This window comes from Myxocyprinus asiaticus, chromosome 22, assembly GCF_019703515.2.
Source record: "Myxocyprinus asiaticus isolate MX2 ecotype Aquarium Trade chromosome 22, UBuf_Myxa_2, whole genome shotgun sequence".
NCBI classification, from domain to species: domain Eukaryota; kingdom Metazoa; phylum Chordata; class Actinopteri; order Cypriniformes; family Catostomidae; genus Myxocyprinus; species Myxocyprinus asiaticus.
In genome coordinates, this window is record NC_059365.1 from 12,745,746 (window position 1) to 12,868,890 (window position 123,145).

At 39.2% G+C, this 123,145-nt stretch overlaps 1 protein-coding gene across 5 annotated transcripts; it reads left to right on the forward strand.

The window, feature by feature from the left end:
- Positions 1-6,330: 6,330 nt before the first annotated feature.
- Positions 6,331-92,419, forward strand: LOC127413068 (rho guanine nucleotide exchange factor 37-like). 5 transcript variants are annotated; one of them, XM_051649905.1, is made up of 14 exons: positions 66,452-66,792; positions 66,935-68,928; positions 69,957-70,276; positions 72,136-72,265; positions 72,630-72,777; positions 72,976-73,175; positions 75,474-75,604; positions 75,788-75,892; positions 76,197-76,310; positions 76,867-77,184; positions 77,917-78,045; positions 80,451-80,646; positions 82,741-82,913; positions 89,144-92,418. In XM_051649905.1, the coding sequence occupies exons 3-14, from the start codon at positions 69,968-69,970 to the stop codon at positions 89,351-89,353; spliced, it is 2,163 nt and encodes a 720-aa protein (XP_051505865.1). In that variant the 5' UTR covers positions 66,452-66,792; positions 66,935-68,928; positions 69,957-69,967; the 3' UTR covers positions 89,354-92,418. The 5 variants fall into 5 exon arrangements, with proteins under 5 accessions (XP_051505870.1, XP_051505866.1, XP_051505869.1 ...); XM_051649910.1 differs by lacking the exons at positions 66,452-66,792; positions 66,935-68,928 and adding an exon at positions 6,331-6,396 and having other exon boundaries at positions 89,144-92,419; XM_051649906.1 differs by lacking the exon at positions 66,935-68,928 and having other exon boundaries at positions 66,451-66,792.
- The last annotated feature ends 30,726 nt before the right edge of the window (positions 92,420-123,145 follow it).

Sequence of the window (123,145 nt, forward strand, 5' to 3'; positions counted from 1 at the left end):
AAATGAAGAACAGTGTATCAAATTCATGTCAAGTCATTTTAATTTGTATAGCGCTTTTCACAGTACACATAATTTCAAAGCAGCTTTACAGAAAATCATGTTGTAATACAAGTCTTGTATTAACTGAGTAGATTTTTTTATTTTTTATGAATCACTATTTAATTTAAGTCATTTAATCACCGTTATGTTGTACCCAAAGTGTATTACTTTCTTTCTTCCATGGAACATAAAAAAATAGATTTTTAGATAAGTTAGAAAGAATGTTAGCCTCAGTCACCATTCACTGTCATTGTATGGAAAAAGATGCAATGAATGTGAACAGTGACAGAATCTGTCATTCCACGGAATAGGGAAAGTCATACAGGTTCATGATCTCAAGTACAGAATGGAAAATGACTCTAAAAATTGCTGTCGCGTGGCTACATATTACTAGGCACTCGGCCCTAAACCTGTTATGCTAGCTTGCGTGTGTGTAGCGGGCAGTGATGGAGTGTGAGACTATTGCAATGTGTATTTATACAGCACACATACCAAGGAGTGAAACTGGCCCACCTACTCACACTCTGGCAGAGTGACAAACCACAACAATTAGCCTCCTACACTTATCAGGGAGGCCACGGCAACACAAGCCACAATGGTGGCACCAAAAATGAGTCAGGTGTAGATGGAGGTCACGTGGTGATGAATGACAGCGTGGCTCCTGGTCTGTGCCAAACTGGGGTGGTTTATCAGTAACAGTTTAGATAACCCTGCCCAAAAGACAAGCATAACTGGTCACCTTATGTTGAGTTTAACTACCAAGAATGAGTAGAGAAGCTAGCACACTGCAAAGGGACCTTTTTTATATAATCTTTATATAATTGCTGTTTATCACTATATTCTGATTCAGCTATATGAAATAGGGTGTTTTCTAGGGTGTTTTTTATCAGTGTATATTAAGTATTAAGTGACAGATAATGGATATAAGATTGAAATCATACATCAGCATGGACCACAGTCCAGAACTGCACCGAAGCGAGCATGTTTGTTGGCCGGCTGCTGTTGTTTTTCAAACATGAAGCAGCGGTGTATTCCGGTTGCATTTGGTGAGGCTGTTCTGTTTAGATGGCGACAATCTTCTTCTTGACGTGCATCTGACCATAAATGGAATAACACAACGGCTTGTTAAAAAACTGAAGACATGATGTAAACCAAAAACTCAGTCATATCAACTCTATTTTTGATCTACTTAACATCAAGTTTCTGGAATTTACACCAACATGGTTTACCGGTGTAACGCCATCATGACAATGGAGTTGAAATACTGGATAACTTTACACAGACAAGGTTAGTAAGTGATTTTATCATACAAGAGTCATGTTAAAACATATTATTCCTAAGTATTGTGGCTATCCTTTTAAAAACAGTGCTTATATGTTTTGTGTATCGGACCTGCTTACTTTCACTGTAGGCTATGTGCCTTACTGTACGCGATTTGTTTTGTTTTTTAGAAAAAGAGGGATGAGTCTAAATTATTTTCTGTGGCAGTCAACATTATGCCACAAATACTGTCAATAGAGTTTAACTAAACCCAAAACACTCCTTATAAGAATAAATATATATGAATTATTGTAAAGTCTTAAAGCAGTGCTGGTTTTGATGGTAATGTCTGCTCTGAGTGCTGTTCTCACTTCTCAAAAGTTTGAACAAAATATCCAAATCTTTTTGCAGATTTGCAAAAATCTTTAGTGAGCCCCCCTGCGTTGCATACCTTGCATATATGGTTTTTGCGCCTCTGGGTTCAGCCATATCTGCCTGTTGTGTGTGTGTTTTTGGAAGTATGTCTTGACCTCCTCCCATTTTCCCTCTTCCCATCCACACAATACCTACCCATATATTTACATATTTTCCCCGCCCATTTGGAGAGTCGTTTCTTAGTCTGAGGTGTGAAAAATTGGGGATCAACTAGGTGGGTTTTGTGACCCTTTAACACTTACAAAAATTAACCATGGTTGTACTATAGTAGTATTATAGTAACTGTAGTAACCATGGTTAATTTTGTGGTTACTTTGGTTTTACTACAAATACCATGGTTAAACGATGGGAATGTCACCCTAATTAAATATATAACTATCAGGCGATAATATTGAATTCTGTAATAAGAATTTCTGTTTGCTGAATTCAATAATATCATCCGATTTTTATATATCTTAAAAAAAAAATATATAATCTTCTTTAAATAGCTTCAATGTAGTTTAGCTAGTTTCGAAGTAGCTTCCCCAACACTGTGAAACTCACCCTCATGTTGTTCCAAATCCGTATGACATTCTTTTGTCTGTAGAACACAAAAGGTGAATTTTTGAAGAACATCCTAGCAACTCTTTGTCAATTTAATGACAGCACTGCAAATAAATAAATAAAATTGCCAATGTGGAGAAAAAATAAACTTAATTGGAAGAGAAAACAAGTTTATTTTTCTTTGCCCATTCCCATAGCCCATTTCTTGTTTTAAATCTCACTGAATTGTGTTTTATTTCAATGAAAACAAGACTTTATATTGTATGTCATCTTGTTTTAATGAGGTTTAAATATTTTTACTTGTAAAAAGAAAAACTACTGAGAAAATTATTATTATTATTTTCCAGTGAATTAATCAGGACTGAGGCTGTCATGCTTCAAAATGACAAAAAAGCACTTCTGAAGCCATATGATGGAAGCCATATGATAGCTTTGTGAAGCCATATTTACTTTCTTCTGAAGCCATATGATAGCTTTGTGTGAGGAACATAGCAAAATATAGTTGGTTATCCACTGATCATCTTTTTTCATTTTTGGGTGAATGATCCCTTTTACTGTTCAGGAGCTCTTGGCCACTTTAGCCCAGATCTTCTATAACATTCTGGATCCCCCACACGATGACATCAGTGATTTAGAGTTGCAGCCTGGTCAAGGTTACAGTCATGTTAATTACACTTGGCCGTATCAATGCGAGTGTGGTCTCTGGTCTGTAAATGGGATACTGCCCATAAAGTCATAGAGTCGGAGGTAACGACTGTTTCTGGGGTTTGCCATCTTTCCAAATTATGTAAATGATAAATCAGTGACAAACCAGGAGACAGCTGCACAGCCAGACAGCATGCTTACAAATCTTGAAAGAAAATGCAGATAAATCCTGCTGTATTGCGACATTACGAAGATTAATGACCTTCAAAGCATAAAGGTTAATTGTGCACCAACGATTCTTTTTCTCAACAATTCAAAGTGTTATCCTGTGTTTATGTGCAAGGTTATATACATGTACAGTAGCTTTGTGAGGCGCTGTAAACAGAGATATATAGTGGGATGGGCAGTGTTTCATTGGATTCATTTGGGTTCATAAGACTTTGAGCAGATTCAGAACCAGTGAAACATTATTGTATTACTCCCTAATAAAAGTAACTAAATATGCTACATTGTTGCATTATCCACCACATTAATTCTTAACTTAATGCATTCATTATAATTAGAGCATTGCTTTGTCGCATCGTCACATGTACTATGTTGGCCTACATGACAAAGTTATGGGTAAGGGAGATGTTTTCTTGTATTTCTAAATAATAATAATAAAAAAAAAGAAAGAAATTCTGGGGGAAAAAACTATATATATATATATATATATATATATATATATATATATATATATATATATATATATATATATATATATATATATATTACACACAGTAATGTGTTACCCAAACACACACATGCTTCCAACTACACTTTCTCATTATCTCTGTTTTGTCAAGTCAAGTAATTTTTATTTGTATAGCACTTTTCACAACACAATTAGTTTTAAAGCAGCTTTACATAAAATTATGCTGTAAGGTCTGTTTTGTCTTAAAAGTCCTCATTAAGCAGTTTAAATGAAAAACGAGATTAAAAAATCATGCCTTAAAAATTATTTGTATTTAGACCCCAGAAAAGCCAAAGGCAACTGTGGCAAAGAACCCAAAACTCCATAAGATGTTAGTTAAGATGGGGTCACATTTAAATATGGGCATATAAATGGGAATCTGTGCGATCATTAACTTCGGTGGCGAAGAATTTCCCCTCATGAATTTCACGTGGAGTTCCAAATTTGGTGAACTTAGACAGGCGTATTCACCACATTGACCATTAGGAAGTTGCTTGGTTTGACAGTGACCTCTGTGTGGGCGTAGTTACACTGAATATTCACAAAAGAAAAGGATATCATTTTAGCCGCGAGTTTCATTTTAATTTAATTTCCCAGAGTATAAAGTGCAGCATTGGCTGCTTGGCAATTAGTTTTTTGCAGATTTCACATGCACTCAACATCCTCCCATGCCTTCTTCGTCTGCAGAATTGTGCTGGGCTAAGGTAAATGTGGCCGCACAATTAATGGAGAAAAAAAAACCTTGGGAGAAAAAACCATCAGGCTAGACTGGAGCTGGATTTGGCAGGCTCTGGTAACCTTGGTATTTGTATCCCAAAGTATGAGATAGGAAAACAAACAGAATAATATAAGCATAGATGCCATTCACTAAATTTTAAAGCAGAGTTATAGAATATGATAAGTGTTTACTGTTCTGGCTGACATGACTAATGCAATGCATAACTATGTGTTGAGGTATAAATGATCAACTATGGGTTGAGCTGTATGCCTGGCCAAAGAGATGAGTTTTTAGTCTAGACTTAAACTGAGGGAGTGCGTCTGAGTCCCGAACAAAGCTGAGATGGCTATTCCACATTTTAGGAGCCAAATAGGAAAAGCATTTACCTCCTTTTGTGTATTTTGATATTCTAGGCACTATCAATAGGAATTTTGCAATTGTAGTGAATGTGATGGATTATAGCACAATAGCTCGCTTAAGTACTGAGGAGCTAGATATTTCAAAGCTTTGTAAGTAATTAGCAGAAAAAACTTAACAGGTAGCCAATGTAGTGATGAGAAAATTAGGCTGGCATGATCATAATTCTTGGCTCTAGTCAGCATTCTAGCTGCTGCATTTTGAACTAACCGAAGTTGCTTGTAAGGAATACTATGAGATACTGTCTTCTGAGGTGCTGTGGCAGACATTTGCATACTTCCAATTTTCTTTCTGATGGCCACAATTTTAAAGTTGTGAACTACTACTGTGCTGCAAAGGAACATCTGATTCAGTTGAAGCTTTGTTCCCTGTCAATTTAGCCATGTTACTTAATAAATACGTAGGATTGTTGTGATAATTTTCTATCGGTTTGCTCAAATTTGCAGACCAGGCAGCTTTTTGAGGCTGTCTAGAAACACAATCCTTCCATGCACCGCGAAAAACCTCTAATTTTGTACTCTACCACTTGCATTACATTCTCACTTTGTTTCCACATTTACTCTTTATTTCCCTCCAGAATATCAAATAACAATTGGAGCTCCCTATAATCTTCACATATCCTCATTTTCACCAGCTTAGGTGTGTATTGACATTTTGAATGTGATGTTATGAATGTAGTTTGTGTTTATCCCATTGAATATATTGCTATTGTGCTATAATATTATTATAATAAATATGCTGAAATCCCCACAAAATTTAGGGTCCACCTCATAATATCTGTCTGAAGAAAAGAAAATGCAGGGATTGACAGGCAGAGTTGCTTTTGATTAGTGTGAAAGGCATCGAAAGGCAGATTGAATGGATCAGTGGCTAATAGCGAATGCCCCTCACAGGCTGAGCAGAGGAAGATGAGAGGGGCTTAGTAGGCACATGAACCCCGGGCTAGTCTAATGTGAGCAGGGCTTTCTGCAAGGTCTCTGCCAGACCTTCACTGAGCCTCAGCCTAGCCAAGTCATTTTCTCGGCCTTCCTGCTTTCGCCATGCATCTCTCTGGCTTCTTGATCACCGCTGAGCTTATTTAAAGCTTCAGCTTCTCTGCATTTCCTGTCCTTTATCTCAATCTGCACTTCTTACTAAAGACTTCCCTGGCCTGGCCGGGGCAGGTGCTTCTCATTTTGTGGCTTTGAAGTGGGAGTGGCGAGGGAGGGGAAATGGTGGATCAATGATAAGCCTTCTTTCTCCTGCCACAGACCTATTCCCACTGATCCCCATTACCGGCATGGCGTGGAGTACAAGGGAGGGAACATGAGCCCAGCCTGCTGCTTGCCATCGAGACCCCTCCATGCTGATGGATAGAACTGCGTATCAAAGAAAAGAGTCTGCACAGAATGAAAACGCATCTGTTAAAGATGCCCTATTATGCTTTTTGGGATTTTACATTTCCTTTAGTGTGTAACATAGCTCTTTGTGCACTTAAAATGTATTTTTATCACTATTCCTCAGCAGTACAACTACAACCAATGCCGGATTTTCAAGATGGTTACTCCTGAAAGATGGTGCAGTTCCCACTTTGTTGGGACAATCTGGCACTTCAGGATCACAACCTGTAAGTATGCTTGATTATTTGTGTTTTTATCTGCTACCGAGAGTTCAAATGCAGAATTTTGTGTTGTAGCTACGGTGTACACCCAGTGCACAGCTTTAGGCCTCTGCTAACCTGTTAGCTAATGTTATTGTGTTGAAATAGTTTTGCTAATCAGCTGCAGGCCCACTTTTACCTACAATTGTGTAGAAGTATGCAGATTGTTTGTCGCTCTTACTATCATGTATAGTGATCAAGTGTGTAGATGGATTTATTTTTACAAACGGTAATTTTACGTCTGCAATCCACAGTAGTGCTCGGCTAACTTGCTATGTAATGTTATTGTTTTGGTAAGGGTTTACTATTCAGCTGTGGGCCAACTTTTACCTAAAACTGTGTAACAAAATGGTCGATCTCAAGAGTCTTATAAAATGATCTAATTACAAGCTGTAATGTTATGGCCGCTATCGGTAGTCCACGGCTAACTTGCTCACTAACTCTTTAATACACCCGGTAATGTCCAACCAGGGGTAAGCCTCTGTTCTCTGTTTATATCTCGGGCGAAAAAAGTTTGGCTACACCCATTCCAGCTAAAGATGACTAACTTAGATGCACTGCGTGTCTTTTACTTGAAGCTTTGTTAGGTTCACAATAATCAATAGTGTACTTGTAAGAAAGCTACTAAATTAAAACTTACCACTGTGAAATGTCCTGCTCAATTCAAAAGGTAGTTCGGGTCGATCAGATTGTTCTTCCAAACTTTCATTATTTCATTTATTATTGGATTCGGGCTAGAGCTGGTACAGCAAAAACTGACGCCACTGTTACCATAGTTACAGTATTGTTTACAGCTGCTCAGGAAGACTCGGGAGCTGAAACTTGGTTATGGTAAGGGGCGTTACATTTCCGACACACGCTCTACGTGGTTGACCAATCACAGCAGACCAATCAGAGCAGATTGGGCTTTTCGGAAAGGGGGGCTTTAAAGAGACAGGAAGTAAATCAGAGTGTTTCGACCAGAGTATGAAGAGAGTGGAAAAGCAATGTACAGTATGAGAAAAATTATCTGTTTTTTGAACATTAAAGCATGTAAACCTATTATAGTGGACCCCCAAAATAAAATTATGAACCTGTAAATTAGCATAATATGGGCTTTTTAAACAATGACAAATTGGTTGCATATCAATTCCAAATTAACCAGAACACCAGTCATAGTGACCATGTGCAAGATTTCAAAAAGAATTCAAGAGGTTGAATTGGGCAAGGAAAATCTGTGTATCATTCGTTCATTTGATATTCAAATAAGAATTCAAAATCAGAAAAACATAAAACAACTTGTTATTTCATTATCCATTTACAAAACCAATATTAAAAAACAAATAATGATTTTTTTGTCATTTCGATTTAATACTCAAGTTAAAAATAAGAAATTGGAAAAATTAGACATGGGAAGGGACACTGTGCATTTTGATTATTTGATTTCACTAATATATGGCTTGAATATTTGATTTGCACATATGGGTGGACCTGAAATACCCCTTTCTTCTGATTGGTCAACCCGCACCATCGTTTTCCTCAATGCTGTGAGACAGAATAAAAGTTATCTGCTGTTTAATTGTTCAGATTAGTTTGTCTCAGTTAATATTAAATTATATACCATTTATTCTCCAAAACTCGCCACGTGTATTGCAGCTGAGCTATCTATCTTATCAAATAGTCAGACACAGTACCTACACATAACTGTAAAATGTTCACTGAATGCAGACAGGGTTTCGTCTTTATGCGAATCAGCATTTGGACAATCATTGCCACGTAAAGCAATTGATAAGAGACACACACACACACACACACACACACACACACACACACACATACGGTATTATTAAGATGTTTATTAAGATTAATCCCTCGCTCTGTATGTCAAATGTCTTCTCACAGTTATCCTTCTTCGTGCCACACAACTTGTTTTATTCATTTAAAAGTGGTACCATGCAGTGCAGCAGATCAGTTGTGCACTGGTGGTCCACACTGCACTGGAGAATAGGCTGCAGTTGGGTATAGCATTCGCAGTTAGTGTGACCACTGACCAGATGTCATTTTAAAACCGGGTACAGTAACGATTTTACAAGTCATATACCGCATCACAGTGGACTTACAGTCAGGACACCTTTTGTCCTAATAATTAGTCTAAGGCAGCTACAGTTTGATTGCTTTAAATAAGCATTTTAAATTGACATCAGTGTTTCGTATGTTTTTGAAATGAGAAATCATCAAAGAGTATTGAAAAAATCGGTTTATTTTCATTTTTACATATTGCAGTGCAATGAACAAAGCAAGATGTGGTTCAGGGAATATACAGACTTAACGTAGGTTAGGGTGCATCCAAGACAGATGAGCATTCATGCCAGTGAATTATAACAGCTACAACAGTAAATAACAAATGATAGATGATAATAATTATAACAAATAAATGGGAAGATATTATTACATTTCATATTTAATATAAGACAGTAAGTATTTACATGGCAGCAAAGAGTATTAATTTCAAGCTCAGATCATTCCAACATCCATGTTTTAACGGGAATATTGGTTGCCTTATGTAACAGGAGCCAGCTGATAGATAGCTGTGTAATGTGTATAAACCTCACTCTCCTGAGCTCAAGAGGTGCACTAGCAGGGTTGGGGAGTAACAAAATACATGTAACGGGATTATGTATTTAAAATACAAAATATATGTACTGTATTCCACTACAGTTACCGTTTAAATCATTGGTAATTAGAATACAGTTACATTCAAAAAGTATTTTGATTACCGAAGAGATTACTTTGCATTTTATTGTCAATTGTTTCATTTAATATTTAGTCCTTTCAGATGGAAAACATGTATACATATAAATGATGTGATCCAAAGTGCATCTGAACAGCGGTGAAACACTTTCTTATGATGTGTTTCATTCATACGAGCAGACAGAGAAGTAAGTTTGAAGTAAATTTGGAACAGAAGAAATAGAAATAAACCTTGTGTAAATTGACAGCTTTATGCTAAGCTAAAATGCTGTTTCTAGCCATTTCACATGCACATGTTACCAGGCACGGTCATATTTTGTTTTATCAAGAAAATTTACATTGGATCATAATTTCTTTTTTTCTAGTAAGACCTTTGATATTAGGGCAAAAATCATATTCTTTATTATAATTTTTGTATTGTTTTCCTGTAAAAATATCTAAAAATCCTTAAAACAAGATCAATTAGATTTATCTTGTTTTAGAAACATCACTGCGTAAGATATTTAGGTTTTTCAGAAAAAATTTTGTTCGTGTATTTTGTCTTACTGTATTGGCAGAGTTTTTATAGTCAAAACAAATGAAAAAATCTACCAGTGCTGAAGAAGTAATCCAAAGTATTTAGAATATGTTACTGACCTTGAGTAATCTAACGGAATACGTTACAAATTACATTTTACAGCATGTATTCCGTAATCTGTAGTGGAATACATTTCAACAGTAACCCTCCTAACCCTGTGCACTAGTGATTGACACTAAAGGCTGTAGCCTTTATCCTCCTTGTTAGCGCATCCGCCTCCCATGCCGGAAATGCCGGTTCAAGTCCTGTATGGAGCAGGTATAACAGGAGCGTCACACTTACCTACATGTGGCAGTTTTGTGTGCCTTTTACTATCGGACAAATGTGAAGGCTGTGTAAATGCAGATTTTAAATTCACTGGTTGAGTTTTTGAGAGACAAGCACTCATGAACTTCCTTTAGCATAATTTCCATGATAAGCAAGTCCCTCTCACCTAAGCTCCCAGAGCAGGGTAAAGTTAGTTTTAGGTTCGATATTTTTTTAAATATTCGGTTTCTCGTACCTGCGCTCTCTGCTGGTGGCAGGTTTGCAAAGATTTCACACACTTGGCTTGATGTTATGGTATATAAATATAAATGGTATATAACTATAATATACAGACATAAAACACTGCACTCAGAACTGTCATTTGGTGTGGCTGCAGAATTATGACTGGAAATGCTCCGATGCGCCTTCATTGCTTAGCGTACTTGTTGCACTGCAACAGCTGGCTGATCAGATCACAGACACGGAGCAACAGTACCCGGACTCACTTATTATTATTCTCAGTGATTTTAACAAAGCCAACCTCACCCGTGAACTGCCAAAATACAGAGAGCACATTACATGCCCCACCAGAGACAGAAATATACTGGATCACTGCTAAACAACATTAAAGGATGCATATTGCTCTGTCCCTAGAGCAGATTTGGGACTCTCTGATCACTGTCTGGTTCATCTTCTTCCAACCTACAGGCAGAAACTTAAATCAGTTAAACCTGTAGTAAAGATTGTAAAAAGATGGACCAATGAAGTAGAGCTGGAACTACAAGCCTGCTTTGAATGCACTGATTGGAGTGTTTTTGAAGCTGCAGACACCAATCTGGATGAGCTCACAGATACTGAAACGTCATATATCAGTTTCTGTGAGGATATGTGCATTCCTACTAGGACTTATTTAATGTTCAGTAACGACAAACCATGGTTTACAGCAAAACTCAGACTGCTTCGTCATGCTAAAGAGGATGCTTACAGAAGTGGGAATAAAATCTTGTATAATCAGGCCAAAAACACACTGACTAAGGAAATTAAAGTGGCTAAAAGAAGCTACTCTGAGAAGCTGAAAAAAAAATTTCAGCTAACAACCCTGCATCAGTGTGGGGAGGCCTGAAAGACATTACTAACTTCAAGACACCATCCCCCAACACTGTAGGGAATCAACAGCTGGCTGACGACCTGAATGTGTTTTACTGTAGCTTTGAAAAGCCCAGTCTCACACCCCACACCCGCACTGACCTTCACTTCACACAAACACCAACACCTCCTGCAACCACCCGCTTATAGAGCAAACAGATCTGTGGATGATGCAGTAAACATGGGTGTAGAAGATTCAACAATAAGGAAGCAGGAAGCGGGGTGGCAGTCCAGGTAAATCATGCTTTAATGGTTTTTCCCAGTCTAAAAAACAGTCTTTGGCTTTTCAGCTTCACAGCAGGGCATTTACTCTTCAGCCTCACAACAAGGTATCTATTTTAGCTTTAGTCATAAGGGACAACATAAACTCCTAAATATCTAAGTTCAGCAGCTTTGCAGCATTTAGCTTCACAGAATGTCAGGTCTGTGTGACTGGGACTCTCTCTCTCTCAATGGCATTCTCGGTGGCCTTTTCAAGCCCAACTCCATCGTCACTGTAACTAGACACAGGTGTTATGCATCATTAATCACTAGGTGATGGCCCTTACCACTTCCTCTCTCCCCTGTGACAGACACATGACCACGCCCCACTCCACATACCCCCACCGCTTGACTCAGGCCCAGGCAACATCCAGCCTGCCAACTTCCCCCCCATTCCTGGAGAGGAAATCAGCCACAACCATCTGTGACCCTGGTCTGTGGATCACCTTAAATTTGAAGGGCTGAAGTGGCAAGTGCCAATGAGTGATCCGCGCATTGGTATCCTTCATGCGGTGGAGCCACTGAAGCGGAGCGTGATCTGAGTGGAGAATGAAGGCCCACCCCACCATGTAGTAGCGGAGGGTTAGGACCGCCCACTTGATAGCAAGACATTTTTTCTCGATGGTGCTGTATTTAGTCTCTCCCAAAGAGAGCTTACGACTAATGTACAACACGGGGCACTCCACACCCTCCACCTCCTGTGAGAACATGGCCCCCAACCCTCTCTGATGCATCCGTCTGTAAAATAAAGGGGAAAGAGAAGTTAGGAGCATGTAAAAGCAGCCCGCCACAGAGTGCAGATTTCACTCTTGTGAAAGCCTGTTGGCACACCTCTGTCCGCTGGACCGGATCTGGTGCCCCCTTTTTAGTGAGATCAGTCAAGGGGCTGGTAACATCAGAAAAATTGCACAAACCTTCTGTAATAGCCAGCTAGCCCCATGAACTGCCTCACCTCCTTTTTGGACTTGGGACATGAGCAGGCCGCTATGGCTGCGGTCTTATCAATTTGGGGACGTACCTGCCCATGACCCAAGTGGAAGCCCAGATACCATACTTCCACCCACCCAATTGTGCACTTTTTCGGGTTTGCCATGAGCCCCGCCTGCCTCAACAACCGGCTCTCAGATGCTGCATATGCCTCTGCCAATCATTACTGTATATAATGATATCATCTAAGTAGGCAGCGGCATACACAGTGTGTGGCCGGAGGATCTTATCCATGAGGCGCTGGAACATGGTGGGAGCCCTGAAAAAACTGAAAGGAAGAGTGACGAATTGGTGTAATCTGAATGGTGTGGAAAAGGCCGTTTTTTCTTGGGATAAGGGAGTTAAGGGGATCTGCCAATATCCCTTAGTTAAATCCAGTGTCATATAAAATTGAGCAGCACCCAACCGATTGAGCAGTTCGTCAATTGGGTACATGTCAAATTTAGACACTGCATTGACTTTCTAGTAATCAACACAGAACCGGACTGACCCGTCACTCTTAGGTACAAGAACAACCGGGCTCGCCCAATCGCTGTGTGATTTTCTATTACCCCCATCTCAAGCATTGCCTCTAATTCATCCCGAATCACCTTTTTCTTGTGTTTGGGTATGCGGTATGGCTGATGCACTACCGCTCCTGGTGGGGTCTCGATATGGTGCTGTATGAGGTTAGTCCGACTGGGAAGAGGAGAGAACACATCCGCAAACTCTTTTTGCAACCTGGCCACCTCTGTGAGCTGGGACGGTGAGAGGTTGTCTCCACAAGGGACCAGAGTGAATGGATCGGCTTTGAACTTCACCTTTGGCCTCTCTCCGCCCTCTCCGGAACTACCGTTGCCATGGACATGTTGACCGCCTCTCTCCATAATTTAAGGAGGTTGAGTTGGTAACTTTGACGTGCCCCACCTCTATCCGTTCATTTAACTTCATAATTGAGGTCCCCAACTCGCCATGTAACCTCAAAGGGTCCTTGCCACTTGGCGAGTCATTTCGAGCTCGATATGGGGAGTAATACAAGTACTTTGTCTCCCGGTGCAAATTCACGTAGCTGGGCACCCCTATTATACACCTGGCTTTCTGTCTCATGAGCTTGGAGCAAATTCTGCTGTGACAACTGACCCAGTGTGTGTAGCTTTGCTCGAAGATCAAGGATATACTGAATTTCATTTTTGCTCTGGGAAGATCCTTCCTCCCACGCCTCCCGTATGATGTCAAGCACCCCACGGGCACGGCGTCCATACAGGAGCTCGAAGGGGGAAAACCCTGTGGAGGCTTGCGGGACCTCCCTGACTGCAAATAATAGGGGGTCCAGCCATTTGTCCCAATTTCTAGCGTCCTTGTGTATGAACTTACGAATCATGTTTTTCAGGGTGCAATTAAATCGTGATAAACGCTGGTGCAAATCCATTTAATCCCCAGCGATTCATAAAATGTGCATAGTGTTCATGACATAAACGTTGTGCCCTGGTCGGTGAGGATTTCTTTTGGAATCTCCACTTGGGAGAAAATTTTGAAAAGTGCCTCCGCAACACTGCATGCTGAGATGTTGCATAAAGGCACTGCTTCCGGATATCACGTTGCATAATCCACCAGGACTAATACAAACCGATATCCGCATGCTGACCGTTCTAATGCCCAACGATGTCCATACCAATTCTTTCGAAGGGGGCCTCGATTAAATGTAATGGGCGCAATGGTGCTCATGGGGTGGCCGGTGGATTCACCAGCTGACATTCACAGCATGCCGCACACCATCTGCGTACATCCCCGTGAATTCTCGGCCATTAAAAGCGGGCCATTAAACGGTGTAGTGTTCTTTCTTGCCCTAAGTGATCCGCCATAGGATTGTGGTGAGCCGTCTGGAAAAGTGTTTCCCGACGGCTCCTCGGGACTAAAAACTGGGTTGTATTTTCATGGGTTTTGGGGATGCTTTACTCCCTGAAATTGAATAAGTCACTACCGGGTATTTGTGAACATCCCCATGCACACACCTCACCATCACCTTGTGTTTTGTACCCAAAGCCCTGTCATGAACCAAGCCGTGGTGGACTGAGGTTTGATTACAAACTGAATCCATCAGGGCTTGGTATGTACAGCCCTTAATTTTTACCGGAATCCTGTACGTCCCTGCTTGACCGGGGGCAGACTGTGGCATGTCGGGGACCCGAATCCACGTCTCCACCTCCATCACTGGACGCTGGTCTTGGACGCGACCTGGCTCCCCGCAACCCTGACAGACCGGCCCAGGCTTCCCGGCTGCACCCATGGCAGAGGACACATCAACCTGGGAAGGACATCGGAGAAGGGTAGGGGAGGGGGCCGGCGCATAGTGCAGCCCGCGAAGGCGGGGCGTGGGTATAACGGGTATATGGAGCTCAACACGCTCAGAACAGTAGAGCTGATTATGGACTTTAGGAGGAACACTCCAACATTGACCCCGCTCACCATTCTAAACAGCACTGTAGCAGCAGAGAAGTCATTCAGGTTCCTGAGCACTATCATCTCACAGGACCTGAAGTGGGAGACCCACATTGACTCCATTGCGAAAAAGGCCCAGCAGAGGTTGTACTTCCTTCACCAGTTGAGGAAGTTCAACCTGCCACAGGCACTGCTAATCCAGTTCTACTCAGCAGTCATTGAGTCTGTGCTCTGCACTTCAATAACTGTCTGGTTTGGTTCAGTTATGAAATCGGACATCAGAAGACTACAAAGGACAGTTTGGACTGCTGAGCGGATTATTGGTTGCCCCTGCCCTCCCTTCAAAAACTGTATACTTCCAGAGTAAGGAAAAGGGCTGGGAAAATCACTCTGAACCCCACTACCCTGCCCACTACCTTTCTGAACTGTTGCCTTCTGGCTGGCGCCACAGAGCTCTGAGCACCAGAACCATCAGGCACAAGAACAGTTTATTCCCTCAGACTATCCATCTCATGAACAGTTAAAACTGCCCCATTGTGCAGTTATTACGTGTGTAATGGAAGCCAGCTGGTAGGTAGCTGTGCAGTATGTAAACCTCACTCCCCTGGCCTCAAGAGGCGCATTAGCGATTGACACTAACAGCTGTAGCCCTTAGCCTCCTTGTTAGCATGCCTGCCTCCCATGCCAGAGACCTGGGTTCAAATCCTGCTCAGAATGGTTTGAATAGGACAGGTTACATGTGTAGTACACAGCATTGTCATTTATATTTATTTAACATATCCCACCTCTTCTGCAGTATATTCCCTTGCACTGTATATAACAGATTTGTATTTGTGTATATATATATATATATATATATAATTATTATTATTATCTCTTGTCTTGTTGCTGTATTGTTTGTGCACCGGAAGCTTCTGTCACCAAGAAAAATTCCTTGTAAACTCATTCTGATTCTGATTCTGATTCTGATTAAGGGACCGTCTGAAATTTAAACTCACTATTAAACACAGGCGGTGTCTAATCACTCATTCAGTTGACGTGCAAGTTAAACATAAAACATTAAAAGTACACTTTTACATTCTAAATGTTGTAGTAGGTTGCCAGTTAATAGACTGAGAAACTACAAGTGAGATTTTTACAGTAAGTCCAATAATATGAATACAGTATTAAATTATTACAAATAAATAAATAAATATGTGGGGATAAGGGCGTGGTCATGTGTCTGTCTGCGAGAAAGGGAGAGCAGTAAGGCTTGTCACCTGGGTTGTAATTATCTCTAAAACCTGTCTCTTGTTATAGTGATGGTGGAGGCAGACTTAAAAAGGCGCACCAGCACATCAGTTGGTGGGGCAGAATCCCGAGAGTACGTTGTCGATGTGTACTGAGTGTGTTAAAAGTTTGTTATCTTATTGAGTGTCACGAAAAATCTACGTGGACGCCAGGTGGTTAGAATGGGCAGTAACATCTCCTCATCACTGACCCTCAACACTGGAGCCCCACAGGGCTGTGTTCTCAGCCCACTACTGTATTCCTTGTACACACATGACTGTGTGGCAACACATAGCTCCAATGCCATCATTAAGTTTGCTGATGACACGACGGTGGTAGGTCTGATCACTGACAATGATGAAACAGCCTACAGAGAGGAGGTGCACACTCTGACACACTGGTGTCAGGAGCACAACCTCTCCCTCAACGTCAGTAAGACAAAGGAGCTTGTGGTGGACTTCAGAAGAAAAGACAGAGAACACAGTCCCATCACCATCAATGGAGCACCAGTGGAGAGAGTCAGCAGCTTCAAGTTCCTGGGTGTCCACATCACTGAGTAACTCACATGGTCCATCCACACTGAAATCGTTGTGAAGAAGGCTCATTAGCGCCTCTACTTCCTGAGACGGCTGAGGAAGTTTGGAATGAACTGCCACATCCTCACATGGTTCTACACCTGCACTGTAGAGAGCATCCTGACTGGCTGCATCTCCGCCTGGTATGGCAATAGCACAGCCCACAACCGCAAAGCACTGCAAAGGGTGATGCGAACTGCCAGACACATCATCGGTGGTGAGCTTCCCTCCCTCCAGGACATATATACCAGGAGGTGTGTGAAAAAAGCTCAGAGGATCATCAGAGACTCCAGCCACCTGAGCCATGGGCTGTTCTCACTGCTACCATCAGGCAGGCGGTATCGCAGCATCAGGACCCACACCAGCCGACTTCATGATAGCTTCTTCCCCCAAACAATCAGACTTTTGAACTCTTGATCTCCCACGATCAAAATACATCAGCACTGCACTTTATTACTCTTACTCTTATATCTCACACCAGACTGTCATAAATTATATTATTATTATATTATATTCTCTCTTAACAACTTACTATCAACCGACAGCCTGAATGTCAATACAGTACAATACAACCTACTGTACATTCTATATACAGTGCATCCGGAAAGTATTCACAGCACTTCACTTTTTCCACATTTTGTTATGTTACAGCCTTATTCCAAAATGGATTAAATTCATTATTTTCCTCAAAATTCTACAAACAATACCCCATATAATGACAACGTGAAAGAAGTTTGTTTGAAATCTTTGCAAATTTATTAAAAATAAAAAACAAAAAAAATCACATGTACATAAGTATTCACAGCCTTTGCCATGACACTCAAAATTGAGCTCAGGTGCATCCTGTTTCCACTGATCATCCTTGAGATGTTTCTACAACTTGATTGGAGTCCACCTGTGGTAAATTCAGTTGATTGGACATGATTTGGAAAGGCACACACCTGTCTATATAAGGTCCCACAGTTAACAGTGCATGTCAGAGCACAAACCAAGCCATGAAGTCCAAGGAATTGCCTGTAGACCTCCGAGACAGGATTGTATCGAGGCACAGATCTGGGGAAGGGTACAGAAACATTTCTGCAGCATTGAAGGTCCCAGTGAGCACAGTGGCCTCCATCATCTGTAAATGAAAGAAGTTTGGAACCACCAGGACTCTTCCTAGAGCTGGCCGCCTGGCCAAACTGAGCAATCGGGGGAGAAGGGCCTTAGTCAGGGAGGTGAACAAGAACCCGATGGTCACTCTGACAGAGCTCCAGCATTTCTCTGTGGAGAGAGGAGAACCTTCCAGAAGAACAACCATCTCTGCAGCACTCCACCAATCAGGCCTGTATGGTAGAGTGGCCAAACGGAAGCCACTCCTCAGTAAAAGGCACATGACAGCCCACCTGGAGTTTGCCAAAAGGCACCTGAAGGACTCTCAGACCATGAGAAACAAAGATTGAACCTTTGGCAAGCGTCATGTCTGGAGGAAAACAGGCACCGCTCATCACCTGGCCAATACCATCCCTACAGTGAAGCATGGTGGTGGCAGCATCCTGCTGTGGGGATGTTTTTCAGTGGCAGGAACTGGGAGACTATTCAGGATCGAGGGAAAGATCGACCCCCGCTACCCACTATTCTACTGGCAAATGTTCAGTCTCTGGATAACAAGCTCTGCGAGCTGAAAGCGCGGATCTCTTTCTAACGAGAGATGAGGAACTGCTGCATTATCTGCCTAACAGAAACTTGGATGTCTGCGGAGATTCCAGACTCAGACATTGAACCCGTGGTGTTCTCCGTGCACCGAGCGGACAGAGCAAAAGACCTCTCAGGTAAAAGCAGAGGTGGTGGTGTATGTTTTATGATCAACAAATCCTGGTGTGATCAGAGGAACGTACATTCTATCAAGTCTTTCTGCTCTCCTGATCTGGAATTTCTTATGCTTCTGTGTCGACCATTCTGGCTACCGAGGGAATTCAAAGCGGTCATTATCACAGCTGTGTACATTCCCCCACAAGCCGACACAGACCGGGCACTCAAGGAACTGTATGGGATTATAAGTGAGCAGGAAACCACGCACCCTGAGGCCGCGTTCATTGTGACTGGGGACTTTAATAAAGCCAGTTTAAAATCAGTCGCACCAAAATATCACCAGCACATTAGTTTCAACACACGAGGGGACTGGGTTTTGGATCATTGCTACTCTCCGTTCCGGGATGGCTACAAATCCCTCCCCCGCCCACCATTTGGCAAATCGGACCACTCTTCCATTCTGCTTCTGCCCGCTTACAGGTAGAAATTGAAACAGGAAGCACCCACCCTCAGAACGATCCAGTGCTGGTCGGACCAATCAGACTCTATGCTACAAGACTGTTTTGATCACACGGACTGGGAGATGTTCCGGTCCGCCTCTGATGACGACATCGAGCTTTACGCTGATAGCGTAATGTGTTTATCAGAACGTGCATAGAGGAAGTGATTCTGACCAGAACTGTACAAATCTATCCGAATCAGAAGCCGTGGATCAATAGCGATGTTCGCGCGGCACTTAATGTGCGGACCTCCGCTTTTAATTCTGGGAACGCGGAGGAGCATAAACAAGCCAGTTATGCCCTCCGAAAAACTATCAAAACAGCAAAACACCAGTACAGGAGCAAGATTGAAGGACAGTTTAACACCACCAACTCTAGAAGCATGTGGCAGGGAATTAACATCATCACGGACTTTAAAGGGAATAAAAACTCCGCCATGAACACCGCTGCCTCTCTACCGAATGAGCTAAATACTTTTTATGCTCGTTTTGAGGGAAATAACACCGCCCTCGTGGAGAGAGCTCTCGTGGCTGAAGCTACAGAGGTTAGTTCACTCTCCGTCTCTATAGCAGATGTAACCCGATCCTTCCGACGGGTGAATATCTGCAAAGCCGCGGGCCCAGACGGCATTCCGGGCCGCGTCATCAGAGCGTGCGCGAACCAGCTGGCTGGTGTTTTTACGGACATTTTCAACCTTTCCCTCTCTTTGTCTGTAGTCCCCACATGCTTTAAAACATCCACCATTGTGCCTGTACCAAAACAATCAAAAATAACTTGTTTAAATGACTGGCGTCCTGTTGCTCTGACCCCCATCATCAGCAAATGTTTTGAGAGACTAATCAGAGATTACATCTGCTCTGTATTGCCACTCAATCTTGACCCGCTGCAGTTTGCATACCGCAACAACCGCTCCACTGATGATGCCATTGCATCTACAATACACACTGCTCTCTCCCACCTGGAAAAAAAGAACACTTATGTGAGAATGCTGTTTGTAGACTACAGCTCAGCATTCAACACCATAGTGCCCTCCAAGCTAGATGAGAAACTCCGGGCTCTGGGCTTAAACAGCTCTCTGTGCAGCTGGATCCTGGACTTCCTGTCAAGCAGACGCCAGGTGGTTAGAATAGGAAGCAACATCTCCTCATCACTAACCCTCAACACTGGAGCCCCGCAGGGCTGTGTTCTCAGCCCACTACTGTATTCCTTGTACACACATGACTGTGTGGCAACACATAGCTCCAATGCCATCATTAAGTTTGCTGATGACACGACGGTGGTAGGTCTGATCACTGACAAAGAGGAGGTGCACACTCTGACACACTGGTGTCAGGAGCACAACCTCTCCCTCAACGTCAGTAAGACAAAGGAGCTTGTGGTGGACTTCAGAAGAAAAGACAGAGAACACAGTCCCATCACCATCAATGGAGCACCAGTGGAGAGAGTCAGCAGCTTCAAGTTCCTGGGTGTCCACACCACTGAGGAACTCACATGGTCCGTCCACACTGAAGCCGTTGTGAAGAAGGCTCATCAGCGCCTCTACTTCCTGAGACGGCTGAGGAAGTTTGGAATGAACCGCCACATCCTCACACGGTTCAACACCTGCACTGTGGAGAGCATCCTGACTGGCTGTATCTCCGCCTGGTATGGCAATAGCACTGCCCACAACCGCAAAGCACTGCAAAGGGTGGTGCGAACTGCCAGACACATCATCGGAGGTGAGCTTCCCTCCCTCCAGGAAATATATACAAGGCTGTGTGTGAAAAAAGCTCGGAGGATCATCAGAGACTCCAGCCACCCGAGCCATGGGCTGTTCTCACTGCTACCATCAGGTAGGCGGTATCGCAGCATCAGGACCCGCACCAGCCGACTCCATGATAGCTTCTTCCCCCAAGCAATCAGATTTCTGAACTCTTGATCTCCCACGATCAAAATACATCAGCACTGCACTTTATTACCCTTACTCTTATATCTCACACCGGACTATTATAAATTATATTATTATTATTATATTATGTTCTCTCTTAACAACTGACTATCAACCGACAGCCTGAATGTCAATACAGTACAATACTGTACATTCTATATATGTATATAGACTTTTTTTTTATATATATATTTTTTATTTTTTATTTTTATTGAATAATGTGTATCTATATAGTAAAAAAAAAAAAAACAGCGTATTGTATACTGTACAGTGTATGTTATTATTTGTATATTGTTGAGTGTAATTATGTGTATAACAGATGTTTAAATTGTGTTGTGTTAATTTAATGTTATTGTAAATTGGTATATGTCTCATCACTGTCACGACTGCTATGTTGATCGGAACTGCACCCAAGAATTTCACACACCATTGCACTTATGTATATGGCTGTGTGACAATGAAGTGATTTGATTTTGATTTTGATTTGATTTGAAGATGAATGCAGCAATGTACAGAGACATCCTTGATGAAAACCTGCTCCAGAGCACTCTGGACCTCAGACTGGGGCGACGGTTCATCTTCCAACAGGACCACGACCCTAAGCACACAGCCAAGATTACAAAGGAGTGGTTCCAGGATAACTCTGTGAATGTCCTTGAGTGGTCCAGCCAGAGCCCAGACTTGAACCCGATTGAACATCTCTGGAGAGATCTGAAAATGGCTGTGCACTGATGCTCCCCATCCAACCTGATGGAGCTTGAGAGGTCCTGCAAAGAAGAATGGGAGAAACTGCCCAAAAATAGGTGTGCCAAGCTTGTAGCATCATACTCAAAAAGACTTGAGGCTGTAATTGGTGCGAAAGGTGCTTCAACAAAATATTGAGCAAAGGCTGTGAATACTTATGTACATGTGATTTATTTTTAGTGTTTTATTTTTAATAAATTTGCAAAGATTTCAAACAAACTTCTTTCACGTTGTCATTATGGGGTATTGTTTGTAGAATTTTGAGGAAAATAATGAATTTAATCCATTTTGGAATAAGGCTGTAACATAACAAAATGTTGAAAAAGTGAAGCGCTGTGAATACTTTCCGGATGCACTGTATACTATATATACTTTTTTTTATTGAATAATGTGTATCTATATTGTGTGTATTGTATACTGTACAGTGCATGTTATTATTTGTATATTGTGTTGTGTGTAATTAAGTGTATATTAGACTTTAAATTGTTTTGTGTTAATCTGATGTTATTGTAAATTGGTATATGTCTCATCACTGTCACGACTGCTATGTTGATCGGAACTGCACCCAAGAATTTCACACACCATTGCACTTGTGTATATGGCTGTGTGACAATAAAAGTGATTTGATTTGGGATTGAGTGTCGCGAAAAATCTACGTGGATTGAGTGTCGCGAAAAATCTACGTGGATTGAGTGTCGTTGAAGACAGAAAATAAAGACTTGCCTGCACTGCTTGGTTGTCTCCTGACTCCTCCATTGCCCGAAGAACCAAACTTTCCACAAAATAATTCATCAAAATGTTATTTTCACATTCCAACGGTTGTAGTAAGTTTCCAGTGGATAGACTGACTACTACAGATGAGACGTTTACAGTAAGTCCAATAATGAGTACAGTATTAGATTTATTTTTATAAAAAAAAAAAACAGCAGTAATTTATTTGATGACTGACTTGCATGTTCTATCTAAAAAAAACTTTATAAAAAAAAAAAAAAAAAATCACAAGTTGTAGTTGATCGCCAGAGTGATTGCTGTGTATATGAATGTGCAGTATTCACTTATATTATGAAACAAAATAACTAAAATTAACGAAAACATTTTCACATTCCAAATGTTGTAGTAAATTCCCAGTAGATAGATTGGTTTATGACAGGTGAGATTATTACAGTAAATTCAATAATATGAGTACAGTATTAGATTATTTTAGGATAAACATCATAAAAATTCCTGAAAATGTTATTTTCACATTCCAAAGGTTATAGTAAATTCTCAGTGGATAGACTGACTAACTGTAAAAATCTCACCTGTAGTATGTCATTCTATCTACTGGGAACTTACTACAACCGTCAGAATGTGAAAATAATGTTTTTGTTAATTTTAGTTATTTTTTTTCTTAATATAAGGGAATACTGCACATTCATATACACAGCCATCACTCTGGCGATCAACTACAACCTGTTAAATGTTTTTATTTTTTTATTTTTGTATTATAATTATTATTTAAATAAAGTTTTTTTAGATAGAAAATGCAAGTCAGTCGTCAAATAAATGACTGCTGTGGCATTTTAGTTGTGGGTGGAGTTTTCAGACTGTCCCTCACGCACCGTAGGTGAATATCCAACGAATATCGAACCTAAAGTGAACTTTACCCCGTGGTTAGATGTAAGCATTTGTCTTTACAATATAGGCATATGCTTCAATAGCAGGGCCGTAACCACAATATACTTTGAGGGAGACACACGTTTGTGTCGTGTAAGATGTAAGTATCTAACTAAACATGCAATATTTGACCACTCTTTTATGACTGAAATGTTGTACCGATCGACATTAATTTCCAAGGGTGCAAACTATTCACCATTTGGTGAAATTTTCCATTTTTAATTTAAAATATGTCATGTACAGTATGTGATTTGTATGTCATTTATAACTGTGAATGTGAAAACACAGTTTTCAGAGAATCAGGCTTAAGACAAAGAGCGAATGTGTGTATATTGTAAAGGAATTGAATGAATGTGGAAATCTGGCAGGCTTTTGAAGTAGCTTTTTAGAAAATTCTCTTGACATTATTATATAAAAAAAAAACAAAAACAAAGTAGAGCGTTATCATCAGATTAGAACTAGAACATGGTAAGACCTGTGACTTCTATTGTGCTTTTAGGTTGTGGCAAGGACAGTGTCATATATTCTTAATGCAAATATTATTAGGTAAAAATTTAAAGTCAATTTAAGATTTTCTAAATAATTTCTTTATGTCTTTAATGAATTCTGAATTTTGTACAGCATCTCCTAAGAGTCTACTTTTAAAAGAGACCATTTTATTTTGAGTATGTCTTGTCAGGTTTGTGCTAAAAAAATAAAAAATAAATGAGCCACCGGCTAAAGGGGTAGTTCACCTAAAAATGGAAAATTAACTTTTACTCACTTATTTACTCACCATTATGTTGGTCAAAACCCATATGCTGGGTTTTTTCTTAGAACAAAAAATAGATATTTTAAGCAGCTCTATTCCATAGAATAACAGTTTATAGTGAGCAGGAGGTGTCAAGCTTCAAAAAGGATAAAGTATTATTAAAGGTGCAGTATAAAGACCTCATAACAGAAGTCCATATGACAAGTGCAGTATTTTCCTAGCCAGCTGACAGACATGTCATTTTACTGATACATAAATAATGAAAATAAATTCAAATTATATTAATCTTTTCTTTGAGACAGCACAAAAAAGAAAGAAAAGATGACTGAAACAGGCAAATTGCTAGCAATGCAGACACAGTGTTTGTCTTGTACTATGCGAACTTTAAAAATACTTTAAAAATGTATCTTTTAAAACCAAAAATTATAAAATATTGGACCTTTATCGAATTTCAAGCCTTTATTCAGAAAATGATTGCATTCTGCACCTCTACTATACTAAAGGACAAAAGAGGACCATTATGTTTGTGACCTCAGCACAAGTGACCTCCCACCCCCAAAATGGTTAAGTCCTCCCCAATGTTCAAGACATGGTTACGGCCTTGTTCAATAGTCTTATGAATGTATGGTTATTTTCATCATCTCATTTAAAACCATGCCTTTTCAAATCTTTTTTAGCTTTTTTTTTTTTTTTTTTTTTTTTTAAGAAAAGGAGGGACAAGTCAAACTTAATTTCAGTGGTAATCAACATTATGCATCAACTGCTGTTGATTGAGCTTAACCTGTATTGAACTTGGAATATTCCTTAAAAAAAGAATCACATTATTTATACTCAGGGTTGGGGAGTAACGGAATACATGTAACGGGATTACGTATTTAAAATACAAAATATAAGTAACTGTATTCCACTACAGTTTCAATTTAAATAATTGGTAATTAGAATACAGTTACATTCAAAAAGTATTTTGATTACTGAAGAGATTACTTTGCATTTTATTGTAATTTGTTTCATTTAATATTTAGTCCTTTCAGATGGAAAAATGTATACATATAAATGATGCGATCCAAAGTGCATTTGAACAGCAGTGAAACACTTTCTTATGATGTGTTACATTCATACGAGCAGACAGAGAAGCAAGTTTGAAGTAAGTTTGGAGCAGAAGAAATAGAAATAAACCTTGTGTAAACTGTCAGCTTTATGCTAAGCTAAAATGCTATTTCTAGCCATTTTACATGCACATGTTACCAGGCACGATAATTTTTTTTTATCAAGAAAATTCACGCTGGATCATAATTTCTTTTTTTCTAGTAAGACCTTTGATATTAGGGCAAAAATCATATTCTTGATAATAATTTTTGTATTGTTTTCCTGTAAAAATATCTACAAATCCTTAAAACAAGATCAATTAGATTTATCTTGTTTTAGAAACGTCACTGCGTAAGATATTTAGGTTTTTCAGAGAATGTATTTTTAACATGTGTATTTTGTCTTTCTGTACTGGCAGAGTTTTTATAGTCAAAACAAGTGTTTACATCCAAAGTATTTCGAATACGTTACTGACCTCATGTAATCTAACGGAATACGTTACAAATTAAATTTTACAGCATGTATTCTGTAATCTGTAGTGGAATACATTTCAAAAGTAACCCTCCCAACCCTGTTTATATTATGGCACTTACAATGAATGTGTAATGGGCCAGCCCATTAACATTAAAATTGCAGTTGTCAGAATTAACGCGTTAAAGCATGTGATTAATTAAAAAAGTTTAACTGTAACACCTGAGACTTTTGCCCTAGCGGCCACCAGAGGTGACTTTTAGTTTGAAGTTTTGTGTTTACCTTCTTGTGTCTCTGTTCCTCCGTCACTGCCAGTGCTAGCGACCACAGAGGTCGTTCCCCCATCACTGCCGGTGCTCAGGACCACAGAGGTCGTTCCCCCGTCACTGCCAGTGCTCACAACCACGGAGGTCATTCCCCCATCACTGCCGGTGCTCGCAACCATGGAGGTCCTTCCACCATCCCTGCCGGTGCTAACGACCATGGAGATCGTTCTCCCATCACTGCCCATGGCCACGGAGGCCATTCCTCAGTTGCTGACAGCATTCCCAGCCACGGAGGCCATTTCCTAGTCACTGCCAGCGCTCCTGACCATGGTGGCCAGTTCCCCTAGGTGGTCGATGAGGCTGTCCAGTTCCCTGAGGCTGTCGATGAGCCTGTCCAGTTCCCCTGAGACTGTCGAGTTCCCCGAGGTGGTCGACGAGGCTGTCCAGTTCCCTGAGGCTGTCGATGAGCCTGTCCAGTTCCCTCGAGACTGTCCAGTTCCACAAACCTGACCAATTCCCCGAGCCTGACCAGTTCTCTGAGCCTGGTGAGTTTCCCGAGTCCATCCAGTTCCCAGAGCTTGTCTGGTTCCCATAGCCTGTTCAGTTCTCGGTATTCATTAAGACTGTTCAGTGTCCAGCAGCCTCCCACATCCAGTATGACCCCTGTCCAGTGGCTCCGCCCACTGAGTCTTCAATGGCTCCGCCCCACCCCCCCAGTGTCTCTGGCCTCCTTGGTCTCCTGGCCGTCCGCCTGATCTGCCTTGGTCTTCTGGCCGTCCGCCTGATCTGCCTTATTCACCTGGCCATCCGCCTGATCTGCCCTGGTCTCCTGGCCGTCCGCCTGATCTTCCCTGGTGAGCGCCAGGAGTCACTCCTTAAAGGTGGGGCTATGTAACACCTAAGACTTTTGCCCTAGCGGCCACCAGAGGTCACTAGGGGTTTAGTGACTTTTTATAGTTAGAGGTTTTGTGTTTACCTTCTTGTGTCTCTGTTCCTGGTTCCTGCACTTATTGTTCCCAGCTGTTTCTCGTTTACCTTGTTTGCCCCAGTGTATATAATGTCCTTATGTTTGCTCAGTCTTTGTCAGTTGTTGTTCCTGTTACCCTTCATGGATGTGACGTTTGTTCTGTTTCTGAGTTTTGTTTTTGTTTTGTTCCTGTGTTTTCCAAATTTTGTGTCTGGCTCATTTTCTTATTAAATAAAGCTGCACTTAGATCCTGCTCTCTTTACTTCCTCCAGCAATCATTACATTAAAGTGTTAAATTTTTCTTAATTACGATTAACGCATTAATCGTTAATACAGCATAAACACTTGTGTGAAGGATGGAACCTTTGTAATGTGTCTGCCCTGACTCATTTCACTAATGCACACTTAACAAACAGACACAGCGCTAGAGCCCTTCTAACAAGATTAGCCTACAAGCTTAGCATAACGCAGGGGTCCCATTGACATTCTGTGGGCGGTACTGTCGTAATACTCTCCTATGATAGATATGCAGAGGATGTTTTCTCAGTAAATAAAATAATTTCTGACAGTGCTTCTCTTGTCAGTGATAAAATTATGGAGAAAGGAGCTTTTAGCACTGTTTCATGTACAAAACAAGCCCAGATTGGACTTGTAAGGCACATTTTAATTAGCAAAGCAGCAAGTCAAAATCTTAACTATCACCAAAATGCAGAATGAGACGTTTTTCTGTGGAAGCGCTTTTCATGGTGAGTACAAAGACTGACGCTGGCGTTGACACTCTGACACGAATCATGAACGCAACTTCACGATTGCTGTAATAAAGCGGATAGCCACAGTCTACCGGCAGATTAATATTGTGGAGGATGGATGTTCAAGAGATTTAATGCCCATTGCAATGAATATGCAACCTAAGTGGAGACTAGTTCTTTCAATTAGTTAACCTCCCACTTAGACGTTTCATGTTACTCAAATTGGTGCTATTTTAGTGCATTTCTTGTGGAAGGGTTTTTTGGAAAATGTTAATAAAGCATTATATTGTTACATATTGTTTTGTTTCCTTTCCTAAAATGGAAATAAATGCATTTTGACAAGAAAATGTGTATATATAGTGTACATTTTTAGCACTTTCAAAATCTATGATTATTATCTGTGATTATCGCAATTAACTAAAAACATTATGCGATAAATCACTATTTAAAAATTTTAATCAACTGACAGCACTAATTAAAATACACACGGTTTAAAAATTATATCCAAAAGACGTAAACATTACACATGCTAACATAAAATCTGCGTAATTTTAAGGTGATAAAATCACTTACAAGGTTCACTGGCAATGAACAGTCATGGCAACAAAGTTGTAATTTTACCCAGATAAGGCTACTAAGAGATTTTATCACACTAAATTAATGTTAACATGTATAATGTTTATGTCTCGTGGCTATACTTTTGAAACAAGGTGTGTTTTAATGTTTTTGGACTGGCCAACTCCAGTGGTTAAATTCATATCATCAGAAGCGATATGATAAGTGTAGGTGAGAAACTATTTAAGTCCTTTTTTACTATAAATTCTCCTCCCTGCCCAGCAGGTGGCAATATGCAAGAAGAATGCGAATTGCCAAAAGCAAAAGAAGAATGTGAAAGTAAAGGAGAGCTTGATAGTAAAAAAGTAATTAAATATTGAGCTGTTTCTCACCCACACCTATCATATCACTTCTGAAGATATGGATTTAACCACTGGAGTCACAGTGATTACTTTTATGCTGCCTTTATGTGCTTTTGGAACTTCAAAATGTTGGTACCCATTCAATTGCATTGTGAGGACCTACAGAGCTGAGCTATTCTTCTATATGCAAGTCTTTGTTTGTGTTCAGCAGAAGAAAGAAAGTCATACACACCTGGGATGGCATGAGGGTGAGTAAATGATGAAAGAAATTTTCATTTTTGGGTGAACTATTCCTTAAAAGTATATTTATAATCAATATTTCTCAGTACATTCTGGGATTGCCTTCCCGGGTAAGGATAAATATGATGGTACCTTAGAATTTAGCCAAAATGAACAGACCCAGGGAGTACCTTGCAGTGACCCAACTGGGATTTGGAAACGGCACATGGTGATCTGCGGAACAGATACAAAGACCTGAGAAAACACAGTCAGTGGAGTTGAAATGGCCCCAGTCGAGTATATTACTAGCATTTAGCGCTGCCAGGGAAAGTATTTGTTTGAAGCCTCCACATCTTGGTTAGCTGCTCTTTATATCTGGTGCAATTTATCGCTGTTTTGATTGCCCTTTCTGTTATCAGACCGGCAGTGTTTTCACTGGCCATGAGGAATGTGTGCAGGAATGTGTTGATGTTACTGTAAAGCTCAACACGCATCTCCTACTCAGCACCTCCATCTCAGACCGATAAGAGCCTGTATCAGATTGGAAAGAATGTAACTAGCATAACTCGCCAGATGCCTTGTTGTAGCCCACTCTTTTTTTATTAGACAACTGAAGCCCCTAATACACACACTCACAGATAGCTTACTCGCAAGCACAGGAACCGACACAAAACCTGTCGTGATATGACCACTCACATGAGTAATCAAACCATCAGACAGAAGCTTGTACTGGATTCTGGGGCTGAAGGGAATGATGAGAAATGGTTGTGAACTGCTCAGCTGACTCTAATGCACAATATCAAGACTGGTACTGAACTGGACTGATATTGAGCATGTGGTGCAGGGTGGGATTGAGTACGGTGCACCTGCAGGAGTCTGGGAGTCAGGGTTATCTGTAAAAAGCTGCTGGATTATGATCAAGCTTATGCCTATAACACCATATACACCCACACTGACACATCCAAACATACATGAAGACAGCACACACTTTCTTCGTGGAATGAGGCTAGCATTTCTGGGTAACAGTGAGGCACTTACAATGGAAGTCAATGGGGCCAATCTGCAAACATTAAAATACTTACTGTTTCAAAACTATTGCCACAAGATGTAAACAATATGCATGTTAACATGATTTTTATAAAGTTTTCTGTGTAAAGTTATATCTAATTTTACAACTTTGTTGCCATGAGGACTTCATGCCATAAACCCTAAAACGACCGTAAAATCTAAGATTTAAACAACTTTACAAATAAAAAAAATACACGACTTTTTACAAAACAATTAATGTAAGTAATTTTATAAAATTATAGTCTTCACATTTCTACCTTTAAATCCTCCAAAGATGGGCCCCAATCACTTCCATTGTAAGTGCCTAATTGTAACCTAATTGTTTCTTTTTTTAAATTAGCTTAGCAACCAGCCAGTGGCAAACTCTATTAAAAACAATTGCATATTAAAAGTCGAATTGCAGAGAGCTATTTTTGTAGTGCACAGATTTGCTGCCTACGCAGAGTGGGCCAAATCTGTCACTTACGAAGTTTCATGATAGTTAGGATGCTGCCTTAGCGAATTAAGCTGCGAATGAAGTAGGGATGTGCTCCAAGCCGAATACCTTTTTCGGAAAAGCACCAATAATTACTTCAAAGCGATTAACAAATAGAAAAATATTGTGAGACTGATTATCCAACAACCACAAGGATGAAGCGATATTTAAATAAACATATCTATGTTTATTTATATAATGACATAGATGGTCCATGTTGATCCTGCACCATCCTTACCATTTCAGTCCTAGGTAGTTTTGCTGATGTTGACCCAGGGCCATCATAATCACTTCAGTCCTCAGTAGATTTGCTGTTTTGACCCAGGACCATCATCGCCATGATTCTCATAAATTACCATGGTAACCACAGTTTTCTTCAAAATACAATTATTGAAATGTTTATGATGGTCCAGGATCAACATGGTGACAATGATTCTGAATCAACAAAGCAATGATGGTCCTGGATCAGCAACAGCAAGTATTGACCATGATGAGGATGGTGACATGGTGACAATGTTGGTCCTGGATCAACAAAAGTGAAATATACCCCAGATTAAATGTTTATGATGGTCCAGGATCAACATGGTGACAGTGATAGTTCTTGATCAATATCAGCAAATCTATCCAAAATTTAAATGATTATGATGGTCCAGGATCAACTCGTAAGGGTCACCATGATTTTGCCAAGTAGGACGTGTTCCTGATCAACATCATTTGTTGTTCCTGGAACAACATTTCCAGCAACTAATCACTGCCATCCTAAGTCATCAGCATGTGCTGACCAACACTGCCTCCAGTACATTTTACCAGTTCCCTTCATTTTGACTAGAAGCATGGTATTTAGTGCTCTACAGTCTTTGCATTTCTTTTTGCAAACAAAAATGAAACTGTTCTGAAATTAAACTCTTACTGTATATGGCATATTGTAATACATAATTGAACTAGCTAGTAGCAATTACATAAAACAGGTATGGTTTATGCTGACAGGCTTGCTAACCCCTTATAGTCTTATTAGTATCATACTGTTATACACAAATGCACCTTTACTATTATTTTTGTATTTATTAAAATGTACTTTTAATGTTTAAAATTCAGATGATCAGAATGTCCTTCCTTGATTTTTGTGGTATGACCCTGGATATATTTTTTAAAGTAAATCATGTTGTTTTAACCTTTGGTAGATAATAATCTTCAGTGTCTTTGAAAACATTAATTATGGATATGTTCTGGACCAAGTTGATGCATAATGATCATTTCATTGATTTGCAATATATTTGCTATTTGTAGATGTTTGTCCAGGACAATCATTGTCACGATGGTGATCCTGGACCACCATTAACATATTAATCCTTGGCAGATCTGCTTATGTTAATCCAGGAACACGTCTTACTTGGCGAAATTACTATGAGCCCTTAGGCATGTAGCACGCAATGTGTGAGGTGAGGGAGGGACAAAGTTTCTGACCAATAAGAGTGAACGTAGTCACCTGCAAAGAAAATGCACAGACTGTTGTGTCATGATCGCACATGAATGTCAGAATGTTGTTTCCGAAAATTCTAGTACCCTGTGATCAGCGACATTTCGTCGACTCACTGACAAGCACCATCTCCCATCAGACATGTTTGCATCAGCTCAGCTGAGTTTACCTTACTTTGTAGTTCGAACAGATGCGGGTTCCATCGGTAACATGGGAGACTCGGGTTCGTACCCCACATTGAAACCTAGCAGTAATCATTTTTGCATAATCAGTGACAGGCCCGATTCAAAGGTTGCATTTTCCACACTAACATTAACTCCACTAATGGTTAGGTTAAAGTTTGGTGTGTTGTTGAAAAATGCATTTCTCTTCACTGTATTACATCATGTACAGCTGAAAACAGCTCGTTTTACAACTCGCTTTTTTATGGAACAGAGTTACATTTAAAAATGGGCTTTTCATTTAGTTTCGACATACTTCCGGTTTAAGTCCCACCCACATTTGGTTATATCTTAAAACAGATACAGATAATTTTGCCATTGCATCAAGATGCAGATACAGATAATGGCTTCGCTGCACAACCTCACTTTGTAGTAGGGCTTTCACTATTACTCATTTTTACTAGAGTAACCGGCTAGAAAAGTAATGACATTTCCGCTATTTTTAACATTGACGGATAATACCAAATGATGACCATCATTTTGACATAAAATACAAGAAAGAAAGCAATTTAAACCATAGTATATGTGTGGTTTTACTCTCTCTTCCTGTGCGCACTTATGTGTGTGTGACAGTTGGTTCAAGCCCTACTGTGTAGGCACCAAGGCAGGCAGCTCACTTGGTTTAGAAACAGAGCTACAGTTACCTGGTTCATTGTTGGTGGAACTTAGAATATACTGAGTAGAAGTGGCGAACTTTGAAGCAAAAGTGTTTGTCAGACCTCATCTCTGCAGTCCAGCATCTGAGAGCATTGCACCTTATTTCGAATGCTTCCAGGCTCGGGGAGAAGAGAATTGACATTCCAGTTCCTCAGCAGGTTATTTGTCATGCTGCCACCTTGGCCTACTGGCACCATAAATCAGGACCTGCCATTGAAGGATCTCCATTCAGGTCCCTTTAATTCTCTGTCTAAAGATTAGGTGCCTCTGGAGTGGTGTTTGTCTTGAGGTCACGGTACAAGCTGTTGTCTCCAAATGAGGCTGTAAAGCACATGATGTAAAACATTCATGCTGGGTATCGCTCTGTCACTACTCCTGCTAAGCCTGGGTGATCTGTATCATAAAACATCAATGCTGTTGTCTGATTCATAGCCGCATTAAACCCTTGAGGAGACACACACATGTGTGATCACAGCCATATGTGTCTGTCTGAGTGTGTCACTGAAAACACATCCGGCAATTACACATACGCTGTCTTAAAGGCTTGATAAAGTATGGTGTGTTTGAAAACCAGGAAACTTTGACCGAATTTCACTGAAGTAACATAAAGCAGGGAATTGTTGGGGCAAAATTATATGTTCGAATGTACAATTAGAAAAAATTGTGTGACACAGAAAGAGAAAATGCACCTATCTTGATTTTACAAAGGGGAAAGTAGTCATTTTGAATATAAATCCATGTAATTTTCCAGTTGCGTGGTTATAATATAAACTAAATTGCTGGTTGTAATACAATGCTTGATGTGGGCTGTTAACTGGGGAAGTTAAGCAGTGGTAATTTCTAATACTAGATTTTGTACTTAACCTCAGTTTAAGATTTTGATTAAAATGGTTTAAGCATCAATTTAGTGAAGTTTATTGAATTAAAATCTGAGTAGAATGCCTACAGTGATAACACATGGGGTTATGTTAAAAACCCATTTATACCTTTATAATGTTTCAGTTGTCAAGACCTGTCATAGATTCCCTTTCCCATGATAATAATGAGGAAATGGCACAAGCTTGTAAAAAAAAAAAAAAAAAAAGAGAGAGAGTGAGAGAGAGATATGTGGTAGGATAACCAGGATCAGTCCCATGATTTATCCCGCTTTGACTAACTCCATCGGGAATTCCATCAAAAGGCCAGCGAGTGTTTAATTGCCATCCCTGTTTTTCCCCACGCTTTACCTCCCCTCCTCTCTGCCGGTGAGGGGATCTTGCTGGAATCCGGCAGCCCCCCCACACACAGACCTGGAATTGCTTTCAGATGTGAATATCGGGCTCGGAAGGGGGGAATGCCAGTGCACCTAGCGAGGATTAGGACCAGGGCGTCTGGGTTAAAGAGCCATGCCAGGGGCTTGAAAATGCAAATGTAATGGACTTGGAGAGCAGACCTTTGCATTCATTCAATGTCCCACTGCTGCTTCGGTCTGATCAAAGAGCCAACGCGAACTGCAGATAAGACATACAGATTTAATTTCAGCTTTTCTTAAAAAGCTAGGCTTTATCATAAGTCCCGAACCCCTTGCAGTGCTTCACCTCCCAGTGCCTTCATCTGGTCTGGGTTAAAGATAAAGCTAATTTTAGGACTATTTCTACCCACTTATTATTGATGGATCTACTGGGGGTGGGGGTGGGATAACATCATGTTTGCTGGCATTTGTAAACAGGCTTTCAGTGGCAACACAACTGACTTGGGAGTATGAAATACCCGGACATCAAACTCCACAAAACTCACCCCATGCCCACAGAGGCAAGATAAGATATTAATCTTGCTTTCCCCTTTTCCCAGATTTCAAAGTGAAGAAAACAACATTGTGGATGAAAGGCTGCTACTGTGATGCCCATAGATTGGGTGCTACTGCATAACCTTATCCTAAGATTGACAACAGGGATATATCAACAGCTGTTGCAATGGGGGAGGTTAATCTGTTTGACAGTTAAATATTACTTTAATTATGTTTTTTTCTTTATTTAGTTTTCTTTTTTAATGAACATCTTGTTACACTCGTGACAGAGTAACATTACTAACTAGCATATAACTAAACAGAAAATATTAGATAAATACTTTGCTTGTCTCAGATCATACAAACAAAAGAAGCCAAACAGCTGTGACTTAAACCATGTTAAATTCCTTAATACGGCACCACCTGTGGCGGACAACTGCACAAAGTTAATGTGTGTTTTGGAAGCTTGCACTAACTGTGTGTTAGTTAAAATGGCTATAGCAGAGTATGGTACAATTCTTGTTATCCAAAACTGGGGTGTCAGATCATAATCAGCACCACACCTGCTGAGCTTTCCCAGAAGCCCCTCTGCATGGGGCCAACATTAAATCCATCTAATAGTCAGTTTCCAAGTGAGACTGGATGCTAGTCCGCCCTCTGATAAATCCAGGCATTCCTATTGGACGCATTTTTGGCAAATAACCTTGTTATTTAACAAGCATACATTTGGTAACAGGCTTTAAATCTGCCTATCTCTTTGAAAACATTAAAGTTGTTTACATTAAAAAGAGCTTGGAATAGAAGCTGTCTCTGCTGTTGGTTTGGTTGTTTACCATTGTTAAAGGGATAGTTCACCCAGAAATGAAAATTCTCTCATCATTTACTCACCCACATGCCATTCCAGCTGTGTATGACCTTCTGTCTTCTGCTGAACACAAACAAAGATTTTTAGAAGAATATCTCACCTCTGTAAAGTGAATGGGTTTCAGAAAAAAGCCAAAAAGCCTCAGCATAAAAGTAATCCATAAGACTCTAGTGGTTAAATCCATATCTTCAGAAGCAATATGATAGGTGTGGGTGAGAAACATGAATCCTTTTTTCTTATGAATGGTCCTCCCTGCCCAGTAGGTGGTGATATGCACAAAGAATGTGAATCGCCAAAAACAAGAAGAAGAATGTGAAAGTGGCTCTGTTCCACCTGGTATTAAGATGTGTTTCAGGTGATCCGATCACATATGGTCAGCCGATATGGTTAAACGGGGTCTAAACCATTTGAGATCGGATCACAAAAACTACATACGAATGTGGTCAAAAATGCATGTGTCCGCATCACATTTGAGGTGTAAACACTAATCTGTCCTGTATGCATCTTGGCAGCAGTGAACCGCCACCCCTCTGTTAATCAACCACTGCGCTAAAACAAGAGTTTAAACTTTGCTGGTTAGGAGTGGCTTTAAAAGGAAAATTCACGAGGACAATCACGAGAACTTCACGGATCTTCTTTAGTGTGTCTGATATCAACACAGATGACAAGCACGAACACCAAGCTCCTTTAATACAGGTAATCCACTAAAATAATGGATAATTCTGCTTGACACATGTTTGTGGTTAGATAAAATTTCAACTGCATCTGGAAGAAACAGCACACCATTTTTTTTTTTTTTTTTTTTTTTTTTTACGCTTTCTTTGTATTTTCTGACTTGTTGTACCTTAATATCATGCAGTAACACACTGACATAGCGATTGATGTATGTTGTCATGAAACAGAGACCCTCCCCTCCTAATCCAAACACAAGTGGTCACAGGAGACACATTTAAGTGACCAGGTGTAAACAACCATGTGTCTCACCTGGCCACATGTGATCAGATCACCCGAGACGCATCTTAATACCATGTGGAAACGGGGCTTTAGGTGTGGGTGAGAAACAGATCAATATTTATCATATAGCTTCTGAAGAAATGGATTTAACCACTGGAGTCATATGGATTACTTTTATGCTACCTTTATATGATTTTTGAGCTTGAAAGTTCTGATCACCATTCACTTACATTGTGGGACCTACAGAGCTTAAATATTCTTCTAAAAGTCTTTGTGCTCAGCAGAAGAAAGAAAGTCATACACATTTGGGAGGTAAATGATGAGAGAATTTTTATTATTGGGTGAACTATTCCTTTAAGCAGCATCTCAGGAACTCATTCAAGCAGTCCATATTGGGACTCCCGCCTTGCACTGTTTGCGCCGACAGTAACCCAGAAATTATCCTTTTGCACATCTTACAGGCAAGTGATGTCGCAGGAACACAGTTTGCCAAAAACACATTTGGCGGTGGAAAACACGCACTGTCTAAAATGACAATAATTTTTTTTTAAGATGCTCCTGAGGATCATTTTAAAACTCTCTTCCTGAAGTATCTATGAGCATCAGCTCTTTGGGTCCAAAGGGCAAAAACCAAACCCACAAAACCACTCTTTTGGCAACTGAATCTGGACTGGTTTGAGTTAGGTATGAAGTGGCGTGAAAAACAAACGCATACTGCTTCCTCATGCTATTAAACAGGCATGGATGCCACATCATTTATGGCCACTAAGGCAGTAGAGAGCAACAGCATATTCTCCTCCCCAGTAGCTCTGTACTTCTGTTGGTTTTAAATGAATGCACTGGCCTGTGAGCTCCTGTGGTTAGCAAAAAGCTGTATGCCTTAAGCCAAATTTCACATTTTTCCACCTATACTCCAAGGTTTGTAAATAATAAATGGTGAAATAAACTAATTCAAAAACTTTTCTCAGAGAGTGAGAGAGAGACAAAGACCCTTACAAAAAAGTACTGTGGCAGTAGCATGGTAAAGCGATAGTATAAGATGGTAATATCATGCTACTCTGAAACAAGAATTATTATCATATTCATGTGCCATGGTATTAACATGGTACTCGAAAGTACTTAAAAAAAAAAAAAAAAACATTGTATTGCCGTGGTACCACGTCCAAAAAACATGGTAATATGGTTCTTTAGAGTACTTTTTTGTTAGTGAAGGGAGAGAGTATGACAGTAAACATCGGTCAACTGGTGCGTCAAAATCTTTGGAAATTCTGAACTTTATGAAAATGTGAGGCAAAAGTCAGTGCACCACAGCTAATTGCTGTGAAGTTAATGCAAGCCAAGGTTGTGACATCTGTTACAAGGATTTTAAAATCTGTGCCTGATAGTGCTGGAGTTATAGGTGGATTCAGTGCTTAAATCACACCTTTACATATTACAAGATTTAAAGGAATAGCCTAGTTCATCCAAAAATTCGGACATTATTTACTCACCATTTACTAATATGGCAGCTACGTTGATAACTTACCACATCTCTTGACCAAATGTGTTAAGGGCTTTAATTTATGAATATTTGATTTGAGAGTGAATAACGTCTTAAATTTTGTTCTGTTTACCACACAAAGTGATAGCATCACTTCAGGAGACTTGGAATATAATCCATGAGTTGTGTCGATTAGTTTTAAGGTGGTTTTATGGTCTTTTTTAAGGGCTTTACTTTAGGATGATTTGATTTAAGAGTGAATAATTTCGTAAATTTTTTTCTGTTCGTATTGCTTTAGAAGACTTGGAATATAGTGCATGAGTCATATTGTTTACTTTTATGGTGGTTTTTCAAGCGTCATTATGGCTTAAATCCTGTAAAGACTTTTTAAAGATTGTTTGTGTTCCACAGAAGAAAGAAAGTCGTACAGGTTTGGAGCAATGTCAAGGTGGGCAAATAATTACATAATTTTCATTTTTATAAGATATCAAATGCAGTTTCCATGCTTTCTTGAGGCAAGGCTGTTGCTGGGTTAACAATAGTGTATCAAATTGATGCTGTATGTATAGTTGGGTGTAAAGTTGTCAATATTCTTACTGTAATCATGCATATAATGACTTTATTGAAAAAAATGAAGACAACCATACCTGCTGTACACATTATAGGCATCCCCAGATTTCTGGTATTTTGGGTGGTATGGTATTGAGTAGTTTCTTCCACACCAGTGGACACGTAAGGTCAGAAAGATGAATATAGGCATAATGAAGGGTTGCGTTTGGTTTAGCATTTTCTCCTCTGATTGGCTGAAAGGTTTCAGAAGAATTCAAAATTCAGTGTATTGATTGAGCCAGCTTTTGTCTGTTTATAATGAGTGATGGATTGCACAGCCACAAACCACTAAACTATGAAGGGAGGAAGACAGGTCAACAGAGAAGATAGGCAGAGAGATTTCTCTGTTGTATTCAGCAAGTTGAGCATTTAGATCCAGCATGTCATTTTAGCTACACCTTCACTTAAGCAGCAGTGTATGAGTGTGCACTGATCAGTGCAGTTATGTAGGCTACATATATATCACTATATATGCTATAATATATAACACAAAGCACTCCTGCACTGATAGATTTCTTTCAACATGCCATGGAAAACCTTTAGTAATAAATGATCAATGGAGACATGTTGACCTGGTCAACAGATATCAGACATTTTATTGGGTGGAGAGAAAGTGAATCTCGCTCCAGCACTTCCAAAGGCAACATCTGGACTTTGTCAAGGATGAGAGTTTAGCGTTAGAAAGAAAAAAACATATAGGCGTAGAGAGACCAAAAAGGTTTCAATAGTTTATTTCAAACATGTCATTCAGGTTTACCCCAAGGCTCTTTTCATAGAATTGTGCCAAGATCCTCATCCTGAAACATTTGGCCAAAATCAAGAGGTGCTGAACTGGTTGAAGCCGAGATGAATGGACAAAGAAATGTGGCTTATGTTAAGGGCCCTCAGTAGGATACAATTCCATTGTTTAAACATTGCTCTCCTGGACCCTGGCCTCTCCCGTGAACCATCTTAGTAAAGAAAGTCTATGGCTACAGATTCTGAGAAAATTAGGCTTTGTTTAAACAGAATAGGGTTGGCGCAGTTGCCTAGAGGCATAAATGTAACCGTAACCACATAATGATATAGCATGACTTGCAATGAAAGCCTTCGCTATAAATTCACTTAAAGAGTAGCTGACACGATTTTGTCATTTTTGGATCCCCCAAATATCTTTGGATCAAATTGCTATTTTGTAAACAGCGTTTATTTGTCTTAGTGTGCGATCCGCTGGCTGTGATTTGTTTGCCCTCGTTCATGTCTCACTGCTCGAATTCCACAAGAATGCTTAGAAGCTCAGTAGAAATTCACTTTAACTATGCAATTCCAGAATAAACTTTCTCTTCACACTACTCCTTGTTTTGTTATTTATTCCAGTCTCATAATATGGAAATAACGTGTAGATGGATCTATGTGATAAACAGGAGAAAGAGGGGAGCTTTATTGTTAAAAATCTATGTTTGTAATGGAATACTAGTGTACTGTGTTATGCATGGTATACAATGAATATATCTTCAATTTGTTTTGTTTTTTAAAACATAATGTGTGAAACCTTACATTATGGAATGCTAAATTGTTTTAAACAATACTATGCTACGTTGCTGTCACATGACTTTACGTGCATATTTAAAGGTGAAAAATGTTTACCCTGTATTCCATTGGTTCCTCAAACATTTAGTCCTGCTTAAAACTCATGCCATTGGTTGAGACAACATTAATATGTATAAAATAACGAGTCAAGGGAAAAAAGTGCTTAAAAAAAAGTGCTCATTTTACTTTCAGTCCATTCTTCACACCGGAAATGGAAGGTCAAGTCCATGTGGGATATAGCATAGTGTATTCTTTTGTGATTTATTACTGTTTTATACATCAGTGACTCAAGACTAAACATTCAACTTCATATTTTCCCTCTTAGCAGAATGAAAAACAAACTGTTAACCTTTTTTTTATTTATATATAAATTAGATACAGAAAGCAAGCAACGGACAAGTCTGTGATAAGTTCAGCCACTGAAGAAAAAACTTTGGAGCAAAAGGTGTAGACCTATATGGACTGCTATAACTTTTTACAATTAATTAATTGTGGCAGCTATAATTGTAATCCCAATTATTGCACATTTTGGAACATACAAATTTGATAGTAGGTTGTCCAGATATTCCATCAACACTGCCTATTTTTGAGCATACTGCCCCCTTGTGGGATAAAATAAATGCTCTTCAACTAGAATTATCATAGCATTCAATTTGGCAACTGACTAGAAATTTTTGAGGCACCTTAAATCCATTAAAACCTCCTGGGGCACCACAATTCAGAATACTTTCACTTCTTGCCCAGATACTTGTCTTTTACCACACTGTTGTTTTGGTGAGGCACCTCATTTCTGCTTGATGCTAAGCTAAGTTAGTGCAGTCCTTAACAATGGGCAGAAGTGAAATGAGGATAAAAACTGTGGAAACAGTCTGACTGCCAAAGACTGCAGGAGGGATGCACAGGGACCAGGATGTCACCTCTCCCAGCCCCCTGCTCCTCTTTACACAGCTTACTGTGGAAAAAAGTAGCATGTCAGCACTTTTATAGGCCATGGGGTCTGCCACTGGTCTACAATCTGTTTCCTCAGCACCTTCCCAGCAGTCCAATAATTCTGGGCATTCTAGCCACCCCCACCCCCAACCCTACACGCCCCATCCAAAGCTTGGCCATCAATCTCTCAAACCACTCTGGAATGGAGCCTTGGTTTGTAAAGGAGCTCAACTTGACAAAGGCATTTTGGTTTTGTGTAATTCCAACACTCCTGTGTAAATTCTGGTTTTGAATTACTGTATGCATTATTACTTGTCAGTTTTAGTATATTAATCAATCAGAATTAATCAAGCAATAAAAGTCAGAAATTCCCGTAAGAGCGTGGTTTGAGTGTGTCTCCGATATTTTTGTTGGATCTCTTCAAAAAGAATTACATTTTATGATACCATTATGGATGATGACTGGATTTAATTAACAACTTGAATGTGTAATTGATTGGCATAACTCACTTTGCAGAATGCAGGCAATTTTCTGGCTGCAACAGCCAGAGTTTAACGAAGGAATCGCTTATTACCAAAGGCATATCTCAGCAAGAAAAAACGGAAAGCTGTTATGGCTATAATCGTTTTCTAAATGGTTTTAAGAGGACTTTATGGAATGTGGCCCTTTTAAACATTTAGTCTTTTTCCTGAGATTAATCAAGTTAAATATAACATGCTTCTGAAGTTTTTAAGACATGAAACATTTCTGCCTCCTGTGTGGCTACATTTCTCAGAGATTCCTTTATCAAGGCTGGAATAACTTAATACCAAGATTCCTGAGTGGAGGAAAAATAATTGTCATATTTTTCCTGGGGATGCCAGAACGAAATTTACATTTGGCACGCTAGCAAATATGTAACTCAAACAAATTGCTTATCTTTGTATAAACAGATTACTTAATGTTTCAGGAATTAAAGGCAAACAATTAAGTGCTTGTCATAATATTTGCAAACTGAGTGATAAATATCACTCCATTTAATAGTTTTCAGTTTACTGCAAAAAAAAAAAAAAAAAAAAAAAAAAAAAAACCTGGTTGAAATATCATGTCATGTTGCCTATTGATTAAAAAGGCTGGTAACATCTTAGTGCAAGATTATATACTCTGCCAATGTGTATCAAGGCAAACTAAAATGGATTTAAAATCACCTTTGCAGCCGTAATGCAGATTTAATCCTATTTATATAATACTTATGTGTTGAAACAGGCATGGGAAATTTAAGAATTAAATGGCAAGACTTTTAGAAAGACCTACTTCTATGGTAAAAGGGTCTTTTTAATGAACACATTATTGAATGAATACCCCATTACACTATGTTGTCAAACAATCTAACAATGTAATTTGTATGGTAACATCTAAATTAACTGGTTTATTCAAGTCATGTGTTATTTAATCTAACTGAATCAGCCTGACTGGGTTACATCAACAAAAGTCATTTTAAGGGTCAGATCAGGTAGAAACAGCACCTTAAAGAAACAACAGCATATGTTCACTTTTTACAGTGTACATTTGTGCAATTTAAAATATCCTTTTGAAACTGCAAAAAGAAATGGTGTAGATGAGGTTAACAGCAATTACGGACTACAGCTTATTGCATTCAGCAACACGTTGTTTGTTATTTGATGTTGGACAGGATAGATTTTTGTGAATGCTTGATAGTTGTTTTATTTATTAAAACTCACAAATTTGTTAATGGAATCAATACGTTTGTTTCAGGCTTTGGTTAACAGTTACAGTTATAAACAGTTATTTTTCATTATCTCTTTGTCTACAGCATATCGAACTGCTTGATTACACTGGTCTGTCACCATTAGTCTTGAAGGGGTGGGTTTACCCCAGTCTCTTTGGCCTACTGATGAGTTGAATACATTCACTAGCAATTGTTATAAGTGAAAGCTGTAGATGGTCCCATTGGCTGTGATGGTTATCAAGTGATACTCTCTGAAACCAAAGAGAATATCTGTTTACTAGAACCAAATTATTAAAGGACTGCCTAATGAGACTGAGCGGTAATCAGACCAGTGGCATGAGGTGGTGATCCAATGAAGGGTAAAGGGGCGGTCACACTACACTTCACGCTCCATTCACTCCCATTCAAACACATCGAAGAGACTGCGGGAGACTGAAAACACGCTCATTCGAAGAAATTTTGAAAGATCCATAGTTCAAGCTTTGTGAACTCTGAACTGCGAATCTGGATGATGATCAAACTGCATGTTCAAAGTCTAGTGTAACCCCCCTTAAGCACACCCCTTGGCCAAGCCAGGGGCAACTTAATGCAGGAAATCAGTGCCCTGGGCATCTGCCCAAAAAAGGAAGGTGTGATATGGGTAAAGGAAATGGGTGGATGCCTTTGGGCTGGAAGCATCAAAAGGGAGGTCTTTAAGAAAATGACAGGAATATGCCCAAAAATTGGGAGTTCCACTTAACCCGACTGCATTTAAATAACCAAATTACCCAAACCACATTACTTTATCACAGTGTTAAAGTACCAAAAATATGTCACTTGAGTACAAGATTATTATTTATAGATTAGGTTAGGTATTAATATAGGTTTCCGAAGTGGACTTTTGAGAACCGTCATAGACAAAGGCGTGCCTGACCCTGGAGATCATACGTTTTAGGATTCATAATTTGAATTAGGAGCACTGCTCCATGAATAATGGATTTAACAAACATTACAATGTTTGTATCATGATGAACTACTGATATTGTTTTATTTACAATGTTTTATTTAGTAAACCTATGCAAAAAAAATTATCATAGTAATGATTACAAATTATAATAATAATGTTGACTAAAGATTAAAACTGCTTTTGCTGTTTTTAAAGATGGGTTTAGGGTAAATAACAATTTATACAGAATTGTTTATTCTTTAGTAGTGACCCCACATAGACCACAACGGGTTTTGAACCCCACACTGGTCTAAAAGGAAGGAGTGAAAGAGTGGGTTTCCCCTGTCTCTTTGGCCTATTGATGAGTTGAAATGATTCTCTAGCAGTTGTTATAATCAAAATGTTATCACTGTCTTCTTAATCATGTGCATTTATTCAGGTAATGTTATATTCATGAATGTTGCAAGTAACTTTGGGTGTATTTGGTCTCTAAGGGGTGATGGGTCTGACCCATTTCAGGAATGCAGTAATAGTGCTTGATCATTAAGCCTGTCTCCCACAGAACAGATATACTGTTCATGCGAGTTGCAGTTAATTTATCAATTACATTATGATTCAATTAAGCAAGAGTTCTATTTCCTTTTGTTCCAGACCGCCAGAGGCAGTACTGAAAGCACTAGTGGAAAGCTCTTGCACTTGCGCTTTGACCAAGAATCGAATTAGAAAGTTGTCACCCTATGACGCATGACGTGTCTTCAGCTATAAAACCCCCTGAACACGTCAGCTCGATCTCTTCTTCATTCTCGCTTGACGGAATCGATTTTGACAATATTTTGTGCAGTTAGTTTTTGAAGATTGCTTTAGCTGATATCCGCGAACTGTTTCAGCACTGTGTTTACAGATTGGATTACCAGTGGTTTTCTCCGTGAAGTGCCGCTAGCAATCGGGAAGTGCGGTTTACAAGTGGGTTTCTCCGGGAAGCACCCGCGAGATGGTCTCGCGCTTCTGAAAGGTTTCAAACTTACAGTTGCCTGTAATGTTTGTATACCTTTGTAAACACATACACTCTGAGACCCTGGTTGCCTAGGCTTAATGAGTGCAGGATCATCGTTTCTTTCTTGCTGGACGTGAAACTTATGTGAATGTCGTTAACAAGTGCTGGATTTAAACTGATTGGATTGCTCTTAAGTAAGTATTAAAGTCAGTACGGATACATCTAGATGCTCTACATGCCCTAAAGTGATGGATATCATGGATGGACATAATCAGTGCCCTGCTTGTCTTGGTGTGGACCATCTTAAAGAAGCCATGTCTGACTCATGCCCTGAGTACTCCATAATGCCTCTCGCTGTGCGTCGAGCACAACTGGTAGGTCTGGAATCCTCTGCAGAGGATTTGCTGCTTTCTTCGACCATCCCTATGGTTGATCGTAAGTGTAAGCAAACACTGCTGCATGACAAAAGGAATTAAAAATTGCTGATTTAGCATGCAAAGTGGAACAGCTGTCTTCTGCTCTAGAACTTTTGCTGCCACTCCTGGCTAGAGCTCAACCTACAACAGAGGCACAGGACAAAATGGAGCCTGAATCATGCATGCCATCGTCACCATCTATGCATGCAGAACAGGAGTTAGATGCGATGTCAGTGGCTGCCTCTGACTCGCTTTTTGGCGCAAATCCAGTTGCAACCTCAGTGATTGGTGAAAGTCTGCCTGCGGCCCAGTTTCACCACTCTGATAGTGATAATGTGTCTGACGAATTGGGTGGGTTATCTTCAGTGATATTAATTTGGACCTCCCTCCAGCAGTGGGCTCTGAGAATGTTTTTCTGTGTCGAGCACAAAGAACCTCCTTAATGTTGCCTCAGTGCCGTGATTTTACATCCGTATTGGTGTATGCATTACAGAGTTAATCAAAGGCCACACATCCTGATCAACTGTCCTGCACACTGGCTGTGATGCAGGACCCGGAGGCAGTGGGTCTTGGCAGCATGCCACCTGTAGAACCCAGTGTTGTGGCACTCATCGTATCTTCTGATGAGGCACTCTGTGAGAATGTGCGCTGCCCAAATATTGAGTGCAGATGCACAGATAAACTGCTGTCACGGGCATACAACTCAACAGCATGTCTTGTTTGTGTTTCTAATTCTAATTTCTAGTTTGGCTCACATGCTTGTTGCGTTGCACTCCTCCCTGAGTGTAACATTATCTGACCCTTTAGTGATGGATCTAGCTGAACTTGTGTTGCAGGTGATGTGTGTCATTGCCAACCACTGCGGCACAGCTTTGGGCACTCTAGTGCAAGCACGGCGCCAGGCTTGGTTAGTCCAGTCCCCTTTGCCAGAGGTCTGTCGGAACAACTTGAGATTGTTGCTGCTAATACCTGGTCAAATCTTCGGACTGGCAGTACAGGAAGCTCTGGATCAGTGTGTTTCGGTCTCAGAAACTCGTTCCCATCATGAAGGGACAGCTTCAGATCCCAGGGCACCTAGAGCGATCCCTGTTGCTCGCTATCAGAATGTTGGTCCAAAACTTAACCCTAACCCCACTTATTTTTTGGTCACAAAGAAAGACGGCGGGTTTTGGCCGATCTTAGATTTAAAGAATTTAAATCATTTTCTAAAGTTCCTGCCATTCCGAATGTTGCGCACGGCAGATGTTTTACAGGCCATTATGCCTCAAGATTGGTTTGTGATGACAGATTTAAGGGACGCCTACTTTCATATTCCAGTTGTTCCAGAACACAGGCAATTCCATCAGTTTTCATTTATGGGTCAAATATTTCAGTTCAGAGTTCTCCCATTTGGCCTCTCTCTGGCACCAAGTGTCCTGGAACCATTACAAAGGAATGGCATGAGAGTGTTGCCGTACCTGGATGACTGGCTTGTTTGTGCGGCATCACCGCAGCAGGCAATGGATTCAATTTGCCAGTTGCTGGACCATATTACAGCTTTGGGGTTCACAATGAACTGGGACAAATGCAGGCTTGTCCCAACTCAGTCGACCCATTTTAAAGGTCTGACACTCAACTCTCACATGATGCTGGCCTCCCCCACATCGGAGAGGGTACGTTCAATTCTGATAGTGGTGAAGTATCTTTGGGTGGGCCACTCTTACCCCTAGATTACATTAATGAGGCTCTTAGAGAAGCTCACAGCGGCAACAGCAGTGGTGCCACTGGGATTGCAATGGCTGAGGCCATTCAAATGCTGGCTCATTCAGAAGCAGCTGTGTCCAGTGTGGGACAAATACGCAAGGGCCAAAATCACACAGCGTTGCATTAAGGCCCTAGCTCCATGGTCATGGAAGCAGTTCCTCCTCAAAGGAGTTCCACTGGGTCCTCCACCTGTATGGTGGGAGGTAATAAGGATGGATGCCAATCTTCTCGGATGGGGTGGAGTCTGGCACTGGAGAGGAGTGAATGGCACTTGGAGCGGGGCTTTGTGCACAGCACATATAAATGTTCTGGAATTGACTGCAGTGTTTCTTACTTTACTCCATTTTCAGATGGTGCTCAGGGACCAACATGTTTTGGTGCACACGGACAACGTGGCAATTTTTTTTTACATCAAACATCAGGGGGGCACAAGATCAAAGAGAGCACATCAAGTAGCACTTCAATCTGCTGATATGGGCTCAAGCAAACCTTCTTTCCATTTGAGCAGTTTACCTGCCCGATCTACTCAACCTTGCTGTGGACATTCTCTCACAGAGCTGGGTGTTACAAGGAGATTGGAGACTACACTCAGAGGTGGTGCAGATGATATGGCGGACTAATATGACCTCAGCAGTCGATGTGTTTGCAGACAGTCAGACAACTCCCTGCCCTCATTGATTCTCTCTGAGGGATGAGCCAGGATCACTGGGCCTGGATGCACTGGCTCACAATTGGCCGGATATATCGTTGTATGCTTCACCCCCTTTACTATTGATTTGGAGAACCCTGTACCGTGTGCGTGACTGCAGCCACTATCTGCTGTTAGTTGCTCCTCAATGGCCTGCGAGGGCATGGTTTCAGACCCTTCTGTCATTGTTAGCAGGGCCACCTTGTCATCTACCCAGCAGATCAGATCTGCTGACTAAGTTGGAGGGGAGAGTTTGGCATCCTCCACTGGGTCCACCAGGCCTCTTTTGAAGGGCTCACAGGGGGCCAGGGACACTGTTTTGAATGCTTGTGCAGCATCTACATGAAAATTGCATGCTTGTAAGTGGAAGGTGTTCTGTGACTGGTACACCGACCAAGGCGCTGATCAACTACACTGTCTGTAGGACGGATTTTAGATTTTTTGCAAGATATTTTGGAGCTTGGACGTTCTGCATCAACACTCAAGGTGTATGCAGCAGCTTTGGCAGCCAACCGGTCTGAGGTGAGCGGTGTCTCACTTAGGTCTGACTGGTTAGTTGTGGCCTTTTTGAAAGGGGCTAATCGTAAAGGGTCTAATCGTCTGTCCCCTAAATGGGGTGCGCGAAGCCCAATGTGGGAATTGAGTGTGGTGCTCAGTTCCTTATGTCAAGCACCATTTAAGCCTATACTAGACTCTGACGTTAAATGGCTGTCTTTGAAGACTGCATTCCTCTTGGCCATTACAACAGTGAAGCGTGTGAGTGAGCTCCACGCATTATCAGTGAGCGCTCCCTGTTTGTGCTGGGGGCCTGATTTCAACAATGTTTCATTGTGGTCCAATACAACATTTTTACCCAAGACATTGACTCCACAATTTATGAATCAGCCCATTGTGTTGGCTGCTCTGCCACCAGATCAGGCTGACATGTGGGTTGAGCTATGTCCAGTTAGGTCTTTGAAGGTTTACATTGACAGGACAGCAGCCTGGCACAAGACTGACCAATTGTTCGTTTTCGTTAGTGATGCACGCAAAGGAACTGCGCTCTCCAAGCAGAGACTAGCGCACTGGTTGACGCTGGTAATTTCTCATGCATACGAGTCTTCAGGGTGTCCTGTCCCCTCATCTATTCACTGTCACTCTACGCGTGTTCTCGCTACATCTTGGGCAGCACTCAGAGGTGTATCGCTCTCTGAAATTTGTGCAGCAGCAACATTGGCTTCAGTCCGCAATTTTTCTCGTTTCTACAGACTGAATGTGACTCCCCTGCCAGCAGTGTGTGCTGCGGTGCTCTCTACCTGCACTGATGTATCGCAAGGGGATTCCTCGTGACTGCATAGATATTCGTCTTCCACTAGTGATTTTAGTACTGCCTCTGGCAGTCTGGAACGAAAGGAAATAGAACTCTGGTTACGAATGTAACTGGTTCTATGACTAAGTGAAAGACCGCCAGAGTCTCTGGTCATTAGGAATTTGCGAGAATGATCTAGAGATCGAGCTGACGTGTTCAGGGTTTTTTATAGCTGAAGACATGTAGTGCTTCACGGGGTGACAACTTCCTAATTTGATTCTTGGTCAAAAAGCAAGCACAAGAGTTTTCCACTAGTGCTTCCAGTACTGCCTCTAGCGGTCTTCCACTCAGTCATAGAACCACAGTTACATTCGTACATTTTAGTGTGTTTGAGGTCAATAATGTACCACATGTATTTACGGACACAAATGCATTCTTAGCATTCGTAACTAAAAGCATATTTTTTTTATTGTCATGTTTGTTTCAGCTGGATAATGTTCATACAAAGTTTTTTTGTTTATACCTTGCCCCTAACACTTAGTTTACTAACATCAAACCATGACTTGTACTACACATAAATAACTAATATTGTATTCACGCTGTTTGCCAGAGGAGAACTGGCCTCCATAGTGAGTCTGGTTTCCCCCAAGGTTATTTTTCTCCATTAATCATATGGAATTTTGTGTTCCTTGCCACAGTCGCCTTTAGCTTGCTTGCCTGCTTGGGGGCCTAAATACAAATCTTATTTATATATTTAAGGCACAATTTACAATCACGTTTTTAGCAAACCACACAATAATGACTCTAAGACATTAGAGATATAATAGCTTAATTTTCTTTTAAAGCATAATTTTCTGTAAAGCTGCTTTGAAAAGATGTGTGCTGTGAAAAGCGCTATACAAATAAAAATGACTTGACTTGATAAGGCCTTTGGAAAGATAGCCCTCTGTTTTGCTCGTTCATGACATTGCAAGGATTGTTTGGAGTTTTGAGAGTCATGTGACAAAGCCAGAGTTCCAAGGGTACCTAAATGGAGAAGAGCCCTATCAATTTATGACTCACCCTTATTGGCTGACCAACTTGACTTAGTATTTAAAAATATTTCTTTTGAATGAATGCATTCACGTAGTTGAACAGAACACCATGTTTGGACGTTTCTAGAATTATCTGTGCTGTTCACCTATCAGAACTCTGAACAAGAGTTGATGTCAATTCATTTGCATTATTACATATGCCTATAAATTCTGTTGTTTCAGAAGTCTAAGTTAGTTTGAGGTTATATTCTAAACAAATTTTCTGTCTTCTGCATTTGGAAATTTGAACTAGAACTTTGTCTTCGGTAAGCTCTATGAACTGACTGAAACACATCTTTGACTCCTGGTCTTCATTGAACATACAGGTCTCTCTAGTCTAATGGGTCAAGCTGAATTCCCCTACAGTCTAAATAAATGGAGGTCTACAGTGAGATAGGCATTTAGCACAGCAGCACAGCAAGGTTGTCTGGAAAATATCTAAATGAAAAAGAGGAGTTGTACTTTTCTTAAGAGGACTGATGGTGGTTTAGACTGATAAGAAATCAGACAAAACAGCGGACTGGAGCTGGACAGTGTGAAGCAGAAATGAGCTTCCAGAGTACATCTGCAGAACATTATGATACTCAGAAGCCCATCTAAAAAAAGGCTAAAAAAGGCAATTTTTAAGACTTTAAGATTGTTGACGTGTGGCTAACTGCAAGGGCTCCAACAGACTGAGGGGTCATTCACACCAAGGGCATTTTTGTGTCTGTCTGTGCCATTTTCAATTGTTTTCTGAGCCAACACACGCTTGACGGACATCTTGGAAACTGCACCGTGTTTATAAAAAGTTATAAAGATTATTAAGCAAAGCAAAAATAGTTAATTCACACAAACACACACAGACTAACACACCCCACAATATTCTGTCAGCCATTTCACTAATTGGTGAACTATTACATGTTTTCTAATATTATTGAAGTAACAAAGACATTACACCTCCCATAATGGGGCCTGTATTCTGTGAATTAGTCTGAAATGCTGCAGTGATTCATGCCAGGGCTGGTAATCATTTAAAAATCTCATGAAGCATTCCCCCTTCTCATTACAGAGCTCTTAAAATGCAGGGCAACAACGACAACATTGGCAGCAATAGCAACAGGGTAAACAACGGTGACTGTGTGACAACATAGATGAATGGGCTCGGAGTGCAGAGACAGACCAAAGCGGATCACAGAAACGGGACACATGGCAACAGCTACAAATATCCAGTTGGATGTATTAGCCTATCAGCTGGTTGAGGGGGCTGTCCCAGAACATATTTCCTTATTTTCTGTGAATCTCCCCCATCAGCAGGTAGATTGCACTTCAAAGGGTGTATTTTATCTGCCTGTGCTATAGGAACAATCACCATTGTGAAAAGCACTAATTTTTGAAGGTGTTGTGCAAAGAAAATGCCCTTTTACTGAGTTGATTCATGTCAGCCTTGGAGATCTGACCGCAAGAGAGCGTGTTATCCTGTGGTGGGATCAAGATCGGCCCGCCAAGCAGAGTCCTGTGTAGTCAGCCAGGGGGAACTGGCCTGACATCCTGAAAGGGAAAGGAAGAGAAAATCTTGGAACACTGGCAATGATAGTCACCTTCCCTCCCCTGATTATCTTCCTTGATAGAGGAAACATGACTTGCTGCAGTCGGCACAGCCATACAAGCTCAACAGTGGAATGAATCTTTAGTGCTCCATCACAAAAAGCGCTTTTGTCTCCTATCTGTTGTGAGGAAAAACCAGGGTGTTGAAGATATGGTTAAACAAATACAAAACATTCACACACTCCATCCTGGCCGGTGGCGAGTTTACATGCAAAAATACTGGCTGAGAAGCATGCAGGCTGAGATAACTACCTGGGTTTTGCTGCCAAAGGTTTAATATAGTTTGTAATTCCAGGTAAGAGAATGAACATTATGTACTGCAGGGCAAAGCTCTTTGCTTAAATTAGCCCATAAAAGATTAAAACAAGGAAAGTAATATCGCGTAGAGGGTCACAAAAGTGGCTTTAAAATAAGAGGGCTTTAAATAAGCCAACTAGGCATATAGGAAAATAAATCATTTTACATTGTACTGCAACAACATCAAACAACAACTAATACATTTTCACGCTGGTTATACTGTTGATAAGTATGGATCATGCCAGATGATTTCAGGTAGGCAAACCCAGCATGACGTGTGACGCAAATGGAGCAAAGAGATTTTTTTGTTCTTCTCAGATTTAAATTTCATTTCTCTCCTCTGAGGCAAACCATCAGGTTAGAAAATAAATGATGAATAGTATTTATACTTCTGATACTGCTGGCACCTGGTAGCACGAACAGTGGGTGTGTTTAGCTTTCTGTTTTTTCTCACAAATGCAGCAATATGCATCCTACCAGCCTGATGGGTGTGACTGGGTTATAGCACGGCTATAAATCTTCAATCCAACCTCTCGGCAATGATCTTTTAGACCGCTGCTCACAAAACACTGCCAACCCTGTGCAGTTTGACCCTGTTACATATAACAAAAATATTTAAATGGGATTTTATTTTTGTCTTTTCCATTTTTACACATTTACTCATGTAAATGCTTAAGTGGTAGACCTATATGTTCATATAATTAATGAACTGTGTGCTTACTTGTTTGGAGTGTTGCGGTAAACAAAATCTTTATGAGTGTGGTGGTAGAAATGTTCTGACACATTCTGGCAGGCCCTGAGAAGAAGGATTGGCCAGATTGCATTGAGAAGACAAAAAGGGTACAGTATGATGTCATAACTTTGATGTTAGAAAGCCTTTCAGCACTCAAAACAGTGAGGTCAGTTTGAGTGGACTCAGCGCTCTGCGTAGGCTGGTATAATGGTTTTGTTTGGCGATTGCAAAAAGGACTATTTGAAATAAAAGTCCTGGTGAAGTAACTCATAGTATTTGATACAAGTTTGATGAGGTTTATAACCATCACCAACAATCTCCAGGCCCTGAATTTCAATGCTGGTCCAGGCTGGTTTGTACTGGGGGAACAGCATAGCCAAGATGTTCACTAGAAAATATTGACTGGTCTTTCTGTTAAAGCTGGTTGACCTTGCTAGTCAAGCTAGTTTAAGGTAGGGGTGGGCCATAAAAGCAATCATTTACAGTATATTGCGATATTCTTGAAATTGTTGCTCTATTAATATATATATCAGCATATACACATTATGGAAAGTGATTCAAAAACTTCTAAAAAGGTAATGACCTACAATGAAGTAATGATTGACCTGTCATGTCCATTGCAATGAAACAACTATCAATAAATAAAATAAAATACAAAATAATATAATAAATAATATTTATTATTTTTAATAATTCGTTATCTATTTTTGTCCACTCTGCATCGTACAGAGCCCCTTAGAGGACAGAGGGAGAATTTATTTTCTGAAATAATTCTGCTTTCCATTGCAATAGTTTTGTGCATTCCCTCATATAGTTTGCATTTTCTCACAAATGTTTTGCATTCCCTTGTAATAGTTTTCATTCCCTCACAAAAAGGTTTGCATTCCCTTGCAATTATTTTGGGTTCCATCGTAATAGCTTTATTTCATAGGCTTATAAAAATTTACCATGGATTTACTACAGTAAACATATTTTAACTATGATATTCATAGTAAAACGATACTAAAGATACAACCAAAACTACTGTATGATAATACAATTATATTATCATAATTCTACCAAAATATACTATGGTTGATTTGTGGTACAAGTACCATGGCTTTCTACCAAAAACAAAAACAAAAAAACATGCCCTTACAAAAATTGCATCTTTTTTCCATACAATAAAAACATGAATGATAGCTGATGCTGTCCATCCCTAACATTCTTCCTAATAACTAATTATGTGTCACAGTAGAAATAAGGTAATACAAGTTTGGAACAACATGAGGTATAATACATGGCAACAGGATTTTCATTTTTGGGTCAACTATTCCTTTAAAAGGCCTGGCGGACATCCCATCATCCCATGCTGGGGACCAGAATCTGAAAGTCTTCGCTGAGACTTCAGTGTGGCTTGCATCACAACTAAAATCATAGACACACACAAATGCAGTGGCACATAGGTATGGAGCCCACATGTCAAGTGCTACAAGCCTGCAGTCTTCAACATGAATGAAATGCCAGCTGACCAAGACTGGAACACAGTCAAAGCGAGAGATACATGCGGCACGGTGTTTGAGTGGTGACTAAGAAACCCACACGGTTGTGATTACGGTGTGCATGACTCTTCATTCTCATTGAGTTTGTAAGCTCCGCGTGGCTGCATTTACTCATTTCTGGGTCGGCCAACGTACCCTCCGGCTATGTTGAGTACAATTTAATGTTTTACAACCTGGTCCATTACATTTTGATACAGGTTTATTTCCCCAGCTCATGGTAAATCTCTCTATTTTCCTTAACAAGCCCCCCTTGTCTGGCAGAGCTGGCTCGGGTACCTGGTTTTAGCCTGCTCAGATCCAGATGTTCTAGAGGAAGAGCACTATAGTTGACCGATGAGTCCTTATTCATTATGTTCTCTGTCTGCTTTCTCTGTATGGTTTCTTCAAGAAGCTAAGGTCAAATGTACTCACTGAAAACTCCTTTAAAGGGAACTGACAATTGTGCTGCCCAGCCGCTTTCTATTTTCCGTGCCCTAAAAATCTTTAAAGGGAACAGGGCTCAAACCACAGCAGAAATGACTGAATTCTTTCATAAATGCTGAAATTCGTACTTGCCTGCCCCCCTACGCAATAGTGGCTTGGCCTGTGTATGCCTCATTTTCTCATTTCTGTGTATCTTCTCATTTATATAGAATTTTGCTCTTTAAAGACTGAAATGTAAAATTGTACTGCACAAAATCTTTTACTTAATCAGTATTTTTGTCTTGTTTTCCATTAAAACTAACTAAACATCCTTAAATTGTGTAAGATAACTGGTAAGATTGCTTGGTTTCAGAGAATATATCTTAAATTACTGCAAGTGTATTTTTATTACCACACTGGTAAATTGATTTTTCTTGTTTCAAGCACTAATCAAACTAAACCTAGTGAAGTTATGCTTAAAACACAAAAAATAAACTTAATTTAGGATATCTTCTCAAATTAAAGGGATAGTTCACCCAAAAATTTTACTTCTCTCATCATTTACTCACTCTCATGCCATCCCAGATGTGTATGACTTTCTTTCTTCTGCTGAACAAATGCAAAGATTTTTAGAAGAATATTTCAGCTCTGTAGGTTCACACAATGCAAGTGAATGGGTACCAAAATTCTTAAGCTCCAAAATGCAAATAAACGCAGCATAAAAGTAATTAATAAGACTCCAGTGTTTAAATCTATACCTTCAGAAGCTATATGATAAGTGTGGGTGTGAAACAGATTAATATTTAAGTCAGTTTTTCCCATAAATTCTCCTCTCTGCCTAGTAGGTGGCAATGTGCACAAAGAATGCAAATCACCAAAAACAAAAGAAGACATTTTTTAAAGTGAAAGTGAAAGTGGATATTGATAGAAAAAAGGACTTAAATATTGATCTGTTTCTCACCCACACTAATTATATTGCTTCTGAAGATATGGATTTAACCACTGAAGACTTTTACATTACTTTTATGCTGCCTTCATATCTTTTTGGAGATTTAAAGTTTTGGTACCCGTTCACTTATATTGTGAGGACCTACAGAGCTGAAATATTGTTCAAAAAATCTTTGTTTATGTTCAGCAGAAGAAAGAAAGTCATACACATCTGGGATGGCATGAGGGTGCGTAAATAATAAGATTGTTTTTTTATTTATTTATTTTTTATTTTTTTTATTTGATGAACTATCCCTTTAATCTTGTTTCGATTATGTTGAGATATTTTTATTTCATGTATGCAGTGTTGCCCATTAGTAGGGGCAATGCTTCTGATTTTTATTTATATTATTTAATTATTTATTTAAGATTAGTTTTGTTGTTGTTGTTCATTCTTTTCTCCCCTTTATCTGGCTTTCTCCACTTTTATTAGAGAGAACATGTTTGTTAACACTGCTAAACCAAGGTGCGGCATGATATGCATGGCCGAGTTTCCATTCAAGCTATATTTGGACAAAGAGACAGAGTGTTGCACTGAATCTTGATCATACAATTAGACACAGCAATAAACTTGTGACTTATATAAGCAAAAACCATGGGCAGCATACCAACGATATTTTCTTGGACATGGATACCCCTTTGCACCAAACAAACCACAATTAACTCATCAACCCAAAGTGGTCGTTCTCATCACTCAACCATGATTGTTGGCGAACTACCAATTAGCAGCTTATGAGACACAGCAATGCAAATGCAGGCCGACTGGGCTTAGCCAATCAGTGCTGGGCTGATCCAAAATCAATGACACAGCTTATGTTTTTTAAAAGGCTCTGGGTGAAGCCCTGGTCATTTGTGCCAGCCAAGAGATTATTTTTGCTCATGGTGAAGTGAAATGACGCCTCACCCACAAACCCAACAACCCCTAACTCTTCCCTTTCCTTTTTTGCAGTTCTTTCAGTTATGACCTATTTATCTGACCAACACCACATCCGAATATGCGTACTTCCCTGCTACACAGTATGCAAAAAGCAGTGTATTAAAAGAGAAGGATGTCTGAAAACGTAGTATGATATACAATGATATACAATAAGCGAGCAATCCCTGTGTGAACGACTACATCTGCTGAGACTCTGAAGTGTGCAACTACTGGACACTTTGCTATCCTATGGCTATGTTAGATTCAAAAAGTTAGAAAAAAATGGCGCAGAACTGTGAGGCAGGTGGTTATACTGTAGGTACCACACTGCAACAAAAAAAAAAACAAACAAACAAAAATATATGTATATATTTTCGTTAATAATGTTTGTCTTGAGTAAATGTATCCAAACAAAAGCAAAATACATTTATTTGAGATACAAAATAATGTAAGATAATAAGACTTGTTTTCAAAGAATATATCTTAAGTGCAAGAAATGTGTTCCTTGTATTTCAACTGTACTTGTTTAATAACTTAGTTAATTGATTTCATGATTGTTCTTAGTATGTTATCTCAAAAAACATACAGGTCAAAGGAAAATGCCAACATGGCAGATCTAGTACATCCAGTAATCAGTGTTGGGTGTAATCTGATTACAAAGTCAATTTCTTTGTTTTTCAAAAAGTAGTGTAATGCACTAGTAAACATAGTAAATTCTTCTGATTTTATTCAGTTAACTACTTTTCAGTACATTACTTGGGTTAAACATAATTTATTTTGTAAAACATATCTAAAACAAATTACATTAAAATTCAAGTTTATTCACGTTTCTGTGACAGCTGAAGGGTGTGCGCCCACTAACTTGTCACTGTAAGCGAGAAACGAGTGTATGACTTGCGTGCAACAATAAACAAGGATGAAATATTTACATTATTTTGAATTCGTTGAGCAGAAAACAATTATGTGAAAAGTGTTTTAGAAAGTAACTGATAATAAGTGATAAGTAATAAGTAATGTGATTACTTTTTCGATGAAGTAATCAGTAAAGTAATCTTACAACAATTTTTAGAAAAGTAATTAGTCATTTGTAGTGGATTACTTTCTTTGTGTAACTTGCCCAACGCTGCCAGTATTACACACCTGCACACCTAAAGACCGTACTTCAACGGTTGAGAAGTTGTTCTTAGATACAGACTCTGATAGTATGGGAATTCGGATGCAGCCCAGATCTTTCTCTGTGCAAACTATAGAGATCGCACAGGTAAGGAAAATGTGAGCCAAGAATACTCATTCTACCAATGTGTCTTTCAATTCGAGTACATTTGCACAGGAATTGAGACAGGAAGATGTGGGCCATGCTTCTGTCTGGCAGGAATAAAAGAAATAAAAGGCCGGTGTGATATACAGTATGTTCTGATACTGCAGCACCAAAAAGTCTGTGGAGGAATGAGCTCACTGTTTACTTGCTATGCATTTTCAGCTTAGTGCTAGTCAGCCAGGCCGCACTAGTGTTCTCATACGCTAGTATTTATGTCTGTGGGCACATATTATGACAAAATCTGACAGAAGCAAATATGAAGTGGAAATATCCATATTAATAATGACAACCCACCTAATACGAGATTTTCACTCTGTTTATGTTGGGTGTTTGGGGGGACTGTCCGTACCACAAATTTATGTGTGTGTGTCAAGTCATTTTTTTTTTTTTGTATAGTGCTTTTCAAAACACACATCGTTTCAAAGCAGCTTTACAGGAAATTGTGCATTAACAAAAAATGAAACTGTAATATCTATAAAGTCTTACAGTAATCACTGTGTAGTTTGATTAAATATGATTGTAAATTGTGTATAGAAATTAAATAATTAAATTTTAATTGTATTTAGAACCCCTGTGAGCAAGCTGAAGGCGACTGTGGCAAGGGACACAAAACTTCATAAGATGTTGGTTAATGGAGAAAAATAACCTTGGGAGAAACCAGGCTCACTGTGGGGGCCAGTTCCCCTCTGGCTAAACAACATGAATATAATGCCAATATTAGTTATTTGTGTGCAGTGCAAGTTATGGTTTTAAATTTGTAAATTAAGTAAGCGTTAAAGTCCATTGTTTTAAAAATTAAATAAAAAATAATTATTTATTTATTTATTTATTTATTTTACTTTAAGATTAATGACTAATATCTTTAAAGTCCATCCTGGATTAACTGCAGAAGTTTACATAGATGCATTGTCCTTTGTTAGTTGGCTGATGAAGGCTTTTGGTGGCAATTAAACGATAGTCTATGTATTCCATTTCAAGAGTGTATTCCATCAGTAGACAAAGGTGATGCAGGCAGAGATTAATGAGGTGCATCGCAGTTCAACCAGCAGGCCATTTTGGTGAGGTTCGGTGGGGTCCATCCTAAAACCAAGGTTCAGGCAGTGGCATATGAAGCATCCCATGTCTTACAGTTGGAGTTGGCATCAGTTCATCCTCTGAAGTCAAAAGACTGAAGTGATGTCTGGCTGGCACCGGCTGTAGTTTGTCATCATCTTTCAGCAACACGTAGCAGTGGAGTCCGACACCAAGCAGGAACGGAGCTGGATCTGGCTGGCTCTGGTAACCTCAGGATATGAATCCCAAGGTTGAGACATGGAAACAAAAAAAAATTATATTAGCGTAGATGCCATTACATTTTATGCAGAGTTATAGATCATGATGGATGTTTCTGGTTCCGGCAGACCTAACTAAACAGGGCTCAACAATAAGGACTGCCCGGTGGCCCGGGGCCAGTGTGAAAGAGATTCGGGCCAGTTGCTAGAACTGTCACTTGCCCGATCGGGCCAGTGCTGCATTTATAACATTAGTGTAAGCAAACAACAAGCGAGAGAGCGCAAAAATTACACTGAGCAAACAAAGTATTGTAACCGACGAGCAAGTGCGATTCTATTTAGCTCACAAAGATGCATGAGAGCATAATATACTGGACACACCAAGGCGTAGTTGCGTGCACGCATAAGAGCGTGCAGACACAGAGCGCACTCTCCTAGCACTGTCCTCGCTCTTTTCCAAGTCTATTACAATGTGAAGAAAATAGCAGGAAAAAAAACTTTTGCAGGTCTTGCGCAACATTTTAAGTAGGCCTGTACCCGCACATTCTATGTTCATAGTGCGCGAAATCCCTACATTTTTTGTTTTTACATGTTGGTGAAAAATAGTAATCCACACATTGGAACACAAGAAATCAACAGTTTCTTTCTGAAAATCCATGTCTCTCCATGCATATGGCTCATCATCACTTCTCTCCGTGCAGCGTAGACTGTTTAACATGCATGTGCTCTCGTAAAGGGACAGAGCACTAGTTTTATTCCCACTGGAAAAAAAGCAAAATTTCTCTCATTAATTTGTCTTTAGAGATGAAGCGCAGAATGAGACACAATAAACTTTGTTACATCCTGATTAAACACGTGCCTGGAAATCACAAGCTGCTCAGTATCCAAAATGTAAGTATACATTTAATTAGGTGATGTTTCAAAACGTAAACGTTAATTCGACATGATAATGGCATTTGATATGAAAAGAAGCAAAACCGCTATTAGGCTATTATTATCAGAGCTGTTCAGCTGCAGGTTGAAGATGAATATTTAAAACAGTCTACTTCATTTCATCCTCATAAAACACCTGCTACATGTCTCATTTCTGGACCGTACAAGTATTTTTGTTTTTGTGCTTTGTATATCAGTCAGTGTTGGTCTTGTTTGGGTTGTCTGATTTTATGTTTATATCCACATTCTTAATTCATAGGTTAGGCATATCTACCTACTGTATATTACACAGTCACAACCAATTTAGTAGCAAGTCTCCTCTCTCAGGGATTCATATGTTTATTACATTCTGCGAATAATCAAATCTTTAACTCAGTGACTAAATCTTTGATCCTGTGTGTGAAAACACTACACATGGCCAAAAGTTGCATGACAGCATGACTAAACGGGTGACCGAAAACACATAATCTTTTCCACTGCTGGGGCCAGTGAAAATTTTGGCAGACCAGTAAAAATCTGAAGCACTGGCCTAACTGGTCCAGTACACAAATCCATAGCATTGAGCCCTGCTAAAGCAGCCTAATTGTGAGTTGAAGGATAAATTAAGTGTATGCCTGGCTAAATAGATGAGTCTTTAGTCTAGACTTAAACTGAGTGAGTGTGTTTGCATCCCAAACAGTGTTAGGAAGACTATTCCATAGTTTAGGAGCAAAGTATGAAAAGTATCTGCCTCCTTTTGTGGATTTTGATATTCTTGGAATTATTAACAAGCCAGAATTCTGTGATCATAATGAACTTGATGGAATATAGCATGTCAAAATGTCACTTAAGTACTGTGGAGCTAGACCATTCATAGCTTTGTATGTAGTTAACAGAATTTTAAAATGAATTCGAAATTTAACAGGTAACCAATGTAATGACGATAGAATGGGACTAATATGATTATATTTCTTGGTTCTAGTCAGCATTCTGGCAGCTGCATTTTGAAACAATTTAAGTTTATTTATTGAACTTGCTGGACATCCTCCCAGTAATGCATTACAATAATCTAGTCTTTAAGTCATGAATGCATTAATTAGTTTTTCGGCATCGGCAACAGAGAGCATGTGTCGTAATTTAGCAATATTTCTCAGGTGGAAGAATGCTGTTCTACAAACATTGGAAATTTGACTTTCATAGACAGATTGGTATCAAATATAACACCTAAGTTCTTTGCTGTAGAAGACAACATAACAGTACATCCATCGAGTGTCAAATTATATTTTAGCTGCTTATTTTTAGAGGTTTTTGGTCCAATCATTAATACCTAGAATTGAGTAAAAGGACATTTCTGGCCATCCAATCTTTGATTTCAATGATACACTCTGCTAATTTGGAGAATTGGGAATTTTTGCTGGGTTTAGAAGAAATATAAAGTTGGGTATCATCGGCATAACAGTGGAAACTTATTCCATGAATCCTAATAATATCTCCCAGGGGAAGCATGCATAAGGAGAAAAGCAGAGGTCCTAAAACTGACCCCTGTGGCACTCAATACTTTGATTTGACAATTCCTCGTTTACACATACAAAGTGGTAGCAGTCTGATAAATAGGACCTAAAACATACTAATGCAAGTCCACTAATACCAACATAATTCTCCAGCCTATTAAAGAGAATGTTGTGATCTATCGTGTCGAAGGCAGCACTAAGATCTAAAAGCACTAGAAGAGAAATGCGCTCACGATCAGATGATAAGAGCAAGTCATTTGTAACTCTGATAAGTGCAGTCTCTGAACTGTGATGGGGCCTGTATCCTGACTGAAATTCTTCATATATTCCATTTCTCTGTAGTTGGGAGGACACTACCTTTTCTAGTATTTTTTGACAAATGGTAGATTTGAAATCGGGCTGTAATTAGCCAATTATCTAGGATCAAGCTGTGGCTTCTTAATAAGCGGCTTGATAACTGCCATTTTAAAGTTTCTTGGGACATGTCCAAAGGATAGTGAGGAGTTAATAATATTAAGAAGAGGTTCTGAAATTACAGGTATTACCTCTTTTAAGAACTTAGTTGGTATTGAATCTAACATACATGTTGTGGCTTTTGATTTTTTGAAAAGTTTTGTTAGCTCTTCATGACCTATGATAGCAAAGGACTGAAGTTGCTCGTGAGCAAAATTATGAGACACTGTTTTCTGAGGTACTGTGACAGTTGATTGCATAATTCCAATTTTATTGCTGATTATTTCAATTTTATCAGTAAAGAAATTCATGAAGTCATTACTATTGTGCTGTGAAAGAATATCTGGTTCAGTTGATGCTTTATTCCTAACCAATATAGCCACAGTACTGAATAAACATCTAGGATTATTGTGGTTATTTTCTATGCGTTTGCTAAAATATGCTGACCTGGCAGCTTTTAGTGCCTGTCTGTAGCTACAGACACTATCCTTCCATGCACCGTGAAATACCTCTAATTTTGTATTCTTCCACTTGCACTCCATTTTCCGAGCTGCTCTCTTGAGAGCATGAGTGTGATCGTTGTACCATGGTGCAAAGCTTTTTTCTTTAATTTGCTTTAATCTTAGGGGGCGACACTATCAAGAGTGCTAGAGAAGACAGTATTTATACTTTCTGTTATTACATCAAGTTCTTCTAGACTTTTTGGCCTACTGAGTATATGGGATAAATCTGGAATATTATTAGTGAAGCTATCTTTAGTGGTCGAAAGAATAGTTCTACCTGAACGATAGCGTGGTGTAGATTGAGTGACATTAGCTGACAGCAAAAAACAAGAGACAAGGTAATGGTCTAAAATGGTCATCGCTCTGCTGTAGAATTTCTATAGTATCAACATCAACTCCATATGACAGAATTAAATCTAGTGTATGATTATGGGGATGAGTTGGTTCTGTCACATTTTGTCTAACTGCAAGAGAGTTGAGAATATCGATATATGCTAACCCCAATGTGTCATTTTCATTATCTATGTGAAATGTTGAAGTCACCAACAATTAAAACTCTATCTACATTAACTACTAGATCTGGTAGAAAATGTGCAAATTCACCAAGTAAATCAGAATACGGCCCGGGTGATCTATATACTGTAGCAAGGGCAAAAAAAAGATTTTTTTATTTGTATCTGACGGTGTCATATTAAGCATTATTAGTTCAAAAGACTTAAACTTGTACCCTGTGCTCTGAGTAACACCAAATATTTCACTGTAAATTGTAGCAACACCTCCTCCTCGACCCTTCATACGAGGCTCATGTTTATAACAATAACCTGGGGGAGTAGACTCATTTAATCTAATATATTCATCTGGTTTAACCCAGGTTTCAGTCAGAGCGCTATCCAAATTATGATCTGTAATAATTTCATTTACAATTATTGCTTTGGTAGAAAGAGATCTAATGTTTAGAAGCCCTATCTTCATATGATGTTTATCTTCAAAAAAAATCAAGTTTGACCTTAATCAAATTTGTTTGTGTGTGTGTGTGTGTGTGTGTGTGTGTGTGTGTGTGTGTGTGTGTGTGTGTGTGTGTGTGTGTGTGTGTGTGGTTTAGTACAGGGAAGAAACATGTGGGAGAGTTGGAACCAACCCTGGAATGCATTACTCCAGGTTGCCCCATTTTTTAAGTTCAACTTCAAAGGTAGCCAAGTCTTTCTTGACTCACGGGACCTGGCTTACTCTCACACGATATTCAAAAAGGAATAAGTTCCAGTCTATTGGCTGTCACAGAGTATGAAAATCAATGGAGCATATGAAAAGCAATGGAGAACCATATTGCTGAAACTTTTTCAGAAACTGAGGCTAACTGATAAACTGAAACGCATCTATAGCCTCTTTGGTTTAGCTGCTTAGCGGTTGAGAAAGACTTATGGCTTCATTTTACTTGCCCATACTGCCCCCTCCTGGTGAATACAGGAACCAGAAGAGTTAAAAAAAGAATGTTTATTGTCATTCATTATCTGTCAGAGTGAAACTACTTACTCAAATTGACCCCCTGATGAGAAACTAATTTACCTCCCCTGAAAGGACATAATGGGCAACACTTAACATGAATGACAAAGGTAACTAATGCTGTTGGCTATCACACTACAAATGATGGGGATGAGGACAGAGGTGATTTAAATGGCCTTTTCTGGTGTCTCATCTTGCTCATTTTGAATACAATATTCTAAATAAGAGGAAAATATCTACTCATAAGGAATTTGATAGGTAGGTAGGTAGGTAGGTAAGTAGGTAAGTAAGTAGATAGGTAGGTAGGTGTTTTATAGGGTTTGGCACTTATCCATTGCTATAGCAACTTATAGCTGAATTACAACACGTGTGCTGCCTCCATTCTATTGTGTCAAACTGAATGTTTTTTTTTTCTTTCTTTCTTTATTCTTCTTCTTTCTAGCAAGGAGCTATAATTTGCCTTTCCAACATCAATAACTGAGAAACCACAGCAGAGGAAATTGAAGTTGGAGTAAAGAATGCATTCATGGAAGAGTTATGCATAAAATGCACTAGGGGTCAAACTATTTTATTATGTATGTGTGCATAGAAATGATGTTACCACAAGTTTTAGTTTCTAAATTGCTTGCACATAATTTATGGGTATGTCATGTGTACTCAGCAATGTGAAAAAATAGACCTATCTAAGAACAATTTAGGAAGATCTGTGATGCTATAAAAAAAAGTGGCACTGAAAATGTTACGTCCATAGTTGCATGTAGGCTCCATGATACATTTCTACTTCAGCTACTTTGTATGCCTTTATTTAAAAGAAAGGTACAGCTATAAGCCTACTGTTAACAATTAGCAAGAAAGACGGACAAAATGCAATACAGAAATAACTATATTTGTGTATCCAAACATTTGCACTGTAAAAAGGTTACAATATCTACTCAATAAAATTATGTCTGTGGATTACAAGCAGTATTATTAATTAAATGCAACTATGTTAAGAATTGAGTATCAATCAAGTCAGCTCCTTAAAAATGAATCACTCAAAACAAGTAACTGCAAACAGATCTTGTTTTGTAATGATCAATTTGTCATTGTAAATTTACTTATTTAGATTAACAGTGAAAAGTTTCTTTTATTTACATGGTTTTAATGTTATATTGTTCAATATTATGTGCTTCATCTCATGTATTCCATTAAAGATGCATAGAAAAGTATGTTGTCTTAATACTGTTCTACAAAATATACAAATAAAACTCATTGCATGAAAATTCAAAGAAAAACACTTAAGCTATACTTAGGCCCTATGTACTCCACACAAAGACCTCAACACTTGGTACACAAAACACAACAAGGCTAACACCTGACTAACTGATCACTTTGAATGGATAGTTCACCCAAAAATTTAAATTCTCATTTAAAAATAATTTACTCGCCATCCCAAATGTGCATTTTTTAGAAGAAAATTTCAGCTATGTAGGTCCATACAATGCAAATGAAATTGTACCAACATTTTGAAGCTCCAAAAGGACATAAAGACAGCTTAAAAGTAATTAATATGACTCCAGTGGTTAAATCCATATCTTCAGAAGCAAGATGATAAGTGTGGGTGAGAAACAGATCAATCTTTAAATCCTTTTTACTATCCTTTTTGCGTTCTTTATGCACATCGCCACCCACTGGGCAGGGAGGATAATTTATGGGAAAAAATGACTTAAAGAAATAGTTCACCCAAAATGAAAATTCTCTCATCATTTACTCACTCTCATGCCATCACTGATGTGTATGACTTTCTTTCTCCTGCAGAACACAAACGAAGATTTTTATAAGAATATATCAGCTCTGTAGGTCCATACAATGCAAGTGAATGGGTGCTATAATTTTGATGCTCCAAAAAGCACATAAAGGCAGCATAAAAGTAATCCACATGACTCCAGTGGTTAAATCCATATATTCAGAAGTGATGTGATAGGTGTGGGTGAGAAACAGATCAATATTTAAAACCATTTTTGCTAGATATTTAAGAATATGAAAGTGAAAGTTAAAATGGAGATTGTGTGAGCAGGGAGGAGAATTTCAGTTAAAAAAAAAAAATGGACTTAAATATTGTTCTGTTTCTCACCCACACCTATCATATCGCTATTAAAGACATTGATGGCACCACTGGAGTCATATGGATTACTTTTATGCTGACTTATGTGATTTGCGGAGCCTCAAAATGTTGGCACCCATTCACTTGCATTGTATGGACCAAACAAGCTGATATATTCTTCTAAAAATCCTCTTTTGTAAATCTTTGTATATGTTCTGTAGAAGAAAGAAAGTCATACACATCTGGGATGGCATCAGGGTGAGTAAATGATGAGAGAAGATTCATTTTTGGGTGAACTATCTCTTTAAGTAGAGGAACAAATGCATTGAATGGAACAGTACTGAAGAAATTCCCATGTATGCTGCGCACTTGTTGACTGCCTTTCCTTCACAATCCAGTTCAAAATAATAAATAAACTATAACTTTCATTTTGTAAACAAATACATTCATAGGCACAATTTATATTCATAAACAAAACTCATTTAAAATATTTTAACATAAGCCTTCAGATCAAATGGTCATAATCAGTCCTGTGTATGTCCAAACTTGAATGAAACAGATTACATGCTATATGTCAATATTACAAGCAATTTTCCAAATCAAAATATCAAATATAAATTATATCAAAAGCTCAGTAAGCGTTTTCAATAGTGTCCCTTTCTACTTGTTCTTGTGTGACAGTAACATTTCACAACCACAGAGCGCTATTCCAGGCTACCGCACGATGTCTCTGTTTACCAACTAATAGATACTCAAGCTTGTGCTGCGCACGCGGCTTTTACCTTGACAACGCGTTGTACACTGCTGCAAACGGTTAATCCATACAGCTGTTTATCAGTCTTGAAAATCAGTGCAGCGCCTCTCAAATTCCAGTATGCTGCATTTATCTGGGTTAATAGGCGGATGGAGAAAAAAACAGTGATTATACTTCATAGCATTGCAGTTCACTTCGCGCGGCATGATCGGTATGCGTGTTGCTGGGCCTGTAACGTGAACCAGTTCTTGAGCGCGAGAGCCGCAAGAACAGGTGATCTTGGAGCTTTCAAAGCTGACATCGCTTGAGATTCTAGTTATTTGCTTTTACAACGTCAACGATGCTTATGGTTGCGATATTTTGTTGTTCTCCGTCTACTGGAACTCCCTTTTAGATACAAACAGGTAGGAGAACAGGTGAGATACAAACATATGGTTGACCCATTTAGTTCTACATTAGACTTTACGCTGAGTGTCAACATTAACAACACTGATTATTTTTTATTGATTTTTTTTTTCCCTTGTACCTGTTGACTTGTGTTCATTTGTTGTCAGTTAGAAAGTGTACACGAATGTTAAAGTGTCATTACTGGTATTCTGACAATATGGACAGCTTTTTTTATTATATGAGTGAGTGCAAAAGTGTTTATCTATATTTCTTATGTGCTGTTCATTACTTTTATGTTTGGGCTGGTGTTTCATTAGGGCTCACTGTATTTATGACTGCCTTAACCTTTTTATATTTGTTTTGTATTATCACTGAAGGTGTGCTGAAACTGAACTGATAGTGTGTAGTGTATACTTTTCTCAGTTTCCTTACTAAACATACTATGACATTTCTACATTTCACATGAAGACAGCAGTCTGAGAGGATTGAAATACATCAAGCATTGGAAACAGTGTCCTGCAGTGTGACATGCTATATTACACCTTACTCTTTTGTAATTATTATGCATTTTTTTAGGAATATTTTGAATATGAAAACAAACATGTTCGAATATCTGTGTTTCTGAAAATTCATTTGTAACAGCAGGACTGTTTAAAGGAATATTCCGGGTTCAGTACGTTAGGCTCAGTTGACAGCATTTGTGGCATAATATATATTACCACAAAAATTTATTTTGTCGTGTCCCTCCTTTTCTTTACAAAAAAATAAATAAAAATCTGGTTTCCAGTGAGGCATTTACTACTGAAGTAAATGGGAGCCAATCCTTAAACATTATAATGCTAAAAGTATAGCCACAAGACATAAACAATATACTATGTGTTAACATGATTTTAGTGTGATAAAATCGCTTACTAACCTTTTCTGTGTAAAGTTATTGCCAATTTTACAACTTCGTTGCCATTAAAAGGCATAAATCCTAAAATAACTGTAAAAACTGTGATTTAAACAACTTTACAGCTTAAATAAAACATTAGTTTGAACAAGAATTAATATGTGCTTTTATAAAAATTTAAGCTTCACATTTCTGCCTTTAAACCCTCCAAAAATAGGTCCCATTCACTTCCATTGTAACTCACTGGAACCTTATTTTTACTTTTTTTAGAAAAGGAGGATCTATTCGAAATTATTTTCTGTGGTAATCAGCATTATGCAACATTCCTTTAAGTGAACTGCAAAAAAGACAAAAGGTGATTCAAAATGGTTAAAATTTTGGTGTCCAGTTACAGTACCTCAATAATACACTTCGCCTTATCAGGGTTCCCAATGTCATGCAGAACTTTCAAAATTGTGTTTTTCAGACAAAGAAAAAACAAACAAACAAATGAATGGAAAGTAATGAAATCCTAAAAAGTCATGGACATTTCTACACTGACGATATATTTTTAAATTAATGTTCCGCTTAAAAATAGTGCCTCGAAATTGCTCTTTCTGAGGCAATCTCTATAAAATAATTTTTAAAAGTGCTTTGAAGTAATAACAATTGACTGGAAAAGTCATGGAATATCATTAGTTAAAAAAGTGTGGGAACTCTTTAACTAATAAATCTAAAGTTCATGTTGTTTGTCAACACCTTTAAATCATGGATACTTCCGGATAATGTGAAATGGCTTTTGCCATTGTAAAACTTTGAGTAACTCTCTCTGACTATAAAGTTGCCTAGTTATTTCCTGACCACATGGGGCTTTTGTTTACTGCAGTTGCAGCTGAGGATGTTGGTAAATGTGTTGTGCACTCCTGTTCACTTTTAATCTGGTGCCAGCCAATCAGCTTCAACCTAAGCACTTCCTTCCCAGTGGCTAGTGCAGTCAATTTGTGTATTCATCAATGTTTGTGTGTGTGTGTGTGAGAGAGAGACCGTGTATCCGCAGTGGTCCTATTCGGATCCCCACTGCTAAAATCCCACCTCCCCCCTGGCTCAGTACACCCATCTGACCCACCCATCCCCCCTCGCTCACACACCCTTGCCACATTAGGCCCTGCAGTGTGACTCAGTGAACAAACCCACACAAGTCTGAGAGTATGTGCAAGGCTTTCCTCAGCTGTACACCTCACTTTTCCAGCACAAGGAAGGGAGACCCAGGGTTAGTCTACCTCAGTCTTTAAAGGTAATGATGCACTTTGATTGTTGTCTTGGGACTGGTCTTGTTTTTGAACTGTCATTTCTTTAGTCTTTGTTAAATAGGGGTTTGTTTATAAACTGCTGCAGTGCACCAGTGTTAGGACTCTCGGTCAGCAAGCGTAAGTGCTGCACTACATGCTTAGCTTGTGGTTTTCTGTTTGAGTGTGCTGGCCTTGAGCACTTGTTACTGATGCATTGCTGTCTTATTAATGGTTGCAGATGTGTTTAGTGTTTTTTGCTTACAGATGTTTATTTACATGTTCTTACAATTTTATTCTCATGTGGTTTCAGTTAGAACTATAAATGGTTAAGGCATTTATAATGTACTATAAATCTTTCATTAAGTATCATAGAGAATCTATATGTAAATGAGGCTATGTTTGAAGGAACTGAATTTGTAATCAAAAACTGACTTTGGTAACATCTTTTGAAAAGTGTAAGGGTCTTCCTGTTTAGACATATGGTGTTCCCCAACCCCCCCAGCAAACAACAAAACAGAGCACTCAGCCATTTAGGACCGTTACTCTTCCTTTGTGGGTGGTCCTAATAATGTGTGACAGCAGGGTCTGGTTTATGTGTGTTACAGCTCTTAAAGGAAGAGTTTGTTTGTTGATGAATGACTTCATCAAATGTGAGTTCATCCACAGAGTTGATCCATTATCAGCATTCTTAAAGGGGGTTCACACTGATTTGCGGCTACAAAGTGAACAGAAAGCACAGAAGTCATTAATTTTAAATGAGAATTTGTGATTTGAGGTGATATAAGCAACAGACACTGTTGTCGATGCATCAAAGTTGATCCGAACTCTTTTTGCAAATGGTTTGTGACTAACAAACAACTAGCAAGCAACTTGCTGACCTGTAATGTTTAGTCACTATCAGTGTGAATGCCCCTTTAGTTTGAGATATTTCTGAAATAGGGTCCTGGTTCTGCCTCAAGTCCTATGTCTGAGTTTTATGTCTGTGTTCAGTCATGCTGGTGTTCCGGTCTAACCTCTTCTATTGGTATCTTAGACATCCCCACTATGGCGAATTCCCTGAAGGCGAATGTGCCTCCAACCGGGAGAGTGACAGCAGAGGAGGAGATAGCCGGGGAGATCGGCGAGCAGACAGGAGGTAAAGCGATGGATGACACTTTGGAAGAGCCTACAGAGGAGGAGGAGCATGAAGAGGAGAGAAAGGCACGGGCTGCTGCAGAGGAGGCAACATCCAGAGACAGGGCAGCTCAGAGGCAGTTCATGGCCATCGAGGAGATGGTGCAAACAGAGCGAAACTACCTTAAACATCTGCAGCTCTGCACGGTCACCATCCACAACAACCTGCAGAAACTACAGGTATTCATGTTCTCTAGATAATTACCACTTTCACACATGAAACCTGTCAAATTGACAAAAATTGCCAGATTAACTCTTCTGATTAAGGTTAACAAACAGCTTTCAATTTTTAATACATATCGATACCATTCACACCACCTTTAAAATGACATACTTTAATGCTCTCTGATGTCATTCTCACATCTGAGCATCCTAAGCTGTGAATGTTAGCACTTTGTTCACACATACCATCAATACAGAACTTTTCTGGCAATTTTACTACCCCATCTCTCAACTAATTTTCATGACCAAGTAAATCTGGTAGCTTTTTTTATGATCCAGCAAGAGCACCAGAAAGGGACATGCCATACCAGTACATTACGCTTTTTTTACTCGTAGCAAACTCTACCCACATGAATTACATAAGTAAATTATGAGTTCATCCACCCAGAAAAGTACTCCCACTTCAAAAGGAAAATGTAGACACCTTTACAGTACATACTATACTTGCCCCATAGACTTCCATTGTACACTCACTGAGCACTTTATTAGGAACACCTGTACACCTACTTATTCATGCGATTATCTAATCAGCTAATCGCGTGGCAGCAGTGCAGTGCATACAATCATGAAGATACGGGTCAGGAGCTTCAGTTAATGTTCATGTCAGCCATCAGAATGAAGAAAAAATGTCATCTCAGTGATTTCAATCATGGCATGATTGTTGGTGCCAGATGGGCTGGTTTGAGTATTTCTGTAACTGCTGACCTCCTGGGATATTCACGCACAACAGTCTCTAGTGTTTGCTCAGAATGGTGCCAAAAACAAAAAACATACATTGAGCAGCAGTTCTGCGGACGGAAACGCCTTGTTGATGAGAGAGGTCAGCAGAGAATGGCCAGACTTGTTCGAGCTGACAGAAAGGTTATGGTAACTCAGATAACCACTCTGTACAATTGTAGTGAGCAGAATAGCATTTCAGAATGCACAACATGTCGAACCTTGTGGTGGATGGGCTACAACAGCAGAAGATCACATCGGGCACTTTATTAGGACCATAGTGTTCCTAATAAAATGCTCAGTGAGTGTACCTGCATTATTGTAAATTTTTTCTGTGTTTTTACAAACTGAAGAACTAATCATAATGATTTGCCACTGTTATTATTGATGGGAAACATGCTGTTAAATTTACACCAAAGGTTGTATGTGTTATTGGTATGGCAAAGTCTATAAAGCACCTATTAAAAATGTTTTTGTTAAATATTTGTAATTTAATATGTATCAAGTATAATGTATATGTTAATATTAGGGCTGGCAATCAGTTAGAATTTTTAATCCAATTTATTACATGATGTGCCGATTAATAATCAAATTAATTGCATATTAATATATTTACTGCAAAAGGCCCCTAATAACGGTAATTTAGAATATAATAATAATAATAAATGTTTTATATAATAAATATTTTAATTCAGACAATTCAAATACATCACATCATACACATATTGTGGCAAAAAGACAGGTAAAGCATTTAGACAATACAAAAAGATATCCAAAAAATATTGTTTATTTCCATATCTGATTGTAGGAACATTCCTTATTATGGAATTTAAGTACAGATAGGGGCATGATGAATTTTTTGTAACATGTTATTTTTCACATAATTAATCACAGTAAATTAACCCATTGAAATTACAGAACTTGTTAATATGTTATTAGTTGACAAATTTTTGATTTCGCAGTATTGCAAAATCTGAATAACTCTATGGGCAAAGCAATTTATTCTGCATCCCTCTTATTTGAGAAGAATAATCAATGTAGTACCATCAATACATGTATCTTTAATAATGTCATATAATATTAGGTGTTTTCTCTTTCAGCCGCCTCCACCAAACCTGGACAATATGTTTCAGCACATAGATGAAGTCATGGATGTTTCCAGCAGACTACTGAGCCTTCTAGACCAGTCACAGATACTGCACATCAACCCAAAATTCCTAGAAACACTCTGTGAGTATGGCTGGTCAGACTGGAATGTCTGGTTCACTTTGTTTTCTCATCTCAGCTGTAGATGCTGTTCATGTGACATGCTGACTGATCAGTTTGACATCAAATTATTTTTACTCTTGATCTCACGTACAAAGAATCCAGAACTTGAATAGCAAGAACTTCAAGATACTTGTAATTGTGCATGAGGGTAGAGGGGTAGAATGTAAAATTCAAGACTGTAGTGAGCATGCTGGTTAAAATGAATGTTATTTGTGGTATTTGTCATCTGTGGCAAAAAGAAAGTGTCTGTTTTACTCTGCATGTTTTGCTTTTGTAATTTCAAATACCATTTATACCATCTAAATCATCTCATTTTCTCTTTCAGGTGACTCTTTCCTGAGTCTGTCTCAAGACATAGAGATGGCTTATAAGGAGTACCTGGCCAACTACAATAACATCACCGCTCTTGAGAACAGCTACAAACAGAAAGAGACCCTCTGGCTTGAGATGGTTAAAATCATCAAGTCATCTGCGTAAGTTCCTAAATCAACATTTTATATTTCACAGCCTGAATTATAATTTTTAAATATCTGACGATTAATTTCTTAAATCCTGTCTGACCAGCTGTGATACGAATCCAACACTGGTGAGATAGAGTTTCTAAACAAAGGCACCAGTGTAACAACAAACATTCTGTTAGTTTTTTACCCCTGATCTCGTCTGTCTTGCAGTCCTGATGTGAATGCATCCACTCTGAGTTTCTTCCTGGTTATGCCAGTTCAGAGAATCGCCCGTTACCCCCTTCTGCTCCAGACCATTCAGAAACATACAGACCCACAGCACCCTGCCTACTCCACACTGGAGCACACCGTGCACACTGCGGTCCAGATCAACTGTAGGATCAATGAATACAAACGCTTCCGTGAAGTGGGTAAGGACACAGTCTTCGATATATTTGTTAGGCGCAAAGCTGTGCTAATACAAAAAAAAAAAAAAAAATGTAGAGAATATGTACGTGTTGTTATAGAAGATGTTATATAAACAGCCGGTCAGTAAATGCAATGATGTAGGTCTCACAAGCCTGGAGTACACATAACACGGTAACATCACGGTTCATTTTGAGTCAGACATGACTAAAGTAATGATGACTTGTGGTTCAGCAAGTGAGTCAGATGTTAATCCAGTAACAGCCCTGATGGATTCAGTCAAGGATTTGTTAGAATGATTCAAACTGATAACTCAGGAGTTTGAGAGTCTTTTTGACCGATTAATTTAAAGAACCCCTTTTTTTTTCTCCCCAATTTGGAATGCCCAATTCCCAATATGCTCTAAGTCTTCGTGGTGGCGTTGTGACTCACCTCAATCTGGGTGGCAGAGGACGAATCTGGGTTGCCTCCACATCTGAGACCGTCAATCCGTGCGATTTATCACGTGGCTTGTTGAGCACATTACTGCGGAGACCTAGCACGTGTGGAGGCTTCATGCTATTCTCCATGGCATCCACGCACAACTCGCCACACACCCCACCGAGAGCGAGAACCACATTATAGCGACCACGATGAGGTTAACCCAACGTGACTCTACCCATGCTAGAAAGCCTGACTGGAGTCACTCAGCACGCCCTGGATTCGAACTTGCGTCTCCAGGTCTGGTAGTCAGCGTCTTTACTTGCTGAGCTGCAGCCAGCTCCAAAAAAGTTCGGACAGTCGAGTATTTACCACTGTGAAACATCACCATTTGTTCTAATACCACTTATTAAGCATTTGGGCACTGAAGACACAAGTTTGTTAAGTTTAGAAAGTGGAATTTGACCCCATTCATCCATTATTTAGGTCTTTAGCAGCACAGTTGTACAGGGTCTTTGTTGCCGTATGGTGTGCTCCATAATGTGCCACACATTCTCAATTGGACACAGGTCAGGACTGCAGGCAGGCCAGTCTAGCACCCACACTCTCTGCTCACACAGCCATGCACTTGTAATCCGGTCAGTATGTGGTTTGAAGTTGTCCTGCTGGAAAATGCAGGGACATCCCTGGAAAAGACGAAGCTGGATGGAAGTATATGTTGCTCCAAAATGTTTATATATCTGTGTGCATTCGTTGTGTTCTCACAGATGTGCGAGTTACCCATGCCATGGGCACTGACACACCCCTGGCCCATACAGACACTGGCTTTTGGACCTGATGCTAATAACAGCTTGGATGGTCCTTTGCCTCATTGTCCCGGATAACATGGCAGCTGTGTTTTTCAAAAACATTTTGAAATGTGGACTCTTCGGACCAAAAAACACAGTTCTACTGTTCTACTTTCCATCAAAGATGAGACCGAGACCAGAGAAGTCGGCAGCGCTTCTGAACAGTGTTGATGTAGGGCTTCTGCTATGCATAGTAAAGACTTAACTTGCATCTGTGGTTGCAGCGGCGAGTGGTGTTAACTAACAAAGGTTTACTAAAGTAATCCCAAATCCATGTTCATGTTATCCATTACAGATGAATAATGTTTTTTAAGACAGTGACGTCTGAGGGATCTTGCCCTTTACACACCCAGTTTTGATCAGATTCCTTGAGTCTTTTAAATATATTGTGCACTGTAGAGGGTGAAATGCCCAAAATACTTTCAATTTGTCTTTGGGGAACATTGTTCTTAAAGTGCTGGATTATTTGCTGAAGCATCTCTTGGCAAATTGACAAGTCTTGAACGATCCTTGCTCTTTAAGGACTAGGCTGTTTTTGGAGGCTCCTTATACAGGATACAGTACTATGTCACAGTTGCTTCACCTGTTTAACATCGCCTTGTTATTTCAACTCGTCAAATTGTTATAAGTCTTAAATTGCCACTGTCCCAACTTTTTTGCAGCGTGTTGCAATCAACTGATTTCAAATTACTGTACATTAAAAATTAAAAAAATAAAAATAATTCGCAAGGTAAAAAGCATCATATGATGTGTAGTTGTAGTTCTTTCAATATAGCAAAGGGTGAATATAATTTACAAATCACTCCTTTTTGTTTTTATTAGCATTTTTCATACTGTCCCAACTTTTTTGGATTTGTGGTTGTATTTCATATATCCAATCTTAACTCATCACATTCAAGTCAGACTGCAAGCTCGCAACTCGAGTAAAATATAATCTAATTTGCTGTGGCGCTGTAGATTCAGATAGATTCAAAAACAGTTGATCTTATTCAGGTCTTGATTTGCTTTATTATTCTCATTCTCTGATGGTCAAAGCTGACAAGTATAAGAAGACAGAGAACCTGACCATCAAGGACAAGATCAATCGTCTGAGTGGCCACAGCATTGCCAAGAAGACAGCTCGGCTAAGCCAGTACATAAAGCATGAGACAGGAATGGTACCAAAGGTAAGTGTGCCATGAAGCATGACTACACCCAGTAACAATGCTTAGAGTAAACAATGGAAGAGGTTGACATGTTGAAAGAACAGCATCATTTCCATACCGTCTCAGACACCATTTGTACAATTTTTGCATATTCCTTTCACAATCAACATGCTTTTTAAGCTTTGTAATTCAATCATGTCATAGCTGAAGGATGAAGGATTTGACACCCTTGCCGGCTTCTTCTTTGTGCTTGAGAGGGGCGTCTCAGAGCTCCATGATAACATGAAGGCCTATCTCCACCATTTACAGGTTTGCATTGATTTCCTCCTGGATTTACTATTCATCATCTTAATGACTATAGTTGCATGCTTACAAAGAGCTGATGTTCTCATTTGTTTTGGTGTTCCTTCAACGTGAAGCCAGTATGCCCAGGGATCAACCCCTTAAACATCTTCCATTGTTATTGCAGCTGGTGAATGAAAGGAAAACTGTAGGAGGTTGATCCCAGGGCAGATGGATGAGGTTTCATAAGGTTGTGAAGTTCAGATGATGGCTGTGTGCTTTGGAGAGTTTGTAAAGATTTATATAAGCATCAAATCCCTTGTGTATGCAGAGATTCCTCAGCTGCAGACCAGAAGAAGCTGATCTTGATCTGGAAGGCGAGAAAGCTGCTCTGTTCTCTAAAGAAATCACAGTGGCACTCAGACAGTGGATATATCCTGCATATGTAAGCCCTCAAGTAGATTACAATTCACATGTTGGAGAGACATTCACTATTGTTGGTGAGAATTTAGTTCTTTTAGCAGGTGAGGTCTCTCTTGGGAAAAATGACAAATCTGCAGTGATGTGTAAAAACAGCTCCATGCTGCTCAGCTTTTTCAGCAAAAATACATCATGAAATCATTCAAAGAAGTTGTTGTAACACCATGTCATTTGTAATAAGAAATCTATTATTTCCTGAACTTTTCTTTAGATGCTCTAAGTATCATGATATGGTCATATCTAGATGGTAACCCTCTTACTGCAAAAAGTCTCACAAGAGTTGCATGCATCCTTCATAAAAAGTGTTTATTTGGAGTCCCACAGAAACCCTACATCTCCCCCTAAAACTAACCTTAACCGTACCCGTTAGGTTACCCACATCTCCACACTATGGTCTCTTACCTCTCTTTTTTGGTTTTCCCCATTTATTAATGTCTAACCCTGTATAAAAACTCCATGTATCATGCCTTCTAAATTCTCCTTTTATATCTTTTTCCTTCCACCATCATTGTTTCCTACAGGAAAAGCGTTTGAAAACTTTAGTCTTTAAGCCCTTGAGCTCATTGCGGGAGCTGATGGCAGGACCACGAAACCTAATTCGCAAGCGTCAGGACAAGTTACTAGACTATGAGCTGATTGAGGAGAAGAGCAACCTGAACTTTGAGGAACAAGCCATAGCCAACACCTACAAGACCATGAACACACTGCTGTTGACTGAGCTACCGCAGTTCAATGGGAAAGCCCTGCAGCTCCTGTGGGCTACGCTAGAGGCCTTCAGCTGTCTGCAGAGAGACCTGGCAGCTGATATGGAACAGCTGGCTACCAGCTTTACCCATCAGGTACTGAATCTATTTATTTTGTTTGTTTTTATATGAAGGGATTTCTGAAGGAAACTGGTTTTAGACCAGTTTTCAATTCAGAATTAAGTCATGTAATTGATCAAGAACAAACTTTTATTTAGATTTTGAGATAGCCATGTGAATATTTATGATGAAACGGGTGCAAAGTGTTCCATAGACTTATATTGAAGGTGGGACCTAAGACATATCTAGGGACCAGCATATCATAGAGACTTGGGCTAAATATAGGCAGTAAAGGTTATGTATACACCACTTTAAAAAATGGACCAGATAGAGGCATCTCCATAGATAGGATGTTACACAAACATCTGAATCTGACTTGCCTTGATGCATTCCTTAGAGGCATACCAGGAAGATGCTATTGGGCAGCATTTCGGACCCACCCTGTATCTGCTAAATGCCATAATTGTAATTGTAATTATTTAGGAATTAGCTGTAGCTAGCCACCTCTGCTAGCTAAGTGAGGATGAACATCCAGGATTATTCACATGGTCTGTTCCAGTTCTATTCATGTCAGTCTTGCCTTTCACAATTCTAAACATCCTCATGATTTAGTTGCACCTAAATATCAGATTCAGAAGATTGTTGAAAATTCAGTGCAATAGCCCATTATAGAATGCCAAACAGAAAACTTTTGGTTGGAAAAGTGTTATTAAATTTAGCTTTTTGCAGGCTGGCAGTGTTTATGAATAGCTCTCTGTCCCCCGGCAGCTCCCACACAGTAATTTGGAAGCTGGTGAGTTTTGGAAGTGGGCGGAGTGTTTAGTGCTGGAAGGTTCGAGGAGGTTGGAGAGTCTGTGTCAGAGTGCTCAAGATGATCTCAATGCTCCCATTGTGCAGGTCAGTTCCAATATAGAGACTCCCCATTGTCTGTTGCCGGGTGGGGACTTGTTTCTAAGGGACAGTTTGTCCTGGTGCCTGTGGACACTAGTGGAATTAAACCATAGCTAAATGCGACCATTTATTCATCTTGATATAATTTGGCATCATGTGTTTTGAATCGGTGCAGCTATTAATTATAAACACACCCTGGTAAAATATGTCCTGGGGTTACTGAACAGCTGGCATTCATTTAGTCTGTAAATTTCTGTAAATTTTAAAGTTTTATTGCAGATATATGACAGGGCAGCAACCAGCATGGAGATAGAAGAGCTTCTCAGTAAAATAAGCTTAAAGAAATAGTTCACCCAATAAGGAAAATTCCCTCATTATTCACTTACCCTGATGCCATACCATACGTGTATGACTGTCGTTCGTCAGCAGAACACAAATGAAGATTTTTAGAAGATAGAGCTCTGTCAGGTCCTTATAATGGAAGTACACGGGTGCACTTTGACGGTCCAAAAGTCATATTTAGGCGGCATAAAATTATCCACAAGACTCCAGTCGATCAATGAATGTCTTCTGAAGCAAATCGATACGTTTGTGTAAAAAATAAATCAATAATTAAAACATTGTTAACTTTTAAAAAGCGCTTGCTGCCAGCAGCTGACACGTAGCATGACACAAGCGCGTCGGCGAGTTCACGCAAGAATTCAGAAGCGGCATTACAACAGAAGAACGAACATCATGTGCGAGTTCAGCCATTTCAAACAGCGTCAGAGCTCTGGATGGAAGAGCCTATTTAAAGTTAAATACGTTTTAGTTGTCAAATTGTTTCTTACATAAACCTGTTGATTCGCTTCAGATGACATTCATTGATCGACTGGAGTCTTTTTTTAGCATGAAGTAATGGATCACTTTTATGCTGCCTAAATGTGACTTGGAGCGTCAAAGTGCTGGCACCCATGTACTTCCATTATAAGGATCTGACAGAGCTCTATCTTCTAAAAATCTTCATTTGTGTTCTACTGAAGAAAGATGTCAGGGTAAGTGAATAATGAGAGAATTTTCATTTCTGGGTGAACTGTTCCTTTAAAGACAACAATGAAACTGCATTTGCACTACATTTAATGTTATCAATGTGATATTTCTGAGCGTAAATAAAATTAAGTAAATACATTAAGGTGGGCTTGGTTTTATCTCTCTGAGATTTGATTGCATAAAAAAAAAGGGGGGGTTATGATGTTATGGGTTCATATTAATATTCACAACCACTCTTCATTTCATTAGCAAAAAAAAAAGTCATTTGAGAGGTGGAAAAATTTATTGCATTTTAAAGAGATTATGGACAACTTTTTTCTTTTTTTCTTTAGACAGGTTGGAAAACAAGGAAATATCAGGGAAATTGAAAATTACAATTTCCAGGCTTGAAAAAGTAATGGAAATTAATAACATAAAAATTATAATTCTCTAATACAAAAAACATGATTCTCTCGTAATTTACTCACCTTAATGTCTCAAAGTTGTATGACATGCCCAGACAATTTAAATCAATAGGTTACAAAACTTTCAAGCTTAAAAGATTACATCAAGGCAGCATAAAAGTAAACAATTTGACGTGAATGGTTTAATCTATGTCTTTTGAATAAATATGATTGCTTTGGGTGAGAAACAGACCAAAATCAGAGAGGAGAGGAGAGAGTGAGTGAATGATGAGAAAAAGATCCCTTTAAGACCAGGGACATTTAATAAAAAAGTAAATTGGATGGATTTTAATTTCTTATTGTCAAAATAATTGTATGTCTTTTTATTTTGACAGCATAAGTAGCAGCACAGTTTTCATGTTTTATATTTTAGAGCTACTTTGTTATTTTGCATTGCCATGATGTCACTGTGTCTTTCATGTCATGGGCACTAGAACATCATTACAGCTGATGAAATAAATGGTTGTTGTTATCAAAAGTCTGCTGGGTGTCTCTCAACAGCCGACTCAAATCAATACTATGAGTATTTGAAGTCATCAAAACTTCAGTTTCAAAAACAAGGCAGGATGATCAATCAGAGAGGCAGTCTATAATCTTCAGAAGTACAGTGTGTTTGCAGATAGGGATCAGAATGTAGATCACGTATAAAGATCCTTTGAGTGTCTTCCTCTCATGTTCATTTCCTGTCTTTGTTCCTTCCTGTTGCAATATCTTAAATGCTTAAATGGTAAATTCTTTGTATTTCTCATTTAATTGTAGCAGACATAAAAGTGAGCACTCTAATTATTGCACTTTGTAACTCGTAAGTATTTTTCATAATATGTACAAGCAGTAAACTAAAGTTTATTAAATTTGTAAATGCAATTTATGGCATTTGGTTTGAGATCAGATTATGTTTCAGTAATACAATTAGAGTTTTCTGTCTCTTTCATGTCTCAGGCACTCAGTCCAGGGTCTGAACGGCGTCTGAAGACTCTGACTGCCAAGCACGGCTCGGAGAAGATCTACCAGCTGACAGGCCCAGTGGTGGGCACTCGTGACCTGGACCTGACCCTCAGCAAGGGAGAGCTGGTAGCTGTTGTCAGTGAGATGGACACACGTGGAGAACGTCGCCGCTGGCTGGTGGATGCAGGAGGTAAAGTTGACCTATGGAAACCTTGGAAAAGGGGCTTATAAAGTATACAGTACATTCAGAAATTATTCAGACCACTTCATTTTTTTTCCCACATTTTGTTATGTTGCAGCCTTATGCTAAAATACTTTATTTTCTTTTTCACATCAATCTACACTCCATACCCCATAATGACAAAGCAAAAACCAGACTTTTGAAAGAAAAAACTTAAATCGGGGAGAAAGGCCTTGGTAAGAGAGGTGACCAAGAACCCGATGGTTACTCTGGTTGAGCTCAAGAGATCATGTGTGGAGATGGGAGAAACTTGCAGAAGGACAACCATCACTGCTACACTCCACCGATCTGGGCTTTATGGCAGAGTGGCCAGACGGAGGCCTCTCCTCAGTGCATGACCCATTGGAATTTGCAAAAAAGTGCCTAAAGGACTCTGACTGTGAGAAACAAGATTCTCTGGTCTGTTTGGCCTAATTTCCAATCGTCATGTCTGGAGGAAACCATGCACTGCTCATCATCTGCACAATACATCCCAACAGTGAAGCATGGTGGTGGTAGCATCATGCTGTGGGGTGTTTTGCAGCGGCAGGGAATGGGGGATTGGTCAGAGTTGAAGGAAAGCTGAATGCAGCAAAATACAGAGATATCCTTAATGAAAACCTAGTCGAAAGCATGCAGACTGGGCCGAAGGTTCACCTTCCAACAGGACAATGACCCCAAGCACATAGCCAAGACAACGCAAGAGCAACTTAGGGACAACTCTTTGAATGTCCTTGAGTGGCCCAGCCAGAGCCTTGACTTGAACCCAGTTGAACATCTCTGGAGAGACCTGAAAATGGCTGTCCACTGACGGTCCCCATCCAACCTGCAGAGCTTGAGAGGATCTGCAGGGAAGAATGGCAGACAATCCACAAATCCAGGTGGGCAAAGCTTGTCGCATCATACCCAAAAAGACTTGAGGCTGTAATCGCTGCCATAGGTGCTTCAACTAAGTACTGAGTTAAGGGTCTGAATACTTATGTCAGTGTGATATTTTTAATACATTTGCAAAGTTATCAAAAATCTGGTTTTTGCTTTGTCATTATGGGGTATGGAGTGTAGATTGATGTGAAAAAAATAAGATAATTTAAAGCATTTTAGCACAAGACTGCAACATAACAAAATGTGAAAAAATGAAGGGGTCTGAATACTTTCTGAATGCACTGTATAAAGAGCACTGAGCTGGAATCTGTTCATACCAGGAGTGCTGTTGTGTGGACAGGATTAGGCTGATCCTAGATCATCATTTATGGGCTTGTTTGTCCAATTTACAGAAATGTCTCACTTCCCCTTTTGAAGGAAAGAGCAGCATATAGAGGATTGCGTTTGATTCTTAGCAGTGATCTCAACCATTGTTATTTTGTTCTGATGTTTTATGTAACATGTTTACTATTCTTTCTTTGGTTCGGTGAGTTTCTGTTTTTTAAATTCAAAACACATCTTAAGCCTCAGTGTTTTGGCACACTTAAGGTTTATGTATGGGGTTATCTTTTAAAATGGAAATATTAATGCTTGCTTTAAAATGCTTTCTACTTCAGAATCTGTGTTTTGTGATTTTTATTTTCATGTATTACTTAATTGTCAAGACCAATTTATTTAGTGGATGCATTTGTTGCTTAATTGTTGTAAAACAATTGGTCTTGAAAGCCTTTGCTATGAGTGACATCTGCAGGTCAAGAACAGTTACAGCACTCTCTCAACAGAAACTACTGTTATCAATTTACATTTATTAATTTAGCTGACTTTTTTTTACCCAAAGCAACTTGCAAATGAGGAATATAAAATTATTGTTTTTGGAAATATTTATATAAAATCTGAATATATAGATCTAAATCGAAATTTGTAACTTTAAATCCTGAATATACAATTGTAAGTCTAGAACTTTATGCTCAGGATAATGTACTGACACTCATTTTCCATATTTCATTTCCTGTGTGTGAAATGGAAAGGTTTTTTTGGTTTTTTTAAGAGTAAAAAAATTTATTATGTGCATTAAGTGCATTTCAGAAGAATGTGCAGGTTTGTGTAGCTTGATAGGACCTCTACTATGTTTTTTTTCTTCAGGACCCAGAGGATATGTGCCTGCCTCAAAGCTGACTCGCTACCACCAGGTGACTGTAGACCTGCCTCCATCTCCTCATCTAAATGTCACACCCACCGGTCCTGGACCCCGAAGACACTCCTATACACCCGGAGCCCAGCCACTCTTAACCATCATGACCACACCCTGTTTTCAGGTGAGTGACACACTCAGCAAAGGTGTGTTCTTTGAATAACGAGTCAAAAAGGCCACCTAGTTACTCTGATTTGTGTGTCAAACAGAATGAGACCTGTTGAGACTGATGGCAGGTCTGCAGTATCTCATGATCAGTCTCACACACACTTCAGCATTGTGAATTCAGTAATGAAAGAACAGAAATGAAGTGTCGCTCCTTGTCAGCTGAAGTGACATGCTATATTAAGGCTACACAAACGGCACACATGCACACTTAATTCATTCATCTGTGTGATCTGGCTGTCAAATGGCTCCTTATCATTTCAGCTTCATGTTTAGATAAGCAGAAATGTTTGAGGCAGATTTTTGACTGGATGTGCAAGTGGTAATACGGTTATTGTGACTGTAAAACTGTGACTAAATATTCCTAAATACCCTTTATGGGTTATTTATGATTTTGACAGTGCAGCAGTTTTCATTCAGTTGATAACAAAACAGACCATCTGACAAGACTAACAGATTTATTTGCATATTATAGTTATTATGTGTGTTATGTATTCAGTGTTTCAGGGCTCAAGTTGAATATAGCTTAGCATTGTGTTTTCAAAGCAGATTTTGTTGTGGGTGGTTGCTGTGGTGTTACTATGCAGTTGTTGTGGTATTCTGACATACGTGTTTTTTAGCGTATTGCTATGCGGTTGCTAGGGTGTTCTGGGTGATTGCTAAGTTGTAACTCACTGTTCCATGTTTAAAAAAAAAAAAAAAAGCCCACCCCAAATTAGTTTTTGATGGTTAGATTACCATCTGAGAAAAAAAAGTGGTTAACTGGTTTTACAATTATTTGCTAATTTTCTTATTATGTAACAGCACTGAGGCAAAAAAGTAATATCATATTACAACTGATAGTGTTAGTGGACACATTTCTAAGTGTTATATTGACGCTAAGCACAGCCCTACAATAAGAAAACTGAAATGTACACAAAAAATAAATAGGAGGTATATAATAAGACTTGCTCCAACGTAGGACACAACACCGCTTATGCGCATCCCGGGCGCAGAATAATGCTTTATTGTAACCAGAGTGCTTGGCTTCGCTTCAAAAGTGCATAACTGCAGGATTATTGTGGGTGCGTAGCATGTAGTTTACAGCATCCAACAGTTGTTGTTTTTTCTACTGCAACCATTTATTAAAATCCATTATCTGTCAGAGACCCCACCATAATGAATCAGCAACAGAATCCATGAAAATATTGTCTTTTAATCTGTCCACAACACTTCACAAATAAATCTGTGAAATACGCATAATAATGGGAACAGTGCTTACAGCAGGCAATTCAAAGTCCAATAATGACTAAAATTGAAATGAATTGTTGAATGCAGCAATTTTTTGCTTTAATGAGGATGATTTAATACGCAGCTTCTCAAAGTTTACCACGCTGATAGCAAATGTACTGTCAGCACACTTAAACATAAAAAAATAATAAAATCTCTTAATTCATCCCTTTAAAGGCACCACAACTAAAAATATTAAACTCACTAGTTTGTTGTCAGACAACTTGTGGAACATCCTGTCCTATTTGTAGGATGTGTACCTTTAAATGACTGTCTGCTCTAAAACTCTAATGTTTTAAGTCATTTTCAGTAACCCTTAATAATTCAAATTCTCCCAAACAGCCACTTTAAGTTGCTCTTTTAGTTTCTATGACTATATGAGAATTGAAAATTCATGTTCAGTAGTCGCCACATCCCTACGGCAAGTCTCGATTATATTCTGGTCCATATATATGATTCGGGTCCCTCCTTTAATGCAAGTCTATGAGATTTTTTCTCTCAGTTTTTCATGAAAATCCCAAGGCAAAATCCTAAGTCTGATAGCTAAGAAGGGAAATGGAATATCTAGGAAAAAAATTTATGTCCAAGGCACAAACCGTTCAGAATAAGTTACACACTGAAGATTAATACTTAGTTCAAATCAGTAACCATATGAAAGAGCAATAGGATATAGCAAGTTACAGTTAGTGTTTGCAAGTACCTATTAAATGTGATGGATAAGGCATTACTGTGTTTAGCCTTAAGGGAGAGCAGTTCTTCTAAATATCCTTTTTTTGAGAAGCCTTTATGCTCTTTTTCTGTTCTTAAGACCTATTCAGCATAAGATCTCTTTCCCTTATTAACTTTATCAAAGAAACAGCCCACTCTTCACACTTGTAAATGTCTGGAGCACATTGTATAACAGTTAAGACCACTTCACATTCAAATCTGAAAAGATATTGCAAGTACTCTTCGGAAACAAATGAGCTTTAAAAAAAAGCACATACTGTATGTTCTCTAGGCAGATTATACAGTCATTTTTTTGGCATTCGTGTGCAGTTTAGCATACTGCTTTTTTAATGTTATGTAATGTTAGTCAGTCAGTTAGCCAGCCAAAATATATGACTGGATATACAGTTGAAGTCAGAAGTATACATACACGTTAGCCAAATACATTTAAACTCAGTTTTTCACAATTCCTGACATTTAATCGTATAAAACATTCCCTGTCTTAGGTCAGTTAGGATCACTACTTTATTTTAAGAATGTGAAATGTCAGAATAATAGTAGGGAGAATGATTTATTTCAGCTTTTATTTCTTTCAACACATTCTCAGTGGGTCAGAGATTTACATACCCTTTGTTAGTATTTGGTAGCATTGACTTTAAGTTGTTTAATTTGGGTCAAACATTTTGGGTGGCCTTCCACAAGCTTCTCATAATAAGTTGCAGGAATTTTGGCCCATTTCTCCAGACAGAACTAGTGTAACTGAGACAGGTTTGTAGGCCTCCTTGCTCGCGCACGCTTTTTCATTTCTGCCCACAAATTTTCTATTGGATTAAGGTCAGGGTTTTGTGATGGCCACTCCAATACCTTGACTTTGTTGTCATTAAGCCATTTTGCCACAACTTTGGAGGTATGCTTGGGGTCATTGTCCTTTGGAAGACCCATTTGCGACCGAGCTTTAAATTCCTGGCTGATATCTTGAGATGTTTCTTCAATATATCCACATACATTTTCTTCCTCATGATGCCATCTATTTTGTGAAGTGCACCAGTCCCTCCTGCAGCAAAGCACCCCCACAACATGATGCTTCCACCCCCTTGCTTCATGGTTGGGATGGTGTTCTTTGGCTTGCAAGCCTCACCCTTTTTCCTTCAAATATAACGATGGTCATTATGGCCAAACAGTTAAATTTTTGTTTCTTCAGACCAGAGGACATTTCTCTAAAAAGTAAGATCTTTTTCCCCATGTGCACTTGCAAACTGTAGTCTGGCTTTTTTATGGCGGTTTTGGAGCAGTGGCTTCTTCCTTGCTGTGCAGTCTTTCAGGTTATGTCGATATAGGACTCATTTTACTGTGGATTTAGATACTTGTCTACCCGTTTCCTCCGGCATCTTCACAAGGTACTTGCTGTTGTTCTGGGATTGATTTGCACTTTTCGCACCAAACTACGTTCATCTCTAGGAGACATAATGCGTCTCCTTCCTGAGCGGTATGATGGCTGCGTGGTCGTATGGTGTTTATACTTGCGTACTATTGTTTGTACAGATGAACGTGGTACCTTCAGGCATTTGGAAATCGCTCCCAAGGATGAACCAGACTTGTGGAGGCCCACAATTTTCTTTCTGATGTCTTGGCTGATTTTTTTCGATTTCCCATGATGTCAAGCAAAGAGGCACTGAGTTTGAAGGTAGGCCTTAAAATACATCCACAGGTACACCTCCAATTGACTCCAATTAGCCTATCAGATGTTAAATTAAGCTTGACATCATTTTCTGGAATTTTCCAAGTTGCTTAAAGGCACAGTTAACTTGGTGTGTGTACATTTCTGACCCACTGGAATTGTGATATAGTCAATTATACGACAATACTTGAACAAAAATGAGCTGTATGGTTGAGTTGCCAGACAGAAGCCAATGTCACAAAAAATATGCCTGACAACACCTTGACACGCCTCACAGCTTCTGGCACACTGTAATTTGGAGTGACGAGACCAAAATAGAGCTTTATGGTCACAACCATAAGCGCTATGTTTAGAGAGGGGTCAACAAGTATTGTGCTGCTTGAAACAACCATACCGTCTTTTTCAAGAGCACACTGTATTTCTCCTGAGGTTACCTGTGGGTTTTTCTTTGTATCCCAAACAATTCTTCTGGCAGTTGTGGCTGAAATCTTCCTTGGTCTACCTGACCTTGGCTTGGTATCAAGAGTTCCCCGAATTTTCCACTTCATAAGTGATTGAACAGTACTGACTGGCATTTTCAAGGCTTTGGATATCTTTTTATATCCTTTTCCATCTTTATAAAGTTCCATTACCTTGTTACGCAGGTCTTTTGACAGTTCTTTTCTGCTCCCCATGGCTCAGTATCTAGCCTGCTCAGTGCATCCACATGAGAGCTAACAAACTAATTGACTATTTATACACAGACACTAATTGCAATTTAAAAAGCCACAGGTGTGGGAAATTAAACTTTATTTGTCATTTAAATCTGTGTGTGTCACCTTGTGTGTTTGTAACAAGGCCAAGCATTCAAGGGTATGTAAACTTTTGATAAGAGCCATTTGGGTGATTTCTGTTATCATTATGATTTAAAAAGGAGCCAAACAACTATGTGATGATAAATGGCTTCATATGATCACTATCCTTAAATAAAAGACAGTTTTTTTGCATGATCAGTCATATTTTCAAAATCAATGCCAAAATGTCACAATTTCTGCCAGGGTATGCAAACTTTTGAGCACAACTGTATATAGACAGTTGTGAAAAATGTTGTATAGTGGGGATGTTTCCAGAACAATGCCAAAATAACTTTTTATTTATCAATTAACGTAATAAGTGTATAAGTGCAGTAAACGTAAAAAACAAAACAAAATGAAATTAATATTTGGTGTGACTGTTGCAGTAACCAGTTGGTAGGTAGCTGTGGAGTGTGTAAACCTCACTCTCCGGCCTCAAGATGCGCACTAGCGACTGTCACTAGAGGTTGTAGCCTTTACCCTCCTCGTTAGCACGCCCGGCTGCCATGCCGGAGACCCTGGTTCAAATCCCGTTCAGAGCGGATCAAGCAGGACAGGTTACATGACAACCCTATGCCTTTGAACAGCACCAATTCTCCTTGGTACACTTTTGCACATTTTTTCAAGGTCAATCTTGAAGAACTTGACACAGTTCTGTGTATTTAGTCTTAATTGCTTATGTATATACAGTGACGTAACTGCAGGGAGTGCAGCCACCCTTGGACCCAGAGTGAAAGGGGGCCCCACGACAGTGCAGAAAACAACAGACGGGGACAACCCAGCAGCATCTATTCTACTGTAATATAGTGGAAAAAAATGACTGTTAACAATAATGAAAATCATCACTGAAAACAATGGGAATAGTAAAAATAGAACGTCTGCATGCGATACGGTAATGAGAATTGGGGAATGTGCTTAAGTGTCTTGATTGTCAAAAAATCTTGATTGTCTTAAATGTAGGCTTCATTTTCTTTATACATACAAGTTCTTTTTTATTTATTATTATTGTTATTATTGATTTGGGGTTGATTATGAATATTTTTGCAAGTGGAAGACAATTTGCATTCTTCTGCATGAAAGCTGCGCATGGGACGCTCTTGGACTTTCCATCACGACAGTGACCCTAAGCACAAGGCCAAGTTGACCCTCCAGTGGTTACAGCAGAAAAAGATGAAGGTTCTGGAGTGGCCATCACAGTCTCCTGACCTTAATATCATCGAGCCACTCTGGGGAGATCTGAAACGTGCGGGTCATGCAAGACGACTAAAGACTTTGCATGACCTGGAGGCATTTTGCCAAGACGAATGGGCAGCTATATCACCTGCAAGAATTTGGGGCCTCATAGACAACTATTACAAAAGAGTGCACGCTGTCATTGATGCTAAAGGGGGCAATACACAGTATTAAGAACTAAGGGTATGCAGACTTTTGAACAGGGGTCATTTCATTTTTTTCTTTGTTGCCATGTTTTGTTTTATGATTGTGCCATTCTGATATAACCTACAGCTGAATATGAATCGCATAAGAAATAAAAGAAATGTGTTTTGCCTGCTCACTTATGTTTTCTTTATAAATCGTTCATATATTACCAATTCTCCAAGGGTATGCAAACTTTTGAGCACAACTGTATAAAGTCTGGTCACCATCACATTAGCAGGTTCTAAGCTTCTAAAGAACTCAAACTCTCCTCTCCATCTGCAGGTGTACGCAGGCTACGACTTCACCGCGAGGAGCAGTCACGAGCTCTCTCTGAGGGCCGGAGAGCCTGTGAGGGTGGTGGAACCTCACGATAAGCGTGGAAGCAAGGAATGGAGTCTAGTGGAGGCGCGGGGCCAGAGAGGCTACGTCCCCTCCAACTACCTTGCCGTCCTGCCATCTGTAATCGCATCACCCACCTTTCCTTATTGCTAATGGGCATTACCGTGTATATAAAACCTCCTCTGCTGCTGATACTTAATTTGGTAGCTAGCATCCAAACACACAGACCATGAGAACCACTCTCACTGAAGAGCTCTTCATACATTAGGGGGTGGATGGCTGCTGTTTGATGCTTCATTTGACTGGTGTATGGACTTGAGTGCTGTGGAGTGGTTGCCCATATACTTGATCTGCGCTTTGCCTGGCGCTGTTACCAGAGGAGATTGTTTTATCCAATGAGGAAAGAGCTGTAGGGGCACATGCTGTTGTGTGGATAGCACATGGACCGTGTTGGAGTGTGCAGTTACTTATGATGAACAGACACTCATTAATGGGTGTTAAACCACTTGGATCCGCTACTCAGATGTACACTGGAACGGTTCTTTGGGCTGCCCTGGGATTACATTTTTTTTTTTTTTTTTTTAAATGTATGCTAGACTTTGTTCTACTTAACTGCTCCACTGTCATACCAATGAAGGAGTTGAGAAATTAATGCTTAACTGCTGAAAATGGAGTCTGCATTAGATTTCAGCCCACTTTATATTAATGGTTAATATTCAAAAAAGGATTAGCCACTATGAATGCTTTTATTAATACTTGATGGACACTTTTTAACTGTTTTAAATGTCAATTATATAAAGGCCCTAAAGGGTATTTAGACACTTAAAGGGATAGTTCGCCCATTTGATCACCCTCATGTTGTTCCAAACACATGACTTTAGAGATGTTTGGCAGAATGTTCAGTCTCGGTCACTATTCGCTTTCATTGTATGGAGAAAAGATGCAAGAAAAGTGAATGCCGACTGAGGCTGTCATTCTAACATCTTTTGTGTTCCACGTAAGAAAGAAAGTCATGGGTTTGCAACAACATGAGGGTGAGTATATGTGACAGAGTTTTCATTTTTGGGTGAACTATCCCTTTAAGCCACACTTACAAATGTACATGTATGTCATCGAATTAGATAGCAAAATATCAAACCAGGTGTACTTTATTTTAAAGGGGTCATTAATTTCCCTTGATCTTTTGACATATAAGAGGTCAGTGTACTATAAAAACGTACTGTATGTTTCAGAACTCAGAACTTCATTTGCATTTTTTTAAACCAAGCTGCCAAAACTACCCGTTCTCTACTTCCTCCACATTGTGATGTCATATTGTGGTAGACATTTGCATCTGACCTCCTCACATCAATGATCATGCTTTACAAATATATGACAGATATTTTTTTTCCTGTGTGTATGCAAAAAAGTGAACATCAAGAAACATATTAAAATAATAAAAATAGACGTCCTGACCCTTTTAAAGAAATAACACAAGCACGCTTCATTTCAGCAAAACATTTCAGAAAAAAGTTTTTTTAGACTTTTTTTTTTTTTTATTATTATGAAATAGAAAATAGATCAAAATAAAGATTCTTTTTTTGAGCAGGACTTTTTAAAATGTCATACATCCACCAAAAAAAAAAACTTGGGACCAGTTGCTTAAAAGTAATTGCTAGAATGGAAGTGAAGTGAATTGAAGTTCGTTTTGAGATAAAGTCTTGCATCGTTTCTTGAAGATGCAACTTGGTTTGATATTTTGCTATAAAGTGCAATGACATTCATAAATTTTCAAGTGTGGCTTAAGTTTCCAAATACTTTTTGGGGCCATTGGATATTGAAGACACCATAATGATGTGGAATCATTAAGCTATTCTTATTGCTTACATGCTGACTCGGTTCAGGCTGATGCATTGTTCTTGTGTTGGTGACCTCATAACCTCTATAGTGAAAGACTTGGCCCACATTTAAAGGTGCTGTAAGCGATGTTAGCTGTTCTAGAACTTCCACGAGACTTAGCCGTTGAATTAGACACGCACACACAGATATGCTTGGAGACATAATTAGAGATGGAGCTGTAGAGCAACTCAATTTCACAAAAAAATAAATAAATAATGCAATTTGATCTCAGCGAGTCCAAACAGTTACACTGACCTTGTCAAAAGCAGCTCTCAAACTAATGCTCTCAGTTTCCTTTTGCCCATATATGGGCTGCCCTGTGAACATGCAGATTGATTGAAAGGCAGAAAGGGCTTCAAAATCTTCTGATTGGCTAAACAAAGAATCTGACTGTGGTCATTTTTTACCCCCCCCCCCCCCCCAGCTGTTTACAGAGCCTAGGGCCAGTACAGAGACAGGTGTGATATTTCATGACATCTATTTCAGTTATATCTGACAGGTAATAGGGATGTTTTCTGCATGTGATTTCATAAGAAAATCATTTACAGCACCTTTAAAGATTCAGCTGCAGATGAGTCTCAGTTGCTGCAGTGCCTGTCATTATAAACAGTCTGGCTGCAGTTCAATCTGCTCCCCACTAGAGGCATCAGAGCATCTTGTGTGGAGCCTGACATCTTTACCTTAGTCAGTGTTGGGCTAATCCGCCCCAAACAGAGTCATATATTATTCATCTGATCCTCGAAATTGCCTTAACAGGGATCCAGGGAGAGGCGGTTCACCTCATCCTATTGCTGTCCTCCTGGTGATTCTAGCCCATGCATTTGACATCATCTGTACATAACTTTTAAAGAGATATTTATTGTTATTTATTTCACATGTCTCATCAGCATACCAACTCTTAATATTAATTTTATGATTTAATCTCATTAAATCACTATACCTGCTCAAATCCCTCTCATATGTAAAATTTCTGCATTTTAAAGAGGCTTTGGATGAAGTCTTACGACTGACCTCTGAGTGCTGTATTTATGCCCAGCAGATTCTAACCGTAATGTGAACAAAGCTAAATATGTGTCTGCTGCAGAGGTTTATTTTGAAAGAATGCATTAGGTTTTTTTTATTTTATTTTGGAGGCTGCGTTTTGCCCAAGCGCAGCTATTCCTCTGAGGCTGGGTAAATGTCATGGCAGGGTTGATGATGACTGTGTTTTTTTGTGCTGCAGGGAGAGCAGGGATGCTGCGGTCCACAGTGCGTGAGCGCCGCCTGTCAGTCGCACCTCCCTTTTCTTAAGAGCTGGTTGCCAGCAGAGCTTTGATGCACTGAACCCATACAGCTACCGCTTCCTCTATGCGACAGAACTCAAAGCTCTAAAAATAAATGTCTCTATTCAGTGGTCTAAAAATAGCTTCTTGTCGACAATATCCCTCTACAGCTCCCCTTATTGGAGAGTATGGGGACTGCGGCTGCTATTTCTCACCCTCCTCTGGGAGGTGACGTCTCTCACGTTACAGCAAACCGTGCCCTGGCCCTGCTCTCCACTTCAGCTGAAGAGCTGTGGGGAAGTGCTATGGTAATTAGATATATTATGTATCCCTTACAACATTACATACTATGGAGCGTTTCCTAGTGGGAGAGCAAACAAACTTAACACCCCCCTATTCTATTCTCCAGCCTTAGATGTCTTTCTGTGCATGTGAAAGAGAGAGATAGAGACCATGGAGTAGGGTATTATAAGTAAGCAGTCCCCATTTCCAGAATTACATATATTGGCTATTTTGTCGATGCGTAGAATTGGGAACATTTCCATTTATGCTTTTGGCAGACACTTTCACTCAAAGCGACTTCAACACTCCTTTTTCATTTGAAAACTCCGTTTTCAGTTTCCTGACATCGTTTTCCAAAGTATGCAGTAATGGAGGGAGTTTTCGAAACGCTCCTTTTTCTGTAGAGTAAAACATTATTCTAGTGTGGATGAGAGGCGTAAACATAGCGAAATCAGCGCATTTTCAAAAGTGCTGTTAATTTAATTAATAACTTAATTCATAATATGAATATTTGCTGAGAAGGGCCCTTGAATAACGAAAATTCAATTTATAATGATTAAATTACTATAAATAGTAACATTTAAATACTTAAAGTATTTATTAGATGATACAAAAGTCAATATTTTATTTCCATATTATTAAACATGAGCCTATCATTGGCCTACAGTCTGCAGCAATCTATTGTGCAATTGAATTTTCAATCTGTCTGTCCGAGATAGATTTATTATAAAGGCTTTTCTAAAGGACGTGTCACTGTACACATGCAACAGATGGATGCTTTTGGAGACTGTGTTTTTAGGTCACTTTTATGTTAACTTTAATTTGAAACTTAGAAAAACACATCTCGAGATCCCTGCATTCGGAATTGCGCCCCATCCACTGTGTTTGAACGCAAGAGCGCGTCCTCATCTTGTCCTGTCGCTAGTGTCAAGCAAGCCTGAGTGTGGATTGTTGTCTGTACAGCTGCACATTGCCTATACAGCTGGAGTTTCACTTACTGCCCCCTGTTGAAAACAGCTGGAACCTCAAGCTTGAATTGCTGAATATCGATGAATACTCCTTATTACTGTCCGGGGACATGATTCATTGCGTAAATGTTTTTAAAACATTTTTAATATTTTTATCTATTTTTATATAATTAATCACACTGAATTAACGCGTTAAAGCGACAGCATAGTTTTCAAACAAAAAAAAACATTGGTGTGGATGTGGCCTTGGGTTGCATTCAAGGTTTACATTTTATCCGTTTGTGGCAGTGCAAACTGCTACTCAGGCCACATCTACTTTAATCCATCCATACTAATCCATTTTGTTTGAAAACTTAGTTTTCAGTTTCCTAATGTTATCGTTTTCCAAAGTATGTGGTTATGGAGAGCGGTTTCAAAATGCTGCATTTTCAGTGGAGGAAAAACATCGTTCTAGAGAGGCGTAAATAGCTAAATCAATGGGTTTTCAAATGAAAACTTAGTGTGAATGTGGCCCTTAAAACAGTGAAATTTCTTAATGAAAATAATTAACTATGATCAAAATTGTTTTTGCATCAAAATAGGCTAAATATCTGATTGTGAAAGCTGAAATAATCGTGTTTAGGCAGATTGCAAAAAACAAAAAACAAATTCTGAATCTTCGAGTCGCCAAACACTTTGATTTTATATTTTATCACCATTTCAATCATTGGCCATTTTTGGTAAAGTCCCGCCAATTTGAGAGCTCAAGTAATCATCACGTAGAGAAGCCAGGCTCCCAGGCAGGAAAAAATACATTGTTTGAAAGCCAATGTCCAATAGACAATCAGATGCAGATTAAATGCAAATAGAAGGACCCAGAATGACACGTTAAGAGCCTCTCATCCAATGAACATCGATCTTTACTCCCCTGAAATCTAATGGTACAGTTATGTGCCATAGACTCCCATTGAAGCACATCTTCAATGCGGCTCTATGGGCCGTGCATCTACTTCTATAGATATATTAATGTGGACAAAAACTGATTGTGTTTCTTGAACAAACAGCGCAATAGTGATGTGTGATATTTCACACTTTTATTAGCTAAAATATTGAAATGCACAGAATAGTTTGTAATATAAATAGATTATATGTACCGACTGTATATTAAACTCGTCATTGCAAAATTTTAGTGGAAGCCATCCTTCCTGTTGAGTCTTAAAGCAATCACCACCTCAAGGTATACAGTTGATCAGTTTGTGTGTTCCCTGGGAATCAAACCCATGACCCTGGAGTTACTAGCACCATGCTGTACCATTTGAGCTACAGGGACCAGGATATAGGAACTATATGCAAAAGCTAGGTATAAATTTTTCTCTGTTTAATCAGGAATCGTTGTGCTCCTGAAGACAGCATAGCTGGTCTGTCAAAAGCCACCATGCAGAAATAGACACCATGGCCTTCTCCGGCTTAATGCCGAGCCTATATTTAGTAACCTTTGTGTCATGATTGCTGTCATGATATTTGGCACAACCAGCTTCAACCTTAAAAACAGTTCGCCTTGGCAAGGAAGCGGGCCCAGCTGAAGTCCCTCATTACGGGGGACTTAAAATAGTGTAGAGCTATGCACCATAGATGCACGTGAGCCGTTTTCCCCATGTGGTCCCACCCTGGAATACAGCTACGCTCCTCAGACACCTCCTTGACTGACCTCTGAGCATGTGTCTGTGTGAGAGAGAATGTAGACTCAACAGATCACGCAGCTGTTTATAGGACTGAACTCTAAGCTTATTAGGTTCAGGGGTCATGGCTTGAGGTTTTTTGCCCAGACTGACATGCCAATTGGACATCAAAGGGTCTGGTATTTATAGAGCAAGCGATGTAAATCAGATCTCTTAGAACATGGTTGGTCCTGTGACAGACGGATTTGGCTCAACTATGCTCAGATTAAGAGAAAACTGAGTGTGAAAGTTTAGTGGGTAATTTTTGCACCACTAGTGCCACCAAACGTAATTTCAAAATAATCACTTTTTTTAAACATTGAAGAACCCACCCTCCCCTGTCTTCCATTGGTTGTAGAAAAACACAGAATGCCGCCCTAAACTCACCATTGGTCGAGCAGATGACGCTGTGTTGGGCTGGATGGGCCACAAAGGTGTTTCTAGCAACACAAGCTCAGTTGTATGCATTATTGCATTACAAAATGTGTCAATTGTAATTCATAACACAATGCAAGTACATGTTGCAATCTCGACGTTCCCACAAGGGGTGCCATAGCGGGCATAAGTCTGACCTACCCGCTTCTAAGGTGTGTCTTCTCTTTCAAGCCAATTACTGTCATGGTGATGCAACAGTTTGAATAGAATATTGTTGAGCAAGTAAGGTAAATTCAATATATTTACAGCACCTTACCTGAATAATAACATACTTTTGAACTCTATCACCCCTTTTTAATTCAGAGGTTTTACCCCCACAGTAACGCAAGAATGCACGTTTAGCATACGTTTCTGGACTTAATTAACTTTGCATATTTAGCTGGAATCAGAGAAAGAATTTTAACATTGAAAAGAAATTGCACAAATTAGCTTTAAATCAGTCAACTATATGCCAACACTAAAACGGAGAAAAATGTTTCCGTTATTGTGTTTCACCTTGTATATTGCAGATTTTTAAACCCTGTCAAATCATAAAAGGATCACATTCACAAATGTTAGCATATGTACATTGTTTTAGCATATAGACCATCTAAATGTGTTTTTACACAACTTTCATTATATTGGTGACCTGACATGAATTGTTTACGTGTTGACCTACATACACACTGGGCTGTTGAACTTTTGCTTCCATAAATCCTTTTGGCCTTTCAGTTCTGAACCCGGTAGTCATGGAGCCCATCCAGCACAAGCAAGTGAGGACAGGCTCAATAAATCAGCTCTGTGGGGGAACAATCCTGAGCATCTTCCTTCTGTGGTGGCTTTTGTGTTGTGATTGCAGATTTTTATGTTATGTCTCTATGAGTGGCTTTTCCCAAAGAGGTTGGCATAATGTTTTCTCTGGATACTGGAACACATAGTCCCTCTTATCCCTCATTCTTTGAAATTTAGCATCTGAGTGCCATTTTCCTTTTTGTATGTGCTATTATATACAAAGAGTGCTTGGAGAAGTGCAGAGGTACCACGTTTTGTGGCATAGCCAAACGATTCTGCCACGATTCTGGCTCATTTTATGTTTTTTAGCCTACTTTCATGCCATGTGCCGTGTTTTGAAACGGTGTATAAGTAAACTCACAATCTCTCAATCCTTCTCTATAGGTGCCTAAATCTCTCCACCTCCCCTTGCTTTTCTCTTTCAAGTTCTGGTAAACAGTGCTGGCCCAGAATGTCAATGATGTCAGTCGTTAACATGGGGGTGGAGAACTTTCCGCTTTAGAGTAGTGGGTGGTGTTGAGGGAGGGGTTTATGTATGTGTCATGTTCAGGGATCATGTTCATGAGTGCTCTACTGTAGTTTGCAGTGCTGAAAATTTGATAACACACTTTATAGCTCTTGCCAGACGCTCAACTTACAGGCTGTTGCTTATTCAAATGCATTGCGGCTAAACACTTTGAACAGAAATGCATCCCTGTGTGCAAGCTTTCAAACTTATATTTAGGCTACCTCTCACAGTATTGCTGCTTTTATTTTGTTTTATGTTAGGCTGCCATCTTGTTCTAGTCTACTTGCGGAGTCATTAATTTTTTTTTTGAAAGCATGAGCAATATGCAGTAATTGTTAGATCCCATATTTTTGGACTTTCATGCATAGCTGTGAGAACACTTGGCAAGGCTCGAATTATCTTTGAGGCCAATAGCATTGATTGAAGGGGCCACTCAGCTTCTCAGACACTATCTGTGCTGCATCATAATGCAGTTTGGATAGAGACCCCTAACCTATCTATTTAATAACACATAAGGCAGATCATAGCCATAAAGAAAGCTATAGTCACAAATAGAGACCTTAATGGTGATGGGAATGAATTGACCTATCTGCTCAACCATGTAGGTACAGTATGACCTGTTGACCTTTTACAGTCCATTGCACACCCTCATATCCAACGTTCTTTAAAGTTGTCATGTAATACAAAAGCCTGTCCTTCCTCTGATCACCATAAAAGGAACATGTGATATGTCTTTGAGAAGAAAGTACTCTTATATCCATTTCATTGGGGCTGTCAATGTTCTTTAGAGGCTTTTTGTCCAATACTTCTGCCATGTTTTGCTAATATTAGAAATGCTTTCTTATTTTTGCTATGTTAAATTTAAAGACCTTTCACGGTTCAGTAGATTTTTCAGATCATTACTTAGTTAACTATCATTTGTGCAGGTCTCTGGAGTAGAAACCTATAATTAATTCTGAGGTATTTACACACCATGTTAATGAAGACTGCTTGTAATCTTCATAAGATTAGTTTCCATGGTGCTTATTTCTGTTTTTTTTTTTTTTATGAATTTCTTCCCTCATTGCTAGCTGCGGGTTGTTATTCCTGGCAGTTTGGTTTCCAGCAGCCATCATTCTTTTGAAAACTGACACATGCAATCTTTGCATACAAGTGTGAGGAAAATAGCCCTGCCATTCACCTTGCCAAAGGCAGGCGGCCGGTAAAGCATTCACGCAAGAGGCGGGAGAGGGTAGGAAATGCTACTATGGGTCCCGTTTCTTCACCCTGAGCCTGATCCCATGGCTTGTTTGTTTTGAGATTCCGTGGCCATGTACACAACCTCCTGTCTTCCATCCATCACATCCTTGTTCTTTAGTTAGCAGCTTTTCCCATCCTCACCTAAATGGGGCTGGTGGGAAAACGGGAGAGGCATCATTTGAGTTTCAGCTGTTTTTGGTAGACTGTGGGTTTTGTTTAGAGACACGGCTCAGTGTTTTGAGAACTTGCTTGGAGGAACTTTGAGAATGTTCAGAGGAACAAAGATCAGAGTCTAAACACTTAACTGTCGACCATGGAAACGTCACAACACTGGTTTCATTAAACAATACTATATAAAGCATTAGTAAAGCTGCCTTCCGAGGAACCTGTTAAGCATTTTTGGGAAACAAACTTTTGCTGGAGTTCTCTGCTGATACAGTATGTGGCGAATATTTCTGAAATATAGAAAACTATTTTTTAAATTTTTGAAGGAAATGTGAGTGATGCTTGCCTGTATAAAACTTATGACAATGCTAAGGCTTTGCCATGAGTGTGAGAAATCTCCTGAAAACCTAAACTTCTGTAATAATAGCATATAATGAATATACTGAAGTATTGGCTGCTTTTTAAAAGTTACTCTGTTGTGAATTCCTCACGTTTAGACTGTTATGTGTGGTGCATTTTTAAGGAAACAGTGTACTTTTCACAATTCAAGTTACGCATTCAAGTTTCACATTTGCTTCATTGTCTATGCAGATGCAAGTTGTAGTATTATGCTTATGTTGAGGGTATAGCTGATTAATTTCACAAATATAGGATGTGTTTGAGTGAGGTAATTAACCTGTTAGTGAATTTTATTGTACAGATGTTAAACTCTTGCAGCTCAGCTCAAGCGGGGAAATAAGCGCAATACTGTGACTGGATTACTTTACAGTGCTTTACAATTCTAACAATACAATAGATTAAAATTCTTTCTAGATTTTTCTTTCTTTAAAAAAAACAAACAAAACAGAGCAAATATGAAACTGACATATCCTTACCTAGGCGCAGATCAATGCAAAGTAGAGGGTGCATCTGTAACTGTTGCCACCTTGTACTTTTCACTGGCAGCAATTTTTCTAAGTGTGTGCTTGTCTTTCAAGAGTTTATCTTAAAATGCAGAGCAGTCCAGTCCAAAATTAAGACGTACGAAAAGCATTGCCTTCATGACATGAGCCGAGATTTATCTGGTGTCCATGCTGCGTTCATTAATGAGAACACACGCTGCACAGATGCAGGTGTCCCAGGCAGGCTGTGACAAGGATGAGGGCGTGGCCGGGCCGTGAGGATGCACGACCGGCGCTGAGTTGTCTGATCTGCGTGAGGGAGATAAGGGAAGAGCCGGGGATGCCAGAGAGAGAGAGAGAGAGAGAGAGAGACGCAGAGCATGCGGCCGCTCTGTGTGTGTGTGTGTGTGTGTGTGTGTGTGTGTTCGTCGATGTGTCATTATGTTTTCAGTTCAGCGTTTGTGTTAATTAAAGTCTTGTTCTGCATCCTCCTTTCCCAAACTGTTACACAGGCATAAAACAATCTCCACGACCTTGGCTAAGACTCCAAAGTTGATGGTCTTGCTCTCCAGCTCATGAAAAATGTCTGTCCATCTCTCTAACACGGCTGTCTTGTTCATGTTCCACTCAGTGATGTGACAAATGACATAGTTTTTCACGCAAGCCCACTCATCAAAGAGTGTGGTTTCATCAAACAAACAGAGCGGGTATTCTGGAGAAGAAGTGTTCGAGGCTGCTCTGAATGTCTTTCCACTCTGGGATGTCTCTCAGTAGGACCCACTGAAGTTTTTCTGTATTCTCCAATGAGTGGCTCCAATTTTGGAGGTAATCCACCGATGCTGAATTAAAGTTTCTCACTGCACAAAAGAAATCATCCGCTTGCATGTCACCAGCTTCAATCAGAGCATCCAACTACTTTTGAATGTTAGAGGGTTTGAATGATTCCTTCAGCCTGGCCTGCAAGACTTTTCTCAGGTCATGAATGTGCAAAACTATGGCCGTACACAACAGAATGATAAGCAAAAAGTCCTTCACTTGTGTGCACCTTGTCAGATTAGGAACTCTGCTTCACAAAAAAATCACTAACACTTGGTGTGGCACACTTACTTTCAGCAGCATCCACATGCTTTTTTGTATGAACATGCTGTCTGATGTCGGTTCGGCCTCCACGGGCGATGGAAAAGTGAGCTCCACAAATCTCACACCTTACTTTACTAGGCTCTGTCTGTGACGCCTTTTTTAGAAATTTTTTAGAAACTCTTTTTGAAGATCCTCATTAAATGTACATGCACACTTCCTTGACATATTTCTAGCTGCAATTTCATCTGTGTGCTCTTTCAAACTGACTCTTCAGTCAGTTCACTAACTGGACGTCTATTGATAGGGGATTGTGATTGGATAGTTTAATCCAATCATGTACTTCAAATAACGGTGTGATTTTATTGGTATTACAAGCCATATTCTTGGCTACCTTTGATTAGAATACTCACGTGACTGAGAAAGCCACATAGGTGATAGAGAAATTTTAGGAGAGGGGAAATACGAGACAAAACACTATTTTTTCAGAATAAGTCGGGACACTAGAAAAAGTGCTTAAATACGGGACTGTCCCGGAAAAAATGGGACATCTGGCCACCCTACTTATAATCAATTGTAAAAATGTATATTATGTTTAACAAGACAATACGTGTACTTTTATGATAAACTTAAATGTTAAAATTATAGTGGAAAAAAAAATAATTGGGTGTTCCCAAAAGTCCCTGCGTAATCAATCACATTTCATGACATTTTATTGAAATATTTATGTTTCTTATTTTTTTTTACTGGTTATGTTGGGGTGTTTTGTTACATTATATATTGTTTAGTTAACGTTTATACTGTAGCATTATTTTAGTGTCAAGTGAAATACCCTGATGGTGTTTTGTGTTTGTGTGAGTGACACTGTGCACTGTCTCTTCATATTTATTGACCATTGCTCATGGAAGGGCCACTCTTGATGAAATGTAAGTCATCGTGTGGTCTTTTATTTTGCCACCTACATTACTATGGTGGTTAACAGTACATTTGAAGAGGGTAAAGCAGATTTTTGTAGTGACAGTAGGTTGGTATATTAACATACAGTTTCATCATTTAAATAGGTAGTGAATAGTAAAATATACAGGCACCAAAATAACATCCCATAATGCCTGAAACATTTTTTTTTTTTTTTTTTTTTTTTTAATAACAGTGTTGAATCCCTCCTTCCATATAAGTCTATGGAATTATTTTCTGCTTGTTTTATTGTCCGCCAGGCAAATTTTTTACATTTGATCACTTAGAAAAGTAATTGCATATAGTTGTTTAAATCCCTTAACCCAAGTATGTGCAATAGTAATAGTGATGATTGCCTTTGCAAGCACCTAATTATCATTAATTCCAAGAACATCTTCCTCATTTTGCACATTTGTTAAATCATCTAACTCTTCCCTGTAGGCCTGCTTTCTATCTTCCATTACTCTCTCTCTGTCCATCTCATTAAGAAACTCTCTTTCACACTCACTCTGCCAGCTGTCCCTCTGCCTCTCAGTCAAGGTTGTTTAGGAACTCAAGATCAGCCGCACAATATTGCTGACAATTCAAGAATGCCAGTGCGATAAATATGTCGTTTGTCACAGGCATGAGGGCAGAGTTCTGTACATCCTGCAGCCCAGAGAGATTAGGGCTCGTTGGGCAGCATACGAAAAGGCAACCCAGGAGGGGGTTTTCACTGCACTGGAGCTCTTTCAGGCGTCTCCGTTTATACTCAAGGAGCCGATGGAAGACCAGGGGTCACCTCTGGCTCGTCGTGCATTAATCGGGCTTGCCGGAAACACCTGTTTCAACTCACAAGCCTAATCTTTATCAGAGATGAAGGGATTTCAGAGTCTAATCCTGCCATTTACTGGCTTTTTGTGAAAAAGGCCCCTATGCATAACTGTACAGCGTTCTGGAAGCACATGAGTTATTGTTTTGCCACTGTTGTAATATTCTTTACATGTAAACAAGGCCCTCAACAAAACCCTGTTTGTACTGTAAATAATCAGTAGTAGATAAATGAAAATGTAAACACCAGCAAAACCAGTGTTGATTGAAACAAACTGTACCCACAAATGTTTGCCAAGAAGAAAGATTAACTTCCAATTTACAAAATCCAAGGTCTGTGCACTCATATTAGGTCCAGGTTTTCATCAAAGCTGGATGTCAAAAATAAGAATCAAACTGATATATTTGACTTGACAATGTATACTGTTTCTACTCTATTGTGCACAAATATAAGTATTAAAATGTCCCATCTGTGTAATAACTGCTTGGCCTTTGAGCTAAAGTATAAATTGTCAATTCCTTGAGGCGAAGTTCTCATCCTAGATCACGTGAGTGATGGCTACTGTTGCTGTCTGGAACTGTTTATTGATTACTGTAGTTAAATGCAACCACTAGGGGGAGTTTCATGCTAGTCTGCCATTGCACCAAAACAAATAAATATCCCCCTTTTTATGTCTCTCATCTGTATTAATCTGCCTGCAAATCATAGCAAACAGAAAATGCTTTCCATAGTGGCAGTAATAAAACCCTCCACACACTGCTGAGGCAGTTTGCCATATCTGAAGGTTAAGGTGTCCTCCACTTTCTGCCTATGGTGATCAGATTTAAATTAACCAGTCATTTTCTGAACAGTTCTTTGATATTGAATGAAAAAAAAAATGAAGAGGCAAAGAAATGAAAAATCAGAGTTATATCCGTGAGCAGAACTCTGAAATCTTTCCATTTCCAGGAGCAAAATGTCACTAAAACCCAGGAACTTCAGGAGGAAAAAAATACATTTTATCAGCATGAAATGACATCAAGCGGCACCTGGCTTCGGATTACTGTTATTGCTGTCAATATAGAAACACATGCAATGAGGGGCAGGTCAGCGTGAGCACAGAAGTGAAACACTGGAGAGTTTTCATAAATTAAGATTGTAAACTAAGGGTCATTTTAGTGCCCACAGTGGCTTGACCTCTGTTCCCTGTCGTCCTGCAGGGATTTGCAGATTATGGCTTGCAGGCATACTGTTTTCAAATGTCAAACTATTATTTTAGCAAATTCCCCATGGAGGTCAGGAGAAATGAATAAACATTACTTTTTCTTGGTCATTTAGTCATGTGTTACCTTAATTGAGGTTTGAGTGTCACAAGCCCTTTTGACATTTAATCACTTGCAGGATATGAATTATAGATATCTGTAATTCAATTTTCACTAGTTAAAATGGTAATTATTGATATCAGCAATGGAACTAGCAAATTACTAGTGAAAAGTGAAAACGTTTTGATAGCAGTAATTAGGTTTGCACTCGTAAACATGTTAATTCTTAATATCAAAAAGGATATCATTACTCAAAAAAATGCAATTTCAGCTAAGAAAAGCCGTAATCATCTAAGTTTAAAAACAATATTTTTGCAATTCCATTTGGTGACGCTAGTCACAGAAAAATTCCACACTTCACTGTAATGTACTATACTGTACAATGGAACACATGCTTGCAATGTATTGGTAAATTATTTGTGCCTGCATTTGTGTGAAATTTGTGTCATGAATCATTTATACAGGATAGAAAACACCTGAAGACATGGCTAAGGTTTAGATGTTCAGACCCAGAGATCCAACCTTCCACTACAGTTCTTGCAGAGATGGACTCGTGAGGAGGAGGAGGTGTGTGTTTTCCGTGTCCATGTCCCTGCCTCCTGGCTCCCAGGAGCATTGTATGTGTGTGTGTGTCAGTGGAGATCGTGATGTGCTCATCAGAGCTGAGCTCTTAATCCCGGGAGATGGAGCTGCCCATCCCCGGGCCCTAAATAATGGATGCCTGCTTCAGCGGCCCCACAATCCACAGCTCAGCAAGCAAAGGTAGAACACGACAAGATTCTCTTCCTGTGCTTCCGACCTCCATCCACACAGGTCACAGCTATGGAAAACCCTGACAGTGCAAACCAGCTCACGAAATCCTATGCAGTACAAGGCACAGCGGTTATCTGAATTAAATGCACAGCTTTCCTGCTGTTCTGATCTAATGCTTGACTGAGTGTGCAGATCTGTGAAATACCCACTGTTGAGGTGTTACGGTTGAATTAATAGCAGCCATGATAGATTTTTTTTTTTTTTTTTTTAAATGCAGTAAATCCAAGTGCACACTACAAACTTTTAAAGTGATAGTTCACACAAAAATTTTAATTCTCTCACTATTTACTCACCTTCATGCCATCCCAGATGTATATGACTTTTAGAAGAATATCTCAGCTCTGTTTGTCCATTCAATGCAAATGAATGATGTCTGGAACTTTGAAGCTACATAAAAAAGCACACAAAGCACATAAAGGTGGCATAAACTAATACATATGACTCCAGTGGTTTAATTCATGTCTTCTGAAGCAATATGATAGGTGTGAGTGAGAAACAAATCAATACTTAAATCCTTTTTTACCATCAATTCTCCTCTCTGACCAGTAGGTGGCGATATGCACGAAAAATGTGACTTGATAAAAACAAAAGAAGAACGTGATAGAGAATGTGGAGGTTTATAGTAAAAAAGGACTTAAATATGGATTTTTTTCCTTTTTTTTTTTTTCTCATCGCTTTTGAAGATATGGTTTAAATCACTGGAGTTGTATGGATTACTTTTATGCTGCTTTATATGCTTTTTGCACCTTCAAATTTCTGGCCACCATTCACTTGCATTGAAAAAAAAAATCTAATTTTACGATAAAAATTTAAAACTAACTAAAACCACACATATGCAGAAATCAAATTTGCATACAGCACATACTGTATTCACCTGTTGTGAATCTGCGCACATAAGTTTGCAACTTGTACACAATAATTGTAATGAGACACACTGCCTTTGAATGTGTGCTGAGCAACAAGCCTCAGTCATTTGACCACAACTATAAAGCTGTACTCCTTCTACATATTTCCAAACCTTTCCTCCATCACTGCCGTATAATCTGATAAACAGGCAGGCAGATGTTTATCCTGCTTAATTCACACTCCCAGCTGATGCACAGTGTAATCCCACAGAGTGTGTCCCATCGTGACATCAGACACCATCTCACATCATGTGTTATGTGCAAGTATAGTGCAAGGATGATTTCCATTTTCCCTTATGTGTTCTAGCGTAGCTCATAACGTTGTTATGACAGCACGGCCTCCAGCGAGAGACCATTTGCTTGGTCTTTAATTCCTGGAAGGGCCAAAGTTAATGTGTACAGGTTCTATTTTTTTAGACTCTCTGTTTTTTTCAATGACCTGTTTATCACCTGCTTGCCCTTCATGCTAAAGTCAACCAGCTAACTAGTTAATTCAAAGCAAACTATTAACAAAAGAGTGAATGTTGTTAGCAAGTTAAAGGTGACCCTGTGGCTGCCAGCAGAATCTGTAAATGATTAGCCAACATCTCCCAGAAAAGACTGACCTCTGGATATTAAAACTACATGCATAGAAAGTTTAAAATTTAGCATGTGCATATGCCAACTTTTGTTGCCAGTTCAACCTAGTAAAGACTGGGGCTAGTTGTAAAACTGGGAATTTGTCTACAAATTAATTAAAAGTCGAATTACACAAAAACTTATCTCTAGCAGTGGTTTTGGTATAAATTTGTTTCAATAACCTAGTTCAAAATCAGAAATGTGAATATTTTTTTGAATTCTATGCTCTGAACCAAAATGCCAATACCATATTTTTTGTAATGCTCTTGGGTAAACAAGAGAACGCTTTAAAACCACACTGGCATATATTCAAGCAAGGGTCAACAATATTATCCAAATATTTAATGTTTCTCAGGACAAGGGTATTTTTCATAAATGTCAGGTTGGGGAAAGTTGTCACATGTCTTCATTTATATCCATCCGTGAAGAAGAAGACTCCTCTGTCTTCAAAAAAGGCTAAAAACACAACTTTTCCATGAGTACTTGACCATACACCCAAATAAATAATGGTTTTTTTTTTTTTTTTTTTGCACTCTAATCTCTGTCTTGGCTAGTACTTTTCTGATGCAATTGAAACTTTGTAATGCAGCACTTTTTGTGTTACTGTCTCTTTAAGATGAATCATTTATGTTGTATCTTTCCTAATTCAAGTCGCTTTGGATAAAAGCACCTGCTGAATTAATAAATGTAATGTAAACATACTGTAACTCAAAAAAATAAATACTGACAAAAAAAAAAAAAAAATCATTCAAACACACCCAGACCATTTATTACAATCCCTCTTTGACTCCATAGCAGGAAACGCCCCAGTCATAAACAACTGTCTATGGCTTTGATACCAGGCTGCCTCACCCATATGTTGAATCAATGAGCATTGTCAATAGCATTAAGCGTGACACCACTTCTGTTTACATTTCAATTTCACATTCTTAAATAGTACTTCGGCCCAGACAGGATTTGCCATTTTAATGGAGCAATGCTTTATATAGAGGGCAGTTTTTATGCAGCCAACATGACTCTTAGGGGTATTCTAATTACAGTTGTGCTCAAAAGTTTGCATACCCTTGGAGAATTGGTAATATATTGTCCATTTTTAAAGAAAACATGAGTGAGCAGGCAAAACACATTTCTTTTATGCGGCATTGCCGCAGTAAAGGCTTCTTTCTGGCAACTCAACCATGCAGCTCATTTGTGTTCAAGTATCGTCATATTGTGCTCCTTGTAACAACCACACTGTCTTTTTCCAGAGCAGCCTGTATTTCTCCTGAGGTTACCTGTGGGTTTTTCTTTGTATCCTGAATAATTCTTCTGGCAGTTGTGGCTGATATCTTTCTTGGTCTACCTGACCTTGGCTTGGTATCAAGAGATCCCCAAATTTTCCACTTCTTAATAAGTGATTGAACAGTACTGACTGGCACTTTCAAGGCTTTGGATACCTTTTAATATCCTTTTCCATCTTTATAAAGTTCCATTACCTTGTTACGCAGGTCTTTTGACAGTTCTTTTCTGCTCCCCATGGCTCAGTATCTAGCCTGCTCAGTGCATCCACGTGAGAGCTAACAAACTCATTGACTATTTATACACGGACACTAATTGCAATTTAAAAAGCCACAGGTGTGGGAAATTAACCTTTAATTGCCATTTAAACCTGTGTGTGTCACCTTGTGTGTCTGTAACAAGGCCAAACATTCAAGGGTATGTAAACTTTTGATCAGGGCCATTTGGGTGATTTCTTTTATCATTATGATTTAAAAAAAAAAAAAAGCCAAACAACTATGTGATAATAAATGGCTTCATATGATCACTATCTTTAAATAAAATACTTTTTTTGCATGATCAGTCATATATTAAAAGACAGTTTTTTTGCACGATCAGTCATACTTTCAAAATCAATGCCAAAATGTCACAATTTCTGCCAGGGTATGCAAACTTTTGAGCACAACTGTAAGAGAGACTGTCTTTGTGAGCTAAGTGAACATAGTGAGCATGTGAGTGTTTGTACACTCTGGCCCCAATTGGTTTGCGTGTATAAAAACTTGCAAACTTAATAGCACGCTAAAAAAAAAAAGATCTGCGCTGATCTACTAACGTAGTCTTTTAAAGATTATCAGATGTGCAGCTTTTCTTGTCTCTGGTGCGCAGCTAACTATGCCATGGACAAAATAATAGCAGTTTGAAATTCAGATTTCATTTAAGTATACATCAGTGGTGCGATGGCTTAACGTGAACATAATATTGTATTTTCTTTGTGAATTATGAATATTTCAAGTGAAGAGTGTCATATTCATTCTCATCAACTACTCTTACGCTTGTTAAATAGCAGGGATTTTATGATGATATCATACAATTCTATAAAAAACATCTAAATGCTATAGGCTATTGAATAAAAAAAAGAAAAGGTATTTAGTGAGAACTGTACTGTAATTGCATTTGGTGCAAGTACCATATACAAAAGCCTCCTTTTGGATGGTGTGTCCAACATATTTGCACGTGTAATTATTCTTAGTAAATCACCCGCAAAATGCCCACGACGGTCACACACAATTTCATAGATTGCACAAGCAAATTAGCACCCATTATTTGAGATCTTAGTAAATCAGGGCCTCTGTCTGCTAGCTATTTCAGCTGACTGCATTGAAGTATTGACCTCTATGTGTGGGCCGGAACTGCACTGCTCAATAATACATTGCCATGTTCTTATGAGAAATGCAGCAGTTGAGGTAATGCAGGCAGTGTAGGGTTTGGGGTACATGCATTTTTCAAAGCCAACCTCTTCTTCTGTTTCTTTCTTTCTTTCTTTCCTTTTTTTTTTTTTTTTTTTTTTTTTTCTTAAACAAAGGCTCCAAGCTTCTCCATTTTGGCTGTTCTTCTTTGCTATAGTGAGTCAATGTAGCCTTACCACCCACACGCCACATAAACACATACTCATATCCATATGCATGTAACCTATAATCACACACAATATAAGAGAGAGATAGTCACTCATTTATTGGAGATGCAGGGAGATGTATGATTCACTATCAAAACCCCCAGATACACTTGAAATGCTTGTCTTGCCTAAAACTTGTCTTACTAAAAACTGTAGCATACTCGAATATACAGTATTCCTTGATTTTCCAGTTGTGTTGGATTTGGTTGAGTCTTGTGGTCTGTTAGGAGGAAGCAACATTTGTAAATGCATTTTATTGTTAAAGAACGTGGCGCATCTGTTCCACATATAAGCTGCTGCCATGCTAAAGGATTTATCATGACGTATGTCAGCTGCACTGCATGATATTCATGTTGCCATTAGCGAATTAGGTATATATAAGCTATACTGTGTAAGCTATATGTACATGTTGTATTTCATCAGAAACTTAAACTTAATTTCTCAAGTATGTAAATTGGTAGTTAACATAAAATACCTCAGGAAAGTTAACATGTCCTGCGATGTGACATGCTATAGTCCATATACATTTTTAAACAGCATTTTGCTAATCATTTTATGATCATTATATCAGCTTTTTTGTCCTCATTTTAATTGAGAGACTGCATGTAATAGTTGTACCCCATTAAATCACCTGATAAGCACAGTTTCTCCTCCAGTATTGACATATTTCCTGTGAAAACTGGGTTTATGTGGAATATATATCGTAGGGAAATAGGTGATGACTTGATAACCAATAGGCTTATCTTAACAGTTGTGCTCAAAAGTTTGCATACCCTTGGAGAATTGGTAATATATGTACTATTTTTAAAGAAAACATGAGTGAGCAGGCAAAACACATTTCTTTTATTTCTTATGCGATTCATATTCAGCTGTAGGTTATAACAGAATGGCACAATCATAAAACAAAACATGGCAACAAAGAAAAAAATGAAATGACCCCTGTTCAAAAGTCTGCATACCCTTAGTTCTTAATACTGTGTATTGCCACCTTTAGCATCAATGACAGTGTGCAGTCTTTTGTAATAGTTGTCTATATGGCCCCAAATTCTTGCAGGTGGTATAGCTGCCCACTCGTCTTGGCAAAATGCCTCCAGGTCATGCAAAGTCTTTGGTTGTCTTGCATGACCTGCATGTTTGAGATCTCCCCAGAGTGGCTCGATGATATTAAGGTCAGGAGACTGTGATGGCCTCTCCAGAACCTTCATCTTTTTCTGCTGTAACCACTGGAAGGTCAACTTGGCCTTGTAATTAGGGTCATTGTCGTGCTGGAGAGTCCAAGAGCGTCCCATGCGCAGCTTTCATGCAGAAGAATGCAAATTGTCTTCCAGTATTTTCTGATAACATGCTGCATTCATCTTGCCATCAATATTCACAAGATTCCCCGTGCCTTTAGAGCTCACACACCCCCAAAACATCAGTGAGCCACCACCATGCTTCACAGTGGGGATGGTATTCTTTTCACTATAGGCCTTGTTGACCCCTCTCCAAACATAGCGCTTATGTTTGTGACCATAAAGCTCTATTTTGGTCTCGTCACTCCAAATTACAGTGTGCCAGAAGCTGTGAGGCGTGTCAAGGTATTGTCGGGCATATTGTAACCAGGCTTTTTTGTGGCATTGGCGCAGTAAAGACTTCTTTCTGGCAACTCGACCATGCAGCTCATTTTTGTTCAAGTATCGTCATATTGTGCTTCTTGAAACAACCACACCATCTTTTTCCAGAGCAGCCTGTATTTCTCCTGAGGTTACCTGTGGGTTTTTCTTTGTAACCCAAACAATTCTTCTGGCAGTTGTGGCTGATATCTTTCTTGGTCTACCTGACCTTGGCTTGGTATCAAGAGATCCCCAAATTTTCCACTTCTTAATAAGTGATTGAACAGTACTGACTGGCATTTAAGGCTTTTGATATCTTTTTATATCCTTTTCCATCTTTATAAAGTTCCATTACGTTGTTACGCAGGTCTTTTGACAGTTCTTTTCTGCTCCCCATGGCTCAGTATCTAGCCTGCTCAGTGCATCCACGTGAGAGCTAACAAACTCATTGACTATTTATACACGGACACTAATTGCAATTTAAAAAGCCACAGGTGTGGGAAATTAACCTTTAATTGCCATTTAAACCTGTGTGTGTCACCTTGTGTCTGTAACAAGGCCAAACATTCAAGGGTATGTAAACTTTTGATCAGGGCCATTTGGGTGATTTCTGTTATCATTATGATAGCTAAACAACTATGTGATAATAAATGGCTTCATATGATCACTATCCTTAAATACAATTATTTTTTTTTTTGCATGATCAGTCATATTTTCAAAATCAATGCCAAAATTTCACAATTTCTGCCAGGGTATGCAAACTTTTGTGCACAACTGTACGACACAGCCGTGAACAATGATTGGCTATTCGCTAGTCGGTGACAGGAGCTATTAGACGAGGGGCATTGTAATTCTAGAGGACATTTGATTGGACAAAAGTCTGTGTAAGACAGGATGAGTCATCATTATTTTTTATCCATTTTTCAGGAGGTTATTTTTTTGTGCACTAATACACTAGTATATTGATGGCTTCAAAGCTTTTTAAGGGACAGCCAAAAGAAATAAAAACAGTTGCATTACCTATGATATACACTTTATCTTATACATGCATATTAAACTAAAATCTTGATTGTCAATTAAAAAAGAAATAAAAATCCATGGACATGTTATACGCAAACTGATCACACTTTGAATTCAGCGACAAGGTTGAAAGTTTTGCTGCTAAAATTGGTCTGTGCTTACAGGAATCTGAATCACTGCCCCCAGTGGCCGAAGCTGGAAGTGTTGTTGAATGTATGGGCATCTGTGAACTCCGCTTTACACGTAAACCACCAAAGCAGTTGTATTTTTATTTGTAAATGATGTAATACAGTCACCAGAAACGCATATTTTAATAACCACCCTGATACCACACGTACATTATACGGATTTCTATTTGGTGTATGTTTACATCTGTAAGACATTTATTTGTTTTTATTAGAATGTTTTTTACATTTTTTGCTCATCTGCAATAATTCTATGTCAATAAGTATGTCTTGGATGTCAATAAGACATTTAGCAGTTGTGTTTGAGACATTTATTATTTAGAATGTTTGTAAATCTGATCTTTTTAAGATGTTTATCAAATGTTAATTAGATTGTGATGTTTTCCAGATGAAAAGATCTAAAACAGACATCTCAGATATGTGCATGTGCTGTCTGGGCATATGCTCTAACCCTGACCCAAACCCTAAACCATCAGAGGGGTAAAAAATTGATTTTTGAGCAGAACTGCAACCTCCAAATTGCACTAAGCAATTACTTCCTGTATTCCGTGGGACCAGAACATGTGTCTCTGAGGTTCCTCGTGCAATGTGCTGTTAGTAGAGCCACAGGAAAATGTAAACAAATTTTAATTGATTTACAATTTTCTGATTGGAGATGGCGCTTGTCAGTAACTCGATAGAATGGGGTCGATTTCAGGGTAGCAGAACATTCAGAAGCAACATGTTGATTTCCCATGAGATCATGTTGTTTACTACAGTATTTGAGAACATGCCGCGTCTGTGTGCCCTGAATGAGCTGCTGTGCAAAACTATTTGTTTTGACGCATGCTAGCAGTTGGCACTGATTTTAATGTTGCCCTTAGCAAATTAGGTATATTTACATAGGCTAAATGTACATAGTTGTATGCCATCCCAGACTTAAAGTTAATTTCTTCACTACTCTGATTCTTGTGACACGGTTTAACCTTTAATCAAACCTCTGTCAAAGTTAATGTATGTCTAACTAAGTAAGCTAACAAAATGGCCCTCCAGCAAGCATTCCCTCCTGATTTACAGGTGCATGGAGTGCACTGCTCCTAATGAGAAGCCTACAGCCAGGTGTTTAGGTGACTGGGGTTGCCTGGGCTACGCTGTGCACCTTACTGAGCTAGCTGAAGGCAAAGAGCATTGTGCTAATGCAGGGACAGTTTGTTCCGACAGAAACAGTTCCACAGGGATGGCAGAGGAAAAGATGGAGACATTCTCTCCCTCCCTCCCTCTCTCTTTCTCTCTCTCTCTCTCTCTCTCTCTCTCTCTCTCACACACACACACAAACACACACAGTTTTCTAAAATACACTTTTCACCCAAAGTCTGTCTGGCTCATCATCGCTCCAGCTGCTTGCCTTCAAAGTCACAGTATTGAATCTAGCAGGTTGAAAATTGGAGTGTTAACAAGATGCTGCGTTTGAGGTTTTTGCAGCAGCTAGAAACTTGAAGTGAGCCACAAGTGGATGATTTCGTCATATATGAAAAATATCTAAAGTGATATATTAATATATTAATCTCCATTTTACATTACATTAACAAGTGATTAACATTTCTTGTTCATCACTGTCACATCACCCCACCCCTCTTCTAATTTCGTATAATAACAAAATATGACATAATCTGCTAATTTTTAAATTTCATGGAAAATTATTTTACAAACATGCCAGGCCAGGTTTGTTTGTTTGTTTTTTTGTTTTGTTTTTTACGCATAGGGGTCAGTTTAGGAGTGTCACCTGTTTAGGCCAGAGTCTGATATGGTCCAGATTAAAAGGAATTGTTAACCCTAAAGGAAAATTATGTCATTATTTACGCTCAGTCATGTAATTCTAAACCTGTTTCGTTCATGGAACACAAAATGTGCATTCTTCTCCATATAATGAAAGTGAATGAGGACTGTGACTGTTGAACTCAAATTATAAAATTACAGTGCATTATACTGTATTCCAAGTCTTCTAAAGCCATACGATAGCTTTGAGTGAGAAACAGACTTAAATTCAAGTCATTATGCACTGAACATCTTGACATCTGCCATAACTCTCCTTGGTGGTTTAAAGGGATTGTTCGCCCAAAAATGAAAATTCTCTCATCATTTACTCACCCTCAGATGTGTATGACTTACTTTCTTCAGCAGAACTTTGTAGCTCCAAAAATCACACAAAGGAAACATATGTAATCCATATGACTCCAGTGGTTAAATCTATATCTTCAGAAGCGATATAATAGGTGTGGATGAGAAACAGGGTGTAAGTCAATAGTTAAGTCATTTTTTTACCCTAAATATCCACTTTTACTATCACATATGAAAGTCACATGTGGTGCCTGTTAGTTTCACTTTCACATTTGAAAGTGAAAGTGGAGATTTAGCATAAAAAAGGACTTAAATATTGTTCTGTTTCTTACCCACACTTATCATATCGCTTCTGAAGATATAGATTAACCACTGGTGTCATATGGATTACTTTTATGTTTCCTTTATGTGGTTTTTGGAGCTACAAAGGTCTGGTCTCCATTTACTTGCATTGTAAGGACTTCCAGAACTAAGATATTCTTCTAAGAATCTTTGTTTGTGTTCTGCTGAAGAAAGAATGTCATACACATCTGGGATGGCATGAGGGTGAGTAAATGATGAGAGAATTTTCATTTTTGGGTGAACTATCCCTTTAATGAGAGAAGTAGCAATGTCTGATTCATGAACACCTCTTTCTTTTGAGTTAGATTTTTTTAAATGAATCAGTTGATCTAGTTCACAAAACCGGTCTGAATGATTTTTTCACGAATTGGACTGATCTGGTTCTCGAGTTCAACTCTCTGTCACAAAGAACTAGTTATTACTAGCTCAATGAAAGGGAAGATTATCCATAAATGACTTAGTGAAATTAATTTTTTATGATGGTTTTTATGGTGTTCTTGTGCCCTTTTTTCAACTTGAAAGAAAGAGAGAGTCAAGGGTGTTTGGAATGACATGAGGGTGAGTAAATCATGAAATAATGAAAAAAATTTGGTGAACTATTTCTTTAAAAGGTAATGTGGAGAACCTTACACAACAAAAGTCAGATTTGAACAGAAATTTATAATTGGGTTTGTTTTACAGTGTGAGCGTAGCCAGTGTTATGCTCAGGTTTGATGTATAGCTTTGCTTGTCTCTTGTGATTTGGTCTGCCCACCTAAAACAATCACAGCTGCACATATGTTTGCAAGTGTACACAACAAGCATACATGCAGCAGTGTATTACTATGTTCCCTCTGCCTCCCTTCCATCTGCTACATCAGAGCACTACTGAATCATTCAAGGCCTGAATCTGTTCTCATCCACTGAAACCAAAACCGAAGCGTATCACTCTCTCCGTCTCACTGAATTTCCTCTTGCACTCTTTCCCACACTTCACTCAGCTGCTTGCCCTACCATTCTTTTTCTTTCTCTGTTTCACTATTTGCAAGACAGTGATATTACATGGGTTATTTTAGGACCAGAGGAAAGGGAGTTAAGTAAAGGGGGGCCTGAGGTTCACCTTTGAGAGTTGTATTTCCGCCATACCAGAGAGGGCACACAGATCCATTCCTCCTTTGTGACAGGCAGCTATTTCCAGAGCAGATCACATGACATGACAATAGGCACGCCTGCACGTCCCCACTGACCCCCCCCCCCCCCCCCCCATTCCTTTCTCTATTTAATAACAGCCAGACTACACGCACTTGGATGTGTTTAAACTTTAAACAGATCCTGAAGGGTGAGATGCACTCACTCACCAAACACCCAGCTGCTCAGACAGCTCTATTCTTGTTGTGTTAAATGCACTTGAGTGTTTTCCACCCTTTACATGCGTGCAACCGTTCCCACCCAGCCTGACGCCTGTTTCACACCGCACGTGAAAGTAGCGCATAATTATTTCAGCGCCCATATTAACGGGTTACAGTATTCACAGTGGCCACCTGAGCAGTGCATTGTAGCAGGAGCGAAGCTGAAGTGTATGTGCAAGTATAGTCTGGTTCTGGAAGTAAAAGTCTCATTCATTTTATTTCCATTAGGGAACTGATTTTTAATGCTAACTTATAAACCTTTAAAGACAAACCTACAGTGACTTCCAAGGTTGTTCATTGCCTTCAGTCTACATTATTTTAACATTCATTTTTAAAAATTTTATTTAATGGCAGAATTCCTGTTGAAGAACTACACTACCTGTGATCCTGAGGCGAGTATCAACAATCGAAGAATCACTGCAAACAAACCGCAGAAAAATAGCCCTGCAGTAACTGCCCCCTGAGAACTGTGAATGGTGAAATCGAGTCAGTCTCCCTACACTCTCAAATTACTAATATATTTGTATACATATATAAATACTTAGCAATATACACTCACTAAGAACTTTACTAGGAACACCTTTACACCTACTTATTCATGCGTTTATCTAATCAGCCAATCGTGTGGCAGCTGTTCAATGCTTAAAATCATGCAAATACGGGCCAGGAGCTTCAGTTAATGTTCACATCAACCATCAGAAATGTGATCTCAGTGATTTCGACCATGGCATGATTGTTGGTGCCAGACGGGCTGGTGTGAGTATTTCTGTAACTGCTGATCTCCTGGGATGTTCACGCACAACAGCCTCTAGTGTTTACTCAGAATGTTACCAAAAACCAAAAACACTATGTGCGGCAGTTCTGCGGACATAAACGCCTTCTTGATGAGAGAGGTAAACGGAGAATGGCCAGACTGGTTCGAACTGACAGAAAGGCTGCAATAACTCAGATAACCACACTGTATAATTGTAGTGAGCAGAATAACATCTCAGGATGCACAACAGGTCAAACCTTGAGGCAGATGGGTTACAATAGCAGAATATCATGTCGGGTTCCTCCTCTGTCAGTCAAGAACAGAAAGCTGAGGCTGCAGTGGGCACTGGCTCACCAAAACTGGACAGTTGAAGACTGGAAAAACATGGTGTGGTGAATGTTTTCTTGGCACACTTTGGGCCCATTAATACCAATCAATCATCACTTGAATGTCACAGCCTATTTTAGTAATGTTGCTGACCATGTGCATCACTTCATGGCCACAGTTGACCCATCTTCTAATGGCTAATTCTAGCATGATAATGCACCATGTCACAAAACAAAAGTAATTTCAAACTAGTTTCATGAACATGACAGTGAGTTTACTGTTCTTCAGTGGTCTTCCTAGTCACCAGACCTGAATCCAATAGAACACCTTTGGGATGTGGTAGAATGTGAGATTTGCTGCTTGAATGTGCAGCTGACAAATCTGCAGAAATTGTGTGATGCAATCATGTCAACATGGACCATAATCTCAAAGATATTTTTTTCAACATCTTGTGGAATCCATGCTATGAAGAACTGAGGCTGTATTGAGAGCAAAGGGAGGCCCTACCCAGTATTAGTATAGTGTTCCTAGTAATGTAGTATAGTGCTCAGTGAGTGTACTTTTAAATATATTGTATCTACAGTATACTTACAGTCAGCAACTTTAAATTAATAGGTTTATATTTTTCCACAGTTTTTGTATTTTCTTTCATAATGCTTCACAGGATTGTGGTTCCTTCCCTCATGAAAGACGTTAGGTACTTAAGGTCTTGTATCTTCGAAAAATACTTTTTTGTTCAAAACATTTTGTCAGATGAGACTAGCTGAAATATTTGATTCAGATAAACCCTAAAAAAGGAAAAATTGCAGTAACTACAAAATTGACACTTAAACCAAGGAACTTTTGAAGCCATTTTTTCCTGTTTCAGTGCTGGTGTAGTTACTGCATTTGTTTGACAGTATTTTTGCATTTATTTATGAGTAGGGCACTGAACTCAGAAGATAAAACTTTAAGAATGCACTATAAACCTATTTATCTGTACAGTCCTGTGCAATATAGGCTTTTATGAAGCAATATCGAATAATAGAGCAAATTACTCACCCATTTAAAAAAAAAGAAAAAAAAGAAGAGCAAGTCCGTTGGGCATGATGCAAGTTTCAAACGCAGTGACAAGCATGCAAACAACACTTTCCATTCAGTAAATCGGACTGAATCCAGACCATTAAAGATGTTTATAATGTTTCATTTTTAGATTAATTATCATTTGGATGTAAATGGGATCCCCCTCTTCATATATACAGTATATTGGATTTCACGAATATCAAGTTTGTAATATTTTTCAGTGGCCAACTCCCAATAACCATTTTAAAATTTAAGGCTGATTTAAAAAAAAAAAAAATACTCAATGTAGTAACCCAGAAATCACCTCATTATCTGTATAGTGTCACAGCTTTGTTATGCAGCAGAAATGCAGTCAATACATTTACATGCACTTTAAAAGTTTGATATCAGTCTTTATTCCAACTGAAATCATACCAGTTTTTTTGGGGGGGGGGGGTGGGTTGTAGTCGAATTAACAGACCCAGATAATGCGATTGCAGCTTGGCTTCGTCCACCATGTACTATACACATTAATCGGATTACAATTGGCCTCAGCGTTGTGTGCATACTGAGTGTAAAATCACAATACAAGCCTGCTTGTGTGTGTAATGTAAAAGATGCCTGATCTCACAGAGATGCATGGCTTGGATTAATGCACAAAGCTCCTCACATTTCCAGCAGCATACTGCTTTATGGGTTAATCTAATGGAGCTTCATCTGTCAGTTACACCTGCTCTGTGCATGTGTAAGTGTACATGTGTGTAAAACCATGTTCTTTCTTTGTTTACTGTTCTACTCGATTCACATGGAAACAGTGCACAGCCAAGCTCACCCCACACACAGAGAGAGAGACACTCAAATGTAAATAACAGAAATCTCCAGCACACTCATGTGATCTGAACTGTTCATGTCAGAGAGCAGATCACGAGTGTAGATCATGTGAACCATCAGGTCATCATCTCTGTCCTCACACCATGTTGGAGCCCCCATATGGTCTGCATATCAGCCCAACACAAGCACAGCTGCCTCAGGCGGGCCTTACCCGCACACCCGACACCAGTATGGCCTGTTACACCTGCAAAAGTTTAAAGATCATATGAAGTCTGTTTTCCACTCCACCACTCATGTGTATATTCTAAACAAACAATGTTTGATTTAACCTTAACATGCCGTTATGATAACAAGCGAGAGTGATGGTGCGGAGTGAAAGGGGGAGTGGCTGAGAAGGTGTGGCCACGCTGCTTCACTGAGAGAACGACACGCTCTTGTTTTGAATTCCACCGCTCCAACTGTCCAAATATCCCTGGAAGTTGGTGTCTGGTTCTGGTTCGTCAAATGGTTAGTAGGAAACGTACAGCTGGGGCTGGGAGATAATGTCCACAGAAAATGTATAATTTCACAAAGATCTAAACCTATAAGAAAAAACTAGCAATGCTCATTTTGCTCATTCAGATACATACATGTACTTTTCTCCCTGTTCCTCAACACTAACTATCTTATGACCTCAAAACACTTTTACTATAGACTATGAATTGTAAGTCCATACATTTGAATGTTTGCATTACATAACCAACTAACAAGCTCTTTTGAGTATAATACAATTGTGCAGTAGCTCAAATGATAGAGTGTTGCACTTGCAAACCAAAGGACCAGGATGCAAGTCCTGAAAAACACAACACATTAGACAAAAGTGTCATAGAAGCAACATAATATAATGTGGTTGCTTTAGCAATTGTGTTTTTCATCTCACAGTTGCTTTTTATGGCACTATTGGTTAGGTTTCAGTTTAAGGTTAAGGGTAGTGAGGTAGGTTTTGTTGATTACAAACTCAATAGATAATCTGTTTTAGAGAAAATGTCTTTTAGTGCTACTTATTGGATATTTCGCCTCAGAAATGCTGTGATACATGTAAGGAACCATGTAATGTCATTTAGCAAAAATTTCACCATAGTCTCATTATTTTCAGGAGATCAGGCTCCATATCTGGGGACCAGAATATCATACAGTATAGACATGGGAAACGTGGACAAGTAAGCAACCACCTAACAATGCCACCCAGAAGGTAACTCCACCCAGAAGGGTACCCAAGTAACCACCTAGAACACCCTAGAAACAATAGCAATATAGCAGTGCTCCAAAAGACAATTTGAACAACTTAACAACTGCATCGCAATGCCCTGGCAACCACCCAAAGCACCTTTGCATTGCAATGGCGAGAAAGTGTAAAAATGTAGTTCTCACATGCCATGCTCTATGTATTTGTGCAGCTTACATCAGCTTTCTGATAAAGCACCTGCTTCACCGCATCAAAATGCATCCTGATTCCTTAAGAGGTGTGCTGAATAAGTGTCTAAATGACCTTGAAACAGCCTTGCCGTGTAATTAGATGGAAGCTTATCACCTCAGCCGGTCTCCTCCTCCCCATGTGACCAAGCACAGCCATTGATCTGTGGGCTGCTCCTCCACTGACCTAAACAACAGTCTCTCTCAGTGCTTTTCCCTGGGGAGAAATGGAGGAGCCACTTCAGGAAAGGAGAGGGTTGTTCCAAAGAGAGATCTTGATTCTAGCCAGCATTGAAACAGCACTGCCGCATGTGATCTAGGGAGCGAGTGGCACTCAGATGTAAATGGTGCATGGAGGTCACCCTGGGCAAGCAGCTGACTCTTGGATATGGAGCGACACCCCTGGAATGTTGGGCCATTCATGTGGAACTAACCTTCTACTTGTGGCAGTTGTCCTTGAGTAATGAGAGTGTGTTGAACTTGGGTTGCTGACAGATGCCTTTTTCTTGTGCTGTAAGATCATGCCGGCTGACCTTTGGCATACCTCAGCCAGGGCAGATTACTAAATGAACAAAAAGCCACCAAAAAAACACAAGCACTTACTTAAACCTCTATTTGATGCTTTCTGAACTGAGAGAATTTGACAGTTGTAATTTGGTGCCGCCATAAAAAATACCAGTGCAGTTACTGCGCGACACTCAATCGCTCATCAGGAATGGAGCTCAGAGGTTAACAGAGTTTCAAACAATCCAGATTTCCTGTCAATACCTTCACAGGTGTCAGTTAACTCTGGACTTCCGTGTGAAATGATTTCTTAATCAGACATTCTTGGAGGTATTTAGCCAGAAAGTAGTAAAACATTAGTGAATAATCATGTCCAGATAAAAGCTTAGAAATTAGAGCAGAATCTTGTTTGGTCAGAAGAACCTTGGAATTATGTCATGTGCTCTACTTTGCTGTAATGTATGCAGCATTTCTTCAATGCTTTATCGCCTGATTAATTTAGTCGGAGATAGATAACTTAAGAGAATTAATGCAAGCATTCCAAGACACAGAGGATGCATGGTGTAGAGGGCAGCAGAGAACTAGAGAACTTGGCAGTCTTGAATATTACAGGACTTGGCCAAATCAACGCTATCCTTGAATCCCCTCAAAGGAGCAATAAACAAACAACGATGCCATGTCAGTCAACCCAGTATTAATTCAAATAACAAAAAAGTGTAAGAGAATGGACAGGGAGAGTGACACAGTTCAGTCTGTTAGGATAAGACATAATTGATAATTTGAGTTATCCAAACAATAGCTCTGTTCTAAAACCTTGCTTTTGGTGCAAAGACTTTTCCAAAAGGTAGATACCTTCTCTTGGCCAAATCCTAATTTAGCAATACAAACGTATCTTTAGCAGAAAAGGCAATCCCAGAATGGATGAAACAAATCATCCAAGATGGCTAGTCAAGGGAATTGCTGAGTAGAAATAAACGTCAATTTCATTTAGTACTAAAAGGTATTGTTAAAATGATAGCTTAATATATTTAAAAATGAATTTAGAAAGTATTTTACCAAATATTTGTTTGTGCTGTGAAATTTTATGCTATGTATTTTTACACTTATTAGAGTATCATTACTTTGTATCATTGCTTACCAACATTGCTTGCTAACATCAAATTACATTGGACTCAATTGTGAGTTGTGGACACCTTGTGCTTCACATGAGGGACTCCATTTTTGTGGCTTTAAAAACATTTAGGGCAGTCACTTATGATGTTCCCTTTCAGTTAGGATGCTACCTTTGAAGACAATTTGCTACGAAGGCAGTAGACAGCAAGGTAGCTTACTAATGCTAATGAGTTTTGGTTTTTACAGTAATCATGTTTTCCTGTGTTTTTTTTTTTTTTTTTTCATATTCCAGAATGTAATCAAATCACATTAGCTGATACAGGTTGATGGACAATGCAACCAGAATATAGTGAGTATACCAATAATATGCAGAAAGCATTTTACACAGTAAACAAGGAATAAGAATTAGAATAGGCTATAGAATAGATAGTTGTTTGTTTTTTGTTTTGTTTTGTTTTTCTTTCTGTTCCTATGATATTCTGATCTCCCTTGTTTTTTTCCTTGCAAATCTATGTAGATATTTGGCACACTACAAACTTCTTGAAAGATTATTTAAACTCACTGTGTTGGTTTTTCTTATTGGCACACAAGCATTGTAACCTTTACCCTCTTTCAAAATCTATTTTATACTTGTTTTATAATTTCTAAGAAAGTGCAGTCCTTTGATAAGTATTCAATCACAACAAAGATAAACTGTGCTTTTACAATTCTTGAAAAGGGATTGGCCTAATTGTCTATCACAGTGACTAGAGGTCATATAACCTGCCTAAGGATGTCTGCTTCATGCCCTGTAAAAACAGACATGAAGTACACACACAGAACTAATAATGGAATGTGATAGCTGTCTGTTAAATTCTGGCAGATTCTTTCTTTAACTGTGTATGTGACTAAATTCCATGCTTTATATCAAACATACTGTGCATCCATCATGTTTCATTTGAAAGAAGAAAAAAACTGCAGAATAAAGCTTTCTGTGTTAATCCTCACACATCTTCAGAACAGAGAGGAAGATGAATCTACTAAAGTTTAAGACAGCCTTCTGTTTTGCAGGCGTGATCTTGCCTAAACCTGCTGAACTTCCTCCTCTGCAGATGAATCAGGATTCACTTCCTTAAGTGAGGGAATGTGCTGTCTTAGAACTGTCTCAGCCAGATTGAGTCGCACACTTCCCTCAGGAGGGAAACTCCTACTTCCTTGTATTCTGTCTCCTTAGCCTGACTTTTTTTATGAAATACTCAAACCAGAACAACCATTTTGCATGCTTGTGCTAGCTTGTTTTTTATGGCTTGTACAAGGTTGGGGATTTCTCAGTGGGTCATGTGATTTATAATCTTTGTGTAATTACAAAAGCTCTCATCTCATAGCGCAGGTCACGAACAGTTCTGCTGGACAAAGCTTTGTTTCAGTGGGAGTATCTGAAGTGTTGGTCTGCAGTACAGTTTATGACTAATCCTTATCTGAAACAAGTCTGTTTTCTTCCGATTATTAGCATCATTCTTTTGCCTCATCACACATTCCTCTTCTCTTCTCTTCTCTCATCCCATCTCATTCTTCTACTGTCCAGGCCCCCTAACCTCTCTGGCCAACTGGAAGGGAGAACACCAAGAGGTTTAAGGTCAGTGGATGTACATTAACAGATGAGCAAATACACATTAATTACGTTGTGATGGCTGACATCCTCTGGGCAGGATGACATGATTGTTGAATCCACAGCCCCTCCCCCCCACCCCACGGAGCTTACTAAGTAAGCTGGTGTTCTGGTCCAACTCCAACAACAGCTGTTTCCGAGAGACAAACAAGAAAAA

Bases quoted from the DNA above. Each gene is read 5' to 3' on its own strand.
- LOC127413068 (XM_051649910.1), top strand. From the start codon at position 69,968: ATGGCGAATTCCCTGAAGGCGAATGTGCCTCCAACCGGGAGAGTGACA. The intron at 70,277-72,135 runs GTATTCATGTTC...TTTCTCTTTCAG, and splicing joins ACAACCTGCAGAAACTACAG to CCGCCTCCACCAAACCTGGA. The intron at 77,185-77,916 runs GTACTGAATCTA...GTCCCCCGGCAG, and splicing joins CTACCAGCTTTACCCATCAG to CTCCCACACAGTAATTTGGA.